The following is a 110,816-nucleotide window of genomic DNA, read 5'->3' on the forward strand; positions in this document are numbered from 1 at the left end:
TTTTTTTAAACATGGTTGTGTCTCATTGCTTTTCAAAAGGCTACTTTAGTCTGTGTTAGCAGGGATATTACTTTACCTCCAGATAATTTCAGATTACCCTAATTGCTCAAACCCTGCAGAAACACCTTTTCTAACGCTACTCCTGCACACACATTACAACGGAATGACATACTTTACACCAGTAGGGGGAGTAAGACATTTGCACTTTTAATCTATTTTTTATGTCTGGAGCACTGAGAGGGAGACACGAGAAACTCCAGTGGCCCCATTTTACTGCCAGAGGGATATCTTTAAAACATCTCATCCATTACACTTGGTGGAAAGTGCAGCTTTGAGCCAAGAACACACAGGATTTGGGCGATGAGTTGGATCTGGGATTTTTGCCATTTTACAATTGGCAATGAAACTAATGGCGAGAAAAAGACCTCACTCTGAATCCGTGGGGGTATATTTGGTCAGTAAATCAAACAAAGTGGTGCCTTTGTGTGTTACAGGAAGCTGAAAAATGAAGCCATTGATGCTTTTCAGTTTGATTCTGGCATGTACAGTACATCAACTGCTGCTTTTGTATCATTGACTGATAAATATTGTATAGTTAAAGCAATATTTTTATGGGAATGTTTAACGCTGTGTATTGGCAAGAATCTATGGTGTAAAGAACACATGCCAATATAAATTCTGTAGGATTGTATGTGTAGATCTCGTTAACAGTTCAGTAAGGTAAAGATCCTTTGACAGGACTTTTATTTGTTGTTATTCTCTTTATCTTCTTGTACAGTGTATTTGAGCACTGTAAAAAGTGCAATATAAACGTCATGTATTATTATAACATCATTACATAAGAAACTGAGTCATCTCTTAGTCATCGCACAATAAAAGGTTTTCTTATTTCCCTTCTGCAGAGTATTTGAATCGTGATAAAATATGTTGGAAGACAAACGACGAGTTTGAGGCCTATAATCAATCATTGCTGCTTACCCGCTCTCAATTACATTACGTCTTCATCGAGTCAGCTGTAACTGAATTAAATGAGCATTATGCAAGCTGTTACTTTAGTACATTATAGACCAGAGGCAATCGCTTGTGCTTTCCAACGTGATGACTGTGTTAACCCTTAGTCGTCGTTTCTGAGCTTTAGATGAGAGTGACTTCATGTAAATCAAGGGTGTCCGAACTACGGCCCGGTAGCCAAATGTGGCCCGCGGACCATTTTGAATCGGCCCTCAGCTAATTCAAAAAGTATAATGGAATATGGCCCACAAATTAAACTTGTGCTTGTTTTATTGTACCTCTTAAATATAAATGTAAAAATATATTACACAGTAGTATGCATTTGTTAATAAGACCACTTTTCAAATCAATTCAGTCAATTCAAATTGTAAAAAAATTCTAACATATAGTTGATAAGAAAAAAGCCCAATGACTTATTAACACAAGCTTGAAATACACCCTTCCTATTTCTCCTTATTATAATCTGAGGCTTCTGTTTTAAGGGATGAGCTGCCAACAATCACAGGCATAGTTTACCTACATCTGATTGATTTTGCTAACTTATAACTGAACTTATGAGGCAATATACCTCTAGGGAGTGGCCCAGCCCATATTTTTCTATATGTGACCCTCGGTGAAAGAAGTTTGGACACCCCTGATGTAAAGGTAATTTTATTTTAGTATTCAGAACAGGAAGCTTATTATCATTATTTCTCTTCCTTAAGGTTCATTTATACCAGGTCAACCGTGACTTAATCACATCACAACTAATGCCAAGTATTCTGGGCGTTTAGTCCCATTCTTCTTTCTGTGAGTGAGTCATGATATCTCAATAAGGCCCCAGATCTAGGTCATCTAACGTGCTGCTGGCCCCTCGGCTCATCCATTAAACTCTGGCCCCAAATGCAATGTGGCAACACCTTGTAGGCCTGTGGGATGCAGAAGCACAGGGAGTCTTCAAATCACAGCATGCTGGAGTAGAGCCGTCGTTCCATATGTGTGTTTCTGCTCTCCAGTGTTGCGTGGGAAGCTCAGGTTTATATATAGCATGGCAGTATATAAGGCTCATGAGCTGTAAATTGACTGGTACATGGATGTGTCCTCTATTGATTATAGACTGAACTGCTTTTAATTTTTTATTTTATTTAGAAACAACACATTTGGTTGCACATATATCAATATCAATCAATTTAGACACACACTCTTTTGTATACTCAATGTTGCCCATCAAGTTGGAAATGAAATTAAAATATTTTTGACCTCTTCTCATGAAATGATTGTGTGTGTAAATAGAATTAAAAAGAATGTGTCTGAAAACAAAATGGTTCCAACTGTATGGTCCAGAGGTGCCCAGTACGTCGACCGCGGTCAATGCTGTCACTACCCGATCCGTCCCCCTGCCCGATCGGTACTGCGCATGTGCGAGATGGTCCGCCATATTGGACAGCTCCGGACGGCAACCCAAGATGGACACTTGACACAGTGGCTTTTAGCAAAGCTGAAAAAGAAAACTCGAGAGAGATGAGTTATTGTTAATACAACGTGACTTCACTATTATTTAACAACTCTTTTTATGGGGTTCTTTTATTTAGGGTTAAGTACATTGTCAGAATAAGTCAGAAATGAATTTAACTTCTGTTAGATAGCCATATGCCATACATTTTTGCATACATTCACAGTAAATATGTATGCAGTATGATAGCTGTCTAACAGAAGTTAAATCTATTTCTCACTTATTCTGACAATGTACTTCATCCCACATAAAAGAACCCAATAAAAAGAGTTGTTAAATAATAGTGAAGTCACGTTGTAATAACAATAACTCATCTCTCTCGGTTTTTCTTTTTGAGCTTTGCTAAAAGCCACTGTGTCAAGTGTCCATCTTGGGTTGCCGTCCGGACTTCCGGACCATCTCGCACATGCGCAGTACCGATCGGGTAGGGTGACGGATCGGGTAGTGACAGGGACAAATGCGAGTCATTCATAAAAAAAAAAATCCAGTTCCGTTAAAATAGACAAAGCAGGTTTTTATCCCTCCTCCCTTGGCCTCCTTGCCACTTAATTCAGGAGTTTACTTGATTGACAGAAAAAGCGACCTATCACTTTCCAGTCTGTTAACCCAGAATGCAAAGCGATACAAAATCAGTCAAGTGCCGGGAAAACTCAAATTAAGTTGAAGAGTACTGGCAAGACTACTGCGGTCAAGCCAGCCTCCACTCGGGAAAACCTAGTCTAGCCAGCCCGCACGTGATATTGCGGTGCGTGAATATCATATGCATTACGGTAGAATCCTGGAAACACTGCCTCTGTGTTTAGATGAGAATAAAACAAAAACTGTCCAGTATAAAAGACTCATTTTACTTCAGGGTGATAGCAGGACATCCCATCTAGTCACTTAGAAAAAATCAGGACATTCTGATGTAGAGTTTCAAAATAAAAGACCTTTGAAATCTCTATTGTATGAGCTATCATCCCTGTTTTTAGATGAGAATAAAACAAAAACTGTCCAGTATTAAATACTCATCTCACTCCAGGGTGATAGCAGGACACCCCATCTAGTCACTTAGAAAAAATCAGGACATTCTGATGTACAGTTTCAAAATAAAAGACCTTTGAAGTCTCATATATGAGCTATCATCCCTGTTTTTAGATGAGAATAAAACAAAAACTGTCCAGTATCAAAGACTCATTTCACTTCAGGGTGAAGTCTCATATATGAGACTTCAAAGGTCTTTTATTTTGAAACTGTACATCAGAATGTCCTGATTTTGTTCTGAGTGACTAGATGGGTTGTCCTGCTATCACCCTGGAGTGAGATGAGTCTTTGATACTGGACAGTTTTTTGTTTTATTCTCATTTTAACACAGAGGGATGATAGCTCATCGATGAGACTTCAAAGGTCTTTTATTTTGAAACTGTACATCAAAATGTCATGATTTTTTCTGAGTGACTAGATGGGGTGTCCTGCTATCACCCTGGAGTGAAATGAGTCTTTGATACTGGACAGTTTTTGTTTTATTCTCATCTAAACACAGAGGCAGTGTTTCCAGGACTGTTACCGTAATGCATAGGATATTCGCGCACCGCAATATCACGTGCGGGCTGTCTTGACTAGGTTTTCCCGAGTGGAGGCTGGCTTGACCGCAGTCTGACAAGAGACAAACAACAAAATGAGTGCGGGACCGAGAAAAAGCTAAAGACATACCACTTCCACCCAGTATGGGAGGAAGAATATGTGTTTGTGATGTCACATTCAAAGGTTATTTGTCTTATTTGTAAAGCAAGCGTCGCTCTGCCAAAGAAAGGTAACGTGGAGAGGCAGGGCCGCCCCTGGCCAACTTGGGGCCCCAAGCGACATTGTGAGATGAGGCCCCCCCCCCAACCGAAAGAAGAAACAAGAACTGCAAACAAAAACCTATGTTAAAACAAAGAAAAAAGACTTATAGTTTACATGATTACACAAATGATTTGTTTGCAAATTGTAGTTTTATTTTTGAAATTTATTTTATTTTGCTTGACTTAGTTTTTTTTGCTTTTAAACTCATAGTTTTGCTTTATTCTGAGAAAGTGTTGCTTTATCTTTAAGATACCAAACTAATCCCATATATCTCCCCCGTCTGTGTGCGAGGGGGCGGGGCAGTTTTACACACACGCAGCTGCTACATACATGCAGCAACACACGGAGGAGATGGCGGAGAGAAGCGCTCCAAGGTGTGGTTAAATGTTACCCGTCTTGAGGTGGACAATACTCCTTGCCAAGAGTGTTTAGCATGTAAGGGCGGTAACACGAGCAATTTATCTAAACATTTAGCAAAAGTGCACCACATTCAGACGGAGGAATGCACCGGGTTCGACTGTCTTTCTAGTAGCTCTGTAGCCCCATCCACCAGTAACGTTTCCACGTCAGGTGTTATGTATGCTAGCAGCAACACACGGAGTTAACTCAATTATACAAACATGGGTTAATGATTTGGGTAACTGAGTTATTTATTTTGTTAAAGTTTGAGCTATTCTGTTTACAGTTCTGTCATCAGATTATTTAATACGATTTGTTAAAACATTGTTGTTTCTTTTGATGTGAAATATTATTTAATTTATTTAAATAAAAAGCAATGTTAATTTTGTAAACAATTTGTTAATTTAATAATATATGTATTTTTGAATCAAGTATTAATCTTTATTGTCTTCATTGTTAGTTTCCAAATGCCTAAAACAACCTCAAGCTAAATCTAAAAGTTGATGGCTAAATAAGAGCGTTTGAGAAATTGTGCAAGGCATACAGTAATAGTCTGAATAGTCGATTAGTCGTTTCATTAATCGATAGATTAATCGATTATCAAATTAGTCGTTTGTTGCAGCCCTATTATCCCATGTATAAATAAAACGTGTTATTCAGCAACCCTTGCAATTTGGGATTTTACTTTTGGTTGGTAGACCTCAGTGAGCTGGTAATTTCAAAAGTAGCTCACCAGCCCCAAAAGTGTGGGCACCCCTGGTCTACACAGTGTACTACTATACAATACAACATATGCAAGAATACACAAAACAGACAAAAACTCACGCAGTGAATAAGCTCCATCCTTTCCAGTAAATGTTTATTGCTTCCCACTCACAACTAAAATACATTCAAGGAGACACTCATATGGCTCATATCTGTTCCTTGCCACACAGTCATCATATGACTAGTACTACTACTCATACCTCCAAAACCACAAGCTTTCCCCATCAGCTATACTGTACAGATGGTAGTTATGGGTACTTATTACTTAAGTACATTTTTGAAGCCCATACTTTTTTACTTTTATTTGAGTAAATAAGTTTAGTCAGTGCTTCTACTTTTACCAGAGTATTTTTAAACACGAGTATCTGTACTTCTACTTGCCATCTCTGTAAATATGGTAGTTATTACATTCTAAAAATGTTAGCAAGCTGATGTTAGCTTTTAGCTGCTATAAATACCACTTTCAAATTGCAAACTAACACACTATTTAAGCTAAGATTGATATAAAAAGTGCGTTCGTAATGCGTTCCAGTATGTGGATTTTATGTATTCAAGTCCAATAACTATTTAAATGACAAGAAAAATATAATTTACAATTTATTGACATGACCAAATTGAATATGCTGTTTTTGCAACACCTAGCACACTGAAAAAAAGTGGAGTGACATTTACTTAGAAAAACCTCGGTAACAATATTCCACGCAGAAATTCTAAGTAAATTTAACAACCTACATTTCAAGTAAATTCTACTTACAGTTCAGAAGTGTTTCTAACTACAGGTACACAAGTAAACTTTACTGTGCATTCTGTTTTTCTTATTTGAGTGTACTCACTATTGCATAGTATTTTTTACTTAAATATACAAGTAATATTTACATAATATTTCTTCTTCTATTTAATTGTACTCACTATTGCATAGTATTTTTTACTTAAATATACAAGTAATATTTACATAATATTTCTTCTTCTATTTAATTGTACTCACTATTGCATAGTATTTTTTACTTAAATATACAAGTAATATTTACATAACATTTCTTCTTCTATTTAATTGTACTCACTATTGCATAGTATTTTTTACTTAAATATATAAGTAATATTTACATAATATGTATTCTACCTTTAACAGCAATACCCTGTTAAATATGGGCATAAAAAACATGAAACAATGTACTCTTTAAAACAGCAACTTTATGTTTTGAAACACTGGTAGAATTCTGAGCTAAAAAACCAAAAAATCACATTCATATCATATTCAGCACATGACTTTGCAAGAAAACTAAGTGCAATCACTCATCCCTGACATCCCTTGCTTTTAGTGTTATAGAGAATAATTACACAATATCTAGTTGTACAGTGGCCCTGAGAATTCAACGCACACAAGAAAACATACAAAACACAATCAAATGAAGAAAACATCTTCACCAATTTGACATGTGCAGCATTGAGCTGCAAATACTCAAAGCACAACAAATGAAACTGTTTCCAGGGGAAACTAAAAAAGTGCTGTGTCAAGAACCCCCTCAACAAGGTTTTGAAACATTATCTTAACAATATACAAAACATGTAGTTGTACAAAGTGGGCTCAGGCAAAACATATGAAAAAGGTCACTGTTGCTAGACACCATAACTACCAAGTATTTCCTCTGAACTGCAAGTTGAAGAAACACCTTTGTATACACTTAGGCTACAAGTTTGTTGCACAATGCATGGACTTTTGGAGACATCTTCAGGACATTTAGCTCAAGAAAGAGCTTCTGAAATACTTCAAAAGTGTATTTCATCTTCGGTGGATAACTTAAGTTCATTGCATATATGAAGCCTGTGAGCAGAAGGCAAGCCTTTGACACACACATCTGCAGTCATCAAGAACCTCACTTCCCTCGATGATGATGGACACATCGGCAGGGCCTTCGTGTGCTGCACTTCCACGGAGGACAACTATTTTCATGACGTGCTCAGCATAGTCCTCTCTGACGAATTCTTTACTCACATCCTGTCAAAACATGTGAATCGGTGATGAGATACACTATACTGTACATGTTTTATTTGAAGTGACTGAATATGCAAAAGGTCATTCATTAGGTTAAAGTGGCCATTTAATAGGGCTGAACTACCAATCAAAATGTTATCGAAACTGCAATATTGCCTACAACAATTTTCAAATCGCAGCAGGTGCGATATTTGTAAAAGGAAAAATGTAAAGAAAACCTTTTTGTTTGCTACAAATCCTCGCAAAAATCACACCATGATCATTTAAAAATGTTTCAATGAAAATGAGAATAATGATGATAATTTCCTGATATCGCAATTGCAATATCAGTTAAAATAATTGCAATTACATTTTTTTTTTATTATCGTTCAGCCCTAGTATTTAACCAACTATTGATGTTATAGTTCCTTTCCTTTTGTAGATAAAGACGGGGTAAGTTATGTAGGGAATTTGTAGTCACTTTTATTTCTTGGTTTAAAAAAGCTGCTCTGTTCCAAGCAGGAAGTAAAAGCTAGTATAGTACTGGATTCAGTTTAGCGAAAATGAGGTGGGATCGGGGGTTTAAAGGCTCACATCTTCAATTCTACTGAAAACCAAATTATGAATCAGAATGTAAAAAAAGATCATTAGAGAAAGAATGAAAAAAAGAATGAATGGAATAAAGTAAAATGTTTGCTTTTATTTTAAATATATTAAATACCAATTTATTTCATCTAAATGTTAACTTAATTAAAAGGACATGCCTTTTCCACATACTGGCATGAGTCACTAACTTGTAGAGATATCCATGTACAACAATCATCAGAACATTTACCTGGTAGTCTTTGATGAGTTCCTCTGGAGACTCTCCAAGGAACTCCATCAAGCAGCGGATGATGGCATCTCGTCTATCGTCTACATGTAGCTGTTAAAACAGACAAGTACATTATTGTAGAGAGAAAGCAAAAGATGTTGCGTAATGGTCAATTGAACCTGCTACAAAATAAGGCACCAACTAGGTGCAAGGATGCAAAGCAGGATCAAGTTGTGCATACAAATGAGTTGATACACATTTAACTTAAAACATCCTATGATGTGCCAAATGAAACCCAGGGTCAGTTGGGTAGATGCCCTGCTGGCTTTGGGTCTTGGTCAGGCCGGCCAGATCATTACATTATTATTATTATTATTATTATTATCTTTTCTCAGTGAATAAGAGCCCAACATACATTGATCGATTGCAATTGTATGAATTTTACACTTTACCTGACTGAGTGAATCCAGCAGGGGTCTTATTTTTGTGCCTGCAACTCCGCCTTTTGTCACAAAGATCTCCTGCCGTTTTGGGGTGTAAAAGTCCAGTTTGGTCAAAAAGGTTGGCTCGAGATGAATTGTTGTAATCCTTTGGAACTCCTCTTTGATCTGAAACAACAAGGTGATAAAAACATTAAATGTTTAAACGAACAAGGGCAATCTGTATAAAGACAAGGGACTGAGTTGCAGCGTCCACCATTTACATGTTTTAGCCTGTAGTGCTTTAACAATCCTGTCCTTTTGTTAGATTCAAAGCTACATGTTTTGCTCACCCATCTAGTGGAATCTGAAAAAAACACAAATGAATTCAATCTTTAAACCTCTTGAAACTAAACCATGTTACAAAAACATTTATATGTCAACTTAAACTTCTAACAGTACTGAGTTGATGAACTTACTCTGCATTAGCTGTCGAAGACGAAATTGCTGAATGACTCAATTTCCCTTGGTAATTAGAAATGAATTATGTAAATGACAGAACTTACTGTCTTGCAATTTATTGCTTAAATATGAACACAACAATATACATTCAGAGCCATTTTTATCATGTAAAATGTTATTTAAAAAATAATTAATAGTCAACTCTAATGTCTAACACTTAATGTGGAGAAAGAGATGTCCTGTATGGGTTGATTGTGCGTTGATCTGTTGGTAATGCCTCGGGGTTCCGGTGGGCATGTAAACAAATGCATAATGCTACGCTATACTTTGCGGCCTCACCCGGTTGCATAGCGACGCTTATTGTTTAGGTATTTTAATAAGCAGGTAGTCTATCATTATCTAGAACTAGCTGGATCTGAGCGATATGGACATAAACGCAAGTGAAGTCTACTCTGACGGGAGAGAGAGATCAGCTGCTGCTGATGAGTCGACACGCAGCTCTGTATGATCACCTGCAGCGGTGAGCGGAACAAAACACACACTTCAGGTTACAATATTATACGTAGCTATTTTAATGACCTCTCAAACTACCTAAAATAGTAATATATATGTTTAGTTTTACTGTCGGGTCACTCATTACTGATCCTCGAGCTGCTGATACTGGCGGGCTGTCAGAAGAGGGAGAGCGCTCCATTTATTATTCCCGTGTTATTGTACATTTCTGTTCACTTTTGAATAATGTAGTTAATCTACTATAATTAGTTTGTTTAATATCGAATCATTTCAATTTGTTTTAAAGCTCAATAAATAACAAAGAAGACCTTTGACCGGCACTCATTTTGTCTGGAAGATTTAAACTTTAACGGACATGTTGACCGGCGAAAAAATATTCTAACAGGAACTCACATACAACTTGTCACTGCATTCAAGGCTAATCAATACTCAAAGTAATAATAACGTAATAATACTTTTATCCAAAATACAACCGTTCAATACATTGACAGACCTGCCTCTACACGGGAACGTTTGCGTTTATGCACAGTACGCGTGTTCTAAAAAGTCTTCCGTTCACACGCATTTGTTTAATTTAACGTGTCTGTTCAGACGAGACCGCTCGACCCGCTGTAGTACATATGCCAGGCCTGTAAGTGGCGCTGCTGCCGCCACAAAATATACCAAAAACAGTGAAGAAGACCCGGAGCATGGTTGCCCTTCTGTTTATGCCCCGCGGTGGATTTAGCAACATGTACTAGTTCATGTAATTCTCCATGTCCACTTGTTGCTGGTGGTTGTGGTAGAGGAGCTGTAGATTGTTCACTAACATCGGTAGCACGGTCGAGCTGTAGATGGTGTACTAACATCTGTAGAATGGTCAGTAGCAGTAGCACTGACAGTAGCTCTCGTGTAAACGGAGTCTCAGCGCTCACAGCTCCTCAGATCTGTTCAGAAACTAGACAAAAGTGAAACGAGTACAAACCACAGACTTGTCAAAGCATTAATTCATGGTTTTTACTAACCGGTATCAGTATGTTGTTACGGGCCGGGACAAACCAAACTGCGCTACGTGCTGCACTGGAAAAGCGCCAACACTGAATCCATGGAGGCAAACACACTCACCTTTTAAATCGCGCCGTTCATATGTCATTGCAAATATAATATTCCTTGACCACTTTGTCCTTCTCTAGGCTGCAGTGAAACTGACTGCATCACGTAGCGTCGCACATACTGTTGAGTATTTCTTTTGTTGAGCTGGAGCCATGAACACCCCCCTCTCCCGAAATAAAAAACTATTCAAATGTTTAAGAAGTGCGCCAGTGCCATAGTTTCCATTATAAACGGCGAATGTTGTCGGAGTCGAGAACTTTGAAGTTTCAAATAAGGGCTAAGTTTGCTAGCACGATAACGAGCTAGTTAGCCAGCTATTCTGTCGGCTAATGTTAGCTAACTTGGCCTTACATTTTTAATAACCAAATACTGACTTCAGCTGACAAGCTAATAGGAATGTAACAAGTTAACCAAGCACATAAACATACTCACATGACTCCACATCGATGAATATTCAAATAAAATGGTCGACCAAGCAGTCTTCAAGTTCCACTCAAATGTCAACCTTCTGAGTGGACTGTCCGTGCTTGACTGCGGGGACAATGTGCGCGGGAAATACTCTCCCCTGACGTCACCCACAGTTAACTCGCATTTCCCATGTACATTTCAATAGCTTTAACAGGTTGTACAGTAATACAATAATTTAGGTAATATTTACTTAGTGCTATTGTTAAAATTCACTTATGAAAATGAAGATTCAAAATTACTTAGAAACACAAGTAACACATTAAATAAAAGGAGACATTTTGAGTAAAATTACTGAAATAGTAATGTATTGTAGAATTTAAACATATAATCAAAGTAATATTTACAAAGCCAAAAAGTCCTTTTTTTCAGTGCACTAACGTGAGTCGTCTTATTTACAACACATTTCAGTAGGTACAAACAAATTATTGTAAGGAGGACACACGCACACGCACACACACACACACACACACACACGCACGCACGCACGCACGCACACACACACACACACACACACACACACACATCCTTCCTTTACATTGAATTATTGTGGAAATCTCTGGGCTAAACACAAACAGAGCATATTTTGCTTTGTCATCTAGGGTTTCCACGGTAACCGGCTGCATCTGTCTCCACGGTGTTCCCCTGCCTCTCTGACTAGAAGTCTGTCAGTGTGTGTGAGAGTGTGTGTGATCCTCTAACCCCCCTGAGTCTCGCCTGGCCATCTCATGTCTGTGACAAGGATCAGAGAGACGGAGGGAGCGGATGTGTGGGAGATGAGGGAAGGGAGAGAAGCTGAGAGGAGTGATAGACTGACCACGGAGACAGAGGAAGGTGTCGTCCTTGGTGATTATTGTTGTCCTTCCTGGGACACAATTGAAACACTCGAATCAGAGCAGAAATCAGGTTTAGATGCCATTCATTTAAAAAATCAAGAAGAGAAATGTCATTGTGTGTGTGTGTGTGTGTGTGTGTGTGTGTGTGTGTGTGTGTGTGTGTGTGTGTGTGTGTGTGTGTGTGTGTGTGTGTGTGTGTGTGTGTGTGTGTGTGTGTGTTTGGATAATGATGCCAGAGAGGAAGCAATTACTAAGATAATTATTTTGAACTCAACAGTAATTAGCATTACTGTGGAGGACAGAGATGGACAAAAGAGAGCAGCACCCAGTTGTTGGAGTTGTTTCCCTGCAATCAAATGATATAAATACATATACATTCTCCTTATAGACAGAACAATCAGAAACATCGTAAAGATCATAAATGCTTCTTTACGGCGTAGAGCATCTGGTACGGTGGCCCTGAAGTGCAAGACACCACAGCATTTCAGAAAACACCACAGCATTTAACAAAACACCACAGCATTTCACAAAACACCACAGCATTTCACATTGGACAGAAAGGGTATTCCTTTAGGGAGAACACTTCTTGTTTGTGATTGGACAGAGCCAGCCAGAGAAGCACTGCTGTGATTGGTTGTTTTTGCTGCCAGTCAAGAAATGACGCTTCGTGATTGGTCAACACCCGACAGCGAAATATGTCCCAACCATGGTCCCAACACATCAGCCGTTAGCACACACTCAGATCTCACAGCTCCTCATATCTGTTCAGAAACTGGACAAAAGTTAAACATGTACAAACCACAGACTGTCTATGTCATGGCGAATACAGTCGCTACTTTATTTATGTCTGTATGATGTTGTTGTGTGGATGGAGCAGCTACAGGTTAGTTTAGCCTGATGAATCCGATTCAGAAAACACGCATTTTAAAAGCTTTTCGCCTGCCGTCTTGTTTGCAGACTTGTCAAAGCGTTAATTCATGGTTTTTACTAACTTTTATCAGTATGTAGTTACTTCGGCATCACTTTGAAACGTGTATTACAATTAAATTACGGTCAAATATGTTCATTTTGTTGTAGGATTTACATGGAGATACGCCCCGTCCCCTCTCCAGCGCCTCTTGTTTGAATGACAGCATTGACAGGAGCAAACACAGCTGACAGCTGCGGTGAAACTCGAGCGATTAGACCGATGCGATGCGAATATTGGGTGGTCTACCATAGTATTTACATGGAGATAAGCCCCTTAAAAACCATGAGTTAATAAAGCATTAATTCTGTATTTACTCCTGTCATTCAAACAAGACGCTGGAGAGGGGGCGGGCCGTATCTCCATGTAAATCCTATCGGAATCGGACCCATCAGGCTAAACTAACCTGTAGCTGCTCCGTCCACGCTCACAACAACGTCATACAGACATAAATAAAGCAGCGACTGTATTCGCCATGACATAGACAGTCTGTGGTTTGTACATGTTTAACTTTTGTCCAGTTTCTGAACAGATATGAGGAGCTGTGAGCTCTGAGTGTGTGCTAACAGCTGAGCTAACGGCTGATGTGTTAGGCCAATCACGAAGCGTCATTTCTTGACTGGCAGCAAAAACAACCAATCACAGCAGTGCTTCTCTGGCTGGCTCTGTCCAATCACAAACAAGAAGTGTTCTCCCTAAAGGAATACCCTTTCCGTCCAATGTGAAATGCTGTGAAATGCTGTGGTGTTTTGTGAAATGCTGTAGCGTTTTCTGAAATGCTGTGGTGTCTTGCACTTCAGGGCCACCGTAATCTGGACACACACACACACACACACACACACACACACACACACACACACACACACACACACACACACACACACACACACACACACACACACACACACACACACACACACACACACACACACACACACACACACACACACACACACACACTATATGCATTAAAGCTCTGTCAGATTAAATATCCATTTCCCCCAAAACCATCTATAATCTATGAGAATGTAAGACTCAAAAACTCGTATACTGTATGTGACAGTGGTAACAATATATGCAAACAACCTATCAACTGGTGCTAAATCCTTATTGGGGCATAGACAAACATGTGTTACTCTGACAGAAAGGACTCACGTGAAACACTTTAAAACGTTGGCAGAATAATAATCCACATTCTCAAATATGCTGTTTTAGAAAAACAGTTTTCAGAGCCTTTCATGTTTCACTAAAGACTTCTGCATTTTAAATAGAAATTTGGCAGCAGTTTTACAGATTCCCTTTGACTGTTTGTGTGTGTGTTTGTCACTCAATATTCAAAGCAGCGACAGAAATGACCTTTGCCGCTGTTGCATTTGAAACTGCTCAGCCATTGTGTTTCCTGCCTATTATCGACGCTTCTTCCTAAAATAATGTAAACCCATCATACAGAAAAGCTTGGTTTAGCAAACACACACACACACACACACACACACACACACACACACACACACACACACACACACACACACACACACACACACACACACACACACACACACACACACACACACACACACACACACACACACACACACACACACACACACACTCTCTCTCTCTCCTTCTTCAATCAGTGGATTAAAAGTGTTTTTCTTTCAGTTATTAGTCAGGGCTCACTCAAGTGCTGGTGATTAATTTCTATGACTGTAAACCATTAACACTTCACTTTGAAGGAGTACCACCTGCTTAATAGCATGTTTGTGTGTGTGTGGCCGTGTGTGTGTGTGGGCGGGTAGGCAGGCTCGGCATACAATCTGTCTGCCGTCACATTTTAGGACCAACATGTCCTAATAGATCACTCCTTCATTAGGGTGAACACTCGTTTAAGGTAGAGCGTCAGGCAGGTAGAGTTAGACTAAGTCGCCATGAAATAAATGTAAGTCAATATAATCAAAAGTGATCCAAACACGTGCATGTGTGTTTTGAGTCTGCATATGTGGCCATATGGTCTGTAAAGATACAATTAACATCCTCCTCTTTAGTCATCTGTTGCTAGGTGAATGTTTACGATGACTGCTGCCAAGGACAAATAGAAAGAAGGAGGAAATGATAGCTGCAAGAAGCGATAAACGGGTCTCTTGTTTGATGAGGGGGCCGGCCTGATGACATCGACAGGCCAGTAAGGTCATACGTTTTTCAGATTTTTCCTCCACGTAACATACCTACCACAACACATGAAGGACAAACCAGAGCCAGCATTCTAGGAGGTGCTGTTCAGCCATTTTTTCCAAGCTCATGATCTAGTATTACAAACATTTGACCATGAATTTCGTGCCATGTTTAGTTCAGTTTTGCATGTTCTGATGTGACATCTTCTCTTATCTTCTGAATGTACTCAGGCCAGAACAAAGCTGCAACATATTGCACAGCCTGTTAGTCTGCTAAGAAGAGGTTAGGGTCTGTTGGAGCCTCAGTGTGTGAAGCAGTTCAGACTCTGGTAAACACTTCTTTGTGGATGTACTCTGCCCATTTGTGGCTCCGTTTCTCCACCATTTGATATTTGCTGATACTTTATGTGCCTGTGCTGCGTGGGTGGGAAGGTTTGGGTACTTCTGCAGCATGTGTGTCTCATTAGTAGAGACAAAATCTTCTGGTTGCTTTGAATACATCTGTGACTTATAGCCAGTGTTGGGCAAGTTACTTTTAAAAAGTAACTAGTTATAGTTACTGCTCTCAAAAACTAGTTACTTTATTAGTTACTAAATTATAAAAGTAACTAGTAACAAGTTACTTTACTTTAAAAATAATAAAAATACAAATACAAGTTTTTGTGTTGTTCTGTGGCACCGTAAGAGAAAAGACAACTCCTCACATGTACATTAGTTAGGTGCTTCAGGAGATTGGCATTGCTGTTATTCGATGTGGACAATGCTTTCTGTCCTGCACACAGTTTACATTTGACCGTAATATTTGTTGCGTCCTTGTATCTGCCATAGTGTGTGTGTGTGTGTGTGTGTGTGTGTGTGTGTGTGTGTGTGTGTGTGTGTGTGTGTGTGTGTGTTAGCAAGTGTTTGTGTGTCTGTGTATTTTCCCCATAAGGCAAGACCCGCCCAACTCTGTCTCTGATTGGCTTACCCTGAAATGTTACCACTTTTCCATGGTACTGTGAGAGGACATCGCTGTATTCGCCTGTAAATTACATCCGCAGGGAGATTCGGTTCAGTTGGATCACATAATGTAACGCAGTAACGCACCCATTTAAATCACAGTAACTATAACGGCGTTACTGAATGGGAATAGGTAACTAGTAACGTTATTAGTTACCGAAAAAGGTAGTTGCGTTACAGTAACGCGTTAGTTTGTAACGCGTTACACCCTAACCCGAGGCTATCAGATATAGAATGTCAAAAAGACAGGAAAGCAATAAATACATTCTCTGCTTCCTCTTAATACACCTGTTTTCAATCAAAATGCAACATTGGTGATATCTTCTTGGTGAACAAAGCCGTAATGTCTTAGCTCAATTATAAATTACTCAATCTTAAAGGTGGGGTAGGTAAGTTTGAGAAACCGGCTCGAGATTGCTAGAATTTGAAAATACACAACCGGAGAAAATCTGCCACTTCCTTATAGAGCCCCTCCTCCAACACACACGAACGCGCACATGACCAATGAGGGCACGAGATAAGTTTGTGCCCCGATGGAAGGCTGACAGGCAGGTAGCCACTTGTACTTTTTACAGTATTACGGCTTCTACAGATGACATTTTTGTATGGATTTTTTGTCAAAGCACTTCAGATATTCATTGCTATCGGGATGTTAAGAGCATTCCATGGAATATAACAAAAAGTGTATCTCGAGCCGGTTTCTGAAACTTACCTACCCCACCTTTAAGTTTACTTTCCAAAGCAAAGCGCAGATTTTTGTATGCTTCTGAATGTTTTGTGAGTATTACATTATCATGATCTGTTGCTGTGGCTTTGGTGATATATTCAGAACAAGCACCTGAACACGCCAACAAAGAGCCAAGGCTGCCCTGAAGGTAGATAATTCATTAAATGATGTTAAGCATATACTCGATTTGTGGTTAATGGGCTAAAACAAAACCTCCATTATGGCGCTTTTCTCTATTATAGCGGCTCATTAAGAAACAACATGGAGTCTTTTTGTTCTCACTGTGTTGACATGCAAAACTAATTATCCAAACTTTACAGAGTAAACAAATTAATTAGAAAAAGTTTTTGTATGACGACATCAAGTGTTGATTATTCTCTGATATATAACCTTCAGCAGCTATACAAGTTAATTAAAGCATCTTCTGCTTTTCACAATGCAAACAATAACAATAACATAAATAAATATGCATTTTCAATCATAATCCTTCAGATTGTTAGTGCTTGTTGAGTCTGTTAGGGTTAGGATCCAATAGGCCAATCAGATGACTCGACCCAATGAGCCTGTCAGATAACTCCATCCAATACAACAATACATTGACTTGATTCTATTGGACAATCCTAATTTCCCCATGCCTGAATTTTTCAAAGGTGAATTCAATTTAAAAGCAACTTCATATTTAGCTTTCTTTAATTGTGATGGCGATTGAAATCCCGGTCACCTCTCTTTTTCGTAGGATCACATTACAGTTGAATAATGTACAAAATCATCAGTCAGGGAATTCAGATTGTCAGACCTATTATAAACCATAAATCAGTGTGTGTGTTTCAGATCCAGTTAAAAGCAGACGTGTTTATCACAGCAAATGAACAGAAAAGGGATTTTGAGGTTACATAAAGAGTTTTGTTGCAGTTTGTCAAACAGGCTGCAGTGAGGTGATAGTGTATCTGTAGGCTGTGAGGCTAATTATTTTAACACCTTATCTGTAGCAGGAGGGGATTAGCTAAATGTACTTAAAGATAGAGCAGCAGCGTTAGCATTTAGACTGGAAATGGGGATCAGCTTAATTCTGTCCGAGGCAACACGATCTATATACGAGCACCCTGTTATTTTGTTTTAAATTACATTTCTCTTTGTGTACGACTAAAAGAAAATTAAAACCACACCAAAAAAAATAGGGGTACTGGGAAAACGTTTTAATACACTTAACTGTTTAGGCGATGCTTGGTCGACTTCTATGTAATAGGTGTAATTCAAATGTACAGTCATCTGTTGTGAAAATGTAAAGTTACAATAATATACATTTGTATATTAACAAAAAAACTATAAAATAAACACTGCAAATAATCTTCACAAGCGCCCCTCAAGTAACATCTGGTAACATAGGCTAGCCAGAGTATTGCAACGATAAATAATCTATGTAAGTGTATTAGGGAGGGAAACAGAAAAAGTAGTCGGTCAGCTTTTGAAAGTTTTTTGAATTTTCTGTTATCCACATTAAAAAACGTTAGTTTGATAAATGTCCTCAGGTAAAAATCAAGCATGATTGTATTAGGCCTGCCATACAGACATATGTTTAATCGAAAATAGGAGAGCTGAGTGACAAAGAGAGCATAATTCTTCTTAATAGATTATGTGTATCTGCATGTGGGTGAGCGGAGGGGGGGGGGGGGGGGGTTATTTGTTATTCCAGTCATATTTGAGTCACTTTGCAGCCGAGGCTCTTCATCACAGAGCATGGCTCTCCCTCCGCCTCCCTCTTCCAGCCTTTCAATTTCTTAAAACTGTTGCTGTGGTAATTGGCAGCTTTCAGCCAGCAGCCTCAGTGAGATGATGCTCATGTTTTATTGTAATGACAGTATGTGTTTTGTGCAGACTTAGCACTGAAAGGTTAAAAGAAAGTGAGATCCGTTATGTGATAAGTGTGATAAACTGTCCAGATGCAGAATGCAGAATATAAAACCTACATACTAACGGTGTTTGTAAAGGCCCGGAACAGTGTTGGGCAAGTTACTTCCAAAATGTAATATATTACGTATTACTGTCTTTCTCTGAAATGTAATGAGTTACACTACTTTAGTTACTTTTGAGTTACTTTCACCAAAATAACCGCAAAAGAATAGCTAGGTATTTTAAATGCTAAAATGTAGTTTAGTGCAGCTCATTATACATCCAGTGAAGGGCGATGTGGTATAGCATAACAACTGTGTACTGTAGGTCCTTAAGGCTACTAACACCTTTTATTACATGGCTTAGTTGAATAATCGATTCTGATTGTAAATTCTTAACATGTGACACGTTGTTAATCCAGTCCAGACTACTGTCAAGGACTATAATGAAGGTTGCTAAGGAGGATCAAGAAAGAGAAAGGAAAAGAGGTTAAAAGACGGAGCGCTGGACATCAGATACATCACCAGAAGAAGGCAGATAGGAAGTAAACACTAACAGGACACGGAATGGGCTCTGTAGTGTGTTTAGTATATGGCCATGTACAGGCCCGGTTCCAGAACAAAATGACTCAGGGTGCCTCTGAGATTACAGGGGGTGCAGCAGTAGTAGGTTTAGCCTACATGAGCAATAGTGGCCGTCAACAGCAATGAAAAATAGCTTTGATGGTCCCCAATGAACAGATTATGACATTTGTTATGTTTTGAATCCAAGCAAGTGAAAACATTTCAAGTGAGTTAAAAGTGCAATCCTGAAATATTTCATATCAGTCCAAAGTGGACTATGGCAAAGAAAAGCACAAAAGCTTCAAAACTGTACTGATAAAACAAATGAGAACATATTGTAAATCAAGGCAAATATTATTTGAACCAGCTCATGGTTTGAAATGGCAAACATTGAAAAGCAAAAGTATTATTAAAACCATGTACTAAATCATCACTTTGGTCCCATCATATACTCTGGGAAGAGAATATTTACTGTGCTTGAAAACTGGTATCACATCATCATGTGAGGTTGACTTTGTGACCTGGAGAACATTTCAGCTGCCACATTAGCTTGTTGATAAGCTTGGGATATGAGATAGTTTTGTAGCCATTCGTGGTGAAGGCATCTGTGCTATTGTATGCATTATTTTTGACCCAACATTTCTACAGGCATGGCAGAATATGGCACTATTTTCACATGCATATTCCATTGTCTATTTGTATACCACGATGAGCTGCAAAATGACCACCTTACCCCACTGTACAGGCGGGTACTTGTTTAGATATACCTGGGCAGGCTCTGTTTTGCCGTGGTATCCTAGCACCTGCGGGCCGCAGAGGGGCGGCGTAGTTTGGGGAGACGAAGACTGCTGCTCCGGCGGCGAGTCATATTCAGGGAATAAGCTAGTGTCCACAACGGAGGGTAACATGATGTCCCCATCTGACCTGTTGCTACGGTCTGCAGTAGATGCAGTGTTGCTGGCGTTTAGTGATGGTTGCTTTAACCATTTTCGTATAAATGATTATCCACAGATGTGTGTCACTGCTGTGGAAGCACTTTGGAAATGATGCACGTGCAGCGGATCAGGTCACGCGCACCTGACACAATTTGTTGTTTGTATTTTTCGCTCCGTTCACCCCCAAAGATCCCGACATGAAGCCTGAAGGGTAAACATACCAAGTTTACTAATCTACCCGCACAATTTGTCTCTGGTGTCGGAATGTCTCGCTATGTTAGTACATTCTTAAAAAACAAAACACCATTTAATTTCGGGTTAAAATGTGTTGTAAGTAACTGCGTTGAGCATTGTAACGGGTAATATATTACCCACATTTCATTAGTAATGCGTTACATTACTTCGTTACAGCAAAAAGTAATATATTACTGTATCTCCGTTACTTTTGTAACGTGTTACACCCATAGACTGGTTACACCCAACACTGGCCCGGACACATCAAGCCGATTTTGGCCGTCGGGTCGGGTCTTTTCGGCCGAAAAGAATCGGCGGGCAGTCGGCCAAAGGCAGTCAGCAAAAGAAATCACTCTGATTGGCTGTTCAGCTTAGCGAATCAGTGCATGAGAAGAGAAACGGAAGTGAGGGACCCAAACAAAACCCACAGATTTGCCTTAAGAAGGCAAATCTGAAATTGTATTTAACTCCAGCGGCGCCGGATTCATTTCAGAAGTGGGGGGGCCAAAAAGTGCGTGTGTATGTGACATACTTGCCAACCCTCCCGATTTTCGCGGGAGACTCCCGTTTAACTCCCGGGGTCATATTTATCCCGCATTTCTCCAGATTTCTAACTAAATCTGATTTGTTTGTTTGTTTGTTTCATTCTAACATAACGCACCAAATGTTACTGTTTCCACTCGCACTTCAATACAGCTACACCATTGTTTGGTTTCCATGGTAACATGTCTCTTTAGTAGCGCGAGCAAATGAAAGTCTGAGAGGGTGTTCAGGAGGAAGATAGTCAGAGAAAACAGAACAAAAATGGACAACTCGACCCTCTGCTCTTTCCTGTAAATTAAACTATACAGGTCAGCCCACACATATGACAGCGCAGTTGCTCATTCCATCTCTTCTTTTTTCCTGCTACGCTCTTGTTTGACAAGCTGAATGTTGACTGGTGTTTGACTGAAGTAAGCTCTGTGAAAAGTTCCAGTTATTAACTCGGTATTTACAAAGCTGTCATCTCCACTTTTGGAGAAAGTTACAAGCCGTTTGACAGCAGAACATCTGCATATTTCACAGAAGGCTCGTTCAGTGGTTTTGCAAATAATTAACCACTCTCTGTTTTTGTACCATTCTGCATTGAAGTACCTTTCTCTTTGCCCAAATAAGCTTTTATTTGCCCGTCACAATGTCCCGACAACAAACCTCCATGCAGTCGGAACCAGCCTCTTTCGGTTCAACGATGCCGGCGGCGGCGGTTTTGACGGCCTCTGTGGCCGCAGAGCTGCTGCTGGGGTTCATCTGGCTGCGCTGTTTCTATGGTTGAAGGACCAGGCTCCGGAGGTGCAGACTGGGGGGAAAAAGTGGCCCGCGGATTAATTGACAGACAGGCCCACTTAATGCGCAGCATGTATCAGCCGGCCGGCGACGAAAGTATGTTACTTAACAAAAAATCCCTATGCATTTTATGTTATTTTGGACAATTATTCATATAGTAATCACATTACCTGAGCCCTTGAGTTGCACAGAGCAAAATAGTTACAGCATATATTTAGTGATTTTAATGTTAATAGATCATTGATGCAATAACATTTTGACCCAATTTGCCTGACTTGACACATGGAATAAAACATGGGCGTAGGAAGCATCCTCAATGTGGGTGAGACAATTTAACAGGGGGTGTGGGCAGGTGGTGGACCTCACCTCCTCTAGGGGGGTCCGGGGGCAAGCTCCCCCGGGAAGATTTTTTTTTTTAAATGTTGAAGTTAAATGCATCAATCTGGTCCATTTTGAGAGCAAAATTAGGGACTAAATCTATGGCAGTCAGTAGGGGCTTGGACTGTGAGCCGTAGGGTCGCCGGTTCAAGTCCCCGACCAGACCTATTTAGAGTGTGGACTTCTACTTGGAGAGCTCCCAGTTCACCTCCTGCCGTGGTGCCCAGAGAACACATTTCACTGTGTGTGCTGTGTGCTCTGCATGTGTGACTATTAAAGAGGGTTTCATCCCTACCAATTCTTCTTCAACACCCATATAAAACAGAACTGTAAACAGATTCACTTTTTCTTTCAACATTTATTTGAACAGCAAGTGGAGGCAAAAGTGACTGCACGCAAAACAATAAACCTGCTAGCTAACTAGCAGTAACAGAATGTGGGCAACACGTTCTTCTCCACAGCCGCGCGACCTCTGAGTCAGAGGTCACTTCCCCCTTGTCTATCCTACGGGTACAGCCACTCCCCCTGAACCCTGTTGTAACAACATAATAAACTTTTCGTAAGCGAAAAAAAAAAAAGGGAATGGCCGGAACAGGAACAGGCAAAAAAAAAAGATTTTTTTTTTTTTTTATATATAATTTTTTTTTTTTTTTTTTTGGCCCTCCGGCCCACACACAGCACCGGCCCACCGGGGAAACTCCCGGTATTCCCAATGGCCAGTCCGCCCCTGGGTGCAGATGTCAGGGATGTGACATTCAAGTTATTGAATTTCAGCTTAGTTTGACTGTATTTTGTTTTCTTATGCGCCGGTTCTTCTGACATGTTTGCAAGTTTATCTATCTAGGTTAACGGCTGACACACACAGAAGTTGCAGAACAACGTACATAACGTAAACAACGTAACAAATAAACACATCTAAGCTTTGTTATTGGTTGTAATGTACATGGATACATTTGAATGGTGTGACAATGTCCTATTTGATTGGATTAAAATGTACATATTCTTCCTGTTATGTCTGCCTGCTGTATTTTACCTAATGCAAAGTGACCTGCTGCTCCATCGAAATCAGTCGCATTAACCCGAAGACACATTTTGAGTTGTATACACTGTTGGAAAGAGGAGATACCTAGCTTTCTAATGATATCAGGATTGTTTTTCTACTCCAAATATTAAGCAAAATATGACACATTATATAATGACTGTCACCGAGTCATCATTTTGAGAAAAAGGCCTTTAAAGTTTCCTCTTCTCTGGATCGATCTGATTGATTATTAGCGGAGCAAATGATCAAAGTAGTAGCCTACGGAGGGAAGATATCTTCATTTGGATTACTGGTCTGGGGGAAGCTTGCGAGTGTGTGTGTGTATACGTGTGTGTTTGTGTATTTTTGCGTTTGTTTCCCGGGGAAAACTCAGACTTGACGTCTGATGTGACGTCAAGTTACTCCGTTCTTCGCTTGTAATTATGCCGTTAAAAGCTTCAAAGCTGTATTTATCTGAATTTGCTGAAACAAGTTTAATATTCTGAAAGCCAAGACTTTGTTTAATTGAAATCAGATTAAAACAAACTGTAACGGACCCTGCCGTGATATCTATGATTGATTACTATGCCTTACATTCATAATGTCAGCGGAAAGGAGGGGAAGCGGCGCTGTGGAAGAGCAGAGTGGCGAGTGAGAGGCGAGCTGTGTTCTTCCCTTTACAAGCTTCAAAAATGCCTGTAGCAAATGAGATTGAATATAACAATCAAAAATAACAAAATATACACAGCTAGATCAGATGGCGTTCTTTTTAGATGCGACTTTAGAGTAGAGGGGAATTATTGAAACGGGATGTGTACAGTGTTCCGCGGCATCCGCTGCTGCGAAAATGTGGGGCAGGGCTGTAAAGTGGGGGGGCCAATGGCCCCCCGCTTCCGGCGCCCTTGCTCTCGACACAGGTTCGGGAAAGCCCCGTGAGCTTCTCGCTGTTGAGTGAAAATGGAACGCACACGCTATTTGTTGTTTGTTTATATCACACAGTCTGTTCTTCTTCTCTCGATCACGCAGTCTGTCTTCCGGTTGTTGCCTCTTTTGAATGACGAATACACACTACCGCCGCCTGCTGGTAAGGAGAGTTATTGCCACTCATGCACTGAAGTCGGTGCGGTGTGTTCCCGTGCGACACGTGGCCAAAACGCAGGAGAACACGGCCAGGCAACAGCCGACTTCAGCGTCGGCTAGTCCTCTGGTGACTGCTTGGTGTGTCAGGGCCTTAAGACGCAGGAGGCGTGAGGTGACACAACAATCGTGTTCTTTGGTCAGTTTGGTGTGTCTGGGCCTTTAAACACACACACACACACACACACACACACACACACACACACACACACACACACACACACACACACACACACACACACACACACACACACACACACACACACACACACACACACACACACACACACACACACACACACACACACACACACACACACACACACACACACACACACACAAAGGCAGATGGTGACAGATGGAAACAAGAAAGTAGCCCAAGAAAAAGACGGCTGGTATTTTGTCCTTTAGAGAAAAAGCAGAGAACAACCCTGTGGGCTCCACCGAGCACACACATACACACAAACACAAGAACACAACACACAACACACAACACACACAGACACACAGACACTGCACAGCACATCAGTGGCATGAGGTATATGATGACTTTATCTTTCCTGCTTTTGCTCTTAAGTTGCCAAAAGGTTAAGTCACATTAGTTGGTCTGAATTTTGACATATAGCCACAATTGGAATCAACGTGCCTCCTTTATAAAAAAATGACTTGAATGTAGTATATGTTACACCCCCGTACACTACCCACACTGGAACTCAAAAGGGTCTTCCTGCTTGGTAAATGAACACTGATGGCCATTCTGAAGGTTATTTTCTCAGAATTTAAATAAGACCCTCCAGATGGCATTACACAGCAGTTTTGACAGGTTTTTACTAGTAAACTGACCTTTACGTGTAAATCAAAGGAGTGCTACTGTAATCCTACTCTAACCTGTACCTCATATTTCTATCGTTTTTTCAAACTAATCACTGTGACGTTTTAAGTTTTAGGTGACATTCTCTGCCTGCCAACAGTCATACTATAAAATACGGTCTTATAATAAAAACAAAAAACAACAAACATGTATTATTATGCTCTTATGATTATTCAGCAAAAGTTACATTACTCACCCAGACCCAGACTCCTTAGTCACCCGTTGATGCAATGCGATTATTTTTTAAATATGCTATTTAGAAGAAACAATGCACACTGATTAAAGAGGCCCTATTATACTTTTTGGGGTTTCCTGTAGTGTGTTATATAGACTTTTGTGCATGTAAATGGTCTGCAAAGGCTAAAATCCTAAAATTTCTCTCCCCCCCCCCCCCTGCCTGAAACGCCCCCATTGGACTCCTTTGTTTACTTCTGTAGCATAGTGACATCACCATGTAACACTCGCTCTTCTTTTGTACGTGATAGGCTAAGGGGCGGGACATCTCTAAGCGGTTGACCAATCACAACAGAGCCAGCCATTTAACCAATCAGAACAGACTGGGCTCTTTTTTCAGATAGAGTGTGAAAAGAGGTGCTGCAGCACAGGCAGTATGAGAAAAAACAAAGACCTTTTTGAACAATAAAGCGAGTAAACATGTCACAGTAGGCACAACACAAGTATGAACCTGACCATGACAAGAATAGGGCCCCTTTAAAACAAATCCTGTTCAAAAAAGTGCTCAATCTTTATTCGACTCTCACAAGCAGGGAGGTCATTCCAGAGATGAATTCCCAAGAGAGGTTTTATTTTACATATTTAATCTGACGTAATCTTTGTGGTTGAAATCTATCTGCCAACTCCACCATGTGACACAAACTCAGCAGAACAAACCTCCACATTACTGAGAGATGTGACTCAAATTCCAAGATGAGGATCAAGACGATGCTATCTATGTTCAGATTGCTCCGATCACATCAGACAGGTGATCTCAAACATCAGCCCGGGCTCGTTACATCACGATGCGTTTGACAGTCACCTTTGGCAAGCTGTTAGTTCTGCATAGCATGAATCACTCTGATCTGCACCCATTTCTCATACGGGTGATGACTACATGCAGCATTACTCTACGTGATTCAACAGATTCTCACATTAGGAGGGAAGCTGTGAAGAAATAGATCTGGCATGGTGTCATGTTGGCAACACCCTTATGACCCTTTTTTCACACAAGGAGGTTTTTGCATTTAATTAAACTCTTGACACAGGAAAAAGCTAAACAAATCTATACGTGCTGTAAAACAAAGAGGTGCTATATGTTTGCAACAGGTACTTAGATGCCACCTTCAACACTTCTGCTTTAGACCTGCTAAATGTCACCAGATGGAAAAGAGGGTCATTATTGTTTGCCAAATGTCTCAGCATCTGCTTCACTGAAACTCTGCATCATGTCTGTCTACTTGACTGTTGTGTGTTATGGTTTTGGTTGTTAAATGTGAAACCCTAACCCTAACCCTAACCCATGGATAAGAAACAGAAAAGATACATAATTCATCACTCACTGTCCACTTATCTGTGTCCAGCTGGCCATTAAGGGCCATGACATCGCCTATAGGTACATAAACATGTCATACATTTATTGTAAAAAGGTCATCGTATAGTATGCCATAGAAATATTGTTGAAATGTCATAAAGATGTGTGTCTGTAATGAGAGTAGTATGTCAGAAAAAGGTCACAATATTACGATTACATTTGCTGCTGTTTTATATTAAATGAAAAAAGAGCTTCGAACAGCGTTTTTACTGTAATGTGCTATATTAAATGCCTCGTCTTGCCTATGTTTTGTGATAAAAATATCATTCAATCAAATGTCAACATTTTCGTAAAAAAACGACTGTCGAACATTTAAAAAAAAAAAAAAGGACATAGTTAGTATAGTATATCATAAAAAAGACATGGTATAGTATGTCACACATATCGGTTAAAAAGGATATAGTATAGTACTGCATGTCATAGTATCTAAAAAAATAATGTATGTCAAAATGTATGTTAAAATTATTTAAAAAAATACATAGTATAGTTTGTAGAAAAAATCAAGAAAACAAGACATTGCAAAGTATGTGTAAAAAAAGTCATATCATAGTTTGTTGAAATATAAAACAACCAAATATAATGTTTCGCAATATGAGAAAATGTCCAAATAAAAAAAACAACATCTTAGTAAAGCATGTCGGATAAAAGGTCATAGTTAGGAATAGAAGTCATGTCCAAAGTGTCAACACCATCACAAAAAACGTCAAAGTACAGAAGACAGAGTATTAGGACAGTAACCCCCCCCCCACAAGATAACTGACCCCGATTAGACATAAATAACTCTACATTTAAAACATTTGCTCATTACATAAGCTACATTTTTTGAGAATCATTTGTTTTCTGTAATACTGCCTGGTTCATATATCCACTGCTATATTCCAAAAAAACAACGCTTCCATAAAAATACATCATGACAATTCTTCCAAACCTAAGACCTATTAGGGCAATGTAACCCTAACATCTCAGCCTTGGCTTCACTACGCACATACACAAGAACAACACAGACTGAAATGAGGAGACAGAGAGAGGGATATTGGTTTTGAATCTCATATCCTGTTTTATTGTTCAAATATGGCAGGACAAGATGTACGACACAGTTCAACCAACACGCTCACATCATCAGACGTACACACGGACAAATGGGAGCACAAACAGAGGAGACGTTCACACGCACACAGCTGAGCCTGAAATGTCTCATGTTTGATAGACATTTCTCTAGTCTAGGGAACCACACACACACACACACACACACACACACACACACACACACACACACACACACACACACACACACACACACACACACACACACACACACACACACACACACACACACACACACACACACACACACACACACACACACACACACACACACACACACACACACACACACACACACACACACACACACATATGAATTGACTTGTCATACAGACCAACAGGATTACTTGTGTGTTAAAGGGGATTTTAAGGAGATTAAGGATCCGGTGACAGAAACAAGATAAAAACAAAAACGTTTAAAATCCACCTTTAGAATTGACGTTTCAATGACCCCACAGCAGGATGACGAATAGATGAGCACATTTACAGCTCCACCTGTTCGCACCCCAGGGAAATAAACCTCTTGTGGCTGAACATCTGAGCTGGCAAACTCCCTGTGTCTCGGATATTGATTTTTCTGAGAGTGGAAATGACAGGAATTGCGCTTCATGGTGGACGATTTCTTCCAATTAACTCAATAATCCAACTCTTTAGCCACAGTCTAACATCGACTTTGGCAAATCTCACAACAAAAAGAGCGACCGTTACCTTAAAATGCTAGCTATGGGTCGTCACCTTAAGCACTTGCAGAACAATGGGACTTGAGGCCCTCTTTAAACATCAGTGATTTGATTGAACAGCATGTGTATATATATTTAACTGTTCATTAAAAAGCGAAACAAAAAGACAATTAAAAACATAATTTTGTGCTTTTTCCATCTTTGAATGCAAACTGAACGCTCCATTTCTCATTTCAAAATCATACATCTTTTCACATAGTAATATTTCTCTAACGGTGACAGCATAGCATTATAAATAATAGTTAGAAAGCATAAAACAACATATTTAATGTAAGAGAGTTAACAAATCATTTTTCTAACAGTATCACAGGGAAACCCAGTTTAAATAAAAATCTGAAAGTCCCTCCTTAACATTTCTCAATGGATTTCATGAGTCAGATGGAGTGAGCGGAAAAGGCCAATTTAATTTTCAAGTTCAAGCAAAAATAAAAGGATGGAAGAAAGTGAAAAGAAGAGCCAGAGGGTTTTCAGCTGACAGCAGATTGTCTGAGTTAAACTCCCGACATCAGCATCACCATCTTAATCGGCTGTAAATGTGTTCAGTCGAGTAAAAGCTCCTCGGATTAGAATACAAATATCCAATAAAGCCTGAGCCTTCAACATCCAGGCTTCAGACGCTTTTAGAAATGATTAAATAATTTATCACAAAGAAATCAACATTGTGTGTGAACAAAAAATAATGACATGTATATGGTCAGGCAGGTAGCGTGTGTTAGCTTGTAGCATTCTTTTCATTAAAGAAGCAGGTCATTAATGGAGGATAAATGCTTTCTTGTAGTGTCTTGTTGGAGTGTTATTTTCTCTTCTTCGTCCACTATACGAATCTCCATCAGCCTGCTGTAAAGTAAGTTATATTAGTGAAGATAAATTAATGTGATGAAGGTATAGCAGTCTGCCTGCTCCCACAGCGGTGGGGTTTTAAAAAGAGCGTATCACTTTGTTTCTGTTAGGAAATATGAATTCAGAGCTTATGACTGATCTTTAGTTGATCATTATCTCAGTGCTACCCTGGCAGGAAACACTATAACAATAATATATTATACTTAAAGCGTAGCCGGGGGCAAGATACATTTCTCTAAACAACTTAGAAGACAACAATGCAGTGTGGCATGCGCAGACAGACATGTTGTGTAAAGTAAATGCTGGAAGTTTACATTTTTCAGCAGTTGAAAGTGCTTTTAACCGAGAATCGCTGCAAAATACAACAACAACTTGGTCCAACATCTCAAAGTTTGAAGAATCCTGTCACAGCACAGTCAAACCAACTATTTTTTTGACATTTCCCCTCGAGCCACAAAGATGAACAAGTAACCTTTTGACAATGAAGACAGCATAAAAAGCAAAATGGAGGAGGAATATTTTTTTTTTCATTGGAAAATTATGGATATTGAGTACCATTTTAAGTGCAGGTGTTTACAAAACATGATTATTCTGAACGGGCAGTTTTGTGAGTGGCAGGTTCAAAGTGAACCTTACATGAGCATGTGAGTCTCTACAGGAGTGCTTTTCTAAGTCTGACGTTCAAACGCAGACCCAAAGCGTAGTGAGGATCGTGGGTCGAGGCCCCTGCTGTTTGATGTAGTGAGTTAATAACGCCTGTTTGGATGGTCACTTAGCACTGAACACAAGCTACACTATCTATTTAACCAGCCAGGTCAGTTGGGCGGGTAGCTAGCATGCCTGCCTAGCCATTGTGGTGGGCTAGCTGGGTTAGCTCGTCAGCTAGTTGGCGTGTTCAGGCTTTGTGCCCAGGGCTCACTGACTCTTCTCCTGTTGAGCCCGGGCCTGGCTGATGTTGTCCGGGCAGTTACTCTGTACCTCAGTCCAATGTTGTCACTTCCTGTAGTCAGTGGTGGAGTTAGCTGTAGTGTCCGTCTTTGTTTCGTCAGTGTTTCCCGGGGGCTGCGGTGCCGTGGCATTCGGCCCTCCCCCATTTTGAAGTGTTTCTTGTTTGTACTGTAGCAAGGCGCGATTGACAGCATCCTCGACCAATCGCCGGCTCACCCTCAGTAGCTCTGCCTCGTCTGGCTCAGACCGGCGATGCCCACCTGAGATAAACAGGCACAGAATAACAATATTAACACAACATTCACAAAAGCATATAATCAAATCGAGTCGTGTTTCTGGCCAACTGATAGGGTTTGGGTAAATCATTAGAAATACAATTGTACCTCAATGTTGTGCATGGAATTATTGTATCAATACACAGACACCGATTATCAATATAAAGCATAACAGATCTGATTGTGACTACAGCATTGTGAAAGTATTGTGGGGCCTCTGTTGATTCCAAACCCTACTACCTATGTTACCTCTGTGTTTGGTCTCCTCCAACTCAGGGGGATATATCAGGCTCTTCAGCTGCTAAATGTTCACCTATTTTATCATTCTCTGTCTGCTGTTTGGATCTGAACAGGTATCGTACACTTCTCCTCTTGATTGTGGAGAAGTACTCTGGGATATAGTTGATAAAAATGTCTACCTAAGTTCTGAACAAATGCAAAATCCACTTTTTCATGTCTCTTCTATAATGTGTCCCCTCTGTGTAAAGACATTCTGAAAGTTTCAGGAAAAACGATTCTCTCACTGTTTGTCCTGATCCTTTTATATAACAACCTGTCTGAACATGAGCTGATTATGGCCACTTTATGATGCCATAACGATTTTTTAGCTTTTGTAACCATTAGCCAATCACCAACCAAGGTGACTGAATCTCCTCCTAGAGCACCATTGTGTTCTTTTTAACCAAATCTCTCTCAGAGGGGCGTGGGGAGTGGCTCCTTATTTTCATCTAAAGTAACAGACGCAGAATCAGCACTTTTGAAACAGGGCTGAAACAGAGGGGATTATGGGATGCTACAATGATCTGTTTGGTATTTGGAGCCAAACACTTCGGAGACATGTTTTGTATAAAACTGAGACCTAATAATATATTGATGAAAAACAGTATAATAGGGGACCTTTAATAAGTTTTTACAGGTTTTTTGGGTTAAGAGCCATATTGAATTAAGAAGTTGAACCAAAAATACATCTTTGTAGTACTACCGTGTTAGAAGACACTGCAAATATTGAAGTCAATGTAGCAGATGTAGCAGATACAGCCAGGTAGCGCTTTGCTAACATGGCAACATGAGGATATTTGGGCTCACATGTACCGAAGGGCCCATACCGAATATTTTGGGTTTGAATAAGTTTACACCCCTTTATCTCTGTATACATATTGGGGAATGTATTGATCCTTCTAGCTAATCTGTAATTATTGTTGACTGTTATTGCAATTACGTTGTGATTCCAGATGTTGCATAATTCGTCTAATTTTCATCAAAAGTTATATTGATTTCATAACAGTGTGATTTCTTGCATGGCTCTGTACAAAACAGAGATTTGTTCTTGTTTCTGTAGAGTATAATATGTACCGAGACATGCCGGTAGCACGGCACAACCCTCATTCAGTGTTTTTATTCTAGGCTTTATACAGAATGTCCTGTACTATTCAAGAAACTGTAAAACACTTCAGTTGTTGCATCAGCAGCATTGTTCTTCTTTTGGTGATACTGCTAACAGCATGAAAAAGAAACAAAGAAACAGGATTGGTCACTGAAGCTGGGACATGTACTCTTTCTTCCTCCAGATGTCCCCATGTGCTTCATTACTTACCGCTGTTCGATGAGGGACTGTTGCCCTCAGGAACGGAAGCAGAATGATTTTATTTTGAATCTGCCTTTGCCATTACATTTGCCTGCCATTTTTATTCAATTTGAGTCAACTAAAATCCGGGCTTCAGGCACCAATAGATTATTTCAGAGATATTCTAAATGATTGGTTACCGGGTGTTAACATATATCTGGATACATGATATGAATAATGACATCCAATGAGCGGCCTCCTTTAGATACACCTAGTATTAATAAGCATCTTTGTTATATTTATTCTGGAATTGGATGTCAACATTATTTCAGAGGATTGTGAATTTGCTAAACAAACATGGTGTCTCCATAATTAATCAAACGGAACCTATAAATCCTCTTTTCGCGAGGGAAGACTTGCTAGCGACTGCACATTTAGGCCAAACAGTGGTACTACACTAACGTTCTAGTCCGTGACATCATTTGGGCCCAACATTTTTTTTTCCCATTGACTTACATTGGGAAATAGACGTCAGCATTTATATATATTTATCTTAGCTTAATAACTAGCAAGTACGAATACTTTTAGAGCCCTTTTTTATACATTAGGGTCTCAAAGTTGAGTATTGGGCTGAAAGCCGAATCCAGAGTTATTTTACCTCTCCATTTATTAGACTGAGCCGAGAGTCGGAGATCGGGTACGGGTCATTTCTGAATCTATAACGTGTATATTTTGAGCAACCCTCGTAGGAATGATTGAGGCCCCGCCTCCGACTCTGCATCCAGTTCTCTTTATACAGCTGTGACGGCTGTCACCTTGTCTTCTGCATTAACCGGCCTGTGAGCATTCTGTGTGTGTATATATGTGTGTGTGTATATGAGTATCTTTAGGTACTATGGTTACCGTGTCGGCGTGACGTTGTTTAGCTCCTCCCACCGGAAGAGGTCTGGACGACGATGATGACGCTACTTAAGCTGCGACGCTGCTGTCATTCGGGGCGCTGGATTTGTGCCAGGACGCCACGCTACTCCACTCTCTGGCCGTTTCTCAATCGCGAGGATGCTTGCTTGGTAGCACATGTCTTCCGAGTCACTTCCTTCAGAAGCTAGGCAAGAATCCTTCCTGGCATTCGGAAAACGAAGAGTGGAACAGGCTAGCAAGTGTGCAGGTGTGCGTCATATGCAGTGTTGGGACTAACGCGTTACTGTAACGCCGTTATTTTTGGCAGTAACTAGTACTCTAATGCATTACTTTTTAAATTCAGTAACTCAGTTACCGTTACTACATGGTGCGTTACTCCGTTACTGCGTTAGTTTTTTTATATAGTCAACAGCCAGGCGAACAGAGATGAGAACTGTACTTAAGTACAGAACTTGAGTAAATGTACTTAGAGACTTCCTGTGTCACATGCGGAGACGGGCTGTGGGCGTGTTTGTGTTGTTTACTAACAAGACTGTCATGGCGGCGGCGGAGCTCAAGTCTAGTTTTTCCACCTGGAGATATTCTCACTATTTCACTTTTGTCGAGCACAAAGGAAAGAAAGTTTCTGTTAAATGTAAGTTGTGTCCTGGCGGGTCAAAGATCCTATCTACTGCCCAAACCAGTCATTCAAATCTCTTAAAACATCTGCAAAAACAACATGCTGGGACGAAGCTAGTAACTAAGACCGGCACAGACCCAGACTCATCCAACGCCACTCCACCTCCACCTACATAAGCAGCAGCGGCTGGATTTTAACCAAGGGACTGCTAGCCAGGGAAAAGTCAATAAAGCCATTGCACGGTATGTTGTAGAACACATGCAGGCTATTGCTACAGTGGAGTCACCCGCTTTCAGGGAGCTAGTTAGCATGATAGCATGTCCGGGCGGCACACGGCATATGGACTACCTGGAGAAAGAATATACAAAAATGGAAAGCCAGCTAATATCGATGCAATCCAGATTGCATATAATGCATGTCAAGTTGATCAACAGATTGTATTATTCTCCAATGCAATAACAGTACTGAAATGAAGGCTATAAGGGCATTAATATAATGGGAGCCCTTTTTTTAAGTAACTAAAAAGTTACTTTTTACAGTAACGCATTACTTTTTGGTGTAAGTAATCAGTAAAGTAACTGAGTTACTTTTGAAATGAAGTAACTAGTAATGGTAACTAGTTACTGGTTTTCAGTAACTAGCACAACACTGGTCATATGAGAGGCCCCGCCTTACATTTTCCGCCACAGATTTGGGGAAATTGGTCCGTGCGCAAAGCATTGTGGGGATTTGAAGGACGCGAAGTCTACCCATGTGCAGCCTCGAAATTACCCCCAAAACAAGGACGCGGCCTCGTGGAATTCCAAGTGGAGATTGGAACAGTCCTTCGGCGGCACTCGATGACGTAGTATCCTTGAAATATTGGCTTGGAAGCCAGTCTCCTCGCGATTGAGAAACGGCCTCCGTTGTTTATGTCTGAGATGCTCTGAGATTTGTGACGGCGTTGGATTTGTGCTAGATGCCTCACTATTTTCGCCTTAGTGCCCTTATTGTTCTGTGACTGCGCTAATCTGTAGCCTCCTTTTCTGTTTACTTATATTATAAATAGATAGCTCCTTATTTAAAGAGCCTATACCTTTGTTTATATCATTTTTATTTGAGTTTATTATTAAAAATCAACCTCTTACCAAGAACATCTGGTTTTGTGTTGCTTCCCTTTTACTCTAAACGAGCTGGAACAACATCCATCCATGCTTTAGCTAGCATAAAGAAGAGGTTACCTTTTGATATTGTGGGCAGATTTTTTGTCTCAGGAATGTTGTCACTTTGCAGATGGTATCTATTTGGCTGAGATTTGATCACAATGCCAGCTTGACTGCCTCCAGATGTGTGCGTGCAAGTACACCTGAATTGACATGTGCTTTTCGTTATCAAGATAAGGTATCCAGAAATAGATTGCATGCATCTTCATGGTTTTGCACGCACAGCCGCACACCTCTCCCATTAAGGTCGGCCTTTAAAAGAAATGTGCAGCTTATTATTTATGATTGCCTCCCGGTAGATGTAACCAACAGTTCTAAACGTCCGGTGATCACACAGAGACGATTTTCTTTCATGTAGGGAAGTTGATTTTTCTTTAACTGCTAGCCAGTGGCTGGTAATTTGAAGATCCACTGCAGGAAAAAGGGTGTTGTGTTGAGTCTCGTTGTCCTATTTATGTGAGAGCTATTGTGATCCAGTATGTTACCTACAGTGAAAAACAAACGCACTGTACTGAATGCAGGTTTGATTTTTTCAAACAGTTCCACAGAACGAACTGTGGTTTTAACATTTTGACATGTAACAAAGATTTTCTAGTGAGGTTGATTTGTCCAAACGAACGAATGGAAACCATAAGGATGAAAGCACAGCCATATGTGTACATGGTGAATTAAGCATATTGGTAGTAATGGCTTAAGATGTATACTCTATTTACACATAATTAGTGGTTGCATAAGCAAAGAAATGTCTGTAATAAAATATTTGTAACGCTGTTGCATTAAAAATGTTTAGGGCTGTTGTCAGAAGCTTTTGGATATCATGTCTTATTAGAGTAGGGATAATGCAATACTGTATTGATCTCTGTAAGAAGAGCCTTACATGTGTCCCCTTAGAGACTTCCTGGTTCAAAGAGGCTAAACGCAGGCAGCAGAGATAATCAGGCCTTCATCACTTACCGTCCTGCCTTAAACAAATTGAAAAGACTGATTTTGATTGGTTCATTAACTGAATTTAAAATTAGGGAGTTTAAATTATTAGAAGTGAAAAACATGAATGCTGAAATATAAAATGCTGTTGAGACCATGTGATAGGATTTGGGTTGGTAAATCATTTTCCTGTGATTACATACGCTGATCATTTCAATTCATATCTTTGCAATTAATATAATCATGGTTGCTGGAAGTGATCACATCATTTGATTGTTTGATGATCTGAGCAATTACATGCTTCGACTTAGACACATGCTATGAGGAAGGACACATACTTGAGCGCTTGGCTTGGAGTGGGTTCAAATCTGCAACACAGAAACATCAAATAAGTATAAAAAATAAAGATATTTTGCTGTCTCGTGGATGTTCATATACTCAGGGAGATGTATAACCACAAAAACCTCTTTGTCTGTTAACACAAGGGGGACACTTCTTAGAATTAGACAGCAGAGGGTTTTTTAAGATTAGGTTTGGACCCCTGGGCTTCACGAGGAACAAAATAAATGCACACTTTTCAGAAGAAATATTGTTAGTGTTACTAAGAATTACTGCCAAAAGCGGCAAGACTCTGCAGTGTATATATAGGCCTGCAAGTGTGCACTTTTTTAGGGCTCGGTGCGAGGCAAGATCAGCAGATAAGTGAGAATCATTTATTACACTTTATATTGAAAAATATGTTCGGAAACTTTGTGAACTATAAGGTGCTATAACTTTTTTCCCAAAGGTGGAATAAATACAAACACAAACAAAACATCTGAATGTGTTTCAGATGAGGCAGCGCTTTAGAAAACATATTTTTAGTTGGCAAAATAATGACATTTTGTCGTGTCTCTCCAAATTATATCATGCTGTCGTTATGAATAACCAGCATTCCCTGTGCTTTATCACAGGTTTGTGTCTGTATCGTTTAAAAGGGGTGTGTGTTTTGTCTATCTGCATGTTCAATCTTAGCTTGACGAAATGAAGGACTTTATGACGGCTATAAAGCTGCCCTCTGTACCTGACACACACACACACACACACACACACACACACACACACACACACACACACACACACACACACACACACACACACACACACACACACACACACACACACACACACACACACACACACACACACACACACACACACACACACACACACACACACACACACACACACACACACACACACACACACACACACACACACACACACACACACACACACACACACAGATTCCACAGCAACAAGGCCGACAGGCACAAGGATATGTTTTTCACACGATTTGTCAAAGCCTTTGTCCTCACTCTCACACTTCATCTTTTTTCCTCCCTCCACTTCTATGACTGCAGCACCAATCTCTTCTCTGCCTCTTTACTTAAAACCCTCTTTTCACCTTATTTGTCTGGCACTGTTGTCATGGTGACAGGATAAAAACACATGCGGTTGTCCTGACTTACTTTGGGCAGGTGACACTGTCTTTAAGTGTGCTCTTCTCGCATGTTTTTGACTTTTTATTCGACACTAACCCTTGGTGTCTCTTTCTTCGTCACCCCGCTCTGCCTCTCTCTTTCAGATTCATCTTTTCCACATTTCAAATTCGGTTCTGAGATAACAAAAGGCACATTTTCAGTATCCATTACACTCATTAAGTCTTGACCTCTTTCAATGACAGACTAAACCTCTTAGCCCATATGCTGCAACCCAAGCCAATTAGTAGATTCTAGATAAACCTATTGTAGAGATAAGATTAGACTGCTTTTTTACCAAAAGTAATAGCATGCCAGGTTGGGGTTTTCCTTAATCTCATACGTTTTTAACCATACTAGCATCATGGCTCTAAGTCTACAGATTGGTCTAACACTTTGGTCCAGACTAAAATATCTCAACTAAAGCTGCAACCAATGGTCATTTCCCTTGATCTATTGAACTATTTCCTCTCTACATTATTGATTTTTTTGGACTATAAAATGGCAGAGAATATGGTCTAATATTTTGCTGAACAGCTCAAACTCTGTTGTCCCTAAGTACAGCCTAAAGAGCTGAGAGCATGGCTGTGGACTCTTTTCATAAGTATTGTAAACACATGCATTATACATTGATTTATCCAATAGAGTTTTCCCACAGGATTATCCAATACAATAGTGGGTTGACTTTGAGTTTTGAACTTTGTGCTCTTGTTAACAATTCCTGGTTGATCATTTTGTGCTCTACAAACAATTTAGTCATAAACACGATGGTTGTATAGATACACAAATCTAACCTACTGCCACTGTTCTCACTTCAATCCATCACCATACCATTTAGTGATGTACTGGCTGCAACTCAACACTTTTATATGTTCACCTCCTAAATGCTTATGATAACCTAGATGTGTACTTATTTTTATTTTATATGTTATGTGTGCTTCCTCTTTATTTAATACGTTGGTCTACTTCCTTTAATTTGTGCCTTTTATCTGCATTGTCTATTTGTTGTACCAATGTAATTTCCCCCACTGTGTGACAAATACAAGATTTCTGATTATCAGCAAAGCCCTCTCTCTCCTCTGTAAGCCATGTAGATTCTTCATTATCTTGCAAGCTATTTTTTTATTTCCCTGTGTCAAATTATAGTCAATGAGAAGGGTTCTGTGTTTCAAGACGGGTCAGGCGGATTGCCATTATCGTAAGGTATCACATTTCAAATTGACTATCTCCAATCATCCATTGTTAGCATTATTATTGTTAGCAGGTTAGCATGCTGACATTTAGCTCAAGTCATCAGAGCTGCTGGCATGGCTTTAAAACCACTTTGTTCCACTTAAGTCGCCTCTGTCTTTTTGTCTTGGTTTGAAAATCACTCAGATGAAAGGTTGTCGGTGTTCAGATGCTGTGGGATTACTGTCTGTCATCGAGCTGCGAGTCTGTACAACGTTAAGTGACAACTACTGTGCGTCTGCTTTGTTTTCATTTCAATCCCTGTGTCACCGCCCTGCTCTGCTTGACTTGGCTCTCTTCTCCTTGGCACTGCTCTGCTTTGATTTATATTTCGCTTTGTATGAACCTTTTAACACTATTACCAAAGTCCCCTACGCTCTTATTTATCTTGTTCCTCCTCCTGAAGTCTGCCAGCCACTTTCAATACTTTCCATGATGGAGGGAGCACTTTATTATGTGCAGTTCACGCTGAGGTAGCTCTCTGTTGATGCTCCCCTTCCGCAAGCACTTCACATCCAGTATTGAAAGGAGTCATAATAATCCCTAAATCAAATTCACTGGAAACAGCAGCCTAAATGATTATGTTTACATCAAGCCACTGTGACAAATGTCCTCATACGTTGAGTGAACTGAATTCCTGAGAGATAAAGCAGCGGTTTAGAAGGAAAATAAATGTAGCATATCTGGAAAGAGGAGGATGATAAGGAATAAGAAAGAAATTGGCATACGAAGGGGGGCAAAAGGGAGGAGAAGGAATACAGTACAGCATGTGATAGAAGGAAGAGGGGAAGGAAATATTTGCGCAACATGAAGACCTCTTCATTGGAAGTTGGAGCATTTGAGGACAGAGAGGGAGGAATGAGGAAGAGCAGACGTTGGAAAGAAGGCGAGGACAGTGGGGGGGGGGGGGAAGGGTTTGTAGAGGCTGTGGCGCTGGAGGGGTTTCCTGAGGAAATACCAGGAACTCTCAGACACGAGATAGGGAATAAAGCCGAGTTCAACTTCATCATATTCACAGTGTATTGTTTGTCTTTGGATCATTGTGGATAAACATAGCATTACCAAACCTCGTGGAGAACAAACATTAACATCACTGAACAGCAGGTATATGTATCTCAGAAATGTAGACACGATTTAATGCTAGACAACATCGGAATATTGATGTGCTTTGAAGTAATAGAGATAATAATCCAATTACTGAAACGTTCAGCTGGAGTTGGACGGATCAATAACCCCGGGCTGTGATCCTTCCGCTGGAGAGCGGCTGATAGAAGCCAAGGAGTAAAACTCGTCTTTTTACAACGTTCCCCAAAAAGTTTCCTAAGGAGCCTACATCTTTGAGGCCAATGATAACATGTCTGAGCATTGCTACTCTGTGCCAGAACAATGGGATGCACACATTGTTCCTCTCCACTTGCTCCCTGATCGACACTTTCACGGCCCATCAATTCCTCAGTTGGAAGCTCTATTTTCATCCTCCTCGTATCACGTTTAAGGCCTAAGAGGGTGAAAGTGTGCCTTCATATAATAATGATGAAAATTAAGTAAAAAGGAGTAAAAGGATCTTTGAATCAATAAATATAGCTGGTTGCAACAATTCGCTTTGTCTTTCTGATCTAAACATGTGGCCTGCTAGCAACTACACGAGGCTATCCTGTTAGCATTCTACCCTGCTAACAGTGACAATGGTAACATAGTGATGTTCAGTCAGAAATAATGTGAAGTACGATATTTATCATATTCACTCTCCTAGTGTATCGAGTTTGCATGTAAACAGTTGCTAATCAGGGCAAAACACAAAGTATAGCTTAAGGTTGATAGGGATGTTTTTGCAAGAATCTAGTAAAAGCCAAATGATTTGACAATTTGAGAGTGTATAACAAATATCCTCGCAAATAATTAAATGTAAATGTCTGTACCATAAAGATCAACCTGATGTACAGTAGGTGCTACAGGGGAAGTCAGGGAATCACCAAGGATGCATCCCCAGGGGACCACGAATGTCTGTCGATAACTTCAGAATAATTGATCTATGGTTGCCTAGATATTTCACAAAAAGAACAACTAAAAATGGCGCCGTTTTGGTGGCAATAAAGGAGAAGAAAGGGGACCAGTGAAACATCTTCTGCGGAACATGAATGTATATCCAGAATTCCATGGCAAAATATCTGGATTTCTTGACCAAATCGGTGGACGATGCAATGCAATGCAGCTACATTGGCAAAAAAAAATAGCAAATGCTCGTTTCAGCAACAACGAGAAAAAGGCATGGCACAGTATATCTGGACAGTTGACTCTGGAGGGTGAAAGTGGACTCGAACATTAAAGGTTTGGAGCTGCAGGTGTGATGCCTGTGAATGTGGCTCGACCGTAGAACAAACAAACCGCCTGTTGGTTCTTGTTAGCATGTACAACAAGCAACAACAAAAAACCCACACGCTTTGCTTTGATATCGTTTGCTCCTCTGGCCTGGTGTCACAGCACAAAGCAAGGAATGACTTGGCTCTCACCACAGCCCCACGGTGACTGAAGGGGTTATCGTGTGGCTTCTACAGGAGGTTCAGCGGGTTTCCGTCTCCTAATCAGTTCAGAATATCAGAGAAACACTAAAAGTCACATGCCTCTCACGCTTTGACACCAAACGGGGTTATTGTATTACTCCACTTCATAAATCCTACCTACTGCAGCTTACTTTTGAGACAAGTATTTGTATAAAGAGCGCTGGCTGTGTTTGACCTCATTCTGAAACATGAAGAGTGTCGGGGCAAACAGAGACCCTGGCTGTGCTCCAGTCAGACCTTGGCACAATCAAACCGTGGGTAGCAAATCATTGGGGAGTTCTCTTATTGATCGGACTCTTAAAAAGCAGGCATGGATCTGTTTCCATTCATCTTCACACAACAAGACCTGAGTGCCTTATTCCCTAGGGCCTTGCTCCAAGGTATGAGTGCAGCGATTTAAACCCAGCTGTCGGTTCGGGATTTCCCTGCTCAGTGACCCGACTCACTGAGCTCCGGTAGGCTGTCAGACCTCTGGAATATCTCAGTGTTTTCACATCTCTCAGAAAAAGGAGACAATGGTAATGGAACGAGAAATAATCAACACATTATGGTGTGTAATGGAAATGATGATTATCAGAGAATTGAATGCTACGATGTTATATTTAACATATAAATAATACTATTCTGTGAGCCTTACATGTCGAGGATAGTAGGTCTCTCAGGTGTCATGTGACCACACAGTGACCTGATCATGGGTCTATTGCACTCCGATAGGGTCAGGGGTCTATTGCACTCTGATAGGGTCATGGGTCTATTGCACTCTGATAGGGTCAGGGGTCTATTGCACTCCAATAGGGTCAGGGGTCTATTGCACTCCGATAAGGTCAGGGGTCTATTGCACTCCGATAGGGTCAGGGGTCAGTTATCTCATGACAAAGCATGTATTCATTGTAACTGTATAAAAGCTCTCTTCAGTTTGAGTAGTTGCACTTGGCTGTGGAGACATTGCTCTTCATGTCGTTTGCCTCTTTTGCAAAAGATTAAAGGACCAGAAAGACATCTCTTTGACTAGTTCATATCAACAATTTCCACCACAGGTGCCATAATAAAAAATAAGAGACATCGACAGAGAGGACTGAATGGGAGATGGATTAAGCAAAGCTGCATGCTTCTCTTCCCCTCGCTCTGCTCCTTCCTCCTCCCATTTCTATTCTCATCTTTCTCCCCCTCTTCCTCACATGTGGTCTCAGCTGCCTTCACCAGCTCTTTTTTTCCCATCCCTCTCTCTTCTGTGGCTGGATTTTTTAAATGTTTTACTTTGTGATGCACAAACCTCGACAGCCAGAAAGAAGAAACAAAAGATTCCTGTCTCATCAAGGTTGTCTCTTTTATGTTGCTACATACTGTCAATGCAGGACAGCTCGTGTTCTGTCCAACCAGAGGCTGAGCCAAGGATTAAAAACGAATAACGTAACACACTATGTGCTTCAGGAGAATTTACAATAATACTGCCTCAAAGCACGTGTTTAAAATCTATTCTGTCGAGAAAGAACTTACTGAGAAGTGTTAAGACCTCTCAGAAATCAGCAGCGAGGGAGCGAAAAGACACAATTCATCTTAGCTTTATGATTATAATTATAATGTATCAATTCCCGCCACTTAATTGGTCTGATCTCAAACATTTCTCAACATATTTTAATTAAATCTGGTGCAACTAATAAGACGTTGTTGCAGTTCTGATCCCCCATGTAATATTTCATGTATGAAGTACTCTGTTTTTACAAATCACTCCTCAACTGTAAAGAGAAAATTAGCTTAAATTATCATTTTAATTGATAAGTCAACCAACAGAAAATCAATCATCGGCTATGTTTTCAAAGACACACGAATCATACAGCCTATTAGTTCAAGCAGCATGGGCAAATATTCCCTGGTGTGAGTTCCTCAAATGGAAGATGTCTTGCTTTTATGTGTTGTATATGATTTTACATGGCATATATTTACATGTTTGGATTGTTGTTTGGCCAAAAAGACATATTTAAAGAATTCCCAATGGCATTACAGAGCCTGAGATCGAGACTTTTAGCTTTATTTTGATACTTTATTACACAAATGTAATCCAAAAGTAATTGACTGCGCTCACCATTTTCCCAGAGTGTAGAGATTCTTTTAATAATCTTTTCTACGGAGATAAAACGTACAAATGGATAGAATAAACAATCATAATGTCATATTTTAGTAACACAATAATGTCTCTCACACTGGACAATACATGTTATTATTGCGTGTGTACCTCTTACTTTAGCAATCATTTCTATTCTATAGGTACTTATGTTTGTGTGTGTGTGCATGTCAAGTACTTGGTAGTGACAGGTAGCATGTGTGTGTTTGCTTTTCACCTGCACTGACTGCTGACACCGCTGTGTGACACCTTGTCAATAATGGTTGACCTCATACACACACACACACACACACACACACACACACACACACACACACACACACACACACACACACACACACACACACACACACACACACACACACACACACACACACACACACACACACACACACACACACACCACACACACACACACACACACACACACACACACACACACACACACACACATAGATACACACACACACAATTCAGGCTGTGCTCACGAGGGGGACTGCCATCATATCACAGGGGTAGCAGCTGACCTCCAGCCACACAAACACACGCACTCCGTCTCCCTCTCCTCTTCCTTTGTTTCAATATTACCATTTCTCTTAAAGCACATTCCCTCCCTTTGCCCTCAGTCTTTATTCGCTGCATCGCTCTTTCCCCCCTTCTCCCTCCGCTCAGAAGTAGGGCACAGTGGCTCCACTGTTTATAGCAATGCAGCTGCGAGCGGTGAGAGAGATGGGAGAGAAAGGGGGAGAGAGGGACACATGAGGAGAACACAGGAGAGAGGAAGAGATACAGAGAGAAGCAGCAGGAGGAGTGCACACACAGAAATGTGTAGCCCAGTTCGATATTTCTGTCTTCACCAATACCTTGCTACGAAAGAGGAAACATGCGCCAACATGCGCCTACACACACACACACACACACACACACACACACACACACACACACACACACACACACACACACACACACACACACACACACACACACACACACACACACACCACACACACACACACACACACACACACACACACACACACACACACACACACACACACACACACACACACACACACACACACACACCAACTATTTTCAGAATCACCATTACAGCCGGTGTCAAAGTCTGCCTTTATGACGGCATCAGCTTAATGGGAATCTTATTGACAGCACGCAAACACACCCTGTACAGGCCACACATCGCTGGATCGTTTTATTACTTGGACCCACAGTTTAATCATTAATCCAACCAACAAGCTAGCAGCAGTGATAATATCAAGAATCCGTACGCATACATCATGTGAAAACCACAAACTACAAGTGTATTGAGTGTGTAGTTGTAGTAGTATTGGCAGAGCATTTTTCGTATGGTTGAAGTATGTTAATAAGATCAGTTTCTTACACTACAAAAAGAAAACTGGGGCACGAATAATCCAATTTACTCCATTATAGGGGGAACTGAATTCTAGCTCAATGGGCCAATGCCTTCTCTGTCACCAAAACTAATCTATACAACATTTGAAAAAACAGCAGTCAACATGTCAGTTTGATACTGTAATAATAGGGTACTTGTGATGATGATGATGATTATTAAAATGTTAAATTGTCTATCCTCTGTAAAGAGATTGAGTTTCATAATAACTCGTTTTACTCCTACTTTCAACCAAAACTAAAATTAAGCCACACTTTAGCTGCTACAGAACAATTGAGAGAGCTTCTTAACTATGCTTTAAAAGTCATGTCCTTGCGTTTGAGAAAAAGCAAAGCAGCCAGTTGATGCTTTCGCTATCATCTTGTGGTAAATTACCTCTGCCTTTACTTTGACCTTTTATTCTTCCACTTATATGTTCCTTTAACTGGGCACTGATGTTGTGCAACAACAAGCATTGGATAACATCTGTGGTCAAACAACAGTCATCCAGAAAAAGCAGTGGTTGTAGGGAGGTTTGGCTAACCTGTAGCACATGGTCGTGTGCTACAGGAGAGTGAAGAGCCGTTTACAAGTCATTTTAAAGTCACTCTTCACTCAAAACTGTTTTTGCCTTTGTCGCTTCGGTTGTTTGGGTTTTGCCTCACTGTGTGTGAAGTGTCTGTTTTGCTTTAAATCTGAGTTTGCTTGAGTAAGATTTTATGACATGAGGACTAGTTTTAGAAACCAACGAAGGTCTAATATGAAATTGACTGAAATGTGGAAACTTGAAGCTGCCAGCATACAAACACTAAGAATGATCTTTTCAGTGAAGTATGAGACATCTAATGTCCATCCATTAGTCCATTTAAATTACATTATTATAAAATAGATGGTTTCATAACAGAAAGTAAATGGATGCTAAATCATTATTATTGAAACATTGATTGTCTTAAAACCTTAAGGCTGTTCAGTGTAATTAAATGAATTTAAATAATTATTCTTTTGTTTGTTTTTAATGAAACGCTTGATTAAAATCAATGATCGGGTGTTGTGTGAACATATATTTTTGTTAAGCCGTATCATCAAGCCCTACGGTTAATTAAACTTAAGCTAGTTACAGTGTATCAGCGGAAAAACTGAACGTTACTTACGGCAAGCTCTTGACCACTAGTAGCGCTACAGAGTGATGATTTTATGAAGGAATCGCTGTCTTGTCTGCATCGTTTGCAAAGATCGTGTGTAAGCGGGAACGCAATTCACAACCTGAAACCAGCTTCACCCTGTTTTGTTGAAGGACTCTCGTCTGGAAAACTATTCACTGTCACTTCACTTCAGTTCATGTCCGTATACGGCTTATCTTGTCTATAACGCAACAATATTCAATGTGCTGTCTTAGAGGAATAAGGAAACCACAACATATTTACATTGTTATTAGCGGCTGGAATTAGAACTTTCTTTAAAAAAAATTTATTAAATAAAAGTTATTTCAATTATAAAAATAGCTGGCCATTAATTTAAGAGTTGACACTTTATCAATAAATTGATTCATCTTTGCAGCTCTAAATAAATTGTCTACAAATATTAGGGAAATCACCTTGTTTATTGAGCCATGCATTTAACAGCATTAGTCATACCTCCAGGATCTTTTTTTAATGAGAATGGTTTGATAATATTTGTTGCTTTTTAAGAAAACACAGAATAGCACCATTAAGTGTTCTAGCTTGGAGGCTAATGTTTAAGAACATATTTTAAGTTCAGTACTGAGTACTGACAGATGATATTTGCAGTAACTTTAAACCAAGAAACTATTTCCTCTTGTTGCAGAAGCTCATGAATCAAAAGCCAGACAGAGCCATTTCGCAATGAATTGCACAGCTGGAATATCACCATTACTCTGCATACACACATCTGTATGCAACACTAGACTGCACACAAAGGGAAGTGCAAGGTCACACTCTCTCACACGAGCACTCCTTGTCCATCTGTAGGTCACACACAGTCATGGATGCAGCCCTGGGCACACAAAGACACACACACACAGACACCCAGTGTGCGGTATATCCCCCCCACTGCATGCATACAGCCCCTCTCCACTGAGAACATCAATCCAATTGGTTTGTCCAACAATGCACACCCACGCATTGATGCAGGAGACACTTACTGATTTTCTCCTCCGCTTGGGAGAACGGGAAGCAGCACAGTTGACCCATGGCGCCTCCTTCCCCTCTCCTCCTGTCCCCGCTGTTACCCCTCTTTCTCCTCTTCCCCCTTGCTCTAAAGCAGATGGATGTATAGCTTCTTCCCCGCTGTCTCCCCCAAACTTTTATGTCCCCGTCTCCCCTCTTTGGCCCCCACCTCGAAGGACAAACGGACCACGGTGAGGATGGAGGCGACAAAAAAAGAAACCTCTCCGTGCAGCCCTGCAGGAGCTAGTCAGCAGACGAGGAAAAAAACGAAACGAGTTGCTCCTTGCTCTCGCTCTACTTTGCACTGACACAGGGAGGAGGGGTGTGTGTATCCGAGAGAGAAAGAGAGAGAGGGAGGGGAGGGAGGGATAAAGAGAGAGGGAATGGGAGGGCTAAAGTGTGTGTGTGTGTGTGCGTGTGTGTGTGTGTGTGTGTGTGTGCGTGTGTGTGTGTGTGTGTGTGTGTGTGTGTGTGTGTGTGGGAGACAGAAAGACAAAAAGAGTGTAATTTGTTCACGTGTTTGAAGTAGAGAAAGCGGAGGAGGGGTATGTATGAGATAGAAAATTGGTGTGTTTGCATTTATGTGCTGAAGGGGGGGGGGGGTGTTGTGTGAGCGAGCTTCTGTAAGCTTCTGTATATTCAAGGCAGACAGGGAGCATGCTTAAGAGTGTGTAAGAGGAATAGGGAGCGGTGTATATGAGGAGACAGCAGACACTACTGTCTGTGTGTGTGTGTGTGTGTGTGTGTGTGTGTGTGTGTGTGTGTGTGTGTGTGTGTGTGTGTGTGTGTGTGTGTGTGTGTGTGTGTGTGTGTGTGTGTGTGTGTGTGTGTGTGTGTGGAGGGTACCAGGCTCCACCTCCCCTCTTCATCGTAGCTTGAATAAGGGTCGCAGAATGGCCTGCAGCTGCTGCATCTGTGTTATTTATGAGACCTGTGATCTTTTGTGCCAAATATCCCCAAAGAATAGAAACAGACTAACTAACATTTCATAATTAAATAGGTCAATTTCGAGGTCAAGCATGGATTACTGTTAAAATGATGGTCTGGATAGAATCTGGATATCCCTATGGGCAGGTCAAGAGAATATGGGGACATATTGTGAGCCGTTTTATGATCGCATTCAGTGTTTTTCATGAGATCTTGAAGGCTGAAGTCATTCAAAGAAATGCTGCCAATGTAATGAATAATAGGTATTCCAATGTACATCCTGAGCCTGAATATGACGTGATGAGGTCAGACTTTAATTCCACTTTTTATTTATTTGCATAATAAAACATCAGTCTGTTAACATGTGACTGTGTTTTTTGACTTCTTAGTTTGGTAAGAAGTCAATAATAGTGATAATTCCTATAAAAGATGCAATTTTGATATATCGTTGTCTATATCTGAGGTTATTTTTATCTCTCGAACTGAAATTCCAAATAATTTGCTTAATTTCTTGGACTTTTAAAAAGATGATAAATCGCTACTGTATTTTGTTTTTGTATTATTGTAAATTACATTATGTATCTGGGGGGGGGTTTAAACTTTTACAGACCAAAGCCTTTCATCAGTCACTACCCTATTTTTTCAAGTGTATTTTCAAAAGGTAATTCCATCAGTAATACATTGATAAATGTGCCTATTATGTTTTGATAGCTTAATCTATTCTTGCTTTGTCACACTTCCATTAACAGTACGGTGTTCTGAGTAAACAGCGAATAATTCAGTGTTTCGCTGCATAACTGCGTAACCCCTTAATTGACGAGTCATGAGCAGGTTTTGTTGTTTATATGTGTCATTATGCCTCAGTCGATGCGTAATCCCGCTGCACAACATGGGCTGTTTCGCCTGGTTCCTTGCATAATTAAAGTAGCTGAGAAATGGTGGTGTATTATATGTTTTGGTGCCTAAAAAAACACTTTTTTCTGCTTTCTCTCAGCTCGGCGTCAGCGCTGCACTCTGATGAAACGGCCTCAAACTCACAGTGGGAGCTCGGTTTAGTCTGAAAGCATGAGTTGCTAGTGCTGATTGAAACTATTTTCTGACAGAAGGGTAAAAAAGTGCTGAGCCTCATCCATCATTCTACTATTGGTGAATGGGGTTATAAATACGTTTTTTGGCGGATTTTAAGGCTATTTATGTCCTTATATATAGCACCCCACACATTGATCTGCAATCTGCGGTTGTTGGGCGCACGGTGGAGAATCGGAACATATTGCCCGACCTTATTACTCAAACACATGTAACTGTGAAAAAGCAACTTGTTACCACCCAGCTCCATATTCACATTGTAGCCAAGGCGCACACACTGTCCTAACCCAGTGTGCGAAAAAGTACACGTCCCACCGTCCGGGACGTGTTATTTACAATATCGGACAAGTAGATCTTTCAATTGACTTGTCCGGCGGACAAGTGACGTTTTTCGGCCTGATTTATTGACAAATGATTGATACATTCAGTTTACAAAAGGCAGAACTCATTCGCAAATTGTACGTGTCTGCCATTGTTCGTTTAGAAATGTTAGTTTCGGTTCTGCTTGTAGATTCCTAAGGAAATGCATCTCGCCGTTTTCTGTACAGTTAGACGGGGGTGGGGCGGAGCGGGAGGGAAGTGTAGCACAGTGGCCGGGTTGGGAAGCAAAACTCGGTTCCGAGTAGGAACAAATAACAATTGTCCGGTACCGGGATTAATAAGAGTTGTGAGGACAGGAGGCGAGGCCGAACCCCGAGCCCCGCGGACTGCAGCTCTCTCTATGCTCCGTATCAGCTGATCGCTGCACGGTGCAGCTCAGCGTCTCTCGCTCTCTCTCTCTCTTTCTACACACAGCAGATCCGCTGCCTGTTTAACAGCCTCATCTTTGTCAAACGTTCTTATGTTCTTTCTCTAACACGTAATGAAGGTTATTAAGCGTTTTAGCTCCTGTGTTGTTAATATTGACCGCCATTTCCTTTATGAAGTGAAGCAGCCTCCCTGTCTGTGTCCTCGCGCTGTCCTCAAATCCCCGGACCCCCAGACTCGGAGGAGCACAGGGATGTCAGTATTGTTTATGAAGCAGGGTATAGAAAGTACATTATTGAAATGAAAATACTATTTATTTATTTTTACAAACCGTCAGCAGAGCAGCTGCAGCATGTGTATTGCAGGACATGTGTAAGCGTGCAAGCGTCTTTGAGTTGTAGAAAAGCGCTAGGCCTATACTGTAGGCTATACATATAATGTATTATTATTATTATTAGGTTATGTCCTATGTGTTGGAGATGTGTGGTTGGACTCTGTCTCACAGGCAGGTTGCAGTGTAGCATCAGAAGAGACTGGGCCAATTGTACATTCTCAAACTGCACCACTTAGAACTAACTAAACAATGCAGAGATTATTTTTATATAATTGTATTCAATAACCGTAAGAAATTAAACAGTATGAAGTGATTTGTAAATAGGAATACAGATTTGACTTAATGTTTTCATAAATATATTTTTCTCCCAGTTTGACTTATTTTTACCCTCTCAAAGAACTGGAATCGAGAACCGAAAATAACCGGAATCGAAAAGCAGAACCGGAATCGTTAAAATCCAAACGATACCCAACCCTATGTGTAATGCAGTAAAATCTTACCGCTCACTTACGTTAGCGGTGTCGTAAAAACCGTGGGAAAATGTAAAATACGATGACGAAGAAGAAGATTCCAGTGGCCCCAATTTTTGTCCATTCTGGACAAGTGAAAAATGTATTCGGACAAGTACATTGCCAAACTCTCTTGTCCATGGACAAGTACTCTCTAAAAACTTTTTCTCACACTGTAACCTATAAATGGACTGCTTTATGATAGCGCTCTTTTAGTCTCAGCGCTTTACAACAAAAGCCAGCATTCAGCCAATAACACACACACTCATACGATGGTGCTGGAGACTACCAAACAAGGTTCCACCTGCTCAACGGCAGCGATGAACAATAAGACATTTCAGGTTGAGTACTTTGCCCTGAGACACTTAGACTGCAGGGGCCAAAGACTAAAACACCAAATCCGATTTTTGTAAAGATATTTTTGGGGCCAGAGAGTGGCTTTATTGGGCATGCAGAGTTAAAAGGGGGCGATAGAGGGCATGACATTGCAGTTTAGCACTTTGAAATGATGAGGATGCCAGTAAAAAGGGGATAAGAGACAATTATGTGTAGCTAAAAGGGCCTTAGTTCATGCCCTCTCCACATGTACCTTCAGCAGCTCTGCTGACGAGCCCTTGATTGAAACAATGAATGTCCACCAGTTCCAAGGAGGCTCTTTCTGTAGCTAGCTGCATGTGCACAACACTCAAAAAGAAGCCTGTTTTTACGTAAAACACTACTCTCCAGGGTAAATGGAGAATTACTAATGGTGGATTAAGGGGTTGTGAGTGTGAAGAGTGACGCAGATACAAAAGCAAATACACACATCGCATACATTGTAATGCATTATGCACTGAGCTCAGCTGTGTGAGGAGACAGCGGAGGCCTTTCTCCAACAGCAGCATTCAGCAACAGCTGCTACTTTTCACACACACACACACACACACACACACACACACACACACACACACACACACACACACACACACACACACACACACACACACACACACACACACACACACACACACACACACACACACACACACACACACACACACACACACACACACACACACACACACACGTGTTGGGCAAGTTACTTCCAAAATGTAATATATTACATATTACTTATTACTCTCTTTTGAAAGTAATAAGATACATTACAAAATTACTGTCTCTGAAATGTAATGAGTTACACTACTTTAGTTACTTTTCTAGTTACTTTCACCAAAATAACCGCAAAAGAATGGCTAGGTATTTTAAATGCTAACATGTAGTTTAGTGCAGCTCATTATACATCCAATGAAGGGCAATGTGGTATAGCATAACAACTGTGTAGGCCCTTAAGGCTACTAACAACTTGTATTACACGGCTTAGTTGAATACTCGATTCTGATGTAAATTGTGTGTAAATTCTTAACACGTTGTTAATACAGTAGTACAGACCACTGTCAAGGACTATAATGAAGGTTGCTAAGGAGGATCAAGAAAGAGAAAGGAAAAGAGGTTAAAAGACAGAGCGCTGGACGTCAGATACATCACCAGAAGAAGGCAGACAGGAAGTAAACAATAACAGGACACGGAATGGGATGGCTCTGTAGTGTGTTTAGTATATGGCCATACAGGCCCGGTTCCAGAACAAAATGACTCAGGGTGAATCTGAGATTACAGGGGGCGCAGCAATAGTGGTTGGCAACAGCAATGAAAAATAGCATTGATGGTCCCCAATGAACAGATTATGGCATTTGTTATGTTTTGAAACCAAGCAAGTGAGAACATTTCAAGTGAGTTAAAAGTGCAATCCTGAAATATCTCATACAGTCCAAAGTGGACTGTGACAAAGAAAAGCACAACAGCTTCAAAACTCTACTGATAAAACAAATGAGAAGATATTGTAAATCAAGGCAAATATTATTTGAACCAGCTCATGGTTTGAAATGGCAAACATTGAAAAGCAAAAGTATTATTAAAACCATGTACTAAATCATCACTTTGGTTCCATCATATACTCTGGGAAGAGAATATTTACTGTGCTTGAAAACTGGTATCACATCATCATGTGAGGTTGACTTTGTGACCTGGAGAACATTTCAGCTGCCACATTAGCTCGTTGATAAGCTTGGGATATGAGATAGTTTTGTAGCCATTCGTGGTGAAGGCATCTGTGCTATTGTATGCATTATTTTTGACCCAACATTTCTACAGGCATGGCAGAATATGGCACTATTTTTCACATATTCTAGCCCTTGTCTATTTGTATACCACGAGCTGCAAAATGACCACCTAACCCCACTGTACAGGCGGGTACTTGTTTAGATATACCTGGGCAGGCTCTGTTTTGCCGTGGTATCCTGGCTGGCACCTGCGGGCCGCAGAGGGGCGGCGTAGTTTCGGGCAACGAAGAGTGCTGCTCCGGGGTTGAGGCCGGCGAGTCAGGCGGGAGTAAGCTAGTGTCCACAGCGGAGGGTAACATGATGTCCCCATCTGACCTGTTGCTGCAGTCTGCAGTAGATGCAGTGTTGCTGGCGTTTAGTGATGGTTGCTTTAACCATTTTCGTATAAATGATTATCCACAGATGTGTGTCACTGCTGTGGAAGCACTTTGGAAATGATGCACGCGCAGCGGAGAAGGTCACGCGCACCTGACACAATTTGTTGTTAGTATTTTTCGCTCCGTTCTCTTTTTTGAATAGAGGGTGCATAACATTCAACTGCCCCGAAGATCCCGGCGCGAAGCCTGAAGAGTAAACACCAGGTTTACTATCTACCCGCACAATTTCGGGTTAAAATGTGTTGTAACTGCGTTACTGAGCATTGTAACGGGTAATATATTACCCACATTTCATTAGTAATGCGTTACATTACTTCGTTACAGCAAAAAGTAATATATTACTGTAACGCGTTACACTCAACACTGACACACACACACACACACACACACACTGACACACACACACACACACACACACACACACACACAACACACACACACACACACACACACACACACACACACACACACACACACACACACACACACACACACACACACACACACACACACACACACACACCAACTATTTTCAGAATCACCATTACAGCCGGTGTCAAAGTCTGCCTTTATGACGGCATCAGCTTAATGGGAATCTTATTGACAGCACGCAAACACACCCTGTACAGGCCACACATCGCTGGATCGTTTTATTACTTGGACCCACAGTTTAATCATTAATCCAACCAACAAGCTAGCAGCAGTGATAATATCAAGAATCCGTACGCATACATCATGTGAAAACCACAAACTACAAGTGTATTGAGTGTGTAGTTGTAGTAGTATTGGCAGAGCATTTTTCGTATGGTTTCGTATGGTATGTGAGTACGTGTATAAGCCACATTCAGCACACCTTGATGCAAGGCTTCATAATGCAGAGAGAGGGAGAGGGAGAAGAGGCAGAAGAAAAAGCTGCAACAGCGTTGACTTTGTTTTGCTGAAGGGCGACTCATGGCGCCTCTGTACTTAAGTCACAAGACAGGTTATGCACACAAGAAGAAAAAAATAACAACTGCCTGCTGCAGATAACAGGAGCTTCAGTCTGCTACAGTGATGTGGCTAAATGTTCATCATACACACAAAATAAACAAGGGAGGCAAACACCATGATGTGCAAACACCATGTGTGTGAGCTATTAACAATGTTAGGACTGTGTGTGACATGCCCTGCCAATCTGCTATATCCATAACTGTCTACTCTTGTATTTAGTACTTGTGTCAACACAACACATCACAACAACATATATCTATCCCTTGGACTTATACACTGAATCGTTCCCACTCATATGATAAACGTTTAATTCAGCTTCAATACAATCTGAATGTACTTACAACTGCTTGTCTCTCCTTTTTCATATATTTTCTGGTTTAAAAGCTTTGAGTAATTTGAGTAAGTCACATCGGTGCAAATCCTCCTTAAAGAGTAGGAATCTCATCAATCTTGAAGGATTTTTCACCACAGAAATGATAGGACACTAAATCCAATTGACACATACAAATATTATTTACACGCATTTAACATTTCAGCACGATTCAACACACAACCAAATGAGCTTTGTAAACGAACACTGTTGCTCACAATGTGAAGCATCGAGTGTTGGTATCTCAAGGAGTGAGTTTTATTCAATGTAATTACGAAATGGCCATCTTTTCTTACTTATTAATACCAAGACAACCATTCATATTTCAGATATAGCTGTAGCTTTAAGTGGGGAAATAGTTATTTAAAAGCGTGTTTGTTTCTCTTAATAAACTGACTCCATCTCCCTCACGGTGTAAACCGTTGAGATGGATTTGAGGAATATGTTTTCATGCTCCACCAGCGTTCACTCACATTACAGCAAACAAACTAACCATTCAGGCAGTTGTTGTGCTCGATATCATCTATTCTGTGGTCTTTTTATTGGAACATTCCAGGCTTCAAGGTGGTTAAATGTTCTCTGGATCAATTATAGGGTTCATACCACTGCTACGCTGACGACACCCAATTAATCCTGTCCTTTCTACCCAGGTCGTCGCACGCATCTCTGCTTGTCTAGCTGACATCTCTCAGTGGATGTCTGCTCACCACCTCAAGCTCAACCTTGACAAGACTGAACTGCTTTTCCTTCCGGGAAAAGATCGTCCCACTCTTGACCTAACAATCAACATCGGCACCTCTGTTGTTTCCCCGACTCAGACTGCAAGGAATCTGGGTGTGATCCTAGATAACAACCTGTCCTTCACTGCAAACATCGCTGCTACAACCCGTTGCTGCAGATACACGCTTTACAACATCAGGAGGATACGTCCCCAGCTGACCCAGAAAGCGACGCAGGTTCTGGTCCAGGCTCTCGTCAGCTCACGCCTAGACTACGGCAACTCCCTCCTGGCTGGTCTACCTGCATGTGCCATCCGACCTCTGCAGCTCATCCAGAATGCAGCGGCTCGTCTGGTTTCAACCTTCCTAAATGTTCCCACACCACTCCGCTCCTCCGCTCCCTCCACTGGCTTCCGGTAACTGCTAGAATCCACTTCAAGACAATGGTACTTGCGTACCATGCTGCGAATGGATCTGGCCCTTCCTACATCCAGGACATGGTTAAACCGTACACCCCAGCACGTGCACTCTGCTCTGCATCAACCAAACGGCTCGCTGCACCCTCGCTGCGAAGGGGACCCAAGTTCCCATCAGCAAAAACACGTGGGTTTGCTATCCTGGCTCCAAAATGGTGGAATGAGCTCCCCATTGACATCAGGACAGCAGAAAGCTTACACATCTTCCGGCGCAGACTGAAAACTCATCTCTTTCGACTCCACTTCGAGCGATAGAATTATTAACAAAGCACTTATATACACTAACAAAGGACTGGCTTACCTAAAGCCAGTTGAGTAGCACTTGAAATGTTTTTGCCCTATGAAGCCTGATGTACTTATATGATTCTGTTTTCTTCAAGTTTGTATTTTGTTGGTCGAACGCACTTATTGTAAGTCGCTTTGGATAAAAGCGTCAGCTAAATGCAATGTAATGTAATGTTTACGGCTGTGGGATTTCACTGTTATGTTTACTGCTGTGGGTTTGTGTATCTATGACATATTGAGGTTGCTTACATTATTTACATACTCTCCAATTGGATTCGAATCAATTGGTTGTCCCCTCAGTTTTTTCAAAGAAACCAATATGAGGTTTAATACTAAGCTGGTTGCTGTTCTAAGTTATGGTTTTCATGCCTTGCAGCAAAACAAGCTAATGTCCCGGGTAATTTGTTTCTTTTGAAATGTTTGACAGAGCCGATCCGAATAAATCTTCGAAATGATCAACACTAGAATAAAATGTTTAGGCAAAGACAGAGAAACAGCTGGAGGAAAATATTTGAGTGGTAATGGTTTAACATCTCCGCGAGAAAACCAGAGGGATGATTTTAATTGTTCTAAATCTTTATCTAATCCTCCTCTGCTTGTCTTGACCCAAGTCGGCCTCACGTGCCTCGTTTGAATATGAAACGTGAACTGCTCGTCTGTTTAATGTCACCTTTACTCAGACTCTCAATTTGCTCTCGCCTGTTGTCTGGCCAGCCTATCTGCTTGTCTCATCTTCACCATCTTTTTAATTCTATTGCTTCTGCTACTCTCCTCAGGCTCTACTTTCTCTCCCCTCGCTCATTTATCCTTCTTGTTTAATCTTCTTTCTCTATCCTCTTCGATTCCAACTCTCTTGTCCATTCATCCTCCAATCTGGTAAGTCACAGTTGCTCTATTTCTTCCCTCGTGTCGAGCCTTTTCCCTTCTGTTCCTTATTCTCTTATCTGCTTTATCTCACTGCAGCCCTTCTTCTATCCTCTTAAAGTTCACTACGGCCTGCACTAAGACCCCAGCCACACGAGGATGATAACGCAAACGGACCGCAATCGTTATCAAAAAAGTCTTCCGTCCACACCCAACAGGCACCAGAAACGTGTCCGTTCAAAAGGTCTTCTTTGTTATTTATTGAGCTTTAAAACAAATTAATAACGACTATATAATAATATAAGAATAAAAAAACGGAGCCTCTCTTTTCCTCCCCCTCTTCTGAGAGCCCAGCAGCTGATCTCTGAGCAGGAGAGGTGGGGAGAGGCAGGGCTATTGCTTCAACGTTATCAGGAAATGATCGTATAGGCGTAAACACGGAGCCGTTTGCCCCCCAAAGCGTTTCGTTTGCAGATCTACCCACCTAGGGACCCGTTATCGTTTTCTGCGTTTCCGTGTCGGCCTTGTGTGGCCGAACCGTCTATCTGATAGAGAACTGTAGCAGATCCACCCGATGTAGATTTAGATACCAACATGAGATAAGACAATAGCCTAGCCAGTGTTGGGAGGACAACTTAGGCTGCAGCCACACAGAGACGAAACGGGTCGTATCCGCTACAGTTCTCTATCTAGACGGTTCGTCCACACGAGGCCGACAGGGAAACGCGGATAACGATAACGGCTCCCAAGGTGGGTAGATCTGCGGACGCAACACTCTGGGGGGCCAAACGGCTCCGTGTGTACGATCATATCCTGATAACGATCACCCCATAGCCCCGCCTCTCCCCACCTCTGCTGCTCACCCCCACGTCACCCGTGTCATTGCTGATGTGTTTCGCCAACAACAACAACAACAACAACGGCGGATCACAGGATTGCTTTCGTGCTCCAGACGCTACTGACCATGATACAGATGTTAGTCCATCTAAAAAGACGTTTGTGGAATGTAACGCAAGACAACAGAACAATGTTACCTTAGAGAATAAGAAACCAAGATGTTTAGTAAACATTTTTTTACAACGGTAAGGGAATACAGTTCCCTTTTTTTTGTATCCTGATTACGTAATCCTGTAACATGTAATCTGTTACTCCCTCAGTACCAAAGTCCATACGGAGGCTCGGCCGCTATACTGTATACACCAGCAGGTTTTTGCTCTCGAGAAGATTTTTAAGACCCTTCGGATGTTGTTGACAGCTGCGTTGTGTACTGTAGAAAGTGTGCAATGTATAATGCCTGGATCAGATCACATGACATTTTACTCTTTGCATCTCAGATGGGACAGGATAAAACAAGCAAATGTCACACGTCAGGTTTACCGTGCTCATATCTTAATAATAATAATAATAACTGAGATTTCTATAGCGCCTTTCAAGGGACCCAAGGTCGCTTTACAGGAATAGGGCAAGCACAAACAAAACAAAACAAAACAAAGGTCAGACAGACAAAACAACAGATCGATTTAAGGGCCGAAAGCCTTGGCAAACAGATGGGACTTGAGGGCCCTTTTGAAGGCGTCAAGTGTGGGGAGGTTGCGAATCTCTGCAGGGAGAGCGTTCCAGAGGGTGGGGGCTGCCACACTGAAGGCTCTGTCCCCGAAGGTTCTCAGTTTGGTGCGGGGGGTGGTGAGCAGGCCAGAGTCTGAAGACCGCAGGTTCCGGGGTGGGGCATGTGGGTGGAGGATGTCCGATAGGTACTGGGGGGCAAGGGCATGGAGGGACTTGTAGGTCAGGAGGAGGACTTTATAAGTTATGCGGAACTTGACCGGCAACCAGTGGAGGTGGATGAGGGTGGGAGTGATGTGCTGCCACGGCTTTGTGTGTGTGAGGACTGTGAGGAAATATTTGTATGTATTCATGTTAGTAAACTATCAAGATGCTTAAAAATGGAAAATGATTTGAGTAAGAAAACTGTGAACTGTTTTTGGGGCCTGTGAACATTTGGTTTTGTGAGGACAAAGGAAGAGGGGGAAGGTGTGGAGTTAACATACAGTCATCCCTGTGATAATGAAGCTAAGCCACTGGAATTGGGGAATTTAAGATGTGAGCTGTTGATAATAATTTGGGCAGCCAATCACTGGTCTGGAAGGGAGGCGCAGATAACTCCTCCTCTGGTCAGCGAAGTATTTAGACAGGAACCCCGCTGTGTGCCTCTCTCTCTCTCTCTCTCCTCGCGTCGCTCGGACTGGAAGGTCGTGGCGGCCTGTGGGCAGGAGCCAGGAGTAGGCCAACTCCTGACATTACACATATGATACAATATGGTTGTGTATGGTAATGTATTTGATTGTATTGCATTGTATATTACCATTAAAGTGGATTATTGTTTAACGGTTAAGTGTATGCTCTGGATTTCCTTCATGTAAGATAACAGCTTGTGTAGGGACGCGGGGAGATTTGGAAATGCGGCCTAGTTATCATTTATATCTCCTAACAGGACCCGAGCTGCACAGTTTTGGACATACTGGAGCCTGTCCAGGGTTTTGTTGGGAACCCCGAACAGGACACCATTGCAGTAGTCCAAGCGGGTGGTGACAAACGCATGCACCAGGGTCTCGGCAACCGACTCCGAGAGTGACGGTCGGAGTCTGGCAATGTTCCGCAGGTGGTAGAAAGCCGATTTGGTCACTGATTTGACGTGGGAATGGTAGGAAAGGGTGGAGTCGAGGATCACACCCAGGTTGCGGGCTTCAGGAGATGGGGAGATGGAGCAGCCGTCGACCTCAAGGACGAAGTCACCAACCTTCTGGAGCAGGGCCTTGGGTGCCACAACCATGAGCTCTGTTTTACCGCTGTTCAGCTTCAGATAGTTTGAAGACATCCATGTCTTGATGTCATGCAGGCAGTTGATGTAATCTTGTAATCTGACTGAGACTGAAAAGTTGGATTTTGTTGTAGCATTTACATAATGTCATTATTATGGGAAAGATAGGAAAAGCTTATTTTCTTTTTACGATTTGGTACCGTTTACTTATTGTAACCCCTACTCCTAGCCTTTTTAAAGATATTGAATCAGAAAAAACCCAAACATTTATGTAAGATTAGTTAGTATTACTGCAGCAGATGAACATGAATAGGCTTTGAAGCCATCTTCCAAAGATTAATTGAAGTATTTCTGACTCTGAATTACAACCTAAAGTCCATTTATTTCCTCTCATAGGTCTTTAATTTCCTTTTAAGCAATATAAGGTGAAGGCGATATGAGAACACCTTACATTGGGTCAACCAGTGCCACTGGGGATAGTTCTTATTATTGCAATGCACATTTAATCAACCCTTTATCATTTCTTTCTAAGAATAGCCCTCCGCCTGTTGGATTAACAATTCCTCCCCTCAAAGAGTTCTTACTTAAATAGGGAAATTATGACCTGCTGAGTTTTAGAAGTTATAAATTTAACTAAGGCTCAAAATGTTAAAATGCTTTAGCTGTCACCAAACAAACCCGAGCAACACCTCTGTGGAATCAGATTTATGAAATCTACAACAAAGGCCTTATTCAGATGCAGCTGCATTATATATTCACATGTCCTCTCACTGTAATGAATTAGATGGAGGAAAAGGAAGAGCGAGGAGGGAGTCTTTTCTATACAATTATTATAATCAGAACCGGTAGTGATTTGGAGAGCTTTTCACAGAGGATGCCTTAAAGTGACAAGAACACAGTATATAACAATTGACCAAAAATGTATATAATTTCAGCTGAAAGAGACTGATCACTGCTGTTTAGGGTAGGTCTGCATATTTCCATGGCAGGAGAAAGGAAGAGCCATTTCAAATGAGCAGCTTAGTCTCAGAAAGTAATTAACAGACTGCAATGGTGGCACTAGAAAGGCTATTATTAAATTCCATTGTTTCTGCTATTATAGTTTTTTGTATTATTATCGGACCAACAGAGTAAATCCAAGTGGCTTCTGCACTACCACACCACCACACAACCATCCATAGAGGAACATGGTTCATGTTCATGGTTCAAATAAGGAGGCAAGGTGCTTTTATTTAATATAACTGAATACACTGCCCTGCATATTTACTCTTTACTAAGACTTTGCTATGAATGTGTACACTACATTTGACATTACATGCCTCAATCATCCCTAAATACTGTTAAAACATATTATAAACTCTAAAAAGGACAGTGTGAAGGACTTGGTGGCCTCTAGGCTCATTCTGAGGTAACAATAACAGTGAATAAACTGATAAAAACATAATAATGAAATTCCCATTTCTGCTGATAAATACCCCAGATACTACACACTGGCCCTTTGTAAAATGTGTATTTCAAATGCTGCAGTTTCCTGTTTTAATATTTCTCCAAAAATACATTTGCCCACTCAGATGCAAATCAGCAAATGACGCCACCCGGCACTCGTGGCTGGGGACCTAATTGAGCACTGCCAAAGACTTGTTCCTTGGGAAAGAGTCCAGCAGCACAGTCTGTACACAAGTGAGTGACCTTATCTCTATAAAATACCAAAAGGTCACAGAGCAACAAACCATTATCATCATGTGTGCATGCTTTCTGAGTGCTTGTGTTGGTGTGCGATTGCTGTTTGCATTTATGGATGTAAAATGAGAGGAGCTAATCCTACCGGCCTACTGAAAGAGTAGGATCTCCACTTTGCAGATAAACTGGAAAGGTCACACTGATCATTTGTTTATGTATGTTGGGATGAAAAAAAAAGGGAAAAAAAGCAATGACATTTGAAGATGGTCTTTTTTGGCCTTTTAACTACTCACTAGCTGAAAATGTACTAGAAGAAATATGTCTACACTAACTGAAAGGAGTTTAAATGACTCATAACGAGTGATAAGAAACCTTATCAGACCATAACACGGAAGGATTATTATCTCATCAACACACACTTTATTAACGACTATCCTTTTTCAAACCTTAATATCCAACAGAATAATGTGTGGATTTATTTTTAATTGAGAGGTAAGCATGTTTTTGTTCAAAATTGTAAACTAGCATCCATCTCTATCTGTCTAAACAGAAGTGGCAACACCATGTTTCATGCCATTTCACTTTTGAGTATATACAAGCGAAGAGAATAAATAAAGACAAAAAGACATGATAGCATTTATAATCAGCATTCTTTAATTCTGCATAAATCTGGGAACTAAACTGCACTTGCTGTTACCGTTTTAGCCAGAGGTGTCACCAAATCCACTAAAATTGAAACTGTAAAGACAGTACATTTAATGAAAAGTTCACATGAATCTAACAGAAAATCCCCTATTATTTTCTATAGTTTCTTCTCTCAGTGCCCCTAACAGTATTCTGGCCTGTCTCTCCGTCCCAACAGCACACATTCACACACTATTGGGTTGTGTATCTCAGGCTCTGTTGTGGATTATGTTGTACTGCGGATTATGGGATTAACATACATAATACATAATCAGACACTGACCACTGTGTACCACCAGGAAAAAACACTAAACCTCAAGAGTGAGGAACAGTAGGCTGAAAACAGAGCAATAAAGGTTTCAAGTTGATACATCTTTTGTTAGTGAAACGCTACATGTGAATGAATGGCGGGAGCAAATTAGACTATTTCCCGTATGTAAATCTGGTGACCATTACACGTTTCTACCAAAGGCTGTTACTTTTCCTTATTGAATTCAACATACTGGTGTGAACATTGTGACTCATTGTGAGCAAACAAATCTATTCTGTGCTCTGTAAATTATACACACAACCAATCACACTCAGTTAAACTCATAGGCCCTATAATGATGGTTTCATTCGAAGAAAAAAAAGAGCCACCGGACATGAAAGAATCAAAAGGTGAAAAAAGCGTAGCAACTCCACTTTAGTCAGTTACATATTTTGACATAATGCTTCCCGGATGCTTTAGATCAGGCCGTCTTATTGGATACACAAAAAGCCAATCGGAATTTGACAACTTCCATTCTCTGATTGGTTGGTTTTATGTTACAATTTCAAGCTGTGCCTTTAGTGTGCAAAAAGAGGACATATGAGAGAAACTGAGTGAGAAGGATTATTATTGCACATTAAAATCAACATAAGCAAACATGAGCACAGAATAGTTTTAGGTTTGGTCTATAAAAATTACTTTTTCGTAATAATTTCCTTGCAAAATATAATTTATGCGGTTGCAAAATGTCTTTAACAATGTCTTGTTTCTGTGCTTCGAGAATGAGGCACCCATGTAAAGTCATACACAATGAATTTCCTTTAGTTTTGCAAGGATCTCTTGAGTCATGTGCTTTAAAAACGACATCATTACGGGACATGGATGAGCGTGATTGAGATGGGACCGCATGCAACCTTAAAATTCACAAGTAGAGAGGAGTCAATGTTATCAAAGTGATTGAGTAATATATGAATCTCTCATGGAAACACTAGCTATCAAAAGTTACTGGTCACACCAGACTGAAGAGGTTGTAATGTCAAAGCGGTTTAAGATCTTATAAGAGGAAGATATGGTTAATACTTACTTTAAAGTGTACACAGTCTTGATTTAAAAAGCGTATGTAAGCTAGCTTTGGGGGGAGACACTTAATTCCCACCACTTCATTCAGAGACAACTAGTATTACAACTTAAACCCACAGCGCTGTGCCGTGGACAGAGCGCTATGACATCACAGGATACAGTGTTCAGTTTTATCTTTCTCCACGCATTCATAATTATGTGTGTATTGTTGTGAAACACACTTGACAGAATCAGCTTTCTGATGCACACACACTAGGGCTGAACGATTAATCGATTTTAAATCGAAATCGCGATTTGAAATGATGCGATTATCAAATCGCAAAGCCTGCGATTTTTTTTAACATATTTTTTTTTTCTTGTGTGTCAGTCATCCACACCAATCAGAAGTGCTGTGCTCCACATGTACCAGCCATTGTTAATCAATCAGAAGTAGCCCATGATAGAAGGTGATAGACAGATTGATCCAATCACCTGCCAAGTGCTTTTGAAAGTGCCTGCCCTTTCCAAATGGCTTCCAATGGAGCATTCCTAGATGGTTTGGTGAAACAAACCATCTGAGTCAGGTTAGCAATGCTCCATCACATCTATTACAGGGTGAATCTTAAACTGAAGCTTGACTTTAAAGCAACCCAACGGAAGTTTCATGTAAGTTTAGTTCTTTCACTCGTAGCTCGGGGTGCGGGGCGCTAGAGACGGGAGTACGTTGATACGACCTTCCTAGCCGGAGTTATGGCCGCATTTTACAATAAACCCCGTTGGGTCGCTTAAAAACAAATATCGCAATTCGAATCGCAATATTTGTCAGAAAAATCGCAATTAGATTTCCCCCCAAAATCGTGCAGCCCTAACACACACACACACACACACACACACACACACACACACACACACACACACACACACACACACACACACACACACACACACACACACACACACACACACACACACACACACACACACACACACACACACACACACACACACACACACACACACACACACACACACACACACACACACACACACACACACACACACACACACACAGATTCAGGGAGTCCTAAAGGCTCAACAATAAGCCTTTTTTTTTTCTTAATGTAACAACAAATCGTATTTGTTTGTCCGTCGGCTTATATGCCTGTGATTTTTACCAAAGGGTTCCAGCATAATAGACCCTAATAAGCCACTACTTTAGCTTCTGAACTAAGTGCACTGTGTTACATCAGGGTCAGCTATTCATGGAGTAATATGCGTTATTTCAAAGAAAGCAGAGACTCATTAGGTTTTAATAAATCCTCAGAGATCAATAATGTATAATTTTATCTACAAAATTCTACCTCTGTCTTTTGTGCCTCTTTGAATCCTAACAAAGGGGTTTAACAATGAAATGCTATCACAAACAATGGTTTCTGAATCTCTTCCAGACACTTCTCATCAGAGAAACAGCAGATATCGCCTCTGCCTTTAGCGCTGCCAATCGATCTTGGCTTACATCGGCCACAAAGCGCCAGCACTTGTTGCACCCCACATGCCTGAGGGGGATTTTGCAGTTAGTGGCTGCTTAAAATCCTATCCTACAAATTGATTCACCTGTGGACTTGCAAAATGGATACATTCATAAAATAACTCCTATATTGTTGCTCCTAGTATTCTATCAGAAGCCTCCAGCATTTGATAGACACATCAATACTGTCCGTCTGGCTTCAACCCAACTCCAAATGTGATCATTAGTGCCATGTGGAGCTTATGTGGGGATACACGGCAACAATATCCACTGAGGCAATTCAAAGATTGCAACCCAATTTCCTCCAATGACACATCAGGGAAACGTTAACCAGATCATATACATGCACATTAATTGTATAACCAATTACTGCACCATCTTCAGGCTTTGCATTCATCAGCAGCAGGCACGTGCACACACAGGCATCAAAGTGGGCTTGAGCCCCTGCCCTTTTTCTTCCTCCAGAGAAAGTACCCTTTCTTTTTTAAATAAATGAATATATATCTACTGCTGTTTGCGCAGTTTCCCTTTCCAAAAATATATTGATTGAATACAAAATAAAAATATCAGGTCGGGAGATTAGACTGTGAAGTTCCGATGCTCTCTCTAACCCTCCCTCCCTCCACGTCTCGCGCACAGCGGTGCGGACATCGGCAGTCACTTCAGACCGACAGGTAGCAGCACCTCCCACCCATGGATGTATAATAAGAACAACTGGATACAGCGTCAGAGGCGGGGTCTCGTTCTTTCCTATGAGAGCTGCTCATTGGCGCATGAGGACAAAATGGCCCAACTTTTGAGAGAGCGAAACGTCACAGATTACCCGTCATGCCTGGCTTTCAGAGCTGAAGTACTCGTATGTGTGCTCATAGAGCATGCGCAGTTGAGCTGCCCCTTAAGCCCCGCCCCCCGAGCTCTCACTCTCAGATGCGCGTTCATAATGTAGAGGAAAATAACTCTCAGAATAACGTTATTAACACATTTTACAACTTGAGGACCTAATGTTTTTAATAAGGGCTGTACAAATGTTCATACTGGGTAGTTTATTTGGTTAAATATTATCCAACAATTTACAGACCACTCTTTCCCAATGTTAGTCAACGCACCGGGGCCCAGATCCGGCCAGGGGGCCATGCAAACAAAATAAAAAATGTATTTATACCTTTCTGGGGGGGCCCCAATGGCATTGACCGGTTCACCTAGTCTTTAAAGTAACCAAGCAACCTACATTAATTTGTCTGTCCAATGACCGTGCTCCCTTTCATGTCATGTTATACCTTGCCTAACGAGCGAACCATTTAATCAACCTCAAAAGTTATAGGTACTGTAGCTAGCAGCAGCAAGTTTGGCAGCATTATACAGGGTATATGCAGGAATCCTGAAGTCAAATGTAATACCTTTTAAGACCTTTTTTAAGACCCTTTCTATACATTTTAAGACCTCATCCCAACTTCGAGTTCTAACCGGTTACATTGGCGACACACTTTACCTCACATTTACTATATTGATTGTAAGATAGCACAACTAAACAGAGTGCAGACAGACTACTGAAGCCTCCTCTCCACATGAACTTCAACCTCTCTGTGAAGGTCAGGTTTAATGCAGCATGCTGCTTTGCTGCTTCTGGACTCTGTGCTCTTTCATTCCAGTAAAACTCCTCAGAAACCAGTAGAAACCAGTATTTGACCAATAAACAAAACAATTGACAAAACTTTGAACTATGAAATATATTAAACTTTGGTGAGCTTCAGCGGGGTAATGCCATATAGGAGCTCCCTCACAAATACCCAGGGGTTAAATTGGGCTGGGGCTGTCCGGGGCTAAGCCCGGCACATAGGACGATGCTCTGACATCATCACCCTCACACATTTGTCATATTTTTACAAAAAACGATATATATGTTAAGACTTTTCTCGTTCTTAATATAGACTATATTTAGGGTCGATATGTGTTGACCTTACTTTAAAATAGCAGATCTCTGTGACCGGATATACTTTGGCTTAGACCCCGGCCCCACAGTAAAACGCATACGCAAACGCAAAAAAGTCTTCCGTTCACACGCATTCGATTCATTAACGTGTCCGTTCACACGAGACCACTGGATATGCTGGAAACGCTGTAGTACATATGCCAGGCCTGTAAGTGGCGCTGCTGCCGCCACAAAATACACCAAAAGCAGCGAAGAAGACCCCCGAGCATGGTTGTCATGGTTGCCCTTCTGTTTATTCTCCGCGTGTTCTCCTGCTGTATATCTCTCAGGTAGTCCACCAGCAGATAACCCCCCCCCCCCCCCCCCCACAGAGCGGAGCAAGGCAACGAAACTTAAAATAAGAAGCAGCATTTTATGGCACGCTATGCATGGGGCCACCTTGAGGGGGTTTCCCGACATGTTGTTTCAGTAAATTAAAGGGTGTTTCATGTTGTCGTTGCTGTGGACCTTCTTAATACCTTGGAAAATGCCGTTTAATACTTTTTAATAGCCTTAATTTTCTCTAAATTGATTTATCAACTTTTAATACTTTTTAAGACCCCGCGGACACCCTGTTATAACAAATGTAATAGCTTGCATTTATAATGTAGAGCAAACCAAAGCAGAAGAGCGGCCCTCAAAAGAGAAAGGCCAAGAGAGAACAAGGAGATCTAACGTCTAAACCAGGGGTCGGCAACGCGCGGCCCACGGGCCGCATGCGGCCCTTTAAGCCCTCTGCTCTGGCTCCCTTGAGCTTAGACAAAAATAAGAAGGAAATAAAATAAAGTATTTGTAGGACTATTTATATTTTGTTGCATGGTTGAAAATGTTTCATATCTTGTATTTTGAGGTGATACTGTGACACATAAAAAAAACTAAAGGTCAACTAAAATATGCGTCACATCCTGCTCCGGTCCCGCGCGAGCGCCTTTTCTTGGAGGCGAATAACTTGACCCCCGGCTCGATGAGCGAACTATGGATAAATCAAAGAAAAGTACCGGATTTAATTCTGTGTGGACAGAGTTATATGCTTTCACAGCAAACGATGCTGGTTTACCGGTATGTTTGAGAGAGAAGTTGTCAACGGTGGTGCAGCCTTTACGTATCGAGGAACAACAAGGGAGAGGAAGACAGCTGACAATCTTCAGTCATAATTCAATGGGGTATGTAATTTATTTCAGAAAACACTTTTTGTTATATTCCATGGAATGCTCTTAACGTCCCGATAGCAATGAATATATTAAATGCTTTGACAATAAATACATACAAAAATATCATCTGTGGAAGCCGTGGCGCTGTAAAAAGCATGACCAATCATCTGAGCCGGCCCGTCTAAAATAACTGGATGGCCTAACCAACAGCCTTCCATCTGTGCACAAACTTATCTCGTGCCCTCATTGGTCATGTGCGCGTTCGTGTGTGTTGGAGGAGGGACTCTGTAAGAACGTCTGAAGGAAGGAGAGGGATCTGCCTGCAGACCTCCACTCTCAGGACAGTTCCGGTGCAGACCTCCACTCTCCGGACACCTCCACCATAGATATATATAAACCAAGCAGCAAACTCTGGGGAACAGCCGGGAAGCCAATACGGAAGTGCCACACACTGCAGTTCATACATGGGCCGCTAGGGACTGGCTACAGAAAGGAGCAATTTCCATAGACCCCCATGTTAAAATGCCCAACTTTACAGCAGAAAAAAACATATTTCTACCCATGGATGCAATAAATATTATTATCGATATAGTTAGATTCCACCTTCATGATTATGAATCTGTGAGTGAATTGTTTTCTAACACGACCCTTTTATTTATATTAGGTCTTAAAGTTTTTGCATAAATTAGGGCGTGGTCACGTTGATGGACACGAACATGCCTCACTGTCAGCTAACAGCAACTTGTCCACTCTGCTAGGCTACAACCATAGAGGCTACAACGTTAGTTAGTCATAGTACTGTACTTGACCCTTTAGCTTTAGCCGTGTTCGTGGTGATTGTGCCTTTTAGGGAATATTGTTAAAAATACCAGACAATTAAAATATCGTGCTGTGCGCTTGAATGTACTAACAGAACTTCCAAGAAGTCTAAAATGATAATATTATACATGTTAACCCCGTTCGCAGGTGTTTGTGTGCTTGGTAGCTTAGCTTGTTACTTATTAGCCAGCTAAGGACGTAACCCTTTATGCATAGATATACATTTTAGTTTATGATTCAGCCTTGGGTAAGACTTTTATAGTCTATGGCTATGACGCCCATAATGCTAAACGGGAGCAAATGTTAATAGGGGACCCAATTATCCGAGTGGTGGCCGCCGGAGCTAACGGAGCCGCAGGGGGCTAGCTCCAGCCGGCGTCCCGGAGCTAGCCCACTGCGGCTCCGTTAGTTCCGGGCGGTGGAGTCCGTCTTTTCTCAACGTGTGAATGACAAGCATTAAGAATAACAAAATATAGCTAATTCTCTTGCAGATTGTCTCATTTGATTATGAATGTAACGTTTATATAGGGGAACTACACTGTTAGCAGTAACTTGGTATGCATGTATTTCATGTTAGCTTAGCTTCTTAGCCTGAGCTAGCTCTGTTTACTTCCAGTTCGAAGGCAGCAGGTCCCGCCTCGGCTCCGCCTCTTTGCCCTTATTTGGAGCAGGCGGGATTAGACTCTGACGTCACAGTCGAGCCGTTAGTGGCCGACTCCGCCTACTAAGGGCTTCACGGCAACTCTGCAGAATCCTATGGGTGACGTCACGCACACTACGTCCATTTATATATACAGTCTATGATATAAACACTAGATGGCTCATGGGAGATTTTCCAGCATAGCTGACCGGCCGCCATCTTGCTACAGTCAACAGTTACTCTGATTCGCGTTATGGTAGCTGTTGTAAGGTGAGTGATCTGTAGTGATGGTGAGATGAAGCCTTATGAAGCTTTGAAGCTTTCCAGCCAATAGAGAGGCGAAGTCCCTCCCTTTCCGGGAGCCTCCATGGGACCCCGGAAGCGTAAAATTATACATTGAAGTCAATGGAGAGAGAAAGGTTATCTTTTGATCCCGTTTGAATTGTGCCACGAATGACACATATGATGTTTGTCAATTTAAAAGAATATTTTGCAAGTCAAAAAAATTAAAATGTGTCGTAAAACTGTGAAGTTACACATTTTTTTGTGTGAAACCGCTGAGTGAACTACAGGTCTCTTGGTCTCGCACAATACGCGTCACCATCACAAAGATGGCCATCACGTTAGCAAATGTCACCTGTTTCTTTCAGAATGAGAATAAAAGTATAAAACGAGGTGACTACAAGTCTGGACACGTTGAGAGCTGTACATACACGAAAGGGGAGTTATTCGGTTCTGTAAGAGCAGCGGGACCGGCTTTACAAGATGTTGGTGAGTAATATGAGTGCAATGTGTAACGTCAATGTCAGCTAGCTAACATTAGCTAACAAGGTACACTAACGTGTTTTGTTTCAGTAACTAGTTTTCTCCTTTAGAACTTCGTGGTCTCTGTGTATGCTGTGGATAACATTAGTGTTCACAAGAACAAGGTATACTCCCGTGTTTTGTTTTAGTTGCTCTTCAGATTGAAACGGCCAGTTTTATATCGACTATACTGTATGTGTGATCTCCTTTTACATCTCGTTGTGTCGTTTGAGTTTATTTGCTGTGTGTAGATTCAAGGGTTTTGGTTATCTTGTCAATTTGTTTGGTTATCCAGGCACAGCTGTGCGTGACTCCCTCGGGTACACTGGTATGTGTTTTCCTAATGTAGAGAGCATTGATTAATTAATAAACTACACACTGAGTCTAGATCCTGACCAAGTCCTTTTTTATTGTTGATCAAATGTTTTTCAAAAATGTATTCATACACATTTAGAAAAATACAATGTACAATCACAACCAGTACAACACAAATTACAAAAAAAAAAAACTAACAACAATCAGACAAAACTCTGGAAAAATAACCCCTCCCACCCCAGATCCGGACCATCCTTGTATTATTGCTCATTCAATCTATTATAGCATGCTAACAAACATGGTACTTACTTTATTTGTACAGATCTGCATGGGAGGCGATGGCGCGATGCAGAGCGCTGTCTGTGATTGTGCACGGGGGATGTACAAATGCAGCCACGCTGCAGCATTGGCAATATGTGCCATGTGGCAGATCAGCTCCACAGATGTTGAGTGCCAGTGGAGGAAGCCTGGCACTTCCAAAGTAGTCCAGCCGGTGTCTCAACTCTACCAACAGTGAGAGGAGACATACAACCCACTGGCCAGAGACATCGCCACTCAGGATGTAGACTGGTTCAGGTCTGCACTGAGGGGCGCACAGTGTGGCATGGCATGGCTTCACCTGAGCCAGAGCCGCGGCCTCAACATCAGGCCATTGTCACCGTGCCGGAGCTGGTGAAGGGGGTCGGGGGCTTGAGGCAATTCTTGCCTCAATGCGACTGAGCAGAGACCAGCAAGCTGCCATCCAGACAGCCACCGGAGGACAGCGGACAAAGTGGCAGTTACACAGGCGGGGCAGGTTGACAGCCAGCAAGTTTGGTTCTGTGCTGCGGTCGGGACTTTCATCCACTCCATGCGCGTCCCTCATGAAGAGGGTGCTCGGGGGGTACAACTTGGACGGAGTCATGGCTATCAACTGGGGGGTTTTAAACGAGGCCGAAGGGGTGAAGGCTTTTGTGCAGGCCTCTCAGGAGACAGTGTTCGAGTCTGGTCTCTTTGTGAGTGAGTCGGTGTTTTGGGAGCATCCCCCGATGGACTTGTGCAGCCATCTGCCCTGCTGGAGGTGAAGTGTCCACCATCATTATATAGGATATATATATATATATATTTGTATACATATCTGTAAATTGTATAATTGTATTTGATTTAAAAGTATTTTTGATCTCTGTCTATAAACACAAACTGAGTAAGATTGACAATAAAGTTTATTGTATAAACTTAAACTTTATTGTATATAAATATATATATTCTTTATGAAAATAGTTGACTGTTGGAGAAATGAATCCAAATGAAACGTTGGACTGAACTACAACTACGCCTTTAAATCTCTACGGACTGTTTTTCAGTGGGATGGCAAGTTCCTATCTTTAAACATTTATTAGTTTTTTCTCAGAACAGATTTGATTTTCTGAAGTTAATTTAACTTAACCATGTAAGGTCATTATTAAAAAGGTACAATCAATTTGTTTAGGGTTGAATAAAATAATGATAAACATTTCATTTGGATAATTTACTGACAGAATAAGAAACTCAATGATGCTCTACTCACCTGTTCCTTTTTATAAAGTGAAACAGTTGAAACGATAGATTTTAGTAAACTTAAAAACAACCTTCTCCAAAAGCTATCAAGGAATATACCTAATACTTGTTTTAGAACTTTATTACATATTTTTATATAAATAGTTTGAGTGATCCATAATTGACAGAAGCTTGTGTTTACACTGACCTGTCACTCATATATTAATGTCTTTGTAACTTCAGTAAACCACGACCTCACTCATTTCTTTCATCACGGTTCAGTAAACTAAGTGACACATGAACCAGTTTAATAATTATAATAACGTAGGATTACAACTCTTTGAAACTGTAGGTGGCTCTTAAAAGAGCCGTTGTGTTTGGGTGTGCTGGTCTCAGGTCAGTCTAAGCCCTCTCTCGCGGATGCGGCGGGCCAGCTGGATGTCTTTAGGCATGATGTTGACCCTCTTTGCTTGGTTCATCTTACTGGGGGGCAGCTACATGGATGTCGGTGCAGTCCACAATCATTGTGCAGTTGAAGGCAGAATTAATGTATTATCGACTCAGAATGAAGCACAACTTCATGTCATACAACACATTGACTTTATTTGTAATTGTGTAAAAAAATAAAGCATTGATTAGCAAGCAGGACCTGCAGGAACAGAGCACGGTGATGGATGGAGCTGGGAAGAGAGAAGAATAAAGAAAACAGATCAACTTCATTATCGGATATTAAAAATTCAATTTCAAAACAAGTTGCCGCTCCTACAGTTTTCTAGTGTGTAAAGATGATTTCACTTGACCTATGCACAATATCACACTCAATACATGTGTGTCTCTGGGGGGTGCATTGTGCCTTTGATGTATATAAATAATATACCATAACCAAATACTATTACGTACAGTGGAAATCAGGTTGCCAGAGCAGGTCAGTGTGCATGTTCCTCAGGGTCTCAGCAGTTACAGGTGAGGGAAAGGAAACAAAAGAGAAAAAGGTCAGTAACAACACTTTGAAGTAACAACACTTTGAATAATTATCTCTTTTAATAATGTTCTCTCAGTAATCACTCAACTACTGTCTTTCCAACAAACAGATTGACTCACTATCATCACGATGAAACACGTCCAGAAGAATGGACCACAGATGGAAATTAGCTATTAGCTATAATCTGGCATATTGCATCTCTTCTCTTTGCTGAGATTAATGTTTTTGTATGCATGGTCCTTCTATAAATAAATACATGTCATGCAAAGCTGCCTGCCTGCCTTCGACTCTCCCTGAACTGCCTGATCTTTTAATGTTCAATGTTAACCATTTGAGCAGATAGCATTAAGTAGAAAAGATCGCAGATGCTAATCTGCCGTTAGCCTACCTCCCGCCCCCTTAGCACCTGGCGATAGGTTCCTCTTCAAATGTTTCAGAAAATACTTAACATCATGACTACTCTTACTGTTTAACATTTGGGTTCACTTCATGTTAAGGCTAATACAAATGACAAGGCTAAGTAATGTGATGCTAACTAACGTGCTCGCTACTAGCTATGTAGCTAGCTTGACTGTGTTCCATGCACAACATGTGTATTACCTGAGATCTCTGATCCAGCGACTCCTGGTCCTTTCATCAGACGGGAAGCGATAGAACGAGCTATGATCTATAAGTATGATCACTTATGTGATTGCAACCTGGTACAAAGCACACAGGCATCTTGTAAAAGTGAATTTATTTTTAGCAATCTCTTATTTATTGGAGGGAATAAATCAGTTATGAGATCTTCTTCTTCGCTTTAATTACGAGTCGCTCGCAACCACTTGGAGCATTATCGCCTGTGACATCACTTATGCGAGCCAGAATGGGATTTGGGATTTGTAGTCTTTGTAGTCGCGTATTTTTCATAGTCTTATATTTCAACAGTTTTACGACAAAATGTGACTTTTTTGACATGGAACTTATTGTTTAAGATTGACAAACATCATATGTGTAGTTCGTGGCACAATTCAAACGGGATCAAAAGATACGTGTTCTCTCTCCATTGAATTCAGTGTTAATTTTTCGCTTCCGGGGTCCCATGGGCCGGAAGTAGATGGGCGTGACTTCGCCTCTCTATTGGTTCGCTAAAGGGTTCATCTCATGAGGCTTCATCATGGGCTTCATTTGAACACAAACCCCCCTGTTGGTCAAAGTGTGTAAAACAGGCAGATTGGACATCTCAACAGTGTGCTCTATCATACCGAGTTCCCAATGAGTAAAGCCTTAGAATAACTCTAAACAACGAACATAAAATCATATTTTCATGTTAACAATATTGTATTTATTCCAGTTTAATGATTGTGATTGAAAAGCCTAAGGAATAATAATTATTAATAATATTCATAAACTTAACCATGTTGTAGCCTGAGAAAGGCTAAACCATATCAAAGAATACATTTATTAACTACATTATCTCATTTAGCTGTAGGTTTTATAAACAACAAAAAATACGTATTGTTCAGTCGTTGAACCAGGGACCCTGCGGTCACGAGTCAACTGCTTTCCAGCTGAGCCACAGCACACACACTAAAGCTCCCTGAAAACACTGCAACATATTTATTCCTGTATTTATTTCTGTATTTATTCATGTTTTTATTCCTACATTTATTTATGCTTGTATCTAAATACTTATGACATGTTCCGACCTCTATATAAGTGAGGGTCTGTGCTCTCTTGATTCCATCGTGTCACCGGGCCCGGGTAAAGGAGGGGTAATATGGTTCTTATTATACATCCATGGGTATGAGCGTTGTGGTTCAACGGTTCAACCGAACCGAATCGCTTCGTGAAGCAGTCACGTGGTATCGACAGGCAGCGAGGCTTCGTTTGTCATCGATGACGTCACTGGCCTCAAAAGTTATAGGTACTGTAGCTAGCAGCAGCAAGTTTGGCAGCATTATAACGTCACTGGCCCAAACACCCAGTTGGTGTAAAGCAAAGTTACACCAGTCTCCCACTGGTGTAAAGTTGCTGGGTCAACTTTGTAATACTAGGTCTCACTCACAGCCTCTTTGTATTAGCCAGCTAATAAATACAACCACATACACAAAGAAAAGCTGCAATTTCAACATGTCCAAGCATCCTGTATCATAGCCATGCTAATAATGTTTGTAATAAACCAAACTGTTTGTAAATCAGTCAAGATTTCAGCGAGTTAAGAGTATTTTTGTGCAGATCACTAGTGATGTTACGTATTGCGCCGAGGCTTCGGAGCGTGTGTCGAGTAATCCCCGAAGCTTTTTGTGAAGCATGTATCGAGGCTTGTATCGTTTTGGGCCAGTGACGTCATCGATGACAAACGAAGCCTCGCTGCCTGTCGATACCACGTGAGGCAGAACTGCTCTTTCTTTTCAACATAACTTAAGTTACACATGATTTCTTCCAAGTGGTTTGGCTTGTTAAAAACATCTTGCATTATGATACAGGAATTTGCTGGCTTTGTGTTTACAGAAGTACCTGACTATGCCGGACTTTTGTGCAGCCTACGGATGCTCCAATCGCCGCTGTCTGCAAACAAGAACCCGTGGGATCACCACATGTTTATGTTTGCTCAGTCTAATAAACCCATAACATGGTTGTGAAAGAATACCAAAGCTGAGGCTGGACGATGATTGATTGTTGGTGTGCCATGTGTCACCGTGTGTCTTATTGGTTTTGTGTTATACTGTATTTTATTGTGTGCAGCTGGTCCTTATCTCCAAGACACATTTAAAACAAATAACCTTGAACCTTGAAGCCCCATCTCTCCCCACCTGCTCCCTACATCCCCTCCACACCACACCAAGTTGTTCTTCTTAATAATAATAATACATTTATGTTGGGGGGCCGCCTTTCATAACACCCAAGGACACCTTACAGGGGCATAGGGGCAATATAGGGAACAATTTAAACAGTGGATTTTGTGATATATCAGCCGGGGTGAGACAAGACAAACCACAAATGGACTACAGAAGGACACAAAAGGACACATGGTACAGTTTATATTATTCTTGGTCTATTTTCAATAACATATTTCAAAGGTTCTGGATTTGTTTACAAATCTAGAAACTAAATACAAAACTAGGATGATATGAAGATCTCATGTCAAAAATAATTGTGATAAATTAGACAGAACTGGCCTGTCTGTGAGCACATTTTATGTTGGTTTGGTTCTTCTGATAAAGGTTTGAATATCTAAATAATATACCAACATATGCTATTGTCATTAGTTGTGTCCCTGTTCTTCAAGCTAAGGCATTGCTAAATTAACAACTCTTGGCTTACAGAGTGGTAACATGAGACCGATTTTTATATATAAAATATAAATGTATTTTAATTTTATAATTTATTTTAAATATTAACAATATAATAAAATAAATGGAAATATATACACCGGCAAATATTTAATATAAATACCTTGTGTGTGTGTGTGTGTGTATAGCTATTGCTTTATCTGATTAATATTATTTTCATATGAAAGTCCATGATTATAAGTATGCAGTATCATAACTACATCTTTGATGTTTATAAAAAAACAAACCGTTTGAAAATTGGTTGAAAATTGAGCAAGCTATGGTTATTTAAATAGTAAACCATAATGTTATGAATGAGAGCACTGCCTGTAGCAAGATGGCGGCCAAGTGGCAACGTCGGTCTCCATTGGCCAGCAGCGCGGATGAGTCATCTAGTGTTTATATCAGTACAGGAAGTGCATGCTAAGAATTCCAAAATAAAATCACCACTATCAGTACAGTGCCACTTTCCAAACAGGAAATGCACGCAAATACAAAATAAAAATCGGATCGTGACGGACCGTGACACTTATTATATACATATGTATATCTATATTTATATATATATATATAGATATATACGGACACCTTGTATTGTAGTTACTATCAGTACAGCCGCAGCGCCACTTTCCGAACAGGAAATGCACGCAAATACAAAATAAAATCGTACTGACACTTATTATATACCTAAAGTATATATACTTTCACACACAGTGACATCCCGAGCTACCCACAATGCAACGCGCGCCATATATATATATATAAATACGTCATTTTCCTGGAGGTGCTAATATCCTGGAGGTGCTAATATAAACAGCTAGCTAAAGTAGCCAGGCAGAGCGCACTAGTTTTTTTTTCTGAATTAACGACCTAAGAAATCGCTGCATGTCTTCGGATTACATCTCTGGATTTGAGGGGTGTGCTCTAGGTCGTTACCAGCGTAAACTAGAGCTGTGTGGGTTGTCGGATTGCCCTTACAAGACTGCCTGGCTGCAGATGTATGGAAAAACGAACCTTGAAAGTTGCCTTCGTCGATTTTGGCTGCATCTACGTCTAATTTCTGGAAACACCAGGTGAATACCCCACTTGTCACAATAATATTATCATGCCATTGCATATATGTGGTATTTTAGAGTTGACTAGATATTGATTAAGGCAATAGACAGATCAGATATTCTGCTTGCACCTCGCGTGAAATGGCAGATACCGGAAGTACGGTGTCGCACTCGGCCCAATACCCGTGTGTGTGTGTGAAAGAATAGATATATATAAAAATAGGGACACCTTGTATTGTTTACTCTCAGTTCAGCACTTATTATCTATATATACACTTATTATCTATATATATATCTATATAGATAGATATATATATTTATATATATATAAATACGACATCTTGTATTTTAGTTACACCCGCTAGACAACAGTGGAAGGTTCGAGAAACAACCGTGTTTGCCGGGTGCACCGCGGCAGAGGTGGGGAGGTTCCAGCTGGGAACCTCCACCCCGCTGCGGGACCCGTGGGATCTCTGGGACCCGTGGGATCTCTGGGACCCCTGGACGGTGCGTCTTGGTCAGGCTTCATATCGGCCGGCGCGGAGGCCCTCCGACAGTGGGTCGCGTTTTCCATTCGATCAGTGAGAGGAGAAGAGAAAAATGCAACAAAAATTGTCAAAATCCGTTAATATATGGATGAGTGTGGGGGGGGCTGGACACAGGCCGTGGGGGGACACCCGAGACCGGGCAATGTCCCCGGTAGAAACCGGGTGAAATAGCCAAAAAAATATTAAAATCGGGGAAAAGTGAAAAAAAGTGTCCGAAAATAGGCCCTCGTGAGGAGGGCCGAGTCCCCTGTCAACTCCCTTTACATTCCTCCATGGTGTCATTTGAGCGAAACACTTTTACGAGAACCAGGCTTGGGGGGTCAAAAGGGCTTGACCAAGGCCGACCCAAAGTGCACGGTGGTCGGACTCATCACCTCCGTGATGAGTCTCCATTGTGATTTGAAAACTTCCATCAAACGAGTCCTTCGGTGGGCGGGAAAAAAACGCGCGTCAGAATCGTCACTTCCTGTACTGACAGTGGAGGTGTCCTGACGGAGCGTCCACACTACAGCTCCAAAAATAGCTTGGAGCTGGGCGTGTTTGGAGCTTGGGGATTTTATTCAAGCAACACGACCAACAACCAATCACATGAATCTCCCGCCCCCGACATACAAAGCAAAAACCCCCGGGGATTTTATGCGAGCAATATATATATAAACTCCCCAAACAGGCGAAAACCTACCAGTCTGTCACCTCCCTCCATGCCTGGTTCCTCCGGTTTGTATCCCGGTAGGTGAAGAGGGTCTGGTCATACAAAACCGGGTGATTCGCTACGGCGATAGTTAGTTTCTCCTCCGACTTTTTTTGAAATATAGAAATGAACGGCGGGATATCTCTCCCAGTTTAGACGCGGTTTGATTGGCTACGGCTTCAGCTGTCAGATTTTGGGAAACGGGATTTGATTGGCTGGCGCTGGCTACTCCGGCGTCTCAGGTGACAGAAGTTGAACATTGTTCAACTTCTGTCGCCTGAGACGCCTCGCTCTGCTACCCACAATTCAGTTCGGCGAAAAAGCGCGGCTACGTGACGTCACCCCATTGAAAGTGAATGGGCAGATTGGAGCAGATTGGAGCTTTCGACGCTGTCGACGCTGTAGTGTAGACGGGCCGTGAGAGTGGAGGTCTGCAGACAGGCTCCCATGGAAGGAATAGGCATATTTTTTCCGGTTGTGTACTTTCAAATTCTAGCGCACTTGAGCTGGTTTCTCCATTCTTACCTACCCTACCTTTAACTCTTTTTAGGTTGCAGCTATATGTTTTATTTATTTCAAAGTGGGCCCATTTTAATAATATTTTTCCTTCAAATGTGCAGAGGACTCCCCAAGTGCTGTGTTTAATTTATTTTAAAGTAGGCTTGTGTATTATTTTTAATTCTCCTTATAAGAGTTCTTTGTTTCTTATTAGAGGTTAACAGTTTTATATCATGCAATAAATAGCCTAATACATGCAAAAAAACTGTAGTTTATGTCTGATATAACAATAAAAAACTATGAAAAAAATGTTTTGGAAAAAGGAGCAAAATGGCTCTTTTGGTCAAAAAGGTTGCAGACCCCTGGTCTAAACTGACGAAATTAGACAGTTTTTTTTGTCATAGATCGTCCTCGAAATCTCAATTAATTCTGTAAAGTGATTGTGTGATTAGTTTGCTGTGCCGTTGTCAGGCTGTGGTGGTCTGAGGCCAGGGCAGCCTGTTGTTGATAGCCTATATGTGGCGCTTATGAGTGGTTGTGTGTGTCCATCAGCGTGCGCTTATGTTTGGGGCGATGGGGGGGAGGGGCCCCAAAACAATATTTGCACCGGGGCCAATCACAACCTTATTATGCCACTGGGGAATAAGGTGATTACAGTAAAATGTGTATCTAATAACGTCATCACAATCGTCACATTGATATGCAAATTAGGTGTTAACTAGGCCTAATTAAAATGCGCTAATTTGCATGCAGTTACCAAGGCATTGCAGGTGAAAAGGATACAACAACAAACAAACAAACATAAAAACAACCTGAGAGAACTAGCAGGAAGGCCTAAATGGAAATGAGCTCTCCAGTATTCCCATGGTGTTTGATAAGGGCAGTTTGCCCCTCTTTTAGCTGCTGCTTAGCACATACAGTGAAGTTTGATGATGTTACTAATTTACATGCTAAACACTGACTCTGGGACAACTTTCAGTTATTTGCCAATTAGCACATATAATAATGATTTACAGCAAATGATTTCCCCTAAATATGGAAATATTGTAACTAGGGATGCACGATATTGGTTTTTTGAAACCGATACTGATACCGATAACTTCCTGCTTCTCAAGATCGATACCGATACCGATACCGATAACCGATAATAATATAATATATATATATATATTAAATGTACCTGTAGTTTTTGCACACCTGGTGGTAAGACTAGTAGTGAGCAAATGACATGAGCATTACTACTATGAACAAAGCAAAGCCAAGAACAGTTTTGACTCTTCAAAGTGACCATATTTATTTTCCCAAATAAAGTTCTTGCCTTTTTCAAAAGCCTCGTCGATAGGTAAAAGCCCCGGTGCCTTTGCAGCTAGCTTTGGATTCGCTGCTAGTTTAGCAGCGCAGGCGTCTTCGTACGCTTTTAACACACCATCGTAGCGATGGCGATGTTTCAGGTGACTAATCAGGTTGGCAGTATTATAGCTCGTTGCCTTTTTCCCTCCTCGTGGAACTTCTGCATTGCATTTGTTAATACAAATAGCAAGCGAACTATCTAACTCTGAAACTTTGAAATAGTCCCATACTACCGACGACATGTTTGTTTACTGTCCTGGCTTCACGGCCGCACACCATTTACGTCACAGCCAGGCATGAGTTAGGGAGCGCTGGATTTGTGAAAAACTCCCCTCTTCCTAAACCACTAATACCACAGTACTGGCAAAACGGGAGGAGCCAAGGGAAAAACAAGCACCCCTCATCCCAATCCACCCACACCGCAGTACTTTTTTCTTACCCAAAAAATATATTGTATATTATCGGGGCTATTAATACTTTTATCGGGTTTATCGGGATGACGTCATAATTCCTAATATCGGGCCGATAATTATCGTGCACCACTAATTGTAACTGCCACACCTATGGAAACCATCCAATGATAGAACATATCTATATATTCCAATATTTTTACAGTGTACAGTATTTATTCTACTGTACATGATTTAATTGTGCATTTTTCTCATCCCTACAATTTACTTGCAGCTTTATGTCATTCACACTATTTATGTCTCTTTTTATGTTGAGTATATGTTGAAAGAGCCTGAGATTGAAGACTTTATTGCCAAAAGGATGCTATAGCTATAGTATAGCCCATATGATAAATAAAACCTTTGAATGCTTTTGATAACTTACTGTCCTGTACGTAAGCAGAGGGCGCCCTCTGGTGGCTTAATGTTGTACATGATAGCCAACTAAATGGTAAACACAAACACAACAAGGCTCAGTCTGTGTGTACATGTGCACACTCACCAAGTTGTAGTGAAGTCTCAGTGTGGTAATATCCATCTTGTTGCTTCTTTTTCAACATGGAACAAAGATCCACCCGCTCGACTGTCTGGTCCCCGAAAAACCTGCCGCGAGACGGACAAAGTGACAGTGAGAAAGTGAGAGGCAGAAGACTGTTGATGCCTCCAGCAGAAAGCAAAGACCGACGTAAGTCAGTGCAGCTACTTGTCAGCAATGATCACTCAAATCAAAGGAAACAACTAAATGAAGCTCCATGACTTTATACATTTGGATTGCGTTACATTTTTTCCCCTAAAAAACACAAAATTGGAGACAAAACAGCAGAAAACATACAGCATAATGTGCTGCAGGTCAATTAAAAAGAGAATGAAAGAGTCATAAACAATTCTTAAATATCAGGGAGTCAGTAAATGTCCCACTCTATATATTGCAATATACATACGTTATCTATTGTAGTCCAATGCACATGTTTACCTTAACTTCTTAAAAACACAAAAAAAATCTTTATTTGATTGTTTTGGAAATATTTTTATTGCACATACTTACTTAAAATTGTTCTGTTTTTTATAAATATTTTGTTCTGTTTTTTTATTAATCTTTTACTCTCAAATGAAGCAACACTATTTCACCAGAGAAAAATAAATGATTATGATTCTGTGTCAAAAAGTTGATTGAAATGAGTTAGAAGTGGATTAATGAAATCGATGCAGAAGTTTTCTTCTGTATATTATATCACTTTTTAATATATATTTATACCTGTCATATTCAATTTACCTTTGTTTTTATTTGTTTTCTCTTGGTTTTGTAATGAAATATTTTGTATGTATTTATTGTAATTGTATAATGTGTTACTGTTGCACTATGCTTTAATGATTTTTAAGTTTTTTGTAAAGCATTTTGAATTGCCTTCTGGTGAAATGTGCTATTTAAAAATGATTAATTAAACCAATGATCTGTTATCATTGGGAATCCAGACTGGAGCAATGGAATAAAACAGTGCTGGAAATAAAAAACAGTTATCTGAATAAAACAGCACGTACTTGTTTGTATAGTTTGAGTAGAGGGCTGGGTCCACACGTTTCATACCCTGAGAGACAGAAAGAAAAGTTATCACACTTTTAGGATATTCTCACACAGACACACAGATATAGACACTCACACACTGACAGGGGAAGACAAGGATGCCGCCCAGCAGACGCCAGTCAGGATATGATGTCATCAGGTGTCAAAGGAAGAAAAAGATGGATGCTGTCCTTCCTGTCTCTCCTCCTGACCAGTACTCATCTTTCTGTGCTCTTCCACCTCAGCTTTATTTATATCCTACTCCATTTCCTCAATAGGTCCATCACTTTAAACTGTTCTTTAACTCCTGAGTTTTCTTCCACTAATACAGCCTTAGTTGATTTGTATTACAACAGCTAGGAATTCAGTTGCTTGGCTGGACATTTCACAGCCACTGAGCTACTGTTCTGAATCAGTTGTGAAAAGAGAGCTCGTTACTTTGGACTGCGTATAAAAGCATGATTGGAGTAAATCATTCCATGTGAATATACTGCATGTTGTTATTATCCATTAAAACAAAAACCATGCTGTGACAATGCAAATTAGTTTGGATATGTGTATACTATTTGTTATGTAAATACAAACATTGTTATGGATACAAATATTTAATTTGTGTTGTGACATAATCACCAGTTTAGTGATGCTTTTGACATCACAATGTGGAGCTTCCCTTACACTAAAAAGGTGAGGTCTGAGTACTTATTAAGTAAATATAACAGTTACAAAATATATATATATATATATATATATGTGTGTGCATTTGAATCCTTTTTTTTATATTATCTAAATTAGCATATCAATTATTAAAAAATAGTTATGGCCAAGTTTATGAGTCCAAGTGGACAGATGTACCAAATATGAGACACATGGGAAACTCACTCAATATATTCCTGAGATATCATGTTCAAGAGAAAGTTGATTTAAGGCATTTAAGTCAGTCCATTATTAGCAGTAAAAGCTATAGTCAAGATAGCCTTGTATAGTATGCTAAGATATTGAGCATCTCTCCACACTTTATAAATGTGTGTGTACCTGGGATCGTAGTTTCGGTGCTCGGGACAGCTTCATCATGGTAAGGTGGGGTTCAAACCCGCGATTACCTTCTTGCAGAAGACCCTGCTCTTCAAAACGGCTTTGCAACAACTCTGCAACACATGACACCAAACGTGTTATAAGCAGGAGGAAGAGGAAGGCTTTCACTTGACATAATTCAATATGTAGCAATAAACGGCAGAGACGTAACAGAGGTCATGAGATGGATCGGAGCCCGATCATGAGCAAGATGTACGTCATCCACCTCGATCCCTCTCAAATCCCCTTCATGGATTCTTGTAAAAGCCAGAATTGGAGGGCACGGAAACAGATGGCAGAGTCAGAAGATGGGCAAAGAAGCGTTTTACTTTCATATCCTTTGACCAAACAGATACAAAACAAGGACACAAACTAGCAGTAAATAACCTGCAAGGACAGACACACACACTGACACCGACCGATGAGGTTTACAGGGAAACCAGGGGGGTATTTTTAGAAGAGGAGCTCCACAGGGAGAGAAAGGTTAGTATAAAATCGATGATGGGGTGGAGGGAGCAGACGAGAGGAAAGGAGAGTCTGACTTCCTGCCTTATCCTTATTTAGCTTTTCCAATACAAACATATGGACTCGCTGATGTCATTTTCTGGTGTTGCAGTGTCATTTTTCACAGAAATATAAATAAAAACTCAAAAGGGAGGAATCGGAGGGAAATACTCCTGTGGAAGAAGTCAATGTGTTTCATCAAACAACAGCATGGCTTATTTCTACACTTCATCATAGTCATTCATAGTTCATTCATTCAGTCATAGTAATCATTCAACTGGAAGTCTGGAACTACATTTGATGTCAAACATAAAGAGAATGGCATCATAGTGGAGCACTTGATTCAATAAATTCACCTAAATTGAAATAGTTGTCTTTATTACACCTTATATAAAAAGCAAACAACAAATGTCAACAAACACGGTTGAGGGAATACCGAGGTAAATAAAGCTAATATATTTTTATTTATTTTCGCAAATAATAGAGCCTTTTTAGGATGTATAATCTCGAAGAAATGTTTCAATTTATACCTGGGAGAAAAAAAAACGGTGGCCAAAAAAAGAAAACTAAAATGACTTATTCTGTAAGAGTGAAAAACAGAAAACGGGAAAAAAGGTATAAGGTTTTGACATTGTATTTTGTAATTTCTAGTTTTACCTTCAATATTTGCCTGCATGTTTATTGATTGATATTAAGCTATCTTGGCTCTTTACTTAATACAATGTACATTTCCCCTCTATGGGCCGAATAAAGGTATTCTTATTCTGATTCGGACATAAAGACATCGGCCCCATATCAAGCGATTGACATAATGTTATTAAAGTATAAAAGTGATAAGACAATAGAAACTGCATTACTAGCTGTAAACTGTATCCCCCTCTTTGTTTTGGTAACATGTTTGACTTACTTTTGTTTGTATAAAAAGGTGAAAAGTTTTGAACTCATGATAAAAAGAATAAATAAATAAAAGCTTTGGAAAATAACGAATTCATAAAAATCTTGAACTAGCAGCATTCCTTTTGAAGGCTTTTATGTTTGATAAAGAGTGTAGGCCTGTGGCTATCAGGCTGTTTACCCCTCCCTCAGAGCATCATGCACAATATCCCGGCACTTGACTTTGTATCTTTGATTTGACGTTTTACTTTAATTCTTATGTTTGTTTATCTTGTCTTTAATTTCACCTTTTACTTCGTATATTATATAATAAATTCCACTTTTATTTTGTGTATTCTATCATGGAACAAATGTCATGAAATCCAGTATTTCTGATTCTATAGCTAACACAGTTGTTGAATGAATACACAGGTGTTTGTGCTCCATTTTAAAGCTCAACTGCTGCCATCATTCATTTGAGACTGTAAACGGCAGCACCCAAATGTCAACATGGAACGACCAACCGAGCAAAACTCTTCCTATTAATAATTGTCAACACACTTCACATGAGCTGCAGCAGGCGATCAATCACTCGAGGGTTACGCTTGGTTGAGTTTGATTGGGTTAATTAGGGAGGGTCTGCCTGTATTTATGTCAGCTAAGAGGTTTGATGGAGTAGACCACAAGTTAAGGCCCTGACACACCAGGCCGATTTCGTTAGACGAAGCGTGTCCTGTCGCCCAAACTCAATTTGATGTGTCCCGCACCGTCGGCCGTGACACGCCTTATTTGGACTGCCTGACCAAGCAATCACTCTGATTGGCTGTTCAGCTAGCGAATCAGTGCATGAGAAGCGAAACGGAAGTGAGGGACGTAAACAAACGATTTAAGAAGGCACACACAGACTGCTATTCATTTTCACCTCATCATGGCGATCTGGAATGACGGAAACGAAGACCTGCTCATCACCTTGACTCAGGAGAGGCCAGCTCTGTACGACATCACAGAGAAACGGTACTCGAATCGAGTAGTGAAAACCGGACTCGCAACAGCCGGCGCCGGCGAGTCCTCTGGTGACTGCTTGGTGTGTCAGGGCCTTTAAACATTTTGACGCTGCATGTTTACCTCCAAGCAAAAAGAAACCCACCTACCTTTCTCTGGTCACTTGGCATTAAAAGCTCATCACTACTTCCTCGTCAAGCAGACACAAATGTTTCATAAAATTCCAATCAGGTGACTTTTCAAGATGAATTGAACCCTGATAGCCGGGTTAATTGCGTTCAACCATCTTTTCTATCTCTTTAAAAGATTAATTTACTGCTTTTCCGATTCATATCAAGCCCTGCCATGAAATGCCTTTGGGGATTTGACTCGCTTGATCGTCACTAATATGCCAAATGTAATATTTGCTCTGATCTGAGCAGTTAATATTAAAATAAATGTGTGTGCAAGTGTAGTCGTGTGTGTGTGTGTGTGTGTGTGTGTGTGTGTGTGTGTGTGTGTGTGTGTGTGTGTGTGTGTGTGTGTGTGTGTGTGTGTGTGTGTGTGTGTGTGTGTGTCGGTGTCGCATGAGCAATAGAGTGAGAATCCTCTTGGAAATGTTGGCTTAGTGTTGTTGCCAAAGGCACAACACAAAAACACTGGCAAGTGCTTCCACACACACACAAACACACACACACACACACACACACACACACACACACACACACACACACACACACACACACACACACACACACACACACACACACACACACACACACACACACACACACACACACACACACACACACACACACACACACACACACACACACACACACACACACACACACACACACACACATGCAAAATGACAGATCTGAGAAGATAGATGAAGACTTATCATCACACGCACAGCTGTACACATTTGCGTGAAAGCATTATCCAGATACACACACAGAAAATTACTCAAAAAACATTTTATTTGACCAAATCCACTGGAACGTTATTTACTATTTTTGACATACTGGTATTTTAAATATTGTACTTTTGACTCCACTACTTTGACAGCTTTAGTTACTTTAACCATGAACATGCTTATATGATATGATGCAGTACTATAATATCTACAAAGTATTATATTAAGTGTCTATAACTGGCTCCACAATTATGAACTACAACAATTAAATACTCTTGCGTGTAAAGGTGAGTGATATTAGCAGAATTAAATAATATTGTACGATAATCACAATATAACACTTTAATAAGAGTTTGTACCTTTACTTTTGATACTTTAGTGTACTTTAAGACAATATTATTTATACTTTTACTTAAGTAAAGAATCTGCATATCTCTTCCAGGGGTTTTTTTCCAATATGCTTTTGCTGTGTTTTTATTGTAATCAACCTAAACGATATTTTAACACATTAAGAGTAGTGCAGGGCATACATGCAGGTCAAACAATGCTCCTGTGCCTCAGGTCAATCCACAATATATTGAATGCGAGAGTGTGAGGGTTAGCCTTTATAGAGTACACCATATGATGTCCTAAAGATGTCTCATCTGTGACCACAGCAGAAAGCATCCGCCCCATTTGAGTGTCATTAGGAAAGACAACAAATCTTCAGAGCTCCTCAGTTGACCGTAAAGAGAAAGTACGGTATCACATTAACATCTTCTAAAGAAATGTATCCATTAATACAGCACAAAGAAACACAACACAAATGGGATTCAACAGACGGACAGACGCATTCAAAAGAGCGAAAAGTGTCACCAACCTGCCAGACTGTCCAGTGTGTGTCTGTGTTGTCCGGGGGCCAGCCCAACAAACACCACCTCCTTCCTGAAATGACCGATCCCCGAGAAGGGCAGCACCAGATCCCGCCCACCCAGCAGCTCGGCCAATGACGGCTCGGCCTCAGCCAGGACGGTTGCGGCCCTGTAAGAAAATATAAACACATGAATGAACACCGCACACACACAAACACTAACACACACACACACATGCTGACACACACCGGTTCACAACTTAATCTCCTCTCTGCCTCCCGCTCAGATTACATAACGAGAGAATCCAGTGATTACTAATGACACAATCTTCTACTTAAGATTAAGCATCAGTATCATCACACAAGCTGCATTGAGCTGAAAACATGAACATATCAAACGAATGAGAAATCAAGAATATAAAATGCACTTTTTTGTGTTGAATGTTGGAAATGATTTTACATATTTCTAAAAGTGTACTTAAAATATAATACAAATTGGTAGTAGTCTTCCTCATTGACGACACTAGATGTCTCGACAATGTCTCCTGTGTTGTTGTCGATTTACTATTAAAAAGTGTGACCATTTACGTGACACATTTATGGAATAGGATGAAATGTACATCGTATTGAGGAGGTTTAAGGGAGACATTTTACTCTGGTTATTAACTGGAATAAAAGCCTCAGATTACTTTCTGGCCTCAGGGACCGTCCTCCTTCAGCAGTGCTTTTCTCATTATCGGAATCTAACTCTTAAACATTTAAAGCACGATCAAGCAGTTTCCCTGGAAGTGCTGAGAGGAAGAGATAAAGACAAAAGCAGCGTTACATGCTGGTTATTATTCACCGCAGGACTCTCCATCCGACCACAACAACCATGAGGCCTTGTTTGTCTCTCTGATGTGGTAACAATGCACAGCATCACAGACTGAATGATAATATATGGTTGCAAGCATTAAACTGATTTGAGTGTCCGATTGAAGAAGTATTCAAAGCTGTATTATTGGTTATATCATGGCATGGCAATAGGAAAAGGCAGAATCCAGGACAAAAGAGGGATTTTTATTCAACAATCAGTCAATGAAGAAAAATGAAATCTGCGCGGGATGTATGTGCACGTCATAAAGCTGATCAATTCAACTGAGAGCTCTTCATGATCCCTGCTTTCAAAATGGTCAGAGGTAATGTGTTGTATCTTACACAACAGTCTAGTGCAGTGCTTCTCAAACTTTTCATACCAAGGACCACTTAACCAATACAAAAAACACTCGCGGACCACCTAACTCCCCAAATATCCAAAACAGGCCTGCTTACCACTCCCACAGTATAACAAATTACAGCCTAATAATTACAACTTAACCTTCTCTGTATCGCCTCGTTTACACATTAAATCAACAATACAAATACAGATTATAAGCATTTCGTTCAAATGCAATTTAAAATGCTCAGGTTTTACACCTCTTATGAAATGTAGACTACATGTATTACGGAGTTTATGTCCAACAGACTCACAGATCGTTGGCTACTGAAAGATATGCAAAATACACCGCGTGTAGCACGACACAAACCTCCGCTGTTGATTTTCAAAACAAAATACAGTAAAGCTATGGTCGCAGGCCCAAGTTGAACTCTCTGAGGTCTAAGCCCTTTTTCACATGTTGGGCTCGCGTGGGCTTTTTTATATATTTAAAAAAAAAAAAAAAAAAAAATGCTATTAAAACATGAACCTTGGTGACCATCGGGCTGGCCTGCATGGTCTGCCTTCAAAACAAAAATAAAAAACCTTTCTGCAGCCCCAACAACAGCCTCTGATCATCAACAGACTTAATGCAATGCTTCATCGGATGCATATATTAGATAATAATCTCGATCTAACTCCTAACACATCTAAATCTACTTTCAGCATGGATAAATGTTCATAAAATACATCCATTGTTTGTTCTATATGCTTCTTGAAATCTAAAAAAAACCCATAGTTTTTCTAGAACAGATTACAAATCGCCTGAAAATGGTACAAACAAGTGGCAACATGTGATACGAAGGTGTTGCGCTGGGCTAGACGAAAGTTAAGTTAATTGAAACTTAAGCTCGTTCCATTGCGGAGATATTCCCGCGAGAGTGCAGAAAACTTAAATAATAAATTTATTTCAAATGTGAAATTTTACCAATATACTCACGGACCACTAAGGGGCGTTCACGGACCATCTGCGGTCTGCAGACCACACTTTGAGAAGCACTGGTAAAAAAACTATAAATATATAATATATATATATATATATATATATATATATATATACACATATCAATACAAGTATTAAATAATTACACACTTATCCTAATGTATTTATTTAAAACATATAACAGTGACATTATGTGATGTGTCATTTAATATGGGATTTATTTATAAATGGTGGAAATTAAGCAATTCATTACAGAATTATTAGAGCATTGAATTAAACATTATATATTTGTTTTTTTATATATTTTTACAGATATTTAATTTCTGTCCCTTCAACCCTCCATACACATGGTTACTGTCATTTCTAAAACCTGTGCTACATTTCTGCTTTGAAAGTGTAATGGTTGGAATTGATTGACTGTTTGATAGCTTTTTACAACAAAAATGTTAAACGTTTCCCAAAATGTTTAGTTAGACATTTAGTGGTTTGTAAGTGTGTATACATAATATGAAGCCATTATGTGCGTTACAGAGTGTTAGTATGTCTGTGTGTGCATCCACTCACAGGTCTACTTGCTCCTGACTGGCGAGATGAGTGACTAATAGAGTGATGTGGAGAGTTGGGACAGGGATCATGGTTCTGGCCAATCGGGGCTCCTGCTGAAGTACCGCCTCTTGGACCTGGGTTACGGCTGAGCTGATCTGTCATTGGATAGATTTAAGTTCAATCAGCAGCAGCCAGCATATGCTGTCACATTCAGGGTCCGTTTGTTACCTATTCTAGTCCTATATGTTCTTTACCTCCACTCCTCTGGATGTATGGAGGAAGACTGAAAGAGAGGCAACTTCTGCAGTTCAACACCACAGATGAGGCGTCAATAAAAGATAACCATGAGGTAAGTCTAAGTTCATTCAGAGGTTTTTTTTTGTCAATAAGCATTAAGATTTCAGTGTCATCATCTGTCAGGTAATTTCATCTTGAACGTTTTTTCCGTAACAGATTTTCTGCAGTTACCGATTTGGCTACACTGACCATGACCAAGTGTCAAACACAAATTAATCAACAGTATTTTAGGAGAAGAGATTAAAGACTTCTCTACAAAAGGAGAACTTTCCTTAAATATCCCAGTTGCTTATGTTTGTTATACATTTCCAATTTACTACACTTGTTTATTTTCACTTTTTTCCAATTTGCTGCCTTCTGTCCAACGCATACAATAGTTTTGAATGCTTAATACATTTATTTAGCAACACATTTGCAATTACTTAAGTAGTTCAAAAAATAATGTACTAACTTTAAAGTGCTTAAGTTACTGATAGTCCCTCACATTGCATAATATTATAGGTTGTATATGTTTTGTGAAAAATATGTTATGTTGATGGAAGAGAACATTGTTTTTGGAAGGTCTTCTGATCAGTTGGGTGAATTGCAAACAAACATGAATGTTGGGAAAAGGATGATAAAACAAAAAGTGGATAATCAATAAGTTGATAAGTAAGGTGGCAAACATTTTTTAATAAATAAAACCTGTAATTAAAAAACATAATTAGGTACATTGCACACAAACTTAAGCATGATCCTTTAAGTACACAAGCAAGAGAATAGAACCTCAATACCTCACCTGTGTGTTAGTGATGGGGATGGAGATAAAAAAGTTGGGCCGCACGCTCTCTTTCTTTTTTTTCTTCTTATCTGCGTCCTCTTCGCTGTCAACTCGCCCTCCAATGTCTCCTCTCTTCCTCTTTCTCTTCTTCTGAGTTGAAGCTGGGCCGGAGACTAGAGAGAAAGGGCAAGCATACTATTAGAAAAAACTCTAAGTTGTATAAGTATCACATCAGGAGTATACACACATCCAAGCTCTTTCCATGTGGTGGGGCTGGTCAGAGAAAACGGAAGCTCTGACATATAATTGTCCGAGGTTTCAGCTGACTTGAGGTGTCTGTTTATTAATTTCCTCTTCTCCCTCCTCTTCTTCCTTTTCGTCTTCTTCTCATTTGGTCCTGCTGGATCTGGAGCTGCCATAGAAAAGAAATTAATCACAATACAACAACAGTTCATATGAATTAGGCTCACCAAAACACAACAACTATACAGAGTGCTTTTCTGTTTGTAAAATGTTTGACTATAAGAAAAAGCAATATATTATAACTTTAATTGGCTAAAACATGACAATAACATGTCACGACCGCTAGAGGAACAAATGTATTTTTAAATCAGAAACAAGCAAAGCAATACATTGTTTTGAATATAATGTTTGATATTTTTTGTAGCTACATATTAGTACGTTTTAGAGAAGACGTTTCAGCAGTAGAGGTAAGCATAGTCCAGGCTATTGATTGTGCTTCACTTGGTCATGCAAGCGTTTCAAATGTTGCCCAGTGACAAGGTGGAAAAAGCCACTTCAATGAAGTGAAGCCGGCATGCTGATATTCAAACAGAGTAAGATAGTGTAGCAGATTCTTAAGTGACACCCCTTTGTGAGGATGAGTTGTATTAAGGTATAATAGATCAATTCTAAAAAGAGCAACATTAAACAACTGCAATATGTCACATCTGGCCAGCTTGAGATGCTGCATAGAACACTCTAATTTCACCCATGAGCAGCCATGAAACAGATGTGTCTATCAAATTGTAGAGCCCCATAATACAAAAGTGTTCAGGTTCAGGTTATTTATTTATTTGTACCCATAGGTAGATTCTGTTTGCAGAGAAAAAGACAAGGTTTCCATCCTGACACTAAAAACAAACACAAACAACAGACACATCTGTTGTTCTAATAAAGGACTAGTAAAAGTACAAGTATACCCTGCTCAACCAAATCTCAAAATATTTAAAAAAACATTTTAAGAAGGAAAACACTAGGACAAACATGGATATTCAAAATTCACAATTAAATAAAAAATTGATTTGTGATATCTGGCTGTGTAAATACAATTGACTTGACATGATAAAGAAGCCTATTTTGTAGAGTTTTAATACATGATGTCAAAGCTTGTCAAGTGAAATACACCATGTGACAGGTGACACAAGGTGCTTCAACGAGTTATAACGTTTGGAAAGTTTTGCAATTAAACTATTGTGTAGGCACATCATTGAGGATCATGGGAATGTACACTAAAAAACACATCATAAGTATGGCAGCATTTTTTAATTATACACATGTATAAGTCATAAAAGTAAGAATAAACTATTGATCATAACATTTTGTCACATGTCCATTCATATAAAGCCTTAAGAGTGGTCACTTGGCCTTAAGTACAGAAATAAAGTACATTAATTGTAATCACATCAATAATATTTGAACCTGGACAATGAATGCATTAATTATTTGACTGTACATATTGCACAATAACACCAACATTTAATGCATCACACCTAGACGAGACGTATCAAAGATATCATAATACCATGCATGCAGACTTTTACGATTTTTATAGCTCAAATATGAGATTGAAAGTATTCAAATCAGCTTCAAGCTTAAATGGATGCTTTAAGTTTTGCAAGCCACCAGATGTCAAAGTACTGTCAAATCTGTTTTCACCATTAACTGAAAGAAAACCAAATAATCATAAGGCTTCATCCGTTTGATACAATGTGAAGTTGAGTCTTTTTGCGCTTGTCAAGCTCAACAGGTGCTTACTTGCTTACATTTTGTCAAACCCAGTCAGCACGTCAGGTATTCTCACCTGACACTGTGGAGGTTCCCGGGCAAAGCTCTTCCTCCACATCATCATCATCTGGGGCAATAACAGTGGTGTCTTTGCCATAGGATATACTGGCTGGCTGCATATTACACACTGTTAACTGATAAAGGCAGGTATGAGCCTGAAACAGAGAGGAATCAAATAAGTAGATCAAAACCATCATCATATTTAGCTTTTATGCATCTGAAGTGAGGACTTTGAGTTATTTTTCTCAGGACTTCCATTTCATTACCTTTAACCCGTGTGTGGATGGCTTCAGTGGGTTGACGGTACGATAGTGAGAGATGGTATGCAGTCTGTGAGATGATGATGGTTTATTGACAGTAAAACCTCTGTGTAAACAAACTATTTTTGAACACGTGGATCTGCAGGGGCTCAACAGAAAGCGACCGAGGAGCATGACACACACGCGAGACAAACTTCTGCTTACGTTACTGGCATTTACAGTTGGGTAGTTGAAGACACGTCAAAGCTAACTAATAGCTAACCTAGCTGCTAAAACAGAGAATATTAACCTTAAACTGTCCTCGGAAAAGTGAAGGACGTGCAGCCTGTAGACAGACTTGTCCTCCCTGTAGCTAACACCTGCTGAAATGAATCAAGCTGCCATGCTGCAGAACACCTTTGAGCTAACTGTTAGCTAACTGTTGTGCAGGTAATTGTTTAAACTAATATAACTTCTTGATAAATTGTCATGGTGGTGATGCTGCAGAAAACTCGTTGGTGGCCGTTTTTGTCAGAAGAAAAGTCAAAAAATGTAATGGGGAAAAAAACATTTATCTTCACAGCACGCGCTAACAGAAAGCAGCTTCTATTTGTAAACAATGTTGCACTTCCGGCCTGGCTTTTCAGAGCAAAAGCATGGGGAATTCGACATGTTAAAATATTTTCCTTTAATTAAAGATTAACTTAAATAATGTAATATAGTTGAGATAATTTGTTATAACAACTGTAACCTGCTAGTCTGGACATATAATATACTTATCATTATATGTAATGACGGAACTGTTTCTTGTTTAACATTTTTCTTTTTTATAATCAGCAGAGTTTATTATTAAATTGCAGTGAATTTTGATCAATAATAATCTTAAATGTTAAAACATCTAAAAATACATGTTCCAAGTTCACGACAGCTAGAGAAATATTTACTATATCAAAAAAAGACTACAGACAATATGTTTACACTCGTAATGCATTTGTATCTGATTTAAGTATTTTTAGAATCAGGTACAGCAAAAATGCACAATAATGTATTTAGCCATAATATATCCATTTTATTTTAATGTTTGCAATATAAACTGGACACTGGAAATTTGATTACAAGAAAAGCATTTTCTGAAAAGATAAGTCTGATGTCAGTGGCAGCTCACAATACAACAAAAATGTAAACTGCCAAAACACAAGTTAGATGAAGAAGGTATGCAATTTAATGTTTTAAATGATTATGGACAGCATTAGAACACAAATCAGTAGCTACATTTTTTACAAATGAGGATAAAATAATTTTTCCACAATCGGTAGGAAAGTAAAATCCAACATGTCTCGTTCAAATGTTGACTGTTTGACTTGTGTTGGTTGTGGTTCATTACACTGTGTTGCTTTACTTAAACAAATCTAGTAAATAATAGACGACTGCTCCCACCATATATGGTATTGCTGCCTGTGTTCCAGTATTTCCAGCAGCCGCAGCCACAACCAGGGCATTTGAAATGGTGCACTCCTGTATTTTGTTTTTTATATTGCAAACAGCAGCTGTATTTTCTTCACAGTGAAGTAATCCATGTTTCGTCTCGTGGAAGAAAACGTTGACTTGCAGCTGAACGTTAGCGTCGCCATGCCCTGGTTTCACCTTTGGAATGAACTTGGCCTCATATGCGTGGTGCATCAAAACCAGAATAACAGGTTTATCACCTGAAGACACAAAAAGAGAGGAGGACAAATTACATAATCAAGGAAGAAGCTCTAATGTAAGGTTTGGTGTGAAAAGCAATTCTAAGAGACGATACATGATCATCAAAACATGTAGCTTTTTTGTTTAATTATAAATACCAATATAGGTATATTCCTTAATAAATACATAATTATTTTGGTAACCTAACTTTGCTTACACAAGTAAGAGTTAACCTATATGTTGATACAAATGTAGAAGCCATTTCCATTCAGTATGAACAGGCTGAAACAAAAGTTCCCTTACCTTTAACATCTCTCAGGGCTGACTCAACATCTGGTCCCATGCGAGAAACGATGGGGCAGAAGACAATAGTGACGCCGTAGTCGTCGCTGTTGCTTTGAACAAGATCAAACTGATCCTGAACTTCCTTCTTCACTTTCTCCATCAGCTGATCATGTGCACCAAAGGTTGTCCCGCCAACAACCATCTGGTACTTCAATTCACCTGTAGGGAGGAAAATGGATGTGACTATGAAACAGATTCATGTACTTACATTTCTTAAGAGAACATAACACATGAATAAAATAATAATATCAAATTGATTATTATACCAACATATATTGAGAGATATGCTATTACCAAAAATCTGAGAAAACGTAGTCTAAAGTCAGGTGTTGTGTCAAATTTGAACTGCTGAGTTTTCAATTCACATGCATATCAGCTGGGAGGCTATGAACAACCACATCACAGTGTATTCCTATTTCATTCTACCACAGTAGACCCAAAGAAAAATTAGTTTCCCAAAACATTTACATCCCAGTTGCACAGTTGTGGTTAAAAACTGATTAAGTTTCACAAATAGAAAATAATATCAGAATTGAAATTGGCTTTGATCTATCAGATTAAATGCAATTGACCTGTCAAATTGTTTTTGCGTTTCAATTTCCCAGTAATAGCGTTGAAGTTTCTTATGCACTAAGAGTACAATGAAATTGAAATAAATAAATGTTATGCTGTTTGTCAGATTACTGCACATCAATGAGGATGCTGCTATAAACATTAACATAAGACAATCTTATACATCAAGAAAGTAAGAGGAAGAGATTTAGATTTACTTTGAAAATCAACTGAAAAGTATTTTGAGTCAAAAGGGTTTCTCAAATGCTTCTACTTTTAATTACTACAACATATCATAAGTAAATGGAATGGAAACATTTGAAGCTGCGAAACTCCTTCCAGAAAATGTATCTTATCATCAAGGAACTTCATTATGTTGGTCCTCATGCCTTTCAGGATACAGAGGTTCTTAACCAATACCTCATTGTTGTTTCGAGCAGCTGGAGAGAGAGGTGTGTTAACTTGTTGTTATGTTACAAGGTTGTACCTACCTACTGTATGTCAAGTTCATCTATGAAGCATTTTACTTCCCTTAGGAGCTGTTCAACATGCATCAAAACCAAAGATATTACAGAATCATTTCGAAGGAGAACATTACTAAATTTGTATAGTTTCTGTCCTTGAAGACTATTTTTAAATGTCACATTGCAGCTTCTAATTAGGTATTAAGTAGGTTTGATTCATTTCAAAGATCCTCCTTCTCAGTTTGAATTTCTCTAGTCCAGGAAACAGCTCAAGCAGTTCTTCTCGTGACAATGACAGTGGTTTTGAAAGGGTGTAACTCTCCGATTGGAAGGTGGTTTGGTCTTTATTGATAAAGATTCATAGAAACATGTATGAAGATATCAAGTGGAAGAGTGTGAGATTCACCGTGTGCTCCTTTAGGACAGTTATCATAGCGGGACTTCGTCACATTCGTGACTGATTCCTGGTTTGGCTGATTCTGGATGTTTGCCTCAAGAGAACAAATGTGATCATCAAGGAAACTCTGCATATCCTTCATGTGGGTCTTCATGTCCTTCAGGATAGAGAGGTTATCAACCAAGACTCCGTTGTCTGTTAGAGCATCTGGAGAGAAGGAATCGGGTTGTGCTTGTAAGGATTTGGATTGCAATATTAGTTACTTGTATTTCCTATCATTGTACACAAAACAAAATGGCACGTGTGTGCCAATGTGAAAGTGAAAGTATTGTTAAAGGCTGTACATACCCTTGAAATCAGCTGAGATGTCTTTCATTTGTTTTAAAAGCTGAACAAGAGACTTCTAAAACATAAGAAAATATATTATTCAAAATAAAGAATGATTTAGTGATTCGTTTTAATCTTTGTCATCTTTAATAAAATGTAACAATTGTGTTCAGCTCACCTTTGTTTGTATCATTTCAAAGCTGAGGTCCTTTTGTTCAGATAACAGCTGATGACAACTTTCTGCTCCAGTCAGTGACCGGATGTCAGATTCGCTGCGTAAATCTGCCTCTGAAACAACACGGTTTGTTTTATCTATGCTTTTAAAACTGAAACATAGTACTATAACTATGCTAATGGATTATTTTCAATAGTCACCCTCTATAAAGATGGTCACTTACCTAAATTGTATAAATAAAATTGCCTTGCCTTGTTTTACCAAACAACAACATCCCGGTGTTCCTCCTTTGTTTTCTCCGTTATGACTTCACGGGAAACAAAACAGACAGGCAGATTCAACACATGGATTCCAATGTAAATACTGAAGTCATATCTTAGTTTTCTTGTGAAATATTTGGATACAAACTTACCTGCAGTGTTGACAAGCTCAACTCGAAAGACGAAGATTGTGAGAGGAAAACGAAAGTAATCTCTGATCTGATCGAAACTTGATTTCAATTATTTGGACAATTATAAACAGATTTTAATAACGTTAGCCGTCAATCACTCAACTAAAACAATAGAATATTCTAGAAAGTATTTCCAATCTACCTTCGTAGTTCGTATACAATACCCTCCGTCAGCGCTGAGCCGAAAGTGAAAGTTAAAGATAAACGATGTTTAGAAGGAGGCTCAAACGGTGATTGGTCGCTGGAGCAGCGTGATTGACACACATCTGAAGTCCCGCCCTCTGAAACCCATTGTTGACATTATTACGCATTACTCTCTATGGCAGGGGTGTCCAAACAAACTATGGGGCAATGGGCTAACTGCGGTAGGTTTTCAAATAAATTCAGTCAATCTTAGTTGATAAAAAAGCCCTATAACGTATTTACATAGTAAGCTAGAACAGTGGCAGCGCCAGATATTTTTCTTTTGGGGGAGCTTGACGTTTCATAGAGGGTGCTCAAACATTGGGTTTCCCATTAATGTGCCGGGCGCTACAGTGGAATGTTCTACTGCAACACTCCCCACACGCACATACACACACAGTACACCTGCGACTGTTACAATGAAGGCTCGATAATCAGCTCACGGCATATAGGTGTAAGCAGGGGTAAAGTGCTATTTTTATAAGTGCGTGGGAAGATTTTTTTTTTAAATATTAGTGTTATCAATCCGGTGCACTTTGAGAGAAAAATTAAGAGATCTGGATACATCTCTCAACACCCATATAAAACAGAACTGCAAACAGATTTACTTTTTCTTTATGAATATTTTACAAATCACTCCCTTTTTAAACTGTATTCTTGTTTTATGTCATAGTATTTCGTCTGTTTTTAATTTATGCTCTTATTTATTTATACCTATAGCCTAATGATCATAAACGTGTGCCTCGGAAATACTTATTTACATTAATCGTGACCAAAACGTTTGAGACCCACTGAGATATAATTGGACTAAAGTTAACTATCTAAACACTGAGAGAGTCCTTTACTTCACCTGAGCTGAAGTTATCTGAGACTCTCAGTCTGACAGGAGAGAGTTCTCCCTCCACCTTGTTGTTGAAAAAGCTCCTTATATCCGTTAGCATAGCTATCTAGCAACAGATACTAACCACAACGATCTCCGGTACCGGTGCGCGCTCTCGCTCGCGCACGCACACAAAATGGCTCGTACCACACACACACAGAGCAGAGCTTGAATGAAACACAGAGACCCAGAAGTAGGCTACTTGTACTGTACTGTCTCATATTATTTTCGAAATTAGTCATTTTTCAAATTATGAATTTCACACGTAAAAAAGAAAAGATACATACATTTATTGGGGGTGGGGGTGCTATGGCTTTCCTATTTCCCCTTATTATAAGCAATCTGCTTCTGTTTTAAGAAATTAGTTGCCAACACTTTTTGTAACAAAATAAATGAAACCCTATGGAAATCTGTGAAGGCTGTTTGTTTTCTTAAAGCATATTCATGTACTGTATGAAGCATAATTTACCTACATTTATAACTTAACTTATTAGGCAATATACCTCATCTGAGGGGCCCAGCCCTTCATACGTTTTTCTGTATGCGGCGGCCCTGTATTATAATGTTCTGGCATCTATATCTACAGTATAGAGAGGACATGATTTTGTTTGCTATGTGGTGGCTATAGGGTTGTGAGGATACCTTTAAAAATGTTATGCGTTACAATTACTAGTTAACTGTAACATAAAAGTCATAGTAATATGTAAAGAAATCTGAGTATTACAATATAAAAGTAATGTAACCTGATTACTTCATGTTACTTTTGGATTACTTCAATTTGAAATGTAAAGCAAATAAATACAAGATAAAATAAATATCGGTAAGATGTGTTTTAATTTAGTATAGTGTGTGACCTTAAAAAAATCAGAAACCAAGAAATGTAGTATCAAAAAAGTGTCCTCTTATACTTTAGGCTATGGGCTTACAAATAGCATTACAAATGCTGTTTTGCTGGGGGGGGGGAAAGGGGCCAGTGCATGCAGGGAAAAAAACAACACTTGTCATCTCTGACCAGCGGCTCTTCCCTTTTTAATTCAAGTAACATTCAAGCCTAGACGTTGAGAGACTAAAAATTACAAAACTGCAGGATATTGTTGCTGTAAAGAAGAGAAACCCTCAGCCTGGGATGCAGAGACCCGGCGGATGTACAGTAGAGATTCAACTGTTCAGTAGCTTATATTCAGTGTTGCAGCAAATAATAATAATTTATAATTGAATTTAATTGTAACTTAGTAACTTAAACAAGTACTGTAAATATAAAAAAGTACTACTGAAACAAAGAACTGTAACTTAAAGTTACTGTAATAAATACCTGTACAGAACAAATTCCAATTTAATATTTATTTTACACAATTACTTTAAACTGTCTTTGTCTTTTTTAACCCGCGTTTATCGTCTCATAAGAATAACTACCACTCCTTCCCCTGTAAAATTGGTCTAGAACCGCCACTGCTAATAATAACATAATAGTTTTGAGATATGGTAATTTGTGTTCACATTGTTTGCTGAGCTGTCAATATGTCGTTCAACTCAACGTTTTACAGTAGCCTAATCTATTCACCTGCAGGTTGGTTCAGCTAAACTCAGAGGTAGAGACACAAACAACATGTTTAGGTAAGTTTAGCTTTACATGATCCTCTTCAGAAGAAGACTGCACAGGCATAGTTCACCATCTCTACATGTTTGTTTGAGGCTAAAACAATGGTATGGTAATGAAAAGGTTTTAGTTTGAGACAAGCGAAATTGTAAAAGTGGAAGAAAAAAAAGCACTTGATGATCTCTGTATCTAAAACTTAAAATAGATCAGATTCTTTGAAAGGTAAATATTAAAACCACAATTTAATAAGCTTTTTTTTAAAAGACAATAAAGGTGTTATCACTTTGTGTTGATTTAGCTCAATAAACCCCTAATGTATTCCTCCTGGTTGACTTGTATATAGATATACTTGAATGACAAAAACGTTTTTTTATTAGTTGATGGCCTAACAACTGGAAGTTAAAGAAGCTGGCATTTCAATGGAGTCTTCCTTATACTGACAACATATCAGTATGTGTTTAACTCTAATATGATAGTATCGGATTATCAGTTGTGAGCATGTATTAGGCTACATCAACAGAAATAAAACAAATCTCATTTCATGAAGCCTTAGAATCCAAGAATTTATTTGACATTTTTATTTCATGACTGCTCCTCTGCATGTGACTTACATTATTGGATGCTCAGTTGTGATGGCTGCATTTTACTGTCCACCAACCACGTGAATATCCATATAAAATATATCAAAGCTTAAATAAGCTTCGATAGTTTAAATAAAACTTACCTCTAAAACTGATTGCGATTCAATTTCCCTGCCATAACAATGACGTTACATTTATGATACAGTACAAAGAATGTAAATTAATTAAATTAAGTTTTTTTTTAAATTATCAGAGTGTATTATTCATTTGGGTCAACACTATTCTTGAACTATTGATGTCAAGAAGATACATGTTCCAGCTTCATGATGGTATGTCATATAAACTATATCTAAAAAGGACTAAAAAGTGATTGCACCTGCTGTAACAGCAGTTTATAGAAAGTATTAAGTATATCGTCATCACACATAACAAACTCTGGGAAACAAATCTTTAGAATTAATTGCAGCAACAATTAACATTCATGCATTAAAACCAAATACACTGTGCTGCTCATTTTATTCTAATATTTGCAGCACTAATTACATTTCTGGCGCATGTCTGTATGTATTCGAAAGGTAATCTTTTGGCAAATGACTAAGCTTTGTTGCAGTCTTTAATAGGGCTGTGGCGATACACTAATCTCACGATACGATACACGATATTCAGCCAACGATACGATACACGATATTCAGCCAACGATGCGATTCGATATAATTCGATACACTTATATCATTTTCTGAAAGATTTTAAAGGGACAGTGGGATTTTGGTGACATCTTGTGAGTGTTCCAGTGACTTGGATTGAATTAATTCAACTGAAAACTGAAAGCATCAATTATACAATATATGGCTCTGACAGAGCGTCTCCAGCTTGCAAATGCTGGACAAAATGAATCAAAAGATGTGGTGAGAAAATTAGTTTCATTTATTGAAACAGTGCAAACTGTAGCTGTAAAGTGCAGTATCACAATGGACAATGGAGAATTAAAAGGTGCAGCAGGTGGTGGAACACGGGGGATTTGAATGGGACTTGTTAGAAATTAAAATCAATGTTTTGATGGCATAAAGTACCATAAACATACAGTCAGTTTAAATGCTGTTTTATACTGAAAAACCAGAAGTTGTTGTGCACAACCAGTTGTTGAGCTTTTATTCTGAAAATCCTTTATCTCCGGTTAGCATTTAGCATGTGGCTAATATACAATTTCCTATAGAGGTGAATTTAGTAGCGATATGACACGGAGTGTTGCACACCGAAACCTACTGATTTCAACACTACAACTATAGACGTCGAGATATTATTATTGCTGAATATTAAATGAAGGTACAGTTTATTTGAATACGTTTGTTTACAGACGTGGGTAGCATGAGACAACATTCGGAACTACCGGAAATGATACCAGCCGTGAGGTATTTTTGGAGTATTGATTACAGCGTTTAAAATGTATTAAATGAAACGTCATGAAAGAGATACGGAGGAGAAAAGGCGTGTTTAGTTATATATTTAATGTGCAATGTCTGAATCCTCTGTAATGCCCAACAACGAACATTGGAGACGTGGAGGGCCGATCCCCAGCAGCGCCAACCGGCCCACAGGGAGGATTCAGCAGAGGATATTTAACAGCTGGAAAGGTGGAGCTCGCTCTCTTCCCTTCGCTCACGAGAGCCAGAACACAGCTTGTAACATTACCGCTCTTTTTATTAATTAAAGTATACATTTGAACATTCTCAGAGACTCAATTAGTCTCCTTTTTAAAGCTTCTCTCCTGGACGCGAGTATAACGAACACAGTTATCAGACTTAATGTATCGATACCCGCGGCTGAAATATCGATACTTTCTCGGAAAACTAAATATCGATATATATCGCAAGATCGATTAAATTGCACAGCCCTAGTCTTTAATCACTTCCTTTACATTCATGTCATAATACAGAAGAGCAACCACGGTAGCAACTGGAGAAATCCTACACAGAGATATAAATAATTGGACTACAAATTACTAGCCAACCTCTCTTCTCAAAAAGGAGAATGCAATTAAGTTTTCAGATTATGGTAGAAGAGTAAAATCAAAACTGTCTGATGTATCACATTTTGACTGCTTGACTTGTGTCGTTAGTGATCCATTACACTTTGTTGTTTTACGTGAGAGGAAAACATATCATCGTTGCTCGCACCAACACTGCCAAATCTAAAGTTAAATTGTTAAGATAATCTATAATACACGTGTTATTCTTTTAGTTTACAGGAAAAAGGCCCATCTATAGGCAATCAGCTGAGGTCTTCACCAGCAGATGGATACATTAGCAAGTGTGGTAGCTGCTAAATAAGGTCAGGTCATGATCACAAATTAAATGGAAATTGGGAGAAGAAGCCCCCGCCCGTCTTGCTTTTGTCAGATTTTCCAGAATGTCCAGCAGCCACAACCTGGGCATTTGGAATGGGGATCCCTTGTAATAAATATTTTGTAATCTCGCAAACAACAGCTCCATTTTCTCCACAGTGGAGCAGTCCATGTTTCGTCTCGTGGAAGAAAACGTTGACTTGCAGCTGAACGTTAGCTCCTTGTTGCACATTTGGAATGAACTTGGCCGCATATGCGTGGTGCATCAAAACCAGAATGACCGGTTTATCGCCTGAGGACACAAAAAGAGAGGAGGACAAATGAGATAATTAGGGAGGACAATTGTAGATTAAAGCTCTAAATGTAAGGTTTGGTGTGGAAAGCAATCCTAAGAAATGATAAATGATAATCAAAACATGTTTAATTATAAATATCAATATACTGTATATTCCTTAATAAAAACATCAATATTTTGATGTCCTGACTATGCTTACACAGGTAAGAAAGAACCTTTATGTGAATACAAATGTAGAAGCCATTTCCATTCAGTATGAAGAGGTTGAAACAAATGTTCCCTTACCTTTAACATCTCTCATGGCTGACTCAACATCTGGTCCGATGCGAGAAACGATGGGGCAGAAGACAATAGTGATGTCGTAGTCGTTGCTGTAGCTTTGAACAAGATCAAACTGATCCTGAACTTCCTTCTTCACTTTCTCCATCAGTTGAAAATGGGCATCAAAGGTTGTTCCGGTAACAACCACCTGGTACACCAATTTGCCTGTCGGGAGGAAAATGGATGTAAATATCAAAGAGATTAATACACAAACATAACTTGAGAGAACCTACACTAGAATAAAATTATGTGTTTTGCTATGCAGTTCCAACAAAATAGTTAAAACAAATTTGAACATCTGAGTTTCTAACTATCCAACTATGACTCACCTTTCTGTTTAGTCACAGCCTTGGTGCGCTCTTGTAATGAAAAAAAACAGCAACATTAATTAGTCAGGTTCATTCACAATGTCATTCAAACGTTTGTGATCTCCTTCCATTGAAGCTTGATTGGACACAGTGAAATGGCTGAGAGGACTATTTTATATGACTTTACTCTAAGGTTGGAGAGAGTATGCTTTACACACAGATCTTCTTTTTATTTTTGAAATGTTTTTTTCCATGAAGAACTAACACCGTTTCTCACAACAGAAATACATACTTAGTCTTACAGGTTAGCACTCAGTATAACATCATCAGTGAAGATGAACTGAAAATGCTATGGACAAACAAATCACAGTTTATCCCTATTTGACCACAGTAGACCCAAAGAGGAACAATTTCCCCAAACATCCGGTTGCTAAAAATGACTTGACTGTCACATACGCTCTTCTGAACTGATAAACCATTTAAAATCGAAGGGTCTTTGGAGGGAAATGTGGTTACAAACAGTTATCTCCCTTGTCAGGCAAACTCTGAGACCATCAGCTTTGTAGAAGATGTACTCTTTTAATTGTTTTTCTTTTGCTATTTCAATATAAATAATACATTTGTGTCTGAATTTGAATTTTTGGGATTTAGGGTATTTCCGTGTGTCAAAGACAATGTCAAGGAAATAGCATAATTCAATTACTGACAACAAAATAAACCATATAGATTTGATTAACTGAGCACATATGTTTGCTAAGGTGGACAGATGTTTACCCTTTACCCAGTTGGCCAAAGTCTGGGATGACATACTCTGAACTCAAAGTTCAGTGACAAGCATTTCCAGGGCTTTTCGCTGTACCAAAATAGCAAGTATGTGTCAAATGTGAAAGTGAAAGGGATGTTAAAAGGCTGTACATACCCCTGGAAGGGTTGCCGTTATTCACCCCTGTGGGGGGAAGCTGTTTAACGGGCTTCTGAAAAACAAATGTTACATTACAGAAATATTGAATGACTTAATTAAGGCCTAGTTTCTATGTAGCCTCTTTTAAATCTCACATTTTAGTTTGAAAGCTCACCTGTATCATTTCAAAGATCCACCTTCTCAGTTTGAACTTCTTTGGTCCAGGAAACAGCTCGAGCAGGTCTTCTCGAGTCAGTGACCGGATGTCTGAGTCGATGCTTAAATCTGCCTCTGAAACAAGTTGGATTTACCTGCGATTAAAACTGAAAACTAATCCTGTTGTTATGTTTATTGTTTATTTGCAATAGTCACCCTCGCCCAACATAAAAATGGTCTCTTACTTCGCAGAACATCAGCAGCATCACTGTCTCGATTCCCTATTTCCTTCAGTAAAACTGACGAGTGTCCTGTGGAAAAGACAAGAAGATTTAACACATGGATTTAAATGTATATACCACACTGATGTCTTTTTTTCCCGCAAACTATTTGGAAACAACAAAAGTTTGAACAGTTGTGTAGATTTAGCACAACAAAAGCTTAGAATGTATTTAATGGAGCCGTTGCACAAAAGGTCCCAAACACTTATTTTCCATTTTATTATCATAATATGGTATTATTTTGAAGCTTAAAATATTTGTTAAACCTATGCTAAAAAAAGCTTTAATTTGAGTTAAAATAGAATCCTATAGTGAATATAACAAATAGTGTGTATGCAGTGGTGCAATGTAACTAAGTACATTTACTTAAGTACATTTTGACTACGTGAGTACTTTGGTTTTATGCTCCTTTACAGTATACTTCTCCTTCACTACAATTCAGAGGCAAGTATTGTACTTCTCACTTCACTAGATTTATTTCACGCTCATAGTTACACCACCTTTTTACATAAAAAAACCACATGGCAGTTTATATGATATGAGATAGTAATGTCCTGCTTACCTAACCATTACTTTACTTTTGATACTGTTACGTGCCGTATTGGGTGCTGGTGTTTGGGTGTGTGTGTCTTTTTTTCTCTCTCCCTCTGATTCCCCAGGTGCAGCCTCTCCCCAGGTGCTCCCAATCCTCAATCAGGGCCTCCATATAGGACAGGAGGAAGGTTGCAGTCGCTCTCCCCTTCTCCCCTGGCTGGATGTGTGCAGCGTGGTGTCCATGTCTCCAGTATATATTTTTGTGTCTAGATTTGTTTTGCAAGTTGGCTGGTGAGCCCTTTTTCTTTTGGTTAATTAAAGAACCAGCTTATGGCTTCAAAGATCAGTTTTCTCCTTTTTTCTCGTGCCTGGTCATTTCGGTGCTTTGTTACTTCCCTTCGTACCCCTAGATTAGGAGGGAACGTAACAATACTTTAAGTACATTTAGCTGCTAATACATCTGCACTTCTTCTGAAGTAACCTTTTTAAATCAGGTATCAGTATTTTTAGTAAGTATTTGTACTTTTGCTTAAGTAACAGACCTGAGTACTTTTTCCACCTCTGCATGAATGTGATACCAGATTCAGTTAGATATTAGCCATACTCAACCAAATAAAACACGTGAATGGGACTGCTGTAGTAAATGAACAAACTCTCTTATGTCTTGTTAAATAACGTGGTGGTATCCGGTCAAAAGCTCCAGACAAAGTGAAAATGTAATTTTTAATATTAAATGATAGATGGGTTTGTCAGTCAATATATAACCTCTAGTACTATTTAATGCATATGTTTTGGTTTGTAAGGATGTTTATTTATTTTAGAAGGTGGTTTGCGCTCTATTGTCAAAGAGCCACAAATAAACATCATTAGATTTGAAGTGGAAGAGTGTGAGATTCACCATGTGTTTCTTGAGTGGGGATGTTACCGAGGGGCTCCTTTAGATTGGGGGCTGATTCCGGGTCCGGCTGATTTGGGAGGTTTTCTTCGAGAAAACGAATGTGAGCTTCATGGAAACTCAGGATATGCTTCACATGGGTCTGCATTTCCTTCATGATACAGAGGTAATCAACCAAGACCCCGTTGCCTGTTAGAGCAGCTGAGAGAAAATCAGGTTGTTGGATGGCAATATTAACAATTACTTATGTTTCCTATAATTGTAAACTAAATGGCAAGTGTGTGCCAATGTGAAAGTGTAAGTATTGTTAAAGGCTGTACATACCCTTGAAATCTTCACTTGGGATTAAGCTTTTCATTTTTCTTAGAAGCTGACCAGGCTCCTGAAACAAAACATATTATATTGAAGAATTATTTAGTGATTCGTTTTTATTAGGGCTGCTCCGATCGATCGGCCGCCGGTGCTCTCTAAAAATGCTGATCGCGATCGCATGACGTAAAATACATGACACTTTTCTCTGTGCGCGGCAAAACAAGCTCGCCAAAATGGCTTTACGGGTCTGGCAGTATTTTAAGGTGTCTGAAAATGACAATAAAATAGCTGTATGCAACATGTGTGAAGCAGAAATCCTGCAGCTCCGCCCGCTGTGACGGACCGGTGAGCGGAGCGAAACACACAAGAGTTAGACCTAACACACTTAGCTATTTTATCTACCTCTGGAACAAGCTGGAACTAGTTATAAATATGTTTATTCTTCACTGTCGGGTCACTCATTACTGGATCAGTGAGCTGCAGGAGATACTGACAGGCTGTCAGGAGAGAGAGAGAGCTTCCGCTCATTTCTCCTGTGTTCTTATCCAAAGTTAATGTAAACTTGAATAATGTACTTAATTTGAATGTAATAATTATGTTGGTTGTTTGTGGAAGCGCCAGTGAATGAGCCCCATTAACTGAGTTTTAAACATCACTTTAAATGGAAGATCCCCATAGGCCCCGCCCACTCGATCGAATCGGTATCGGCCGATACTGATTCCGGCGATCGGCCCCAGAGTTGGCGATCGGAGCATCCCTAGTTTTTATCTTTGTCATCTTTAATAAAAACTGTTTATTTTCATTTTTACAAATCAAGACATAGGACTGATGTGGTAAAACAGAATATGAAATAAAATAAAGTTAAAATAAAGTAAAACTGTTAAAATAAGGAAATAAATAAGATAATTATAAAAAATGTATTAATAGTAAAGTAAATACAAATAAATAAATGCATTTTACACAAGGAGTGATGTCTTTAGCAGAGCAGGATCGGTTACACTGGGACATTTTCCATAATGTTCTTTTGAAACTCAATTAAGTTAAAACAACCCTTTTCAACTAGCTAGACATCCAGGTAGGCTATCTTTTAACACCATTCCACCTTTTGATAAAGGAGTCCATTCTCATTTGTAGACTTGCAGTAATCTTTTCCATTGTGTATTGCTTTTAAATTGTCTATTGTTTTTAATTGTACTTGTTTTACGGTGTGTGAGCTGTACTGTGTGTTTTTATAAATATATTTGTGCTTGTTTATTTGACTGTACAGCACCTTGGTCTGGAGGTTTTAAAGTGCTTTATAAATAAAGCTGTATTGTATTGTGTAGACCTGTCTGTGCCTCCACTGAATAATTGTCGGAGGTTTTACGTTTTTCCAGTTCACAGTTATCGTCTTCTTGGCAATTAATAGTAGTAGGCCTATGCGTAATATGTACATCTGGTCCGGATTGCATGTTTCTGTAGGTATAGCTCCGAGCAAGAACAACATAGGACCTAGTGGGACAGTCACTTCCAATATGTTTTTAATTTCCTCCTTAACAGACTTCCAAAATCCTTCTATTAATGGGCAATCCAAAAAGATGTGTGTATGATCCCTTATATTTCCACATTTCTCCAACATAATGTTCAGCTCACCTGTATCCTTTCCAAGATGGTCTTCCTCAGTTTGAGGTACTTATGTCCAGGAAACAACTCGAGCAGTTGTGTTAGTGACAGGGTGTCAGAGTAGTTGCGTATACCTGCATCTGAAACAATTAACACGGTTTGTGTTATTTGTGCTTTTAAAACTGAAACATAGTAGGCCTACTATAACTATGCTAATGGTTTATTTTCAATAGTCACTTCTTCAAGATGGCCACTTACCTTGCAGAACTTCAGTAACATCCTTGTGTTCCCCCTTTATTTTCTCCAGTAAATCTATCATGACTTCACCTGTAGGGAAACAAAACAGACAGGCAGATTCAACATTATGACTTCAAGAGATAAAATAAAGGCACAAGCTGTATAAGGAACTTTCCAGAACATTTAAAGGTCAAGTGACACCTGTGTCACGGTGGGTCCTTATGGGTTTTACGGTATTTTATGAAGGGTTTTTAAAAAAAGAGGCATGTTTTTCCATGGAGAACAAAAGACAGTTCTCAACAGAAATAGAAGGTTTCTGCTGAGATTCCACTCATAATTTGACCAATGGCCAGACGTCAGAGTCGATGCATTAACCTGCCTCTGAAACAACAGACTACCTGTGACTACAACTGAAACCTAATCCTGTTATTTGCAATAGAAAAATAGTTGCTTACGTTGCAGAACATCAGCAGAATATGGACTTTCATTCCTTAGTTCCCCTGATAAATTTGACATAACTTCACCTGCAGGGAAACAAAAAACCGACAGGCAGATTCAACACATGGATTTCAATGTATATACAGTACTAATTACGTATTTATCTTGTAAAATATTATAATACAAACATACCTTTAGTGCTGACAAGCTCAACTCGAAAGACGAAGAGAAGATTGTGAGAGGAAAACGAAAGTAATCTCTGATGTGATCGAAGCCAAAGCACACGATGACTTCAATTATTTGGTAAAGGATTCAAATATGTTGATATATTCTATTCTCACTCTACCTTTGTACATACAGTAGCCTACCCTCCGATAAAAGTGATCCGAAAGTGAAAGTTAAAATGCTTGTTTGAGACGAGCTGCGGCTCGCCTCGAAAGTAGACGAGAATAGCCGATCGCAGCCGGGGGAGGTCTCAAAAAGCTCGCCTGAAGTCGGACAGCTCGCAGCTCGGAGTCGGCTTCTTCTTCTCTCGGTTTTTTTGGCGGATTGCAAACAACTTTAAGGTGCATACCGCCACCTCCGGAGTCGGCTTGACTCGGTTTGCATTTATAAAGAATGCACAAATGTGTTTAATCGTTAATGTCAGATATGTAGGCCTACTAAGTAAATACATTTGTTCCTGCTCAAGATTAGATTCAACTTTATTGTTATTGCACAT

General features: G+C 39.9%; 2 protein-coding genes and 1 long non-coding RNA gene across 5 annotated transcripts; all 3 read right to left on the bottom strand.

Moving 5' to 3' along the window:
* Positions 1 to 28,186: 28,186 nt before the first annotated feature.
* LOC117439583 (A-kinase anchor protein 7) lies at positions 28,187 to 98,451 on the bottom strand. Of its 2 annotated transcripts, XM_071202006.1 has the most exons (18): positions 98,376 to 98,451; positions 98,195 to 98,271; positions 98,006 to 98,089; positions 97,786 to 97,895; positions 97,629 to 97,683; positions 97,290 to 97,487; positions 95,826 to 96,026; positions 93,864 to 95,542; positions 93,614 to 93,752; positions 91,778 to 91,942; positions 91,549 to 91,703; positions 90,492 to 90,628; positions 87,760 to 87,920; positions 83,585 to 83,697; positions 82,531 to 82,577; positions 81,494 to 81,594; positions 36,341 to 36,370; positions 28,187 to 30,757 (listed from the first exon to the last, which is right to left on the bottom strand). In XM_071202006.1, exons 8-18 carry the CDS (start codon positions 94,029 to 94,031, stop codon positions 30,543 to 30,545), a joined length of 1,431 nt encoding a protein of 476 aa, XP_071058107.1. In that variant the 5' UTR covers positions 94,032 to 95,542; positions 95,826 to 96,026; positions 97,290 to 97,487; positions 97,629 to 97,683; positions 97,786 to 97,895; positions 98,006 to 98,089; positions 98,195 to 98,271; positions 98,376 to 98,451; the 3' UTR covers positions 28,187 to 30,542. The 2 variants fall into 2 exon arrangements, with proteins under 2 accessions (XP_071058107.1, XP_033931437.1); XM_034075546.2 differs by lacking the exon at positions 36,341 to 36,370 and having other exon boundaries at positions 98,195 to 98,437.
* LOC139433128 (uncharacterized) lies at positions 72,686 to 74,114 on the bottom strand. The gene is made up of 2 exons (XR_011642707.1): positions 73,005 to 74,114; positions 72,686 to 72,784 (listed from the first exon to the last, which is right to left on the bottom strand). It is a non-coding gene; the product is annotated as an uncharacterized lncRNA (long non-coding RNA).
* Positions 98,452 to 102,377: 3,926 nt separating the features above from the next.
* LOC117440383 (uncharacterized) lies at positions 102,378 to 110,598 on the bottom strand. Of its 2 annotated transcripts, none has more exons than XM_034076717.2 (12): positions 110,288 to 110,598; positions 110,113 to 110,181; positions 109,679 to 109,747; positions 109,451 to 109,560; positions 107,831 to 107,888; positions 107,537 to 107,707; positions 106,042 to 106,107; positions 105,816 to 105,931; positions 105,659 to 105,713; positions 104,761 to 104,790; positions 104,396 to 104,596; positions 102,378 to 104,107 (listed from the first exon to the last, which is right to left on the bottom strand). In XM_034076717.2, exons 2-12 carry the CDS (start codon positions 110,171 to 110,173, stop codon positions 103,815 to 103,817), a joined length of 1,230 nt encoding a protein of 409 aa, XP_033932608.1. In that variant the 5' UTR covers positions 110,174 to 110,181; positions 110,288 to 110,598; the 3' UTR covers positions 102,378 to 103,814. The 2 variants fall into 2 exon arrangements, with proteins under 2 accessions (XP_033932608.1, XP_033932607.1); XM_034076716.2 differs by having other exon boundaries at positions 107,510 to 107,707; positions 110,288 to 110,596.
* Positions 110,599 to 110,816: the final 218 nt, after the last annotated feature.

This window comes from Pseudochaenichthys georgianus, chromosome 24 (assembly GCF_902827115.2).
Source record: "Pseudochaenichthys georgianus chromosome 24, fPseGeo1.2, whole genome shotgun sequence".
Classification (NCBI taxonomy): domain Eukaryota; kingdom Metazoa; phylum Chordata; class Actinopteri; order Perciformes; family Channichthyidae; genus Pseudochaenichthys; species Pseudochaenichthys georgianus.

What these genes read in the sequence shown, in the direction of transcription:
- LOC117439583 (XM_071202006.1), bottom strand. Translation starts at nt 94,031, where the DNA reads ATGCTCCTCGGTCGCTTTCTGTTGAGCCCCTGCAGATCCACGTGTTCA. An exon ending in CATCCACACACGGGTTAAAG is followed by an intron (nt 93,753 to 93,863) that starts GTAATGAAATGG and finishes TCTCTGTTTCAG; the next exon opens with GCTCATACCTGCCTTTATCA. An exon ending in AGTCAGGAGCAAGTAGACCT is followed by an intron (nt 87,921 to 90,491) that starts GTGAGTGGATGC and finishes ATTTTCTTACAG; the next exon opens with GGCCGCAACCGTCCTGGCTG.
- LOC117440383 (XM_034076716.2), bottom strand. Translation starts at nt 110,173, where the DNA reads ATGTCAAATTTATCAGGGGAACTAAGGAATGAAAGTCCATATTCTGCT. An exon ending in CCATCTTGGAAAGGATACAG is followed by an intron (nt 107,889 to 109,450) that starts GTGAGCTGAACA and finishes GTTTTGTTTCAG; the next exon opens with GAGCCTGGTCAGCTTCTAAG. An exon ending in TGCTGCTGATGTTCTGCGAA is followed by an intron (nt 105,932 to 106,041) that starts GTAAGAGACCAT and finishes AACTTGTTTCAG; the next exon opens with AGGCAGATTTAAGCATCGAC.